Source organism: Chelmon rostratus, chromosome 2, assembly GCF_017976325.1.
Source record: "Chelmon rostratus isolate fCheRos1 chromosome 2, fCheRos1.pri, whole genome shotgun sequence".
Taxonomy (NCBI): domain Eukaryota; kingdom Metazoa; phylum Chordata; class Actinopteri; order Chaetodontiformes; family Chaetodontidae; genus Chelmon; species Chelmon rostratus.
Window position 1 is genome coordinate 21,650,352 of NC_055659.1, and position 132,117 is coordinate 21,782,468.

The 132,117-nt window shown below is 43.8% G+C and overlaps 7 protein-coding genes across 11 annotated transcripts; 3 read left to right on the forward strand and 4 right to left on the reverse strand.

Annotated features, from left to right (window-relative positions):
• Positions 1–6,302: 6,302 nt before the first annotated feature.
• myl2a (myosin, light chain 2a, regulatory, cardiac, slow) lies at positions 6,303–9,175 on the reverse strand. The gene is made up of 7 exons (XM_041944538.1): positions 9,102–9,175; positions 8,381–8,473; positions 7,758–7,833; positions 7,510–7,614; positions 7,333–7,411; positions 7,064–7,112; positions 6,303–6,793 (listed from the first exon to the last, which is right to left on the reverse strand). The coding sequence occupies exons 1-7, from the start codon at positions 9,102–9,104 to the stop codon at positions 6,689–6,691; spliced, it is 510 nt and encodes a 169-aa protein (XP_041800472.1). The 5' UTR covers positions 9,105–9,175; the 3' UTR covers positions 6,303–6,688.
• A 2,174-nt stretch (positions 9,176–11,349) lies between these two features.
• Positions 11,350–49,403, reverse strand: cita (citron rho-interacting serine/threonine kinase a). Of its 4 annotated transcripts, none has more exons than XM_041957981.1 (49): positions 49,302–49,403; positions 48,905–49,027; positions 48,624–48,765; positions 48,057–48,232; positions 47,111–47,212; positions 44,335–44,477; positions 43,888–43,981; positions 43,596–43,802; positions 43,230–43,383; positions 41,726–41,915; positions 37,283–37,388; positions 36,570–36,713; positions 36,254–36,373; positions 34,681–34,851; positions 33,490–33,543; positions 33,332–33,385; positions 32,874–33,014; positions 32,612–32,737; positions 31,940–32,035; positions 31,489–31,605; positions 30,695–30,804; positions 29,633–29,807; positions 27,029–27,226; positions 26,756–26,809; positions 25,937–26,134; positions 25,414–25,607; positions 25,151–25,286; positions 24,917–25,021; positions 24,460–24,600; positions 24,128–24,235; positions 23,738–23,930; positions 23,105–23,266; positions 21,713–21,850; positions 21,055–21,235; positions 20,877–20,968; positions 20,592–20,696; positions 20,213–20,382; positions 19,769–19,813; positions 18,098–18,178; positions 17,839–17,974; positions 17,334–17,473; positions 17,095–17,187; positions 16,861–16,969; positions 16,547–16,675; positions 16,235–16,315; positions 16,045–16,123; positions 15,654–15,836; positions 14,239–14,626; positions 11,350–13,394 (listed from the first exon to the last, which is right to left on the reverse strand). In XM_041957981.1, the coding sequence occupies exons 2-49, from the start codon at positions 49,004–49,006 to the stop codon at positions 13,371–13,373; spliced, it is 6,387 nt and encodes a 2,128-aa protein (XP_041813915.1). In that variant the 5' UTR covers positions 49,007–49,027; positions 49,302–49,403; the 3' UTR covers positions 11,350–13,370. The 4 variants fall into 4 exon arrangements, with proteins under 4 accessions (XP_041813915.1, XP_041813905.1, XP_041813931.1 ...); XM_041957971.1 differs by having other exon boundaries at positions 32,612–32,740; XM_041957997.1 differs by lacking the exon at positions 19,769–19,813.
• A 1,324-nt stretch (positions 49,404–50,727) lies between these two features.
• On the reverse strand, positions 50,728–52,876 carry LOC121613341 (beta-crystallin B3-like). 2 transcript variants are annotated; one of them, XM_041946703.1, is made up of 6 exons: positions 52,522–52,876; positions 52,037–52,118; positions 51,801–51,916; positions 51,531–51,663; positions 51,311–51,453; positions 50,728–51,163 (listed from the first exon to the last, which is right to left on the reverse strand). In XM_041946703.1, exons 2-6 carry the CDS (start codon positions 52,109–52,111, stop codon positions 50,875–50,877), a joined length of 756 nt encoding a protein of 251 aa, XP_041802637.1. In that variant the 5' UTR covers positions 52,112–52,118; positions 52,522–52,876; the 3' UTR covers positions 50,728–50,874. The 2 variants fall into 2 exon arrangements, with proteins under 2 accessions (XP_041802637.1, XP_041802631.1); XM_041946697.1 differs by lacking the exon at positions 52,522–52,876 and having other exon boundaries at positions 52,037–52,171.
• Positions 52,877–53,154: 278 nt separating this feature from the next.
• Positions 53,155–71,482, reverse strand: tnks1bp1 (tankyrase 1 binding protein 1). The gene is made up of 10 exons (XM_041946688.1): positions 71,352–71,482; positions 68,310–69,284; positions 65,144–67,337; positions 57,185–57,288; positions 56,551–56,635; positions 56,236–56,371; positions 55,979–56,115; positions 55,693–55,889; positions 55,484–55,569; positions 53,155–54,367 (listed from the first exon to the last, which is right to left on the reverse strand). Exons 2-9 carry the CDS (start codon positions 69,272–69,274, stop codon positions 55,494–55,496), a joined length of 3,894 nt encoding a protein of 1,297 aa, XP_041802622.1. The 5' UTR covers positions 69,275–69,284; positions 71,352–71,482; the 3' UTR covers positions 53,155–54,367; positions 55,484–55,493.
• Positions 71,483–74,387: 2,905 nt separating this feature from the next.
• On the forward strand, positions 74,388–77,886 carry LOC121622668 (protein unc-119 homolog B-like). Its single transcript, XM_041959543.1, has 5 exons — positions 74,388–74,634; positions 75,496–75,609; positions 75,739–75,838; positions 76,027–76,199; positions 77,606–77,886. The coding sequence occupies exons 1-5, from the start codon at positions 74,388–74,390 to the stop codon at positions 77,716–77,718; spliced, it is 747 nt and encodes a 248-aa protein (XP_041815477.1). The 3' UTR covers positions 77,719–77,886.
• Positions 77,887–86,849: 8,963 nt separating this feature from the next.
• Positions 86,850–107,843, forward strand: LOC121615957 (RNA-binding protein Musashi homolog 1-like). The gene is made up of 14 exons (XM_041950508.1): positions 86,850–86,966; positions 87,494–87,534; positions 88,294–88,375; positions 88,535–88,619; positions 96,646–96,687; positions 97,153–97,245; positions 102,864–102,912; positions 103,672–103,754; positions 103,916–104,033; positions 105,302–105,382; positions 105,864–105,920; positions 106,922–106,978; positions 107,204–107,358; positions 107,469–107,843. The coding sequence occupies exons 1-14, from the start codon at positions 86,902–86,904 to the stop codon at positions 107,508–107,510; spliced, it is 1,050 nt and encodes a 349-aa protein (XP_041806442.1). The 5' UTR covers positions 86,850–86,901; the 3' UTR covers positions 107,511–107,843.
• A 2,546-nt stretch (positions 107,844–110,389) lies between these two features.
• LOC121618141 (transmembrane protein 233-like) lies at positions 110,390–113,491 on the forward strand. The gene is made up of 3 exons (XM_041953465.1): positions 110,390–110,657; positions 111,135–111,269; positions 113,093–113,491. The coding sequence occupies exons 1-3, from the start codon at positions 110,472–110,474 to the stop codon at positions 113,102–113,104; spliced, it is 333 nt and encodes a 110-aa protein (XP_041809399.1). The 5' UTR covers positions 110,390–110,471; the 3' UTR covers positions 113,105–113,491.
• Positions 113,492–132,117: the final 18,626 nt, after the last annotated feature.

Below are 132,117 nucleotides of genomic sequence, written 5' to 3' on the forward strand. Positions count from 1 at the left end.
CTGGTCATCACTAAAGTCTTATATTTTATCTTGTTGCTGCTAGTTAAGATTATTTGATGGTGCCCACATCAAGTTCAGGCCGTGTGGACAGGCTGTGTCCACACACAGCTTTCATGAGTCTACACTGAGTTGCTGAATTGCACGTGTTAGTAAAATGATGTAAAGGTGCAGTTTCTAGTAAAACTATTGTATGATTTGGTTGATGATGTTCCACTTGGTGATGAAGAACCCTTTCTAAGCTCCTCTGATGAACACTGACCTCTAATCCAACCCCCCTGCAGGACCAGACCCTGGGATGGGATGATCATGGCCCAGCTCCAGCGCCTGGGCTGAGTGAGGCCAGAGAGGCCGTGCGCCATCATGATGGTGTTATCCTCTCATTAGTATTGTCACAACAGGCACAGCAACACTCTGCTAAACAACTCTTGAGGAAGTCTGTCAACCCTGCTGATCACCAAGTGGAGCACAGATACAAAATGTGCAAATAAACAAACAAACAAGTGAACAAACAAACAAAAAACATTTCTCCAAATAAACGCAAGTGATGCTGTTACAGGTATATGAACTCTTTATGCAGAGTATTACAGGACTCAATGACATTTTTCTTCCTCTTTCGCTTCTTATTTTCACAGAGGCCCGCTCAAGGCTCTTTGTTTACCCGTTGCCATGGTGAAAATAATGGCGCTCACCATAGCAACGGTGCAGGTTGGTCCCGCAATAATGACCGTTAACAGGTGGTATAGTGATGGGGCCAGTCCTGCAGACACCATCCACTTCAAGAAGGGAGCTTCCCTCTTGTGTGGCCCTCCTCCAGCATCCCTGTGCAGGGAGTCTGGGAGCTTTTCCTCAGCCTCCTGAGGGGTCTGTCTGGTTCCTGCCATTAAACAGCATACAGGCAGACGTGTAGCACATGTCTGTCTCCAGCCCTCCATTGGAGGTTTTGATTTAGGGGTTTGCTAAAGTGTTAGACAAACTGTGAACAAATGAAACATGTAGTCTATTCAAGTTGTTTGAATGTATTCAAGGACAAACAACTGGCCATGAATATTGTGCTGCAGGTGATATTTGGTTGGTAGTGGCCATGATCTCTGGAGACAACCTAAATCCTGTCCTGAGGTTTTCAGGCCTTGGTTCAAGGAGAGCTTGGAGCAGACTCACAGCCTGTGATATGGACATTTTAAATGTATTCTGTTGCCATAGTGCCATCTATAGGTGAAATGACATAATCATAATTTTGTAGGATTACCTGGAGTTGCACCTGTTCTTTAAATGTGCTAATTTTTGCACATTTAACAGCTGCTGTAACTTGAATGATGCCAAACAACAACACTTTGCCATAAAAATATTTAATGTACCAATGTTTTCTATTTTCTGCAGGAGGAGCAACTGCAAAGAAATGTTAAATAGTTTTGGCTAAAAAAAATGCTCTTCTCCTGTCCTGGTTCAGGCGAAACAACTGAGAAATGAAAGTTGACCCAATAGCTGAGATCAGAGGAAAGTACAGACACAGAACTTCAGCTGACTGTGCCCTGGGAGGATAGTACTGAGGAGGACGAGGACAAGAGCGCAAGTTGGAAAATATCAGCCCCTCATCCTTGAGAGCCAGCAGAGGGGATGAACCTCCCGGTCGTAGCCTGGTTACAGGGGGGCTTCCCTGTGTAGCCACTGTAGAGAGCGTTGGCAGTCCTCAGGGTCAGGGGTCCAGCCCACATGAAATTGGTCAGAGACATCACCAGAAGGGTGGCTGTGCACATGAAAACCTTTGACATTTATGGCCTTAAAATGGCTGTAGATTGAAATATAAAGGGCAAGAAATGGGCTTTTGCTTTCCCCCGCACAAATAGATATTACTATATATGTTTCTTAATGGTGGATATGGACTAAATGCCACTTAGGAAGTGTATTAAATCTCAATAGAAACGTCTGTGAGAGAGCTTTAATTGCAACCTCAGCACACTGTAAAATGCTTCTCCTGATCAATGATTGGTGTAATATTCCTATAATAATCCCACAGGGATGCACAGTGTGTGGTGCTCAGCAGTGACATATAGTGACTTTATTGTGGTTTTATGCATTTTATGCAATTTAAACACGACTTCTGTTGAAGCGATCATTTTTATCTTTTTTATCTTGCTGTGTGATGACTTATAGGTTTGCTTTAGAGGAATTACTTGAGATTTAAGACTTATTGGGCCTGTAGAATTTATTTTTTCATAAGGTCATGTTGTGGATACCATGAGCTCTGCGGTTGTTGTTGAACATTTTGGATGCCCATTTGATTTATTTCATCTTTCAGTTTCCTCTATGGCCGCTAGGGGGTGGTCACGTGCAAATTTATACAGACTTTCAGATACAGGGAGAGTCAGCCTGAAGGGCTGTCCACTTTTATTCCAATGCCGAAATGTTTAAGAAGTATTTGGCTGTGAAATATTGATCTTTAAGGCATATCTGAATATATTGCATTACATATAACATTGATATCATGTTCCTGGCACTTCAGGAGAAAAATAAACACAGAAACATTTAGAATAAATGCATATGTTTCAAACTGTTTGACTGGTATAATCCATAAAGAGATTTCCTCCCAGACAGCTCTAATTAGGATTTTACTCTTGCTTCATATTGTTATTTGCCAAACTACTTACGTGTGGAGTCAATATTGCACTAAATCTTGTCTTATCTTTAGATTAAAATGGCAACAGACACTTAAAAGGAGCAATACAGCAACCTGCAGGAGGAAAATGACAAACATAAGTAGCTCATCTGTCAGCAGAAGAATCCTTTGGCCTCTCTGGATAGGGACTAGACGGACATATAACCTGCTATACTCTGAAACTTGGGCCACTAAGGGGTCTTGCATGAAGATCAACCGTTTTAACTCAGTCAGTGTCCTGTTGCATCTTAGGTTACCTTTCACTCTGTTTTTGTTTAGATATGATCTAGATATGTGATATGTATATGCTACCCCACACAAGGAGAAGAAGTCAGAAGTTTTAGCCTCAGTGTTAAAATTGTTAAAGGTTTCTTCACTGAAACACACACAAAGCAGGAAACATATCCACATCTGAGACGACAAACCAGGTACTACAGTTAGTAATGCTAACAGAACTACACCATCTTCATCATAACTGCTGGAGGCAAGGGAGTGCATGAAGGTGGAGGCAGTTCAGTTCACCAGGAGACAGATGGAGCTGCAGACTGCCATCAACCATGACACCACACTGCACACATTCATGCAGAGGAAGCTCCAGGAAAGGATTCCTTTGGGAGATGATGAAGGCCCCAAGAAGAGACGTATAATATTCCATAAGGAATCATGTCTAATCACTGCTCATTAGAGAACAGCATCTTCATCAAGGCTTAAACACACCTCGTCTCCACCTTTATCCCAAACAGACGTCATCAGACTTGTTCACACTCGGTGAACTTTATCTCACAGTAACAGAGAACCAGCAGCAGCATCAGAGCAGAGTTACGAGGCTGGAGCAGCGTTTAAAACATACTGTAATAAATGGCTTATTTTCTGTTGTACTGTTTGCTAATGTCTGTAACTAACTATGAATATAATTACTCATAATTATCCTCTAATGCTAGGCGGCTCCCAAGAAATAAACTCGGATCCAAGCTGTTTCCTAGCAACACGTTTTCAGGTGCAGACCTTGTATCTCCATGATCTCAGCTCTTATGGGACGAAAAACAGGTTTGTTTCCAAATGAAAATGATTTTTCGACATCATCCAGCCCACTTCCAGGGGTTATACTGTATGGGCTAAGGAGTGCAGAGAACTTTCTCAAGCCATGGATTAATCTACAAACCTGAAAAATCACCACATATGAAGACGGCTGAAGCAGCAGCAACATGTGCAGGCAGACATCCTCAGTCTTTCACTTATGAAAGTATGTCAGGTGGAAACCCCGCTCTGACTGTACATTTATGTACTCTCTCTGCTCCAGGTATCCTTGAGGAGAGTATTGGCAGAGTTTTATATCAAAGATCAGTTCTAATCTCACACTGAGACAGTCTGTGTTGCACCTGACACAGCCGTTTGCTGCTGGACGTGCAGTCTGTTTGTGGCTGTAAACAAACGCCTGCTGCAGGTGGAGACGAGGTTAATGGAAAACCAAAGCAACGAGTGAAACGCTTTGGCAGAGCTGAGAGGAAGAGTTGGGTGACAATTCTCTGTGGGTTTGTCACAACGAATGATGGATTTCACACTGCACATGCAGTGGCATGCAGAGGTTTGGAGACACGTTACTGTGAGTAGCTAAGAGAGTAAAAGATGACCTGATTTACAAATGGCATAAAGTTTAAGATGACATATTTCTTTAATATTTTAAGCAAGATTCCTTTTTTTCATTTTCATCATTTACAGTTTTAAAATAACAAAAAGCAAAAGTTTGGGCCCCTGCATGGTCAGTACTTAATAAGGCCTCCTTTGACAGCTACCCTAGCTTTTTGTAGCAAGATAAGACTCTTTCAGTTCTTGTTTGGGGGTCTTTCACCCATTCTTCCTGCAAAAGGCTCCTAGTTCTGTGAGATTCTCGGGTCTTCTTGCACGCACTGTACTTTTGAGGTCTGATGATGCTTAGGTCGGGGGACTTCGAGGCCCATGGAACGGCCCTCAGCATTGTGGATTTTGAGGTGTGTTTAAGATTGTCACCCTGTTGTAGAAGCCATCCTCCTCCTCTTTAGCTGTTTTACAGATGGTGTGACGCTTGACTGCAGAGTTTGCTGGTATTTAATTGAATCCACTCTTCCCTCTACCACTGAAATGTTCCCTGTGCCGCTGACTGCAACACAAGTCCAAAGCATGATGGATCCACCCCTGTGCTTGACAGTTGGAGAGGTGCTCTATTCATGAAACTCTGCTCCCTTTGACCTCCAAACACACCTCGGTCATTACAGCCACAAAGTTCTGTTTTAACTTCATCAGTCCACAGGATGCTGAGTTTTGTGGTGAGGATGCACGAATCTTCTTCCATGAAGCTCAGATTTGCGCTGGTGTTGCTGCACAGTCGAACAGCACGCCACTGCGTCAGAGTCTGCTGACTCGAGCCGGTTTTGTCCTTCCAACAATACATCGAGCAGATCGCTTTGAAAGTTTGAAAGTGTCTTCTCAGAGCCTTCTCCTGCTTTGTGGGCATCAATTATTTTCATTTTCAGCGTGCTAGGCAGCCGCTGAGAGAAGCCCAGGGCTGCTGATTGTTGGGACAAGGTTTGAGGGGTCACAGTATTTATAAAGCCTTGAAATGTGCATCCCCTGGCCTTTCCTGACAAGGACTGTGATCAAGCCAAAGCACTAACAAGCTGCTTAAGATCAGAGACTTTGGCAAAAGTTATCTGAGAGCTCAAATCTCTTGGGGTGATCAAACATTTGCACATCATTTTCTTTCCTTCACTCTAAAATTGTACAAATCAAAAATGATCCACTATTCTTGGTTAAAATGTTGAAGAGCATGTTTAGTTTGTATCTTGATGCCTTTTGGGGATCAGCTCATCTTCTACTCACTGAACTATTCACAGTAACACAAATTGTGGCCAGAGGTGCCATTCACTATTGATATAAAAATACTGATTTGTGCAGCTTCAACGCACAACTACGGTTAAAGGGACAATGTGCTATTTCTCCCCGCAGTCTGTTCCTAGAGACTGTTTAAACACGACGTGTGATGTGAGGTCAGATATCGGAGTTGATCCGAGCACTTATCCCTCGTCATTCCCTCCTCTCCAGAATGCAACACTTAAGTCTGGGGTTGACAAGCCGGCTCCCCGCCTGTCCCGGACCCTCCAGCTGGAACAACCAGGGGTTTTATCACCCCGCCAAGGTCTGACAAGTGGGGTAGGCGAGGGTGGTGGGGATCACTTAGTGGTATGCTATTGTGTGCCTGTCGCCCAAACTCCACAGGATAGCATTACCCTCCTCACATCATCACAGCACTAAAATAACAACAGGGCTTTGTCTCACTAAACTCCTCCCTTTCAGTAGCCAAACAGCTTAATGTGCACACACACATCCCACTTTGTGATACGCATGCAAATACACACAGGCACACACACACACACAAACAATTCTCAGGATAGCTGAGGACCACCAACTGCCCATCCTCTGTGGTCAACACACACACATTCACTCCCTAACATGGCATGAAAAGACTAGCTGGTGTAGCCATGTTTTCAAGCAGCGATTTGATTATCCTATCAACAGATGAGCACCACTCTCAGAAATACAACCTTGTTTCTTTCCCCCCCGCACCATCTAGATAAAATGTTTAAAAAAATCAGAATGAGAAGCTGGCTTCTGTCTTTGAACACTTTTATTAGACGAACATGCACAGACCTAGCAAATGGACATTTTCTACTAAAAAATACAGGCATGTGGTTTTGAGTGTATAAAATGATGAGGAAAAATAATTGAATTAGCCTCAGCTGAATGTGGAAAAGGCTGAAACTGAGACAGCTCGCTATGTTGATGCTGGTGAAGTGTCCGCTTTGGGGGCCTGGACGATAAAATTTCATCCTGAGCCTCTTGTGCTCTTGAGTGAGTGCTGGACAGAGAAGATGCGGCCAACATAAAGATGAATAAATACACCCCTGTCCATATCTCCTTCAAGGGCAGTGGGCCAGCTTCAAGTCATATACCGGCAAAAGGTGGACTTTCTATTTGGTGAACATGCTGACAAAAAAAGGTTTACTCCTGGTCCTTTTCCTCTCCGTGGGTGATGATGTGAACCAGGTTCTTGTAGTCCAGGTTCCCTGCCACATCTGGGGGGAAGGCAGTGAACATCTGCTCCATCTAACCAACAAAGAGCAGATATTACCATCACTTTTATCAGAGCTGTACCCGTTCACCAAGACAACACATCACTCAGTGCGCATGAAATGATGTGATGATAATTCACTGAGGGGTGCATGTGTGTGTGTGTGTGTGTGTGAAAGTCTTTCCGACGTGGATGCTGATGATCGTCACCATGACGTTCATCCCTCTGTGCTTTTTGGACTCACCCACGCACACAAAGCGCTCTGACACAATAATGATAATCAGTGTAAAAGCACCACGGCGTACCTCTTCGGGGGAGAATCGGTCTGCTTGTGTTGTTAGCATCTGTGTCACACTGAGCGGGGGAAAAGAGAGAAAACACCGTGTGAGATGACGAGGCCTGCGCTCACACCAGGAGGAAGGGCGCACGTCGTGATGTGGATGAATGGAATGAGTGCAGTCAGACTCAAACACAGTCATGAACTGAGTGAAAGCTTTCATAACGCCCTTTTGCGTTGAATGATCACATCGCAGGCTGACGTGGCGTGAGGAGTGCAGTGTGTCACGTCACTTACTAGTCCTTCCTCAGCACACCTTTCCCCTCAGGGTCGAAGACTTTAAACGCGTTGAGGATGGTCTCCTCTGGATCAGCACCTACATAGGTTAAAACTGTCAGCACAGTTCTCCAAACATGCTTCAATAATGCAAAGTTTTTGTGATCAAATGTTCATCTGTAGCCTGCGTGTCCTCACCTTTCAGCTTCTCACCGAACATGGTGAGGAAGACGGTGAAGTTGATTGGGCCAGGAGCCTCTTTGAGCATGTCATCGATCTCTTCCTGCTTCACGTTGAGGCGTCCTAAATGTAGATTAAGCAGATTCAGCTGCTGCACATCCACTAAAATATGGACCTTTAGTGCTCGAAGACTGGGGTCTTTGTTTCTGCAACAAAAACTAATCAGCTCACAACGTCTTGCACAACTGAATACAGGTGATACATACCAAGAGCTGCAAAAGTGTCCCTCAGGTCATTCTTGTCGATGAAGCCGTCTCTGTTCTGGTCCATGATGGTGAAGGCCTGAGGTCAGTGCACAGTACATATAAATGAGTCTCTCTGCTTTGAGAGGTGATATCTGCACACAGATTGCAGCCACATGCTTCTAGCCCACGTCTCAGAGAGTAGAAACCCAGTCATTGTTGCACATAGTTTTAGATTCCCTTTCTACCCTTGAATATTTTGGGTGCCATCTTTATAGGTGCGCACTGTTCAGTATTTATAACCTGCGGCCCCCCCGGGGTTTAGCCCGGCATCCAGGGCATGCCCAGCAGTTTATCTGCAGCCTAATCACTGATGACACAGTCTGGATGTCTGGGCACCATTGACTCTCATACCAGCATACCACAAACCTCACTGCTGCCAAGCCAGAGGCAGGAAAATAGACAGGTGGACATACTGCAGGGATGAACAATGGAAATGGAAAGACAGAGGAGGACGTGGACAGAAGAAGAAATACTCACAACACTTGGACCATAATAGCTATATTCATGCACAATTTCCACAATTCTCACGTCGTTTTCAGCCAAATCTAAACGAGCAAAATAAAGATCAGATGAGCAGCTTTCACCTCTTTAAATTCCTGGATCTGAGCCTGCTCAAACATGGAGAACACATTGGAGTTGGCTCCCTCTGCTGTCCTCTTCTTGGCTTTCTTTGGGGCCTTTTGGCACAAAGAAAGGAGAAGAGATGAGGTAGAGACTATACGCCGGTTAAGGCAGAGCTACATGTCAGACGATATCAATAAAAGGGACTGTATGGCTTAATAACTGAACACTGTGGTGAAAAATGGGGAATAACACAAGAGCATATATTTAATTCAATTTTATGCTCACAAGATCAAAATGTGCAAAAATGAGCTGACTGTATAAACCAGAAATAATTTGACATGTATAATTTCAGTATCCTTAAGCAAGTCAAACACTGTGGTTATATTTTCTTGAAAAATAAAATATGGTGCTTGTAATCCAGAATGTATTAAATGTTGCCCGTACATAGCAACACATTCAATGTCTGGTGAAAAGTTGTACTAATGACACTGCTGCAATGGTAAGCCACCATCCATAGATGTTTTTACTTGGGATTCATCTAATTAAGCTGATCAATTATCACAGGAAATGTTTAATTGGTGTTAAGAAACATTAAATGTTAAATTTTATGTATGAGTAAATTATAGCACTCATCTGTACAAAATGAAGTGAGAGTCCCTGAAAAAAAAAATAAAATTGTGTCCTATATCTCTCCTTGCACCATCAAGCAGCACACAGACACACAGACACACAATGACTTACCATGGCTGAACAGCTGGGAGGTCAGTCCAACAATGATGCCAGTGAACAATGGGGATATTGTGGGTAGCCTTTTGTAGCCCCATCCCTCAGTTCCACTGGACGATATTTATAAACTATGTCCTCTTTAGGAAGTGACAGGTAAATGATGCTTCATACAGCACATACAGTATTGCATGCTCGCTAAAAATGTGCGCACACACACACACACCCCTCTGTAGTAGTTACTCGCCCTGTGTTCTCATGACTGACACTGGACGAAGAGATTGGAATAACTGGTTTAGAATATCAGGAGCAGACTGAAGGTTAAAGCACTTAATCACCTTATACCGCCCTCTGTCCACAGACCACTGTCTTGACCGTCTAAACTACAGAAAAGCAGAGTATCAGCTCAGTGAAAGCGATGTTAGAAATGCAAGACAGAATATGAAATCTGTTGGACTGGTTTTAAAGTCTGCGGTCTTTTATTTTGTCCGAATGAGCCGAGTGTTAGTGCCACCACAGGTGGGATAAAGTCTCACATTTGTTCTTAGCGTGGCAGAAATCAGGTAGTTTTCTTACAGCTTGACTAACTTCAGTTGAAGTTGCGTGGGGCTTCAACAGGGTGATCCAGTCCCATCTTAAAACAATGTTTAATGCCATCTGAGCTGGACTGGAAAAGTCAGAGGCAATGCTAAGACTGGGTGTATGCTGAAAATGCCCCCCCACCCCAATGTATTAAATGTAACTTGAACAATATGATGCAACTGGAATGGATGTGGGAGAAATACATTATATGTGTCTCTCTATTATAGAACAAAAGTGCCAAAAGCTCCTTGGATTGATAAATAAATGCTGCAGAAAAATAATAAATGATTGTAGCGTATACTGCACCTCGTATGGAGTTTACAGGTAAAAACATTTTAACAGTCCAGCAGAAACAAGAAACAGGTCTATGTGAAGAACTGGAATTTCAGTTTCAAAGGTCTTTGACCCACACTTTGAGAACCAGAGCGCTCAAAGTCTGTCTTAAATGTGAGCATATTTAAGTGAATTTACCTGCTTTCACCATCAGCTTTTGATTTAGTAGTTCTGATGTGTGCATCAATCATCTCTTGTCCTCACTGGATACAAGACATGATGAGGGAGCGTGAACATCACCAGCTCATTTAGTGCAATTTATTGACCTGTCAGGACTGTGTTACCGCCAACCTTTGTCACATTTCTCTCATGCTTCTTCACATGACTGGCGCCGGCTTACCTTTCCCCAACATTGTCACGGTACAGTATGGCACAGCACGAATAGTACACGCTATTTATGAGGCCTCATTCATACTCTGAAGGTAAATGCACTGGCTGACGATGAAATGTTTGACTGGAAACTTTCTCACCTCCACTGGCTTCTTCTCTACTGGAGCCTGCAGATGAAGGCTCATTCTGTCCACAAAACAAATTAACACGAGCAAAACACAGATTCTCTAATTTCACAAAAGGGGCCAAAGAAGACGCTGCATCAAAGGATGTCTTGGATCTACTTCTGCACTGCACTGGCGTTAGCCTTTAAGAGCCTGTGAAACCACTAAGCTCAGTGTTGTCAACAGCAGTAGGTGTGACATTCTCAAGTGCAACACTGCTGACACTGAACGCATCCTTACAATGTGCTATGTCTCTGCACCATTAACAAGTCATCCAGTATCACTTGTGGCTCCGGGGTCAAGAAAAGTGAGTCTGTGAAAATGAGCTGAATAGGCTGGGGTTAGGAGGTGAAGCCACAAGCGGCTGATCTATATAAAGAGAGGCGCTGAAAGCCTCCCTGCGCTCGCTCCACTCACTGTCACATAAAATGCTGTTGATGAACTAACAGCAGATGTCAGTGGTGTCGTCTCACAGTATAATGTGTACATGGAGGTCAGAATTAGAAGAGTTATTGTTAACCGATGGAGCAGACGCTGTTGTTGAGAACGTTTCTCCCTCAGCTCCTCTCAGTTTCTGATCCGAGCAGCGGCTGCAGCTACCGTGACAGGAATGGCAGGCCACTGCCGCATTGGCTGAGCGCTGGGATCAGACGCCTATAAATAGACTAACCTCCTATAACACAATGGACGTGGACAAATGGTCATTTCACAGGCAGCCTCAAGTGAGTGGCGAGTGAGAGCAAGAGGGGAAAACGGCTTCAGATATGTCCTCTTCTGTCTGCAATCTGTGATATCTCAACACAGGATATCGCTTGTTCAGAGGCGCGCAGGCACAACATAAGGAGGTAAAGTAGAAGTGAAAGACAATGGTTATAATATTTAATATTCTGTGACAAAATCTCTACAGGGAATGCTAATAAAACATTTGTTAGCAGACATCAATATCATATCCAGCGTTACAGCATCATGTGAAAAGAAACAGATTTAAAAGAATAGAAAAATAAAACAGGATGGGAAACCCTTGTTGAATAGAGTCCTACAGAGGTCAGTGGAGAACTTGTGCAATCTGTAGCATGGGGTGCTTTTCGTTGAATGACCAGTGGATCAGTTCTATCTGCTTGGCTTAAATACATTCAGGAAGATTTTCACGTCTAAAGAGACCAGAAAGTTGATTAAACGCCTTCCTATTGAGCGCCCTACTGTGAACAGACACAATGGGCAAGTTCAAGTGTGGCACGTCATCCGTTTATGTTCTAAAAACATCACTAAAAACACAAAAATATCCCTTTTTGATAAATCTAATTATGATATATTGTATAGAAATAAGATTAGCTTGGTCAAGCGTAAGCGCCTTGAGAATGCGAGCCAAATATTTGGATGGATTTTGTCTTTTAAGGTCGGACTGGCTGTTTAACTTGCCAAGAGTGCCTTAATAAAAGAAAAAGAAGAGCTTTATCGTCGTATGAATTTACTGTGCAAATAGATAATAGATGAAAGAGAGGAGAGGTTATTCACGTGCTTCGCTGTTAAATCGTGGAATAAAAATATAACCCAAATGAGGCAGAAGCAGAAGACAACACTCCGTTTCATTTCAGATATACATATCCATGCCATTCACGAATCAGAAAAAAAACAAAGATTATTTTCATCTTCACCTTGAACAGTTTTGGGTTATATACAATATAAGGGACATTGTACAAAAAGAAATGCTCAAGTACTATGTTGAAAGCTTCAAACATGATCTTTTTTTCTTTTTTTTTTACCCTCCTGTCATATAGTTCAGCACTGAGGTTTTGCCTTTGACAGATGGAAGTGCATACACGAGTTGGATCCAGATACAATCACTCACTTGATAAAGGATGTTTGGACATATTAAAAGAATACTCGTCGGACATTCAAGAGGACACGTAATCACTTTTTTCTTTAACAAAAATAGACACGGCTTATCCAGCCTTGAAATTCCTTCTCAATATATATAAAATTATGTCTCGTCTATTTACAGTCAGATAGCGTTCTGAAGGATTAGAAAGTCCTGCTGAGGATTGTGGGTAGTGCAGTTTTAGTGTTGACCTATCTGAGGGCAGACAGTCACGTGGTGTGTGGTTCTACAGGGCAGGGGGGGTCATTTATTTTGTTAAATTTGTTTGTGCTCCAGCCAATCCTGTCACCGTCACTAACCGCAGAAGACTGAGGTTAGCACAGAATGATTGTAATTAGCTGAAAATGATTGTGTTGACACGTCGGCGCAGGAGTGGACCCAGAAATGCTAGTCGATGTCCAGGACCCTCCTGCCCTGATCTGTGGCTACTGTGGACAGAGCTGAGTGTGGAAAGGAGCCAGATGTATTAATACAGCTTTGAGTGAAATTCTGCCATTTTCATTAGAGACTGACTTTGTAAATATTGACATTGACTTGTAAGATAAAGTTGCTACGGCTGTGCTTATCTATCATAGTCACTACTGTCTGGAGTTAACTGAAACTAGCAAAACCCACCGAGTCAGGTCTAAATTTGCGAACTTTGTTTTTGAAGAAGAAATCAAATAGATTACTAAACCCTTATCGGAGTACAGAGCACATACTCACATATATCTCAAAAAACCCTGCTCAAAAAATTGTTAATTATGGCGTTTTGTTGACCTTTATTGACTCGGGTCAGTTCGTTGAGAAAACTAACCTGATTCTAATGACATCTGTTTATTTCTCTCGGTCTCTCTCTGTACTGACAGCTACAGTTGTTTTCCTCTGTGGGTTCGTCAGGCGTAACTGATGTGTGGCAGTGTTTCATCAGAAGTTGGTGACATTTTCTCTGCTCCCTTCTATCCCTCTCCAAAGACGACTTCCTCTGTCCATGCTGGGTATGTGGCTCTGCTCTCTCTCTCAAACAGATGATTGGTCCCATACCTGTAGGACAAAGTTAAAAACATAAAGCAGGTTAATGGACAAGGAGTAAGATTGTTATGATAATTTGAAATATGTAAAGTGAAAACTGGAACCAAAGCACACAATAATAAAACAAAAAGTCTACAGCCACAATAGCGGATCTTTGAGCGACATGCTAACATGCTTGTGTTTAGTAGGTAATATTTACCAGGTTTACCTGCTTAGTTTAGCCTGTTAGCATGCTAACATTTGCTAATAAACACTGATGCAAAGTCCAGTTTAGGTTGATGAGAATGTCAGTAGTTTTGTAGGTATTAGTCACAAACTAATTCAGACAAACTGAAATTTTGACCTGATTGAGGCGCTGGATTAAAACTCTGCAGATCATCAAGGTTAATAAACTGTATCCTCGAGGGGCCTTGAATATCGTGGCAAATTGCACAGCAATCCACCCAATAGCTGTAGATTTCACTCAAAACCAGCAATGTCTACCTGCTGGTGGCACTACAGGAAAGGTCATCAGGATTCCTTCTCTAGGCACTGAAAATATACGTAGCAAATTTCATGACAATCCATTAAATAATTGTCAAAACACGTCACTAAAAAACGAAGATCAATCAATCAATCACAGTCAAGTCATTAGAATTTATCTTCCAGGAATCACAAATGTCTTTACAAAATGTCATGGCTGTTCAACCAATACCTGTTTGGATATTTTCAGTCTGGTCACCAAATGACTGACATTGTAGTCTCTAGAGCCACCAGCATGGCTAAAGAGTTTTGTTACCATCACTGTAATTTTAGAGGTAACAGTAAACTCACATGCAGGAAAAGTAAAAATAATAAAAAAAAAAGGTTGACAAACCTTGTTTACAGGGTTTATGGGCGTGCGACCAGAGCCAGTATGAAGCCTTTGGCGCTCTTCGAATCGCCCGGGGGACCTCTCCCTACGAACGTCCATCATCCGGCCAGGAGAGCGGTCCATTCGAGGGTCTGCCATGGCCCTGCCTGGGGAGCGCTCTAACCGGGGGTCAGCCATCGCCCTGCCCGGAGACCCAACTATCCGACTCTCCAGCATCCTGCCGGGAGACTTCTCTCTCTCCAGTGGACGACTGGGGGACTTATCCCGTCGAAATTCCGTGCGAGCCTCTCTGTAGCGGTGAGGTGTGCCGGGATCTCCGTGAACCAGGGGATTGGCTGCCAGCCTTTTGGAGATGTGCTCATTGTAGGAAGGAGGCCCACGTTTGTTAGGGCTGTTATGGCAGCATACAGATGGGCAGATAGCATTGGTCATTGTAAAAGGTATTTTGTGATTGGGTCGTGGGCTTTGCTTGGCACCGTCAGGTCAGTCAGCAGATGTGGGGAGGATGATGGACTCATCAGCTGATCAAGCTCATGTCATGAGCTGTAGCGCAGTGCATTTCATAATTAGAAGACACTGAGCCCACCTACTCAATTTGGTTTTCTAAATGAGAATAGTGTGAGTGGCTGACGACAACAACTAAAGAGCAGAACTCTGACTGGCTCACAAAGCCAGGTTTCAGTATCAGCACAGTGAATAATGAAGGCTCAGTTGTTAGTGAGCTTCAAATTGTAATAGCTCAATCTCAGGACATAAAAGCAGTAAGTCAGTCTTTATTCAACAAATTCCTTTCTACAGTACATTTGACAGGAGGCCTTTTAAAAAGTCATTTGAATTTAAAAAGACATATCTCAGGATTTATTACAGATAAAAAATGAACTCTTCCTCCTGTAAAGAACAAAATTAGTGTGTTATGCTCCTGTTCTATAACCAGATCAAACAGAAAGGCCACAATTTAACCATCACCACCTGATGCCAACCTGTGCCCAGCAGTGCCAGCTAGTCCCATTCACCCTTCAACAACACCAGTGTACATCACATAAAGGATGTAGTGTTCCTACAGTCTGCATAATGGCGGAGACTAAACTTCACCAAAATATAAATGAATGAAAAAATAGTATTCTGAAGTAAACTGCAAAATAAATAAAATGCACATCTTTGTCTTATTTTTAAGTGGGCAACTGTTTTATTTCCCTTCAATAGACAAATGAAGGCATGTCATAATTTATTTAACATGTAAATAATACAGGTGTCAATCAAACCTAGGTGGAATGCCCAAATTCTTGATTTTTCCAATTAAGTTATGGATTAGGGGTACAGTTTGTGCATTCTGTTAATTTATTTATTCATTTCTGTATTTTAGAGAACAGACATAAGTGTGACCTGATGCAGATTTAACAAATAGTGTACGTCCTCACCTGCGTCCGGAGCCGTTCCGCTGCAGCTCTCCTGCGCCCTCTTGGCTCTGGACCAGGTTGCCCTTGCAGCAAATGACCCGCAGTTTGTTCTGGTAGGAAGAGGCCAGGTAGATGGCCCCAGAGGAGATGGCCGGGCCAAGGAAGCGTGGGTTTGGGATGTCCAGGTGTGCATAGGAGTGGGGCCTTGAAAGAGATGAGAACATTAGACACAGTACGCTTTGAAACAGCAGTGACTGAAATGGATGATTCTCGTCGAGGTGGTTACTGAGCCCTGGCAGTAATGGGAAATTAACAGTTCAATCACTACAATATGCAATGACGCTAAGCAAAGATCCATAAAATGATGATGATGATGGTTACTGTCATTAACAAAGGCAGAAGGCAATCTTACCCCAGAGCAGCGTGTCCCAAAATTTCAATAACGTCCAGAGAGTTGAAGTAGGTCACGAACAGGTAGGGCTCTCTGTAGGCTAAAATACCAAACATTCACATAACTTCATGTTATAAACATCATGTATTGACCATTGAAGAAAGAAAGACAGTTTGAAAGTGGCATGGAGGAAATTCAGATTCACACTGACCAAATGAGAGAGGCAGACGGCTCCATTTGATATCATCAGTTCTACTCCTGCGTCCGTATGCATCCACAAACACACCAAACTCTGCAAGAAAAATCCAGATATTATACAAATCTGCCTGTATACAGATGTTAACAGTGAAGCTGTCACAAATGTGATGTGGAAAACTAAAAGCATGAGAGCAATAAGCTCCTGTTATAATGAGTGTACATTCTCTCCAGATTGGTTCCTTCACTGTTCCCAGTGTTGACATGCAACTGCACACACAACGTACTGTACACGTGTGCCCACACAGACAGAAAATAAACATCTAACCATGGAAACAGAGCAGGTATTCGTCTTTCTGCGGCGCCGTGGTGACCTGGATGATGGAGATGGGGAAGCTGTGGGAGGAGGCGGCGAAGACAGCTGAAGCTAGCGTCACATCGTTTTTATCCAGGAACTCTGTAGAAAGAAATCACATCGGCGTGAGTCAGCTCGTTCAGGTGTGAATGCTGAAACCTCACAGTGACAGAAACACAATTGTGTAGACGTGCTTCGAACACCATCTGGTTGACAGAAAAACATCATTTTAAAAAGTAACATAAACACAGGATGTGTGCGAATAATCGCAATGGTGGGTGACCTACCTTCCAGTACATACTGCTTCATCTCAATTTCATAGAACTTGTTGGTGCCGATAATGATGCTGTAGCCAGTGAAGTGGATACAGCTGCAGGGCTCTGATGTCTCAATCTCCTGCATATACAAACAAAAGTTCAGCACTCTCCAAATCTATCACTCCCTGAAGCAAAACAGAGCATCTGCTTTGCCTTCTCCTCATGACGATATCATTCAGCTGTCAATATTTAAGGCCCACTCACCTTTCTGATGCAGAACTTGTTCAGGCTTTCGTTAAGTCGCAGAATTGTTATCTTATTGGGCATAGCAGCACAGATACAGGTCCCATTATCGATCTGTAAAGAAAGAACAGCACTGCAGTCAGTCAGAATATCTGCAATCAGAAAGCAAGCTGCTATGCTAAGTTAAGCTCATTAATGGACTGAATAACAGTCGAACTAGAGGGATTTTTCTCTGTTTATGTGACAACAGCCTAACCCACCTTTCCAGAGGAGAAGAGGTGGCATCCCTTGACTGTCTCAAAGATGAAGGGATTGAGGTCAGGCTGAGCCGGGAGATGGGACTGCGACAAAGACTGCTTCACCTTCTTGATCTCCACCAGACACAAGGCCCTGTCCTCTCCTGGATGACACAACAAACGCACCACGTACGATCAGAAACACAAGCAATCTTCTGTTGACTTCAGTGCATTCACACACACGATTATTACCAGCTCAAGGTCTCTGAAGGACTGAACCATAATATGATCCAAAAGTGCATTTGCATGAATGGCTTATTGGATTTACTGGAACTGCAGAAAAAGCCAGAGTTACCCTCTACATCCCATTTTCAAAACAATGAATACATCAAATACTTGTCTAGAGTAATTTATTACAGAGAAAAATAGTAATACAGTATAAAAATACTAGCTTGCACTGTTATAAAAGGACTAAATCACTGTAATATAGATATATAGAATATAATATAATGTAATATCATGTACTGACCAGTGATCATCAGCAGCTTATCGAGCTCCTTCAGGATCTGGATCTGGAAGACGGAGGTCAGCCCCGGGATGTGGGTCAAAGAGTTCTTTATGACATTTAGAGCATACAAACCCTCCTCAGAGCCGACCAACACGATCTGCGGGAAAGGATAGGGTGGATTGTAAGAGCTTCACACGTGAAACATGCAGCAGGGTAGCGAAAGCATAAAAAGTCAACTTCATTATGCTCCTGTTTGATGGTGCAGGGTTTGTCCTTGTACCTGGTCAGTGAGAGGCAGAGTGCAGTTGATGTCCAAACGGTCGTCACCCTCCAGCTTCAGCAGAGAATTACCCAGAAGTTTCTATTAAGACAAGAATCAGAGAGACAGAGACATGGGGCAGAGGGAGGGGGCAGGTTAGGCAGATCATCCAAAAATCAGCTGCTTCAGAGCAAGAAACTGTGACCCCAGCAAGGATGAAAGCCAGAGAGCTGTTGCCAACTCAAACAGAGATTTCTGTTATCCGAATGAGTTAATTCATCCTTCACTATGACTAAATTCTATTCATGTAAGCTGAGGGTGTCTGCACCAGTTAACTGACACTTTTTCTCCAAAGACAACACAAAAAAAACACTGCTTTTGATTTGGCGCAAGCGTTGTCTGATATTTTTCAACATCAGTGCTACTACAATACTCATGTATGTATGTATCTACTTTTTATACTTTCATGCTTGGGCTATTAAACAAAGAACACAAATATGTCAGACTTATTCATTTTAAATGTTGTCTTCACACAAACAACCCCAAATAAAACCTTTTCTAAATACAGTACAATGCACAATCACAATTTAAATTAGAATCTCAAATCAAAGAATAACTAAACAGAATCGGAAACTGAGGGAGCATTTGATGCAAACTTTTAGTTCTTCTCAGTTCCCCACACTTAGTGCTGTGGACACAATTCGGTCAGCATGTTTAAGATGTTTAACTGTTTTCTGGGTGGCCATAGAAACAACAATTCACAGCAACAAGCAGCCACGGAAAGTAGTTTAGTCCATAAAGTGCCTTTTTGATTTATAATCAGTGTTCAAAGCTTTATGGATGCTGTTCACCTCAGTCTATAAGGTACAGATGACCATTTTATGCCAGAGAGCTAATTTTGATAAAGTGCTGCAGTGTGAAATTGACCAATTGAGTTGAAAAAGGGTGAGACTAAAAATGCATACACCATGAGGCCAAAAGTATATAGATGACAATATCCACATAATTTGACATGCTTTTGGCCAGTGCTATTTATCTTGGTTTGGGCCCCTCAATTCCAGTTAAGGAAAACATTAATGCGAATAATGAGATTCAGACATTGTGATATGCATATTGAACCTTTAAATGCATATTCAAAATGGTAATAAAATTATGAAGGGAGGGGTAATGCTGATGCTGACATAGAGTTCTGAGAAAACGTAACACTGTGTCCTAGGTTCATTTATCACAGAATGTAAGTCAAACGTGAAAGTGCATCTAAAACAGCAATAAACACACAAACACCAACAGCAGAAGCCTGCAGACTGAAGTTAAGCTCAGCTTGCTGAAGGAGTGTCTGTCACGCTCCAGTGAAGGGGGCTCCAGCAGTGCATGGCTTTTGCAGAAGCATGCGTGATGACATAGCATATGACACCAGGCTAGAGGTGCATAGCAGTGACTATTCACATCCATGCACTATGCAAGTTTATGAGTGTATGATATAATTGATGTGTGTGTGTGACCACTGAATAGAGCTGTTTTTCACAGGGCAGTTCCTTCCATGGAACATATTCAATTACTCAGCCTGGGACTGCGTTGACCTGCACTGAACAGCATCAGTGTTGTATGTTGTATGTCAGATGTGTACAGCTACTGCATGCTCAGCCGGTCGGTCAACGGAAACCCAAGCGTTCGTGCAGCTACTTACTGTACCTGAACCAGAGGGGAAAGGTTCTTCTGTCTTTTAGAAACACCTGCCTATAATATGATCCACACAACCGAGTTGAATGGAGATACAAATGCACAGTATAGTCACATCAACAAAGACGATGACAACACACAAATAGTAGACGTGGATGTTGAGAACATGCAGAGAGAAAGAAGAGGGAGGGAGAGAAAAAGAAGTGAAGGCACTGGCTCGATGTTTAATGGAGGCATTCAATATATTTTACCCAATTTTCACACCAAAAAATACAGCCACCCTTGGATAAAGTTACTATCAGAAATGTGCATAATAAGTGAGCTTTTCTTGTATAAAGGAGACACTGGGCTGACTTTCTCACATATCCGATAGGCAAACTCAAATTTTGAACTCAATGAGGCCTGAAATAAGCAGAACAATACAATAAACACACATAACACACACACAATACTTACAGCATCAGCATCCACCTTGTCTCGAGATCCACGGCTACCAGCCACCACAGACTCCAGTACAGCCACCCAGCGCTGCTTGTCAGGGAAGCTGGGAGCCATGAAGTAGAGGGACTGGCCTGGCCAGCAGGTGGTGTAGGGATGTGACTCCAGCTTCAGCACATACGGGATGTCTGCATACACACACAGAAAATGGATTACTGGCTATCTTGCTAACAGCTTAATTCCATCGCTAAGCAGAACTGTCAACATTTTGTTATAGTTTGAATATTTTGTATAGATGGGATTTTCAGATCCAATTTCAAATTTGGGGAGAGGATGATACACTTAAAATCCTACAATAGACTGAGTGTAGCAGGATTATTTGGTATTGATCCGGTACCTGACTTGGCAGTATTGATGAGTTCAGAGGCTCCAACAGCTCCATGAACGGTCACCTCTCCATCAGGCAGACAGAGCTCAAACTCCTCCTCAACTTTAATACAGTCTAGAAGACACAATATTATTTTTCATATTGGCTACAGTTGTATTGATCGACATGGTAATATAGAGACTTGATTGATTACAAACTGTCTAATTAAGGAATAGATCTGTGATGTTTTCTGTCAAGTTTAACATTTATTGTTCTATTACCAATGAAAATACAGCTATTCAAAAAAGTACTGACCTTCTCGTGGCTCATTATCATAGATGGATACTTTGGTTCCATCCAGCACCACATACTTCCTCTCCCAGCCCTGCTGACCTCGCTTGCCATTTCTGAATCACACACAGAATCATACTACAGTCAAAGCTGTAAAAAAACATATAAAACATGGTAGCAAGTGACTGAGGTCAGAGGTTACCTAGGCTGCTTCATCCATCCCTCCAAGCGAACATGCCCACTGGCCTCTTTGACCTGCAGCGCGGGAGAGTTTGCCTTTTCTCGGCACAAAGCCTCTGAAAAGTGAGTGGCATACTCAGCTGGCAGACCGCAGGTGGCCGGAAGACATGGTGAGCATTTAGGGTGACACAGGGTGTGACATTCTATAACACAACAAAGAAACAAAAAAATGTGAAAAAATGCAAATTTGGGGTTATTAAATAGTTCTTTACATGCAGAGCCATAACATCAAAAAAGGAGTTAACATTGCAATGTTGACAGATTTTCAAAAACTCAGCAGTGTTAGGGGTTAACGCAGCAAAAATATACAAATAGCTATCATCAGTTCAATTACTGTTATCACGACAACTGACAATGACAAGAGGAAGGCTGTTGTGATTTTCACAGTACCATGTGTTGCTTGTGTGCTTTGGGAATATAAAATATCATATTATTCTTTTCTAGGACTCATAACGGTAGGCATTTTAGTGACAGCCACAACAAGGGAAATCTGATTCCAATTTGAGAGACTAATGTGATGGCCATGCAACAAGAACTATTTCCAGTACGTTTGTTAAGGCTGGCCAGTAAATTTGCTCTCTGAAATATCTTCATATTCAGCTACAGTGCGGGAAACAAACCTAGACAAGTGGCAGCCTGTCGTCCAAAATGCACAGTGTCCAGGCAGACGGCGCACTTGGCAGCCCTCATGTTGAGGCCCACAGTGAAACGATGAGGGATGTTGTGGTGCATTCTTTCTTTCACACGACGACCAAACTCTGCAATGCAAAAAGGGAAGAATAGATGCAGGGATAGGAGTTACAGAAAAAGAAAAAGGACACCATAATAATTTTGTTAAATCACTAAAGATGTCAGCAAGTTCATGAGATTTGCTTTTTTCAAGCAACATGGGGGCAATTTGAGTAATGAATAAATTATTTTTAAGAGCTGGTTTTAGTCATATCAATGTTCAAGTATACTAATATAGTCAGTCAGATTATGCATGCCAATGACCATGGGATGCATTAAAATGTTTCTGGGTGAAAAGCTCCTCATCCAACCATATGCTATCTAAATCATGATTCCAGGAACAATGCTAAAAAAAGAAAAAGCACATCACGTCAAACTTGACCTTAAAGAATAATGTCTTTGGTCAAGTTACAGTCAGCTTGATGAGGGGACACTGAAACAGATGTACAGTACGATATAAGCATGTGTGTGTATGCATAACATGCATGTAGATGAGCTCATGCATGTGAGAAGACACACTGTGGTGACTGCTAACTTACTTTCAAAGGTGACCCTCCTCTTTTCTGTGAGGAGCAAGAGGAAAGAGACAGAAAGGAGAGAGCAGTCTAACGATAGCTATGTGACAGTAAAGGAACACGGACAGTCAAGAGCCTGAATCACAAAGCAAGATCCACTCGGTCGGGTTAGTTAAACATGTATCTGACAAAATAGTGTTTATTAGGAAGGAGATGGGCTGTTTACACATTTTGATATGATCCACTGAACCTGCTACACAGTTAGGATATATGCAGCAAAGATTCAGTTTCCATGGTGATCAGCCTCATAAAAAGGGTAATTTAGTTTTATGATAGCGAAAAGCTTGGATTAAAACCAATGTTACCTAGCTAATCCGCTATTCTTACTTTGTGAGACAGGCCCAAGCAGGATTACAATGGTAGCTGGATAAATGCACAGTGGATAAAAACATGTCCATGTCCCTGGTTGGAGGGAGTTCCAGGTTTAACATGTACTGAGCACAGTTATCCAATTTCATTCAACATTGTAACCCTGCTTTAAGAGACGGGCCATAGAGAGAACACACACGTAAACACACCACATGAACAAATTAAGTGAACAGAGAGTCCATTCGTGTTGACACTGATAGCATAAGGGTGAGGAACTCCTGTGGGGGAAACTGCAGCTTCAAAACAGGAGATCCTAGGTTGAAATTCAGTGTGATAGGCTGGAGGCAGCAGTGAGTTTACCTGCGTGTTTGTTTACTAGTCTGTGTGTATGTGACTGACCTTCAGGTGTGGAGGTCTCCTTGCAGCGGGTGGAGGGATTGAGCAAGCTGCTGGCGTTGGGTTGATGTTCTGGAGATTTGACAATGGCTGACATGAGGATTTGATGTCGAGCCTGGGCTGGTGTGGAGGGAGCCACATGTTCCTGGGCTTTGAAATGAGCGGCTGTATCACCATAAACAAATAAAACAACCTAGTATTAGATCAATAATAGTTAATAAACTCAAAGAATCTGGCTCCATTACCAACAGATTCTGAAATAAATTTCATAGGAACTGGCAGGTGTAGGTAAAGGAGCAGGATGCTGCCATGGCAACTCTGTTAAAATTTGTCTGGGAACAGATAAGGGAGGAGGCACCAGACAGGATTTCCTGAGATGACTCAGGTTGTCATTTCTCATCTCAGATGGCAGAACTAGCTGTATGCTGGTATGAGATTTGATGTAAACATATGATTTTCAGAGTTAATTCAACACCTTTGACTCTGTGTCAACAACAGTTAACGCTCTTCTAAAAGGATAGACGATAGTCCAGCTACAGAGGATCATCTCTTTCCTTGCTGCCAAGGAATTCCATAAGATACAAAGCCTCTCTCACATCTGGTGCAGTGACTGTGCTGTCTGACACAAGGACCTACCCTCTTCTCTGAGGGATCGTAGCTCTATTCTCATCTTCTGCAGAGTCTCTTCGAGTTCTGCGCATCTTGAGCGTTCCTTCTCCAAAGCCAGCTTCATGTCACCATACTGCAGGGGAACTGTCGGCTGGGCCTGTGGAGCCAGCGCCCCGTTAGTCGTGGTACCTACATCCTCTCGACGGCGCCCAAATATACCCTGTTCACAAAAGGAAGATTTGAATCTAGTATGCTAGAAAAAAAACGAGATATATATATATATATATATATATATATATATATATATATATATATATATATATATATATATATATATATATTTTTTTTTTTTTAGATAGGAGTTTTTAGATAGGAGCTGTTTAGCAATTCAATTTGTCTTAAAGGTGATCCCCAGACCTTCTTTTTCTTTGTGGGCTGATCCATTTTGGCCTGAAGGAAGTCAATGAGTTTGGTCTGCTGGGAGATGGTCCCCTCCATCTTCACCTTCTCATGGGAGTATACAGCCTGCAGGAAGGAAAACAGATTTTCAGACAAGGAAACACCTCTGAATACGACTTTAAAAGAATTCCCTTTGAGAACAAGTGAAATAGGATTCCTTTCCTCTTGGTCCCCAAGATACCTTGTTACTTGCCAACAGCGTTCGCTATATTGTAACATCTAACTAGGACTCTCTTTCTCCCCAGAGACTGCTGTATTTCATCAAATTGCAAAGCTATTTTACTGAGCACCTGTATATTCTCCAGCTGGTACTCCAGATCTGTCCTCTCGGTCTTGAGCATGTCTGTCTGGTCTAGGGCATCCTGCAGGCCTTGGGTCAGACGGAATATGTGGCTCTTCTGGAGGTCCATCTGCTGCTGCAGCTTCCCTTGCTGTGGGGACACCAGCGCACAGATATTTATATTAGGAAATCAGATTTAAAATCAGGCAGATTTCAGAATGGCAGCAAATATAATTAAATCAATTAAGAGAAGATGTGTCTCAAACAGGCCAAACAGATGTCTCAGACAGGAGACAATTTTTATCAAACTGTTTAAAGAAATGTGCTGTAAATGAAAGTAGTTTATGTATATTTCTTTTAACAGCTGGCTTGGTTACGTGTCTTTGAATGAGTCAGTTAAAACATAAATGTAACTTAAATGTAATAAATACAGATGTGTGTTTATGTGGTCGCATTTCCATTTCTACCTCTTCCATCAGCCTCTGTTTCAGCTCCCTCTCTGTCTCCAGTTTCTGCTGCAAGCTGCGGGCGTTCATCTCCAGCATGGCGTGTTTCTTCTCCAGGTCATTGAGCTGTGAGAGCATGTTAAATTGTCACAACTAAAAGTTGAATTCCACAAACACAGATTAAATTTAAAGAAATATTCGTTGTTTAACTTAAGGGGGTTAAAGTTGGACCATAAGTAAGACACAGTGACTCACAGTATCAGACAGACTTTCGGCCTTCAGTCTCTGCTCCTTCAAGGCCTGCTGTAAAGCCAGTATCTCAGCCTTGTGCTCTTTGACTGCCAGTTCCACTGCCTGGCGAGACTCAGAGCTGCGCTGGTCTGCACGCAGCCTGTGACCAGAATAATAACAAGTCTTACAACAGCAATACATCTTAAAGCATATATGGAACGGCATTGTGCAGTCAGTCATGTGTGTAATAACAGTGTAAGCACACAGTGTTCATGCTTGTATGTTACCTGTTCTGCTTCTCATTGTCCAACAGTCTCTGCAGGTCTCTCGTGCGTCTCTCAGCTTGGCTTTTTTCATCCTCCAGGGCACCTCTCCAAGCCTCCCACTGCCTCTCCTTCTCCAGCAACTCGTCGTTTAGGGACTCCAGCTCCACCACCTGCTCCTCCAGCATGCTGCATGTGGTCTTCAATGTCTCAATGTTCTGGGAGGATAAATGAAAGAGCAGACTGAAGAGAACATCTTTCACAGCTTTTCGGTAAAACCATGTGACTGTTGTCTCGCCTGCATTTTCAGTGACAGCACACAGTCTCAGCATAATGAGGCTTAAACAGTCATCACATCTTTGGTCTGTAACATGAGGATAAATAAGGTAAAAATCACAGGTTGACTTACCAGTCTAAAGTATAGCGGAAACATAACACACTGAAACATTTTAACTGTCTACAATATCTTTAACTTTCAACTATATCTACCAAAACTGTAGGTGAAAAGAGTTTTTAAGCATTGTGTGTGTGTGTGTGTGTGTATTACCTGTTTCTGGTTGTTGAGGTGCATCTCACGGTCAGCCACCTCCCTCCTCAGCCTGTCCACTTCCTGGCTGAGCTGCAGCTGGTCCTCCCTCTCATCTGACGCTTCATCAAGCTGCTTGGACAGGTAGAAGTTCTGGCGGTTCAACTCTGCATTCTCCTGACTTAGCTGCGTTAGCTGCTCCTCCAGGTCAGTGATCACCTGAGGCAAAACAGACAGGTACAGCGAGGTGTTAGCCTTGCTTATGACAGTATGTTTTAGCTTCTGGACACAAGAGCCAGGGGAGAGGGGCATATCAAGTAATAGCACAGCTGGGCAACTGAAGATTTAGATCTTGACAAAGACACTCATTAATGTCTACACTGATCGTGAAGTTCCTTCCAAAATCTCACCTAACAGATTTATATTTGCCATGTAATAATTAGGAAAAGGAAGTTTAACAAAATGAGCCAAATATCAAATAGCATTTAATAGATATTTTATTTGCAAGTTGAAGGAGGTGATTTGTTAAAAGTTGTGAATTATATTATTGTTACATGTACATGTTATCCGTCTCATCCGTTTAGGTACAGCAAATGTGTATATGTAAAAAATGTATATGTCCTTACTACACTGAAGTGTTTGGGCAAAGTTGGGAAATGCCCTTTGAAAGCAAGCTGTACTTCTTTCTTTCACGAAGACTTGTTTCAGTAGACTATATTACTACATCATGAGCTTTAGAGTTGAACATGAATCACTATACATTCAAAGGCCTTTTGAAACCTTTTGAAAATTGTTCTGCTGCTGCTGGAAGCAGAGACAAAAGGCTGTGGCAGCACTTACTGAGCAGCTGTCTCTCAAGGCATCAAACTTGCGCTGAATTTCATCTCTGTGATTCTGTGAGAAACAAGAACAAATGAATAGCAAAAATACAAACACAACAGACTGTTAGATTAAATGAAGAACGATGCGATGCTGACAGCATTATTTGAAATAGCTTTCCTTCGGACTGCATGCATAATACAGATTGCCTACATCTAAATATATTTGTTTTGAACGTATGTGCACCTGTGTTTCTCTGAGTGACACATATGTGCTCGCACATGTTTGTCTTACCCTGAGGGCGGTGATCTCCTCCTCAGCCTCAGCGGTGGTCTCCTCCAGCTCAGTCTTTGCTTGCTGCAGCTGGCTCTCCAGGGCGAGACGCGCAGCCTGCAGGCTGCTAATCTGGGACTCGCGCTCCTGCAGGGAGAGGGTCAACTCTGACACCTGTCTCTTGATCTCCAGCTTCTCTTCCTCGTGTTCTAGGCCCATCTACAAGGAAAGGGGACTCGGGTGAATGCTGTGTGTATGTCACGGTGTAAATCAGACCTGAAACAGATTGTATTTGCATAATTTTATTTTTTTTAATCTGCTCAGAGCAGCAGATGGTAGGCGTTTTAGGACATCGGGGTGATTCAGAAATTGGGAAGGAATCTAAAACCTGGTTCAAACAACACAGACAACTGCTTGAAACCTTTTGTAGGGCCCTATGATTTCCGTGATGCAGAAAACACGGATGAATCATGGAATTTGAATAGAAAAACAGAATCAACTGCAACACGTGGGAATTGCAGAAATTGCCAAAATGTGGATGCAGTTTATAAAAATCAGGGCTTTTCCTGCCATTACAACTGTTTTCTCACAGTGCCTGAGCCAAATAAATAGAAAAAAATGCTGCTATTCTTTGGTGTCTCTCTCTCACACACATGCACACACACACACACACACAGACGCACACAGTCATGTCAAAGAGGTCCTCTGAAAGAGAGAGAGGCAGTGCGCTAGCAAGAGCTCCTCACTTCAACAAACTCTTAGAAGTGCAACCACATCGGCAGATGAAAGACGCGAGTTAGTTGAAGATGTCGTGGCTGTATGCACAGACAGATATTCTGTTGGAGAAAAAGCTGCGGCCGTTTCTGGTCAAACACTGTAAACAAGGAGGAGCTTTGCCGCATTTGAGGGTAGCCTCCATCAGACCCTCTTACCAGCTGTGTTTGAGCTATATGTGGGGGCTGTCTTATAGAAGATACCTTGATAAAAACAATGTGCTACATCAAATCTTTTGATATTCATTAAATTGATATTCAATAAAAACACAGAATTCAGAAAAATAGAAATGGAAAAAGATGGAATTTGGGAAAAATAAAACAGTATCTGGAAAAGGTTAGTCAAAGGGCCTACTTTTGACCCACATTTCTCTGTTGTGCTAACATTTCCTACTATGATTGATATAAATTTGAAAATTGACATATATAGGCTACCTTTGCGTTCAGTATGTGACAACCAATTTCAAGACATTTCAGAACTTTTAAAGCAATCAAAATTTAAGACCAATTACAAGAACGAAGCAATAAAACAAAGCTGAAAAGGTATCAAATTAATCTGAAGTTTTTCAAGCTGAATGGGCAGAAAAGAAAAGGGACAAAGGGAGAATAATGAGAGGGTGTCGGGGGACACAGGTGGAACCAGCAGATACAGAACTGCAGATGCAAACTCTACAACTAAGTGCAAACATTAGACAGCACAGAGAAAGCTAAAAGTGCACAGTGAAAAATAAGACCTCTGGTAATTGGATTTAAACTGTCATAACTGTTAAGAGCTAAAAATAAAATAATCTAAGACCTTTTCAAGCCTTTTAAAAGAGCACATGTACACTCAGTCTGTGCTGGTTAAGAGTTTTAAAACAAAGTAAAGTTGAGACACACAAGGGTGCATTTAGCTTCTCCATAGATTTCTCACTACCACAGTGATGAAACAGAAGATCTCATCTGAAAGTAGATGTTTGTGTGTGGGAGAGGACAGTGTGTTTGTATGTGAGGGTAGAGAAAGGCCACCGATTAGTGCCAATCAGTGTATCACGTCTCAGTGGGGAAGAGTGTGTGGAGGTAGATATGACATCCAGTCAGCAGGCTGTCCACAAGCAACATCTGCAGACAGCACACCAGGGAGGTGAGAGCTCTCAAACAGGAGAAAGAGGGCATTGTGGTTCTCAGTTATGTTAAAATGTATTTTTATACAAACAGGGGTTTGCGTTGGATGCACATATACAGTGGCTGACGGATTCCATGACCATACCTAGTTTAACACATTATCAAATAGTCACAGTTGAGTGTCAAACATCTGGAGGAGTTAAAAAACAACAACAACATATTTCTTCGTCTTTAATTAACTTGAATGTATCAACGCTAGACTTCATTGAATCTTGTAGAAAAGAATGAAAAGGCTTTCACAGGGAGGTCAGACCGCAGACCAGTGCTGATTCACAAATAGCATCTTGCTTGACAACATCTTGGTCCTCCAGCTTAAAGATAAACTATTCACTGTCCATGCAACAATGTCCTGCTTTATTTTCTTATGGTTAAACATATTCTCACCTATTGTCAGCCAGTGCAACTACTTTGTTCCAGAGATAACAAATGGGGGCTGCCAGCTCCACTGGATCCATAGACACAGCTTGCGTACAACCCCAATAGCAATTTTGTAGAGGTGCCATTATAGACCTACAATATTTAATTAGCTGTTTATCTGAAAGGGATCTGAGCTCACTAGCTGATCAGCTGCCTTAATCCCTTTTGTGGTTAGTATTAATGAAAGGCTGCACTGTGTGCTAGTTAAAGTGAATTACTTAATCTTGAGCTAACAGATTTGGAGCCATCTCTCTGCTTCCTGTTGCCTCACCTCCCGCAGCCTACTCTCCAGCTCCAGCAGCCGGGTCCTCTTGGTCTGCTCCTGCTGACTCATCTTCTCCAGGTGCTCCTCCAGTTTGGCATTCTGGGCCTCCAGCTTGCCTGCCTGAGACTCCAAATAGAACTTTTGCTGCCGAAGCTCTGAGATCATCTCCTCCTGGGCTTTCCTGACAAAAATATATACACACAGATGCCTGTTACATTGGCTATATATACGCAGACATCTTTCAAAAATGTATGCAGTATTCAGAGCATTTATCTAACATATAAAAGCATTAGGAAGTTTAGGTGCACACCAAATTATTAATGCAAGCTAACAATACACCTGATACTGTAGTTAATACATCTTAGTAAACAAAACCTTGTAAATTGTTGTGCATTACCTCAACACAAGTAACTTCATATTCCTTAAACAAGCACATTAAGTTAAAATTAGTTGTCTGTATTTAAACCTACAATAACTGATATTTTTGGCCACTTGGGACAGACACTGTGAATACAACACTGTCATCACCTCTTGAGTTGACATTGCAAACTTTGAGCAAACTATGGAGCAGCATTATGATTCATTTGGAGTCGTGTTTCTGTCCACCAGTTGAATATAAGTTCAGTATCCAGAAAAATATCTAGGATAGTTTGCAGCTAACTATCCTAGAAAAATATCTAGGATAGTTAGCTGCAAACCACATGATGAGGGTGAAACAAAACAGTAACATTAAGGGCCTGATAGCTAAAAATCGCTATAAAGGCCCGTAAACGCCACGGGGAGCTGTAGGTTTGATGGGTAGGTTCACTACTACTTGCTTCACATTGTCAAACTGTTTTATCATTTTTATTTGGGTGTGATGTCATATTATTAATATTAAATAATGGTTAGATCTGCTACAACCAAAGGGATGGTGCACAGTTTACACACTGGGGAGACCGATCAGCCATGGTGCACAAAAATGTAAGTGCACGTTAATGAAGCAATTGGAGGCTCAAGGAGACAGAGTCAGTGTGGGTGGGGGTACTCATAAAAGCACAGTGTGGGCAGAAGGTCTAGTTAACTCACATATTCTTCTGGGTGTAGATGCTGCTGTTAGCAGCCAGCTTGTTAGCCTCTGACAGCTCAGCAATACGCTGCTCCAGGTTCTTCATCTTGGAATCCATGGCATTAATGGTCTGTATGAAGAGTGAGACAAAATAACATGGTGGAAATCACATCCCTATAAACAGGCTCAAATGCAAGGATATGTTCCCCTTTGATTGATAGCCAAATCCTACTAAGAATCATGGTGCACAGCAGCACATTTCTTTAAAGGAAACAGAATTTTGTGCTGCAGTGAAATCCTATTAGAGTCCATTAAGGTGTTGCCTGAATCTTCTACTGTCAATGTCAGATGCCTGCTTCTAAAAGCTTCTTAGTGCCTCAATTCTACCACATTAACCAGATTAGGACTTGAGCCGAGGCTTTATAGTACAACATGAAGTATACTGCAATTTAATCCAAATGTACATTCCAATACATTTAAAGCACTATAACAAATTACTGTGTCAAGAAACAAAACAACTTTGATGGAGTCCAGTTGTCAAATTGTGTGGAGAATGAAAAGCCATAATATGTTCTCAAACAACTTTTACCCATTCAGACGTACATGTTGGACTTCCATAATATGACTGAGGCGGGAAAAACTTAAAGTCAGACAATTACATACATGGTTTCTATGTCATGTTGCAAAGTAATTCTGTAAAATAAACTATGTCATTAGACAGTGACTAAATGCAAATCTTCTTCTTTTAAATAGAAAACAACAAGCCAATAGCTGAATGGATATATCTTTTATAAAGCCTGTTGTGTTTCCTTACTGCTTTCTGTTCACTGATAAGTTTGCAGTTCTCCCTGGACTCCTCCTCCTGCTGGGCCCTTCTTGCCTCAAGGCTTTCCTTATCAGCCAGGTCTACCTTCATCTGCGCCTCAAGGACCTTGATAAGACAGAACCAGTGAATGATACACTTGCCAATGTTGATTTGACAAATTCTCATGTAGGCTGAAGTCTGTAATTTGCAACATGACAAAGCAATAATTAAAAAAGAAAAAAAACATTGCATACTGACATGGTTATAAATGTACAACCTGGTCTGTGTGGAAGCAGTAATTACAGCTCTTACGTGATTTAAATGACACCATAGCATTGATTTAAAACAGCAGGACTAACAAGAATATATATATATATATATATATATATATATATATATATATGAACATTCTCAGATATATATAGTTTTCAGTAGTCTGGGTCTTATAAAGCTGGCCCACCTTGATCTTGTCTTCGTAAAGCCTCTCCTTTTGAACCAGTTGGGTTTCCATCCTCTGGGCTGTCGACTGGGCATCCCTCAAGTTTTCCTCCAGTTCCTGGAGGGAGTAACATTACAAATATAACACATTATCTGACATGGTAATCAGAAATCTAAATGCACTACACATTTCTCACATTACTGTCAATAATGCAAAACAACTTTCTTTGTCTGTTACATTCAAACACACAAACTATCGCTGTGATGATTAGTTAATGTAGCCTAAAACCTGGGATTCACTAAAGACATGACAGCACAGTCTACTAAAAAAACGGGGTGAAAACTATTCTGATAATTCTGCTCTAATATCAGACACATTCAAATCAAAAGAAAAGAAGAAACTTGCATTGAAAAGCTGGAAATCCACAAGACGACTGTAGCGGTGCCTGCTCATGCTGACACTGGTGAAATTACGTGTATGTTAAAATCTATGTAGGTAATGACACTGCTTGCCTATTAGCCATGCGTGAGGGCTCAGCTAGCAGTGTGTGCCATACATACATGTGTGCTCTAAAATAACTGATCAGGATAGACTGGGAGAGGGCTGGACGAATGGGCGGGGGGTGGGCAGGGGGGTGAAATTAGGGGTTGTGTGGATCCGAGTATTAGCAAGCCTTATCTGTAGCTCTCTCACCAGGATCTTTTCAGCCATCTGCTGGATCTGCTGGGATTTGGTCTGAATGTCATCTTTCAGCTTATTCTCCCGCCGTTCAACCATCTCCAGCCTCTTTACCTGGTTCTCCAGGGTCTTCCTGCCCTCCTGCTTACACGGCAAAAAGCAATAACGTAAGACTAACCACACAGAAAAGAGTGACTTGTGTTGGGGTACAGTATGATGAAGCCAGTATTATTTAACACATTTGCATGATTTAGCATTGTCAGTTTACTGTCGGTACCTCTGTCTCTCTCAGGCGGCGTTTTAAAGTGTCACTAGAGTCGGTTTTGCCTCGGAGGCGCTCCAGGTCTCGTTCCAGCCGCTCTTTGGCCTGCCGGACATTCTGCAGCAACTCAGTGGCTTCTGTGCTCGCTTTCACCGCCTGAGGGAGGTCAGGAGGTCAAAGACTCTTAGTGGATCCCAAGACAAACCTCTTGATATGCTTGGGCAATTCATACCCAGTGACATTGAAATAAAAAGTTACACTAGGGAATACGTGGGGAACAACAACAGGCTGCAGAGATTGGAAAAACTGCTAAATTCCATATATACAGGAGTTTTACTGATCTGCTTTTCAGAGGAGTACGAGATATAAAAAAAAAAGATTCACTTTGTTTAAAGCACAAATAATCATGTTGAAAATAAAATACCTAAATTCTCATTCCATAATATTAGTAACCAAGACAACAACTGATTTACCTTAGACAGTTTGTCCTGGAGCTCCTGGATTTTGACCTGCTGCTCCGAATTGGTCTGAAAAAACAAAGCACAGTGAACTGGGTTCAAGAAACTCTAGGGTTAGTGGTTAGAGTTAGGCTTTAATCATGCAGATTAATGCGACTAGCCTGATCTGTTACCTTCTCTAGTTTGGAGAGAAGCTCCTCCACCTCAGCTTTGCCCTGCTCTTTTGCCTGAAAATTAATAGGAAAACAGTAGAGACTGATCAATATAGTAGAGCAAATCCACTTTATAGTGGTTGCAGGGGTAGTTGGGCGAGGACAATAGCCCACGTCGCACTTTTCCCATAAACTTCCTGTAGTTCCTCCTGAAGGATCCCCAAGAGCTTCCAGGGAAAGAGGGAAATGTAATCACTTCAGTATCGTACCCTGAGTCAGAACACCTCCAACCGCGGGGCATCCAAACCATGTGACCCAACCATTGCAACTGATGTCATCTGGGCCCTGATCCACACAGCTATCAAATGTTGTTGCTGTTGTTGGTAAATTGTAAATGAGAGCTTGCTCTATTGTGAATGCAATATGTGTACATAATGACTTTAAACAACATTGTTCTCAAATATCTTAATATTTATATTATATTATAATATTTATATTTACTTAATATTAATATTTTACTTGGACTATAATTACTTTTGAGTGTTGAAGATCTGTAAATCAGAGGCTTTGATTAATTGGACATAAAGAGATGTTTTTATTTTCAAGTTAAAAATGCCTATCAGATATTTAAAGGTCACTCTGAGGTACCAGAAAGCACAACAGCAGAGCAGCATCAAATGTAAGGGCTTTCCATTACAATTACAGAAAACATTTGCCATTTAAGTCCATTAGTCTGTCAGATTACCTAAGTGGTCTGCAATTTTAAATTCAATAATGTTGGATTGATGGCATCGAGTTTTATCAGACACTGTAAAACAAACCAAAGAGGAAAGGACAGTATCATACATATATAGGCTCTGCAGAGATTGTGCTTGGCTCTCACAAACTATGACTTCAGCTATTAGCTTAAACCAGGGGAAGACTCAAAGAAGAGAGTGACATAAAACCAACACACAAATCAACCTCTTCTTTTCTGTGAGCTGACAGTTGTGTCCCTTACTTACGGTTTCATATAGAAAACTGTCATTTTATCTGTCTGTTTTTTGAAGTTTTACGCAGGTAGTTACAGCGACGCAAAGCATACAGGAGAGTCTGAGAGAAATGCCACGCTTCAGGCAGTGATATTGCTTCAGACAAAAACTGAATCCTCCACCTGTTACTAGACACACATTTGCATTCTGTGACCGATAAGTATCTCTGGTGCAAACATACCTTCTGGATTCTCTGCTGGTATTCCACAGCTTTCCGTTTGAGTTCCTCACTTGTTTGCCTGGAGTCTCTAAGTTCAGCTTCGTAGAGGTCGCTACGGCGTCGGGCTGCTGACAGGTCCTCCTCCAGCTGCCTGATGGTCACCTGCATCTCCTCCAGCTGGGCATGGTACTCCTGAGTCCATAGACAGCACACAGTGGTCACCGATATGGAACAAAAACTGACTTCTGACATTGACTGTATATTCATGCACATGCAAGAAGTTTCATCAAGTGAATTCATGTTCACTACCACTGTTATTATTTTAGAGTATATCCCTTCTATAGAAATTTATATCCCTTATATTGACACGGAGTTGTGTATTGACCTGAACTGCTGTTTGCATATAACTGGTATTTTGAATTCTGTCCAAAGACTTCAGGCTGTGATCACACTTATTCTGTACAAGCTGGAGATAAATCACTGTTGTCTTCTAAGTGACAAGATGAGTTTTTATTTTTTTGGAAAATGTATTTTTCTTTCTTAGCAAAATAAAAGTGCTTATTTTGAAAATATTCTTTAAGGATGGAATAATCCATGACATTTTCATTGTGTTACACTGTGTTCCAAAATTATTGAACTCAGAAATGTTTCAACATATGCCAACTTTCAGGAAGTCGGTTTATGCAGTGGGTTTTTCGTAGATAAATCTAACCTTTTATTTAGGTTTTAGGTTTTACGTGCACCTTAAGTTTGTTTGGCACAGCCTGAACAGAGGAACTGTGCTCTTAGCACAGGCAACAATTGCTGCCAGTGCTATACAGACAAAGATATACTTCACAGATCTGCTGACACTATTTCATTGTGCAGCATTCTATAGAAACTGCAGTGCACTGCAGCGATGACCGTTTATCGCCAAAAGCCTCAAAATCAAAGGTAACAAATCAAAGAATGCCACTTTAAAGCTGTGGTTAGAAACTTTGCGCTCACACTACAGAGACTACAAGTGAAAACAATAAGAACCATATTATAAGCAACTATAAAAACCTTTGAAGAGTCAACATATTACGCTGAACAATGAACTTGATCATGAGGGGTTCATGTTTGTCAGTGTTTTTTTGGATAGTAGTGGGAAAAAAAATTGAGTTCAACTTTAATCTGTAATTTGAATCATAGATGTTGATTAAAAAATTGTCAGTGCTGTGTGTCATTCCCCCGGGAGGAGGTGGGTGAATCTCCTGAGTAATGATCAAAGTCTCCTGCACTTTTTGTACCTTGCAGGGATGCCATCTGCAGAGATGACCTTTATGAGTGTTGAGGACAAGGGAGTCCTCAGAGGGGAAGCCCTGCCTGCTTCAGTTACTCTTTTAATAGATATGATGGCAAAAGACAACACTATGAAGAGCAGAAGAATCACCTCAAATAAGATGGCGAAGACGGCTTCATGTATGCAGTATGGAGACATTTTTCCCTTTCACCACACATTTTTAGTATAAATACCTTGAAGTGCTTCTAAAAAATCTCCAAAATGCACCACATCATTATCGTGATGAGAGGGAGGAGACAGAGGATCATTTGAATGAGAAGATTTACATACTTGCTCTTTAATTTCCTGCAGCTTGTTGCTCTGTTCGCGGATGTCGTGCAGCAGCTGCATGGCCTTGTCATCCTCTCTGGAGACCTCCACACGTGCCTCCTCCAAGCTTCGCTTTAGGCTCTGCAAACACATGTGCACACAAACTCAAGGCTGCTGCTCGTTCAAATCAATACTGATTTTTTGAGGTGTCGAGGGCCGCGACACACAAGCACACCAATACGTGAAAAAACACACAAACTTACCTAAGAGCATTATTATGTTTAAACACCTCTTTAAATTCTGCACACACACGGACACAGTTGGTATTATGACTCACACTGCACTCAGTAATGTAGGTGGCGAGGTCTTGCTCCAGAATGCTTCTCTGAGTCTCGGATGCCTTCAGCTCTACATCCTTCTGGTGGAGCACTGACTCCAGGTCAGTCATTTTACGCTGGAACCTGGAGATCTCCTGCTCCATCTGGGTCCACCAGAGAAAACAACACAATTAGTTTCATTGTAACTTCACTGAAATTAGACAACAATGGTATTTAAAGGTTGTTTTTTTTTGTTACACTGGTTGCCTTAAATGCGGCTGAATCGTTAAGGCACTTAAAGTGGTGATTTAAAAAAGCGAGGATGGTTCATCAGCCACAGATTCTGATGATAGCTGATTTATTTGACCCTACTATCACCTATCTCAGAATGCTTCAAGGAAAATTGGAGTTGTAGTGTAAGCAACAAGATTAGCTTGGCTCCTTACAGGAGCACCAGAAGCTTGCTTGATCTGTGTTAAGCCAGACAGCCTGAATAAACTCGGGACGTCTGGTAATAAAACCCATGACGGAATCATTTGCTCAAAACAATGTTCTGCAATATGGAAATACAAAAATACAGTTTTACAGTTAGCCAGTTAGCCATCAGCTGTCTTATTCTGTCATCTCTGGCGTGCTTTGTTGAGCTGCTCTTGCATTTGAAAATAAGAATGACTTGTTTTTCATAAAGGCTGGTGATGAACATTAATTAAAGCAAAAATGGCACACCCCTCACCTTGTGACATTTGTCTTGAGTTTCTTGTAGTTCTCTGCTTTTAAGGTGCAATTTCTTTTCCATGGAGTTGGTCTTAGCAGGAGAGTTGAGGCCTGCGGTCACTGACCTGATGACAACATATATAGATGTTCTTCAGTTCTTTTTTAGCCAAATATTTCACACAAATATTACATGTCTGATCTGCCTTGTGCTTAAAAAATGACAAAGATCAAAATAAACATGGTGCACATGTTATGTGTATTACCAGTGTGTTTCTTTGCACAACTTTTTGCTACACTTCCACTGTCCAGACAAGTATATTGCCAAATTCAAACAAATTCAGATTCTGCAAGCATACATGAATGCCGTTTTGTGTAAGAACATAACAAGTATTAAAAATATCACATATTCTCAAATCATATCAACCAACCAAAAAGAGGATAACTGAAAGCCTCATCATGACATAGCGCAACATCATGTAATGGCAAGCCTTGACAGCATCGTAGCTGTTAGGCTGGTTGAAATGAAGACACAACACCCACGCATCATACATGAGCAACAGACACTGAAAGCATAAAAACATGCATTTGCTCCAGTTTCCTTTTAAAGAAAAGTACTCAGAAGAATATCTCATCATAACAATAAGCACACTGACAACAACTAGGATAACATTCAACGGAGCATTTTTGAAGTGAGAAAGAGCCGATTATGTTTTATTCATTGTGGTACATTAAGGTTGAAACAGATTACATGAACAAAACAGCCATGTAGACCTGGGAGTATATGCTGTATGCCTGACAAAATAATATGACAGGAGAATTTGGGCTATGCTTTTGCTTGGGGTTGGTCTGCACAGAGCTCTGTAGTGAGTCCAATTCACTCATTTTTCTTGTTTACGGAAGCCGATGTCCTATTTTGTTTCCATTCTTTGGGAGTAATTGAGAGCACAAAGTCAATTTTCAGCTTTCTCTTGACCAGAGAAATGACTGAAACAGAAGTCTTCTAAATAAATGAATGGGCCTGTATGAATGAGTTCACAAATACCGCAGAGGGATCTTTAATAAAGTTGAGTCAGACTGAGTCACAGTGTTAAAAATAATCACGAAAGCAAGCACTGCTCCCTTTGCCTCTCTGCATCGAGAAACATCCCCCTGACATACACACGCCCATATACAGTACATATACTGTGTATATATAAATACAGAGAGGGAGTATACGGAAACACACACACACACACACATTTGGCTCATATCACTAACAAAACAGCAACACCCCAACCAGTCTTTTTCACAGGCTCTAAATGAAGAGGTGTTCCAGCTAGCTGAATCTGCTGCCAATTAAAAATTTATGTTAGACATAAAAATTCATTAAGTTCTTCAATGCCTAGTTCAACAGTTTTGGGGGGCTACTGTACAGATAATATGACAATTAAAATGTCCTCAGCTGGGGTTTTAATGGATTCAGTCACATGGTTTTTCCATTTATCTGTGTCTTTGTCAAAGACGATGGCAAATTTGGACTCAAAGTGAATATGGAGGATGGATGCATTTCTTCCCTACCATCTTCTATTGCCCCCCCCCACACACACTTCTTGTTGTATATGCTTTAAACCGAAAGCTGGAGTGAATATAAATAATGCTGCGAAAGGGGCATGGGAAATATTTTTACTGTTCTAAAAATCATGCCAGCAAAATAGAAAATAATTATTTTTGCAAGAGAGAAAATGCCAGGCGACTCTTTTCCTAACTGAGGAATATGGTAGTTGTTTTGTCTTTGTACTGTGGAGGGAAAATAAATGAGTAGCCAGTGCAGACTGCATTATTGAAGAGAATCAAAGAGAGATGGGGGGCTCAGAGAAAGTATGCAAGTTAAAGGCTTTGCAGCACTGATCAGGTAAACAAGAAGAATAGAACACATACATTCACACAAGCATGTACACACTGAAAAAAATGCAAACAAACACACAACAAATCAGAACACACAGGCAAGCTCGCAAAGAGACCCTTCAGTCATTTTTGTAGAGAGGGGAAAATCACCAAATGCTGTAATTTGTCATTTCAGACCTATGCTTAAACCAAACTAATAAAAGCACCAAAAAACAACTTGGTAACACTTTTTGGAAAGGCTATTCATAAGACTGGCACGACACTATAATGAACATGAAGGAATGTTTATGACACTCATTAAGTATCATTCGGTCAATGAACCCCTACCCCATTAAAAATGACATAATTGACCAGATGACACTTAATGATGCTCAGTGACAAAAGACACAAACATCAAAAAGACTCCTTCATGTTCATGACAGGTGTCATGTCAGTCTTATGCACAGCTCTTCAAATAAAGTGTTACCAACAATGCAGAAAAAACAATAACCAAATAAATACCTCAAGATATACCATGCAATGAATGTGGCACACAGTAGCCCGAATACACTTTAACAAATGGTTTCCAAAGAGGAGGGTAAAACCTGATGTTTCAGTTACCTGTGACTGAAACACATTCTTGCATGTGTCCTTATTAATTATGCTTTTTGCTGGCTAGTATTGTGTTGGCTGACATTTCACTCCAACAATGTGTGAAAATTGTATGTAGTAAACCAAATGGGTCCATTTTAATTTAAATCATCTAAACACAAATGAACAACTCTGATTTTTTTTTTATTTGAAAAAATAAAATAAAAAAGCACATTGGGCCAAAATACCACTCTTGTCCTGTGGGTGGCGCTAGAGACAAGGCTGTGGGTCATTAAAAACTTAGAGAATCATCCTCCAAAGATCATGAAAGTCCTCAGCAGAAAACCTAAAAAATGGGCTATTACTTGCCGAGATAACATGTCAAGGTGAAATTCTGACCAGATGATGGCACCAGATGAAAAGTTAGCTGGTCACCTGAATTATTTGGGATCATCCTCCGGGAACTATGAATATGAATATAATGGCAATCTGACAGTATCCATTCATGACAATCTGGTCAGTACTTATCAAGATATCCTGTTCTTGGGCAAAGTGTGAGATGACTGACCATCTGACACAAAAACCAAAGATGTACTCACAGTTGATAAAAAATATTTTAAAGATGTTACAAAAAATACCTCATAGTCGTCCTAAGTTAGATTTTTGAGGACATTTTTAGGAAACAAAAGGGCAGAAGTTTATATTTGCAAAGCATGATTTAAAATACACATATAGTTTCTTTTAAATTTGAGACAAGCTGTAAGGGGATTTTGTTGTTGAGTTTTACTAATGAGGAATTAGACAGACAAGTTCACACAGAATGAAAAAAAGAATGTCAGGAACCCCCCAAAACACATGATTAGCATTTCATTATGCCGGGCTCTGGGTTCATCCAGTTCCCCTTCCTTTTTGGGGTTGTAATGGAGAATGTGTACACGCATATGCATGCACCCACACACAGATTTGACACATTCTATGAGCTCTGAGCTCCTCTTAATCAAACGCAGCAAAGAAAATGACTGGCTTCAGTTAAAAACCATGAGCAGATGACTGGTGGTGTAACAGCAAGGGACAGAGACATTAGAGGAGGAAAAAAAAGAGGAAGAGAGGAGACGGGTAAAGATGGGGGTGGGGACTAGGAGGAAAAAAAAACCCATCACGTTAGTAACCATAGAAATAGATTCTCTCCCCCAATCTGAGCTCTCATCCTTTACCCTGTCTAATCTGCTAACGCTTTTTCTTCCCTTTCTGTTGCTGCTGCTGTCATGATCCGCAGTCTCCAGGACCATTAACCTGCTAGAGCACTGCCATGGGGCTACAGAAATGAAACCCATCCTCGTGCATTATCATCAGAGGTTAAGAAGCCAAACACCATTAGGGATAATTACAGTCCCAAAACCCATGCTATAAAAGTCAGAAGCCCATTATGCTGCACAGTAACAGCGCAAGCACAATAACAGCAGTAAGGGTGGGAGTGTGTCTATGTCTGGGGTTCCACCTCTAGGCAAACCTCATTGACACACTCAGCCGCATACCAATCAGCGCCAATGGCAAGATAATGCCAGCTCACATCCTCTGGTCCATTCACTCCATCTATCTATGCATCAGATCAACTATGCCTGATCCCAAAGCACAAAATCAGGAATCAGAAGAAGAGAGCACCAGAGAAGAGGGAGATCCCTCCCCTCCCTCGTTCCTCGTCTGACACAGCATATGGCCATACCCATTTTGGCCCCAACAGGCACAACACTAATGACAGGGACACAACACCAACTGCCCAGGGCACCACACTAGGTCACCTGAAACAAGGCTACCTGGAATTTGTTGCCATGGTAATGAGGAGTTGAATGGCAGAACGGCAGCCAACGATAGCATGGGGTCTTAAACTGACAAAGGTGTGCTAGAGAGGTGTATACATGAGGTCTCTGCATTACAGAAAAAAGGTCGACTTAAAAAAAACACAAAAAAAAAACAACGAAACAATGTCTAGTAAACACGTAGCACTTACTCAGTTTTGGCCAATGTTGACAACGCTCTGCTGAAGAACCAACCTAGAAAGGGCAGATCCTGGCCCTGGAAGCCCACTGGCAGAGCTCCTCGCTGGGCTGCTGAGGCTGGCCGGGGGGCTGCCTGCTCCGGCTCCTCAAAATTAGAGGTGTCATCTTCAGCGTGCAACGCAGGAACAAAAGGCGGGAGAACTGCAGGAGAAAGGTTGAGAGGAGGAAGTAAGAGAGGGCAAGAAAAAAGGAGGCAGCAACGGACAAAGTAGTAAAAAAAAAAATGGACAAAATAAAAAAAAAACACAACAAGGAGAAAGGGGAGAGAAAGGAAGGGAGGAGGAACGGAGCTGAGCGGTGGGAGCCTAGAGTGCGGTAAGTCGCGCGTTGATGCACATGCTGCCTCTCTGTCCCTCCCTCCCTCCCTCCCTCTCATATACACATGCTCACTCGCTCTACCTCACTGCAGCAGAGCAAGCTAATCAGCTGGAGCCAAAGCTGAAGCATAAAGCTCTATCTGTCTCCCATCATCAACAAAGCAATTGTGTATTTCTAATACAAACATTTATGTACGTGATTCTTTTTTTTAGATTGTATTTGATATTTACTACTCAAAGACAATCAATTAATACAATTAACATTGAGATAAAAAAATCAATAAATCTGTTCTTCAACACACACAGGCATAAGAAGCTCCTGCATTTCAAACACTATGTCCTAGTCTGCTGATAATCATGAGGATTTTGAACAAACAACTAGATTAATTAGTATTCAGCGTTGATAGGAATATTAGGACTGGAAAACAGCTCAGAGACATTGACCGGCATGGCGATGTTTGATAATTGCTTCAGAATAACAAAAACAAGGGTTTATTAATCTGAGGACACAAGGTACTCGGCACAGCAATATAAACACGCTGCCCCCCTGCAGCTATACGTTTTGAATTACAGAGCCACTGTGGAGCTGCAGTTCTTTAAGTGACCATGCTTCACCGAAAATGTCCATTAATGTGAGCGTTATGGGTGTGTTTTCCAACAGCCGGTCTGGTGAAAATGTCAAACCCTTTGTCATTCAGTCTCAGATCTGATAGCAACAATGACGTCCAACAAACGCACATGTATTTCCGCCACAGAGAGCGTGTCACTAGTGTAAAAGATTTGTGCTGCGTCTGTTGAGAAGTGGATGAGATGCAGATCTTTACTCTGTCTGCCTTGCTACTTGTCTCTGCCTCCCTCCCATTCTCCTCCTCAGGAAAGAGCTGGCCTACTGCCAACGGCACACAGAATCTCATTATTTTACTACTGACAACACCACTGGCAACGCAATTGCAGTGTGTTGTCTATGTGCACACAGTATACCTATGTACATTCTAAACAACATTAACATGTGGCAACTAGTCGTATATCATCTGTCCAGTAGTGTTATTACAGCTACACTGTGTCATTTCAAGCCAAATTGAGCATTTTGACTGGAAAGACAGAAGAACAGAGACTCAAGGGAGAGGGAACTTCTCACCCTGTCTTAAGTTGTTCCAGTCTACACTGGAGAAGAAAGAGTGACAGCGGAGTCCCTGGAAGCCCAGTCGTTCTTTGGCTCCACACAGCAATCTCCGCAGCAGGTCTACAAACTGCTTACTGGCCCGCGGCTCCTCCGGAAACTTAAGGAAACGCTGGGGGCAAACAACACAGGCAAGGATTCATTCCATAATGCATAGACTGATCAGATAATACTTCAGGTAAATCAGACTGTATATTTCCACTTAGTATACAGCTAATGGTAAAGAGTTTATTTCTTCATTCATCTGGAATTTAAGTTACAGACATTACATCAGCTACAGCCAGTGACCAAGGTCAGTGACAGTCATGATGATGGCCTGTGTACCTGAAAGTTGAGGATGTTGTGGATTGTCTTGGTAGAAGTGCCTTCAGAGAAAGGTGACCTGGCATAGATCATCTCATAAGCTATAACCCCAAGAGACCACCAGTCACACTCAACCCCGTAGGTGCTGTGAGAGCCCCCATTCATGGCCGCCAGGACCTCGGGGGAGAGGAAATCCTGGGTCCCAACAGGCACTGTGGGAGCTGCCACCTGGAAACACATCAATAAAACATGATGATGTCACCATCAAGCATACTGGAGTTAACATATAGAGCAAACTCTGTAATCTACTTACTGTTTTGCTAGCAGTCAGCCTGGCTGCTGATCCAAAGTCTGCCAGCTTAATGTGACCAGTCCGATCGATGAGAACATTCTCTGGTTTGACATCTCTGCAAGTGGATAGTTTAGAAGGGATTTGATACCGCTTTTAAAGAGCTGTTTGTTGCCTTTGTACTGTAATATGTCTGCTGCTCTGATGATAATAGAATACATTTGTAAACTCCAGCAATGTTTTTGTGTTACATAACATCACACTCAGCGCTCTAGGTTACATTACAATGCTACATTTCTGATGCCCAGTTAGTGTTTTCCTGAATTATGAGTATTTGACCTTCAAGTGAAAACACAAGGCAAACAAAGAATGATATTTAGTAAAGATGTAAGAGTACAAGTACCAGCTTAGGATCTCTGACCCTACTTCTTTGTGTTAGTGAGGTTGGCTTCAGTAGCTGAAGTAGCTTACCTGTGGACATAGCCCAGCTGGTGGACAGCATGAATGGCCTCTACTAGCTCAGCCAAGTAGAACTGAGCCATGGACTCATCAAACTGATCCTCGTATCGGTTCAGCAGGGACATCAGGTCACCGCCTGGCAAGTACTCCATCGCCTAAAGACACATTTGTATGCAGTCAGAAACTGACAGTATAAAACTATGGCCAACACTTGGAATTTAAATGAATGTGTGTTTGATTAGAATTAAAATGAACAGGCATCACACGCTGCTGAAACATTTATGGATGCCTATAATTAGGCCTATATTTAGAAAGAAAAACTAAGTGTAGGAGCACATGTGTTTGAGCTTACATCAAAGCTCTATTCAGATTAATCTTATGGGGTGGTTCTCCTCATTATAGATTCAGTTATGCAACACAGGATACTATTGCAGATTTATCTGTGATACTGCAGTCAGAGGATTGGTCTTCATCAGCTAAAAATACACCTACAATACATGTGATAGTCTTCTGAGATCTGAGATCATGGGCTAAAACAAGAAATGTTTACAATCAAAGCAAAGGCAAATGCACATTAAAAAAAAAAAACAACAACCCTCAATATGCATCTTTAATGCTTGGAAATACAAATCAACCTTGGCCATGTTTGACTCAAGTTCCCTTTTTTGCATCCTGAAAGGCATTGGTCAGGCTGATTTGAGCTATATGGTGGCAGCCATACAGCCATAACATGCGAGAGCCTCTGGTGCATGAATGGTCGGCGAGTCTGAATGAACAGGAGCATTCTCCAGTGTTACCTAGCAACAGGGAGACTGGGTGCCTCTCTGACACACGGATAAAGATGGATGCTTTTTATTTTCCTCCATGCTCAGTTAGGGAGCAGAGTGAGACAGAGGGGGAGTGAAAAGAGAGGATGGGGAAGAATGGAGACATACATGCAGAGGGCATGATGGGAGGTATAAGGAGTAGGTGAGTGAAAGAAAAACAAAGGGCAGTAGACAGTACAATTCTTCCTACACCCTAAGTCAGTCTAACAGGTTATTAGAGAAAAGACAGATCTTTGTGAGGTTAGGACAAAACTGACACGGTGTGCTTCATGGCTGAATATTAGACTATTAGAGGGACACTAACATTTGGGGAAATATTCCTCCTTAACCAGAGTCAAATATGAAGATAATCCATTCATTGTACATATCCACATTAAGTACAGAGATCCAGAGGGTGTTTGACCCATTGATGAAGCACAGGAAGCTCGGGGAAACAGTTAGCTCGGCTCTCGACTGTCACCTTTTTCTGTGTTTTCTCAGTCGTAGTTTCCAGAAAGTGACACTACGATTTTAGTTGCAGTTTGCAACGACATCACAACCAGCCTCAAAGGCTGCACACTGCACCCCAGAGGTCCTGTTCAGAAGAGATGCCAGCACTGAGTAATGTCGTTAATCTGAACAAAACCCCTGGTGACTCTCGCCTGTACTGGTGGAAGCTAACATGATAACACAACAAAACTTTGAAGTTGCTGGAAGGTGATTTTTTCCCCCCACTTTTGAGAGAGGCTAACTACCCCCCGCCCCCATACTTCAAAGCATTTCCTCTGCATACAAGTTGTTAATTTCATTTCAGATCCCTTCCTGTACCTCATCTCATGTACTATTCTGATTGATCCAACTGTTCCATTAGTTATGTTGCAGGAAAACAGCTGTGAAAGAAACTCGGGGAAATAAAACACCCTCCAATACAGCTGTCTTGTACACTGCTTTATATAAAACACAAGCTATGTTGAGCTCTGCACATAAAATGTATAGGAATCGAAAACAAGATATTGTGGTGGTAGAGGCAGGGAACTATTACACATTAGAGATTATTTAGAGTAACATTAACTGGGCTCAGTGACTGCAGTTGTGGAGCTGCTGGAAGGTGGATTTTTCTCACTTTTGAAGATCAGCCCATGCGCTACTGGTTTTTGAGTTCAACTAACTGCAACACATCCTGACTATTCTTCTCTTTTCATCTAACTGTGGTTTTGAAGGCAAGCAAGGATATTTACCAAAATGCTGGAAGAATAACATATTAAACATACGTAGCCGGCAACATGAAGGGGTATAATTTTAACTTAAGTAACTATCAACCAGATACCACAAGACTATACCAAATAACATATTTTAACCGTCATCACTGGAAGGCTCAGCGGATCCTTTTATGCCACTGCTCTTTCACAGGTTTATACTAAAAATATGTTAAATGTGATTATAGATTTTGAGTGAATACGCCATCAACTCATACAAAAATTTACCTTGAAAACAACTCCCTTTAAAACGTATTATTCCCTGAGTGAAGACACCACACCTATAAAATAACATCGTGGCAATTAATGTCATTTTCTGCTCTAAACAATGTTAAACCATGGTTGTTGCTATTGTGGGTGAATTGAATGCAACAGATATTTCAGACAACACAAAAATCTGCGGTTAAAACAGCCTCTCTTGTAAACAATTGTTGAGCTGGGACTGCAATGACATCTAATTTTTTTCAGTTAGTATTCATTTAAAAGACTACCTCCACACCATTCCGTAAAGCCCTGTACTATGACCGTAGTTTTTAAAATGTACTGTACATTACTCCCCTAAAGCACAACATAGTGTGCGCCATTTGCTTGGCATGTTTATTAGCCCATTACCCTCCTTTGGCCTATGGCAGTTTGCAAAAGACCTTTAAAACATTCTTCTGACAAAAAGAAATATATGTGAAATAGTAATTTCAGTCCATCCTCAAGATCAGAAAAAACCCTCACCAGGTAGACATGTTCTTTATCCTGGAAGGCGGAGAGAAGCTGTGGGATCCAGGGACTGCTGTTCAGAGCCAGGATCCTCCGCTCCTCTTCATGAAAAACCACCTGGAGAAGAAACAGGCATGCAATCTGTATATATACATTAAATAAGAGCAACAGCAGTCCTGCACAAATTGTTATGATGAGTAATTCAATAGCCACATAAACTCATCTGTCTAAAATGATGAAAAGCTACCATCTTTTGAGCTTTAGTGGGGTTTAAATATAATTTAAGATTTTGACGATAAGAATTCCTGCCCTCCTTTCCTAGCTTTATTACATGTTGCTAGTTATATAAACCGGGTGTCATTTAAAGTTCAGTAAAGTAGTCACAGGTGGCATGAACAAAACATTTCTTGATCATACAAGTCGTTCATTGGATTACTCACTTCGGACTCATGTTGCAGCTCATGTACTCTTCTGAGTCAGATCTGTTCTATTAGTCACATGCCAGGGTGCACAGCTGTGAAATGATGTACCCAGATTTTTTTGTTGTTGTATCAACCCTACAGTACCCTCCAGTGGGCCTTTTGCAGACTGCGACTTTGGAGCACCAATAATGCAGATTAATACACAGTACTATTATTGGAAGGAGGATAGTGCAAAAAAATTAAAAACACAACGTTTTGGGTCCGACAGCTGCAGGTGTGCACACAATTTTCTTCTTAATTTGTTTTCTTCTTCATGTCTTTTTGTTGGTGAACAATTTTTCATAAGATTTTTCACCTGTGTTTTTCCTACTATGACATATAAAAAGGCCATCGATATAAAAGGCCTGCTATGTGATAAAGCCAAAAGATTAATGGAAAACAAATATGAAAAATATCTTTTTCAAATCTTTTTTTTTTTTTTTTTTACATTTTACCACTTTGTTACAGTATTTCATCTTACTAAACCATATGAGTCTTACATTTTCTTGAGTGCGTAATACAGTCTTGTTCATGACTTTCAATGCACAAACATCCCCGGTGGCCTTCTCCCGGACCACTTGGACTTCGGCAAAGCGACCACGGCCCACCACTGCACGTACTTCAAAGTCTTGAAGGCAAGGCTGCAGGGCCCGCAGCTCTGAGACCACTTCAGAAACTGTTTGGCAAGACAAACGCAAACACACAAAGGTTTTACATCCATTGCTTCTGTGGAATGAAGTGAAACAACTTTTAGGATGTAAAATTGTAAATGTGCCCCAAAAACAAGACTATATTCTATTAGAGATACACAGTGCCATGCACATACTACTGGTATAAGTATTAAATTAATTTTTCTAAAACTTTTTATGGTCAACATTAGGTAATTATGGTATCTGAATTTTTGTTTTTGTTTTGTTTCAGAAAGATGTAACTTTATACTGTAAAAGCTGCAAACTGGAAACAGAATAAAAGTATCATAAAAAATCATAAATAAGTATGAACTAATGTGGTGGGAATAATACTGGATTGATTAAAAGAAATCCTACACGTGTTAAATGTATACTTACACTTATTGACAAAGTTTGCTACATTGTGTATCTTCATAAGCTCTGGGGAGGTGCACTCTTGGTACAGTAGCAGCAGAGCCTCCAGAAACTCTTCCCGACCTACAGTGCATCCTCCCTGCTGCCCACACAGGCTGACTCGGCCCTGAGGACAACACATAAACACAAAAGGAAAAGGAAAAGGAAGTCAGCTACTGTCAGTTACTGCGGCTGGATTTAAAGTGTAGGCGATGCACACGTACAGTTAGTGGCATTTGGGACATTTAATAAAGACACTGCTTTACCTGAAACACCTGATTGAGTCTGGAGCTGCGGCTGGTGATGGGGTCCGCAGAAGTAGGCAGGGTTTTCAGGCTTCCCTGACTCACGTATTTGAACTTCAACATGTCTTCTTAACAACAGATAACCTTAGCGAGTGACACAAAGTAGGTCGAAGTGAAATTAAGTATGTGCTTAAATTTAACGTGTAAGATGAATTAAATCTACGAAGGTAGCATGGAGGTTACAGAAAGACCAAAGGGGGAAAATGTGTCAACAAATGTCAACAATGCGTCCCGTTAGCATGCTTAGTTTATGTTAGCTAGCGTTTGCTAACTTTACTAACAAACAAAAACGTTAACGCGACATGTATCTCTGAGGTATATTTGCAGAGACAAAACAGTACGGTTTGAGATTACTCACCAGACTGCCATGAAGGTAACTACAATTTTGTTTTTAATACCGACAGAAACATTAATGTGCTAGGGAACACACTGTTTTCCTATCGGCCAACGTTGTTTCCGGTCAACTTTCAAATTTTGCGCGTTCGCCGCTCATCCCTCGAGCCTGCTGAATGAAGGTGGTGTTTGATTGGGCCAATGGAATTTCTGGGCGGGCCCAACTGTTGTTTTAAACCAATGACTGATGTTTCAGCCTGCCCCTTGTTCACCACAACGGAAGAGTCTCAGGAAACCCTCTCACAGAAGGACGGCTTTTCTGTTCATTCAAAACATAGATGAGACAAGTCAAAAAGAGGAAGGGTATTATAATTTATATTTATGGGTAGTCTGACTTTTTTTTATGCGAGCAGGGGTCAAATAATTACGTCGAAAAGATGGCTGTCACGTGTGCCAAGGATCATGAAAGTGTGTTTTACATGCAGAGGATGTCTGTAGCAAGGCTTTATTTTCCTCCACATTAAAATTTCCTTTATGAAAAATACATGCAGATCTTTATTAGTCTCAAGTGATTGAGTGCATCAGTTTTCCCCCTATCCTGTGCAGCCTCTTCAAATTCTCATGAACAGCTGTTGATTCACCTCTGTAAGTTTATTCAACTTATTATCTCAAGTCCATTTAACCATTGGCTGGTTTTACATGTTTAAAAGTCATAATTGTTTAGGTAGCAGGGTCAGCTACATTAAACAAATTAAACTGAACCATTTCAAAATGATTTACAGAGCAGATTTTTATTTTTTTATTTTTCATATTGAAATTTGGCAAATGGATTTGTGCAAATTGAAGTGTCCCATTTCTGATGATGCTATGTGTGTGTATCAGTACTATGATGTAAGTCCATTATAAATTTAATGAAACCAAAAATTTGCAGACAAGAAATAACAGATCTGTCCTAATGAACATCTTAGATGCTTGATGGCTAATGAGAATTGATGTGTTAAACATCAGTGTAATTTTAGACAGCTTTGCATATGCATATGAGGCTGTGAAGATTCTGATTTGAATTTGTGCCAGTCAACTGGACTAAGAGACACTGACGTGTTGCGTGTTACTAGCATTGGTGAAAATATAATGAAACTGGGCAAGGTCTTGCTTTTTGTGAATTTTATTTAGCCCCCTTTCCCACCCTAACCATTGTATACTGTCCCTAAACTGACCTTTATGTGTAGAATTGGTGGAGTGCCCCTTTAAGCATAATTACCACCATCTTTTAACGCTGTTTCCCAGTCTAAATTATCACTATTGCTCCTTATTAGCTTCATAGACAATTATGGAACCATTACAATACTCCCCATAAAAGCATCCCTAATATTCCTTTATGCATAATAAATAACATGAAATTATTTGCACATAACCAAAATCAGGACCAAAACCTTTATTTCCAACAGATTTACATGTTTCATTATTGTCAGTTCCAGTTTTCCAAAATTGCATGGTCAGATATTCTAGACTAACAGGGAGCGTAGTGAAGCAGCCAGGGACTGGCCAGCTGCCTTAAGCCTGCCCCAGTTGGTGTAGGAGGTGCTGGAGGTGTGGTATTAAGGTTGGGGTTGAGTTTGGGATTTGGGGTTGGGAGTAGGGTTTGGATCGGGGGTGGGGTTGGGGGCGGGAACGGGAGCTGGAGTGGGAGTGGGATTGGGAGCAGGAGGTGTAGGGGCAGGGGCAGGGGCAATGTAGCACCCTCTCTTGTGCCACTGCATGTCCCGCACACGTCGGACGGACTGGATCTGAGGTGCAGTGGCTCCCCATTCGTTCCAGTGCTTGAATTCTCCGTGCTCAAACACATACTGGTGCCCTCTGTAGCCTGGATACATGTATCCCACCCACCTTCAGAGGGAAGAGAAAAAGTAGTGTGCAACATTTCTGGGAGAGAGGACAGGGTTACATAAGTGCTCATAAAAATATACATTCATTAAATTCTGTTGAAAAATGATTACTATTAAAATATTTATCACTGGGAAGGTTGCAGCTTACGTTCCATTGATAGCCTTGGCACTGGCCACACGGTCCTGGAAACCATGAGCCCACAGACTGGGGACATCATCATCAACAATCTCCATCTTTCTACCTTCAAAGCCTACATTCTCAAACAGGTGCAGCTTATGATCTGCACTGTCCTGGAGAGAAAAAACACCACGCTTGAGCATATTTGACAGGAAGTTACATCTGTTAATGTTACACTGACAATACTGACCACTTTCAGAGGCCTGAATGAGCTCAGGCTGTAGCTACTCTGGCAGTTGGTCCAGGTGCTCCACCGAGGATACTCCCCTTTCTCCAGCACAAACTGCTCTCCTGCAAAGCCTGGACGCTCAAACCCCACCCATCTGACAATGCAGAGAAAATGCATTACATATACAGTAAAAGCACACATTAACTCTGAACAAGGTTGAACAGCTAGGAAACTGGACACATATGCAGTAAAAATTGATGAGACTTGATGAGGGGACACTGGATTACTCACGGTCCCGACTCCACAATGACTGAGCCAACTCTCTGTGTCTTCTCAAACGCATCTTTACATTCACCAGACAACTCCACTTTCTTTCCACGGAAGTTCTCGAACTCAAAAACGGCCAACTGCAAGACAGGTAGAGAATCGGATGATGTGTGATCTCCACCATAAACAAAAGTCCAAATTTGGCTTTTTCTGACTTAGTTCATTTTCAGCACACACAGAGTCCTTGTTCAATTTGGTACCTTATATGTGGCTCCGGCCCCTCCTTGGCCCTTCTCTGCTCTCACCTGGTCTGGGGTTCCCTGCTGTTCTGTCATTTTCCCTCTACAAAGCACAGCAGTTAGATTGTTTAGTGCCATAGGTGGCTACATTAGATAGCTTTTTCCTCATAGATTGTTAAATTTATAGAAAAGACATTATCATTCTTTTAAAACATGGCCACAGGAAGGACTTGCTGAGACAGAAATTTGTTCTTTTTTATCAGAACTGGTCACCTATAATTCTGTTTTCCACAAATCAAATATATCTGCAAGACATTTGCACACTCACTTGTTTATTTCACACAAATCCTACTTGTGTCAGTTATAAATATGTAAGAATAACACATTAATAATGCACAAAATGTCACTTAAGAAACAAGCATTTGGATGCAGATAGAAGAGGGGACAGGGAGAGGGTGAAATAGAAAGACCTGCCGGAGAGAGGGATGATCTTCATTTGTTTTTACCTGGATGGCTTGTGCTTCACTGCACCACGTACAAGCCACGCTCTCCGTCTTTCCTCTTTCTTTTCTCTCTTTTCTGTCTGTCTCACTGTGAGGGTGTGTGTGGGTGTGGAGGCCTGGCGAGCGGTCGGTGGAGGCCAGTGGGGGTATTTATGGTTTATTTCTGGCCACAGCAGCAAAAAGCCTGTTGATGCAGCAAGTCTGTCGCGCCCATTGTGTCCATCACACTGCTTCTCAATAGGCTTGCCCTCTGTCCCTGGCACACTGGCAAACGCTGCCCAGCTCTGCCCATGCTGCCATCCTGACCATGATCCTATAGTGGGCACACGCACTGACTGCCTGCCAAGAGAATGAACAGAGATCAGTCTCACTCAGCAGTATTGGCCCCACCCAGCTATCTTGTTCTCCGGCTTCCTGTCTTCTACGTGTTTCTTTACTTTTCTCCTCATCCAGCGCCCAAAAAGCTGCATCCAACACGGTTGCTTATAAAACACGGATGAGTCTATGTTATAAATATTGTGTGTGTCTGAAAACTGACTTTACATGCTTACATGCACATGCTTCGTCATGCTCCATTGCTGCCTACCTTTCCCATTAAGTTTCCCATTAAAAAAACACATTCTCGATTTTCATTTAATATAAAAACTTTTAATAAAACTCCCTCAATTTCCTCTTATCATACATTATGTTGATCATAAACGATTACAGCATTGACGACATGTCATTCTTCAACATTAAAAAGGCACAGGATAGAATCGAGAGCAGATTAATGCATTTTTAGGGGTTAAAGATTTTACAGAACACTCTTTCTGATTCTGTTATAGCATGCCCAAAACATCCTCAGTTCACTGTTGATGTTCTGACCACAAATTTGGACGTTCTAATGAAACCAGGTTGGGCATCTTGACGTTTTATGGAACCTTACTTCAAAGTTCCAGTGTGTAGGATTTAGTGGCATCTAGTGGTGAAGTTGCAGACTGCAACCAACTGAGCACCCCTTGCCTCACCCTCCTACAAGGCAGTTGCTCCAAATGTGAGAGGCGCTCTCTAAAGCCAGTGTTTGGTTTGTCTCTTCTGGGCTCCTGTGGAAACATGGCAGCCTCTGTGGAGGAGCGCCTGCTCTCTGTGTAGATATTCTTCAATACAACAATTCTTATTTTCAGGTGATTATACACTAATGAAAACATAATTCTTATATTCAATTTCTGCCAACAGATCCCCCTAAATCCTACATACTGGGCCTTTAAAGAGAAGACAGACATTCATGGTGTAATAAAAAGAAAAATTACCTTGACCATGTTACTACAGTAGATATTTGATGATTCTATTGCTTAGAGGTGCTATATGGACGGTAATTTATTAGAATTTTTTTTAAAGTGCTTAAAGGTTTACTTGAGACAGTCTGTGATTTGAAAAAGGATGTAAGGCATTTTGTACAATTTAAACTAAATACACACAAGGTGCAATCCATTGTTTATAGTCAGTATTTTCTGTACATATGTGTGTTTGTGTGTGTGTGAAGGTAGACCCTGCTGAAGGCCTAGTGTCATCAGTCCCTGTCAGTATATGATGAACACATTCAAACACTAAGACAGTCCATGGCTTTGCCTCTGTACAGCAAAAGATAAAACATGTACTTGGCATGAAGGCATCACAGTCTTGGCACTTAGCCGTGGCAACACATTTCTGTTAAACAATACAAGAGTTCTTGATGGCCTCAGGATCTCGGTAAACATTCAAAATAAGGCACTCAAAGTTCAAAATGGAGCAACCATGGCAAGGTGTTTGTCAGCAGCAACAGCAGCTGAGATCGACTGATTCTTGCTGGACAGCAGTGGCACAGTGTCTCCTAAAGGGAAGGAAAGAGAGAAAAGTTTCCAAATCACACACTACAGAAGGCACTGACTTCATGCAATATATCAACATTTATCACATCATTTGTTGGATGGGTTTCTCTGCAAGTACTCTACACGAGCATGAGTGCATTAATTTTTAGCATGGGTGGCCCAAGTGGCACTCAAATCCACAACCGTGGACATAAAGGCAAGCTGAGCTGAATATTGCTGCGAGCAGCAGTTGCACAGACAGGTAAAAGAGAATGGAGCAAGGCAAACTGCATTCAGGCGCAATGACCCTGTGCGCAATTCTGATCATGATATGAGACAGCTTTGCGGAGACATGGCCCACTTCCTGTTTTTGTCTTTGCTGTCAGTTTAGTCAAAGTCTGCCTTAAATTACATGAGTCTTCCTGACAGCATCGCCAGAAAGTTTAAACCCTCCGCTTTCTATTATCGCAAACCTGTTAAGCTGTCTTATGACTCACAAGCAAATTAGTCCTTTTAAATAATGCCTTCACTTCGAAGGTAATTCAGGGTATAAGCCAAATGTCAAAAATGTTCAAACTTTCACGCTCAGTTCTCCTCTATGGCTGATCCTGTTAAGTCCTGTCATGCTCTACATGTCATGAACAATTCACGGGATGCGAAGGCTCTTATGCGCTTGAAATTATGGAAAATTCTGTTGCTAAATAGGAAAGCCATCCGAAAGATGCTTTTTTTTCATATGAACTGATCAACTTTGTATGAGAGGAAGCTCAAATTTGTGCCTGTAGCAAACTGAGACTGCTGGTAAAATGAGAAAAAAAGAAGGAAAAAGAGGTACATTATTACTAAAATGCAAGAAATGTGGGTGGAACCTTTGCCTGATGTGTTTTACTGATTCTAAATTCTAAAACAAAAAATACACAAATATGGACAAGAGAAGGAAAATCTATGATACCTCTAATAGCAGGTGATGGACCTCTATTAATAACTACTATAAGTCTATCACAAGGCAACAAAATAACTCTTCTTTTCTATAGCAAGACAAACTTTGTATAGCAAGAAGTTCTGATTCTAAGTTTTTCTAAGTCTTTATTATTGAATGAATAATGATGATGAATTATCACCTCATCCATGTCACTCACCTGTTGCTGGTTAAGCCTCGCCATCATACTGACTCAGCCGCTTCTTAGACTTCAGTTCTTTCAGCCAAGCGGGAGACGAGACAGCACTGAATGACACACAGAGTCACAGTTCAGAGGAGTCTCACATGTAAAAAGCATCCGCAGTTTTCATTAATTAATTCTCATCATCTCTAGGATTTGTATATTCTGTTTTGCAAGTAGTTTCTCACCCTCCGTCCGTGCCGCCTAAAGGTGGCAGCACACGTGCAGCCCCTGCGAGCTGAGAGGCGGGGCGAGGAGAGCGGGGCAGTTGCGAGGGAGATGGAGCCGCCTCCTCCTTTTGACTTTCCCTCTCTCCTGTTCCCTTGTCTTCCTCTGCTTCCTCTCCTCCTGGTCCTCCTCCACCTGTTCTCCTTTTTAGCTGAGCCTTGGGGAGGAAGTTAAGCACACTTAACTCGATTCGAATGGCGCCCATTTTTATCAGCTTGTACAAGCTGGAGCTCTGAGAGCACTTACTAGTAAGGCTGCAGGGCTCAACCCAGGGAACACGGGGACTCTCTGAGAGGCGGGAGGTGGAGAACAGACTAGCTTCGGTTTCGGCTGTTCCTCCTCAGAGTCAGAGTCCCTTTGCTTAGAAGGTGCCTCCTTTCCTTCTAAAAACAGAGTCAAGCAGATCAGTCAATACATGCAGCATATCAACGTTTCCAGACTGCTTTTCTCCTGTATTTGTATTTGATGGCGACACCAGAAATCATTACGGATGCAGTTCTAACCTGTGGAGTCACAGGTCCTCCAGTCCCTCTGGTCCAAAACTCCATGGAACGAGCGTGACGGACGTGTTCGATTTCGCCTCTTGCCCAGATCTGCCTTCGATCTCTGTGCGCTGGTGTCGAGGAGAGGAGCGGAGCTCTGCGCAGAGACACAACACTTCATACAACTGAATGCACAGGTGACAGAAACAATTTCTTCCCCAGGTAGACATTCAAAGCAACAAGCAAACATCACACATTAATGCTTGTAGTGAATGTTACAGATGTTGACTGTCATCATTCACAGAGGCAGGAGGATGACCAGAAAGAATGACTGACCTCAGGGAATGGAAACAGCTCTGCCACTGTGTGAGAATCTGTGGTATCCAAGTTCTCAGGAACTTGGTCAGGGACCGGCGTTGGACTGCAGAGAAACAGAGCTACTTAATATCATGTGGACAGTTTGAAATGAGAAGCAAAAATGTCCAATTTCACAAAGCTCCTTCTGGGCTTCTGTGTTGTGCTCTATTGACCACAAGGGGGCACAAGGAGCTCAACTCTTGAAAACACTTACTTCTACATTTTAGAGTGCAGCTGGTTGTGCTGCCACAGGATTTATGTTCAAAAAGCACAAACATTCACTACACGCTCCCTGACACATACTGAGAAACCAGAGATAAACTAGACCCACCAAACTGCACCTTTGGGCGACCTACTTTAAGGCTTGAATGTCAGATACGTAGCTATAGGGCTTCTATTTGAGGGTGTGCTCAGTTTGAATCAAATCGCCTCAATGTGAAGCCACACCTTCAGCACAAGGCATAAAGAACGGCGCTTAAACCTGTTTCGTCCTGTCTGTCTCCATCAGGGTACATGAAGGAAGTGAAGCCACGTCAAGAAACAAGGCAGATGTGAGCCTGTAGTTCACAGCGTGTTGGACTGTCAGTGCGTCGTAGGGAGACCTCTTTCCTACCTGTCGGCCGTTTCAGGTGTCTGCTCACAGGCCTCATTCTGCAGGTCTATCAAAGCATCGGTGTCTTTGTCTTCACCGTCTACGCAATAACTGTAAACCTGTGCCTGAGAGACAGAAAGATGGACATTAAATTAAATTGGGAAATAACAAGAAAACATGAACAACAGAAGCAGTGAAAACATGACAGAAGCATTTGAGATTGTGGGATGTATTCTGCTAAACTCAACTCCAGTTTCATGTTAAGCACATTGATATCTACCAGTACATCCACCGTCTTTCTGCTGGATCAACTGCTTCATCACAGAAAATCAATGTGAAGTAAACGTTCTTTTGATCTGTAAATCTGCACACTGGAACGTCACATTGTGGAGCTCAGGCAGGGAGAAAATGGACCGTGTGTTGAGCCAAGATCACTAACTAAAGAGCGAAAGAGGACTAAGGACCAGCCAAGCATGCATCTTTTAATGAGCCGGTCACAGAGGCTGGGCTGTCCTCAATAAACGCCATGAGCATGCGTGTGCACGCACACGCGCCGGCTCACACGCCTATATGCCTGCACGCAGACAAACGCGCTCGTGCTGTCACGCCCACATGCTGGAATGCATGGGCGCACGCACGCACACAGGTTCCAAACAAAAGCGGCTAGTGTGCACTTCCTCACAAACATTCCTTTAAGCTCACTTCACATTTCATCAAGGGGCATATCCCAGTGTTGTGCCGCCTCATATTGTTACCTGGATACAACACAACACTCGAGTAAACACCCCTGGCCTCCGCAGGATTTCACACACATCTCATCTCCTTCATGAGTTCGGTTATTACTCAGGACTCACGGAGCAGCTTCATTTGCACAGCGGCTGTTATCTGGCAACATCGCGGCGCGAGTGAATAGGCTTCTAGTGATTTTCCTACAGCCACACACAGCGTTTAGAGAGAAACAAAGTCTGTTCTGACAGAGACACAGTCGACAGGTGGTAACATTATATTCCAAATCCATCCTGCCTTTATTATACAAGGAGCCACTGCGGCTCACAAGTTTTTCATGTTGTTCACCTACATATTTTGTCGTTATGTGACTCTGATATGTCCCTGTCATACTGATCCAAAACGCTTCCAGTGAATTCAAAGAGAAACAAAATCTATTTTCTAAATATTTCCTCCTTGGCAGCGGCACAATAAGAGAACAGGCAAGTGCATCTGAGGGTCATCTTCAGATTTGGGATGAAACAGGCCATCCACTTTTCTCAAGTCTATGTTTCAGGAATGCTAAAGTACCCTGGAATGAAAATATGCTTGGAAGCAGTAAAAATAATTTTTTGACAACTTGGAGGCAGCGGAAGAAACTACAAACACAACAATGACATGTTCTGTTGTCATTAAGCTGATGTGGTGAACGTGGTAGCAAAACAGTTGCCAACATGCACATCTAGTAGATAAAGGTCATTAGCATTCATTTGTAGTCGTGTGTCAGGCCACCTTACAAATTTAACTCCATTATTCATTCCTCCACCAAGCTAAATGCTCCACTACGTTCACCAGCAAGTCGCTAAAATTTTCTGTCTGGCATGTGGTGCTGAGCAGGTAGCACACACATGGTTTATCAGAGATTTTTTTGGTTAAAAAACATGTCCGCTGTGGCTGGAAACAAAGTTGATGAAGGTGAGACCGAACCAAAACAGTAAAACTGAGGGTCGGAAAACCAAAAGAGTGATGAAAGATGCCAAAATGCTTTGTAAAACTGAGGGGAACGGTGATGATTCCCTGTGGGTTTGCCACTATGAGTAGCACCTTTTACATTACAGTGCTCATTCAAACCGCTGTTGATAAAAGTATCGGTTAGTGCAGCTTTAATCTGCATGTGCAGAGATTCAGTGGTACATACAAACTCTGCTAATAACTAAATGTTCAGTTCAACCACAACCTCTGTGAGTGCAGACGCATGAAACAGATGTTAAAAACCTCCCCACAACAAACACTACACCTCTAACCCATAGTAAACCTGTGTATGAGTGAGTGTGCCAGTGCAGCGTGCAAGTCAAAACAGAGTCGGCTTTATTATAGCTTACCTCCATCACATTTTTGTCACAGTCAATGGAATGTGTAAGAGAGCTTGTTTATGGTGTAGTGGAGGGGAAAACATCCTGAAGATGCCACAAGGACAAATAACAGCATTTCGAATCCAGAATAATAGATGAAGACTGTCAACAACACATCACCTCTAACAAAGCAAAGTGATGGATCATCAAATTAAAAGTGGAAATAGCCTGCAGGTTGTATTCGCCTTCTAGGCCTATGTGCCTCCTGTGCATGTACACCCACACCCACAGACACACACACACACACACACACTTTCACACTCACATGCAGCCAGCAGCCACAGTGAAGGGCTCAAAACTAACACGACAGACCTCAGCATGCATATGCCTCAAAAACTGCCTCCTTATTACAGCTGGCACCCAAAACAGATTACGATAAAATGCGCAGCGAGGGATTAAAATAAATAAAACCTGATATATGTATGTGCTATCATGCCGTTTTTTGGCGGCATATTTCCTGTAAAACAAAAGGCAGCAGCAGATAGAGAGGGCACAGACATAAACAGCCATACTTGGATAAGCCCTGCCTGTGTCCCACTTTGTTATAGTCCTCTGCTTTATCTCTGACACACACCACAGACACAGAGGGAAAGTGGTACATATGCGCACTGATAAAACACTACATTTGGACATTTATCAGCACCCTTCCTGAAACAGACAGCCAATGCCTGCTGCACTTCCCTTCTTACATTTGCATGGCTAACATAAGAGGGAGGAAATATTAGAAGAGGCAACTTTAAAGAGCAGCTAAACCCCAGCCTTAATTTGATGAACCCTGGCCCTAAAAGCAGCTATGTTCATTTATCATTGTACCTAATGTCAACTGTAATGAGCTAGCCAAGCCTTTAAAGGCCACTCATGTAAAATCTAATAGTCATTAAGCAATTCTTTTTTTATTAGACTTGGCCTGGATGTGATAGGAGAAGAACATTTAAGAGCATTCACTGGCATCTACTGCGTTACTATATCAGCTCTTACAGAGCAGGTTTCACTGGCTCTCCTCTGCAGAGTCTGCCGACTCCTGATGGAGAAGCGACGCAGGGACCTCCTGCTACGTCTGGCGAAGCTACGAAGCGGTGACACGGCTCTCTGAAACCTTCCTCCTCCTTCTCCACCTTCATCTTCTTCCTCTTTATCCTCCTCTTCCTCCTCCTCCTGCTTCTCTTCTGCGGAGCCCCACACCAACTCCAGAGCCCCTTGCAAGGAGCGCCGCACGCTGCCCACCCAGCCCGCCACCTGCAGCTGGGCTGCCGACAGTTTCCCTCCCAAGTACTGCATGGTTGAGAAGCTCACACAGCTGCTCGTCCAGGCGCCAGGGTCACCATGGGAACTGGGTCACCGGAGAAACTGAGGTTCAGCTTTGTTAGAGATGAAGGGATTCCGTGGGTTGGGTCTGTGGTCTCGCTTTCAGGAAGTGAAGAGAGCGCAAATTATCTTCTGTAAAAAGGTTTTCGACGTCATACAAAGCGAGATATAGTCCATCTGAGTGGGATCCATCCTCTCTCCATACTTTTACGGTTCAGGTCACACAAACTTCCGGGAAAAGTCTATTATTTGCTGTCAAGAAGTAAACAGTCTGACCAGCCATGTGTTTGCACTGTGACAACAGTATTCCACTGCAGCTCACTATGATGGATGTGTCATCCTAAACAGAAAGACCTTCCCATCATCACATTATCAGGCTCTTAAAAGACACTATGTCAAAAATTTCCCTTTTTTGTTTAAAATTTGAAAGTAAGAAAATAGCAAAGAAGCTTTTTGTCCTGCTCAAAACAATTTGAAGGATTACCTCCTGTCATGAGCCCCCTCTGTCTCCCTGCTGACTTGATCTGCCACAGTCAAGCCTGTTTGCTTGTGTACCTACGTCCCAGTTCACATCACAACTCCATTTTCCATTCAGGAGGGGGGGCAAAAAAGAAGCAGCGTGGGAAATATGTGCCACTCCAACACATCCAAAGCCAGGTACAGAGAGGCAGATCGCCCCTTTATCTCCTCTAGACCTGAACGGTTTCAGAGAGCGTCAAAACAAAGCGCTGGTCTGTGCTCGGACCTGGAAAATCCCGGGGGAAGGAAGGTGCGGCGGGCTGGGCCAAGGTGCTTTCTGTACCTCCCTCCTTCCCGTAGGTAAATGCAGGTAGCTGAATGAACCGGGTCTTTGTGCGAGGAGAAGGCAGAGCAGCAAAACAGGAAGACTTTTGGAAAGTTGAGAGAAAGTTTGAGCAACAGGGAGCGCTAGATGACTGAAAGAATGGACAGTGGACAACTTTCTTGTCTGTGCTTTAGCCCATCCTCTTTTGTGTGTGTGTGTTTGTGTGCGTAGGGGGGCGACGGGCGCGCTCAAAACGGGGTGGAGAGTTTGAGTAGAGAGACAAGACAGAGAAAGACGGGCACCATGTATGGTCATTCTGACACGCTGCCCTGTAGACTCCAAATGAGGAAACAAGGACCACATAGCACCTAACTCTTCCCACTATAAGATCTATCCATCCGTCTGTCCGTCTGTCTGTCTGTCTCTGTCTTTGAGTCAGTAGCCTGAATGCTGGTGCACGGTTGGCTGCCAGCCTCTGTTTGCTCAGTAAACATTTTCCTCATTCTGCTCTGTCAAAATAAAAAGCTTTTCTCTGCCATACAACAGTGTCTTTGTTGTGCAGGTTTTCTTGCAGCATAAAAAGGTTACATGTTATTCATTAAGACATCCCGTTTAAGGCTATACTAGTCATATTCTAGCAGTGTGATGAAATAAACTTGTTGGCGCCTGCGGTGCAGAATAAGGAAGTATGGTTTTTAAGAGCAGCAGCGCCTCTCAGTGGTGAAAGAAGGGCTGTGCTCACACAATCGTGACAAACCGAGCTTCAGTACTAATGGCCTTCCTGCAGTTCAGTCGTGGTGTACAGTGGGCCTTACAGTAGCTCACAGGTCTTTATGGGTTGGTTTGTTTGCGGAAGTGTGCACGCCACACAGCAAACAGAACCACAATATAACAAAGGCGCACACACACCCTCGCGCTGTACAGGGCTCCAGGGTTCGGTGTTTTCATTAACTCTGCAAAAAATGTTGCATGTTCTAACAGGTGGTGGACCGATCTGTCTTGACTGGCAGGTCCCTGTCAGCTGTTCACTCACGCTGATGTTCTCTAATAGCTCACTCTTTGCTTCTTTCACCTTGAATTGTTCATGTTTGCCTTCCTTGTCTCTTTCCACGGTAAAGTGCGATCATGTTTCTCTGTCATTATCAGATTTTTATTGCTCATTCCTGCTCATTCATTTAGACACTTAACGGGCTTGACCTTGCACTTCAAATTGTGTGCACGCTTTTTTTTTAAGGCGGCAATCTTCACTGTCTGTTACTCTGTTACCTATAACGAGGCCGCCAAAGTGACTAAAATTTCCCAGCAACATTAGCTGACTGTGACACTCCCAGCTTATTATGACTGCTTCCTCTCAGGCAGTACAGAGACGTGTATTTGTGTTCCACCCAGAAGTTTGCTCAGACATGGTTTGTTGACTGCAGCTGTACTTGATCTTCAATGGGCCTTTGAATGTGTGAATCAGCTGAAGCAAAAAAAAAACCTTTCTGTGAGAAGCAGCCTTATGTTATCTATGTATCTTATATGCACAGCAGCACTACTGAAAAGTTAATAATTGTTAGATTTGTAAGATTAAGTGGTCAAAGTTTTCATCTATATCCTTAAACACCGAACAAACCAAAGCAGTTCATCAGATTGATGGAAAGATTCTAGACAAATCAAAGCTTTACACTTGAATTAACCACAGACCTTGAATCAAGCATTTTATAATCATTTTTCATCTGTGGGCGCTTTGTCTCAAAACTGGACTGCTATCATAAAATGGCTAGACACTCCTATGGTGTATTCAGTGCTGCTTTAATTTGCTGGTGGTCATCGCAGCTAGCTATCTGAGTGGTTCTGCTGCACTTGCTGAGCTGGCTTCGCAAAACAACAAGCACGCAAAGACTCACCCACAGCTGCTGGAGATAACCCATCCAAGGTGCCCATGTGAAATAATCCATCCCTGTCATGCGACCACGCCACGTCTTTTTCTTTTAAACTGCCTTTGAATTCAAAAATCAATGTTTCCTCGCGCAAACATGAGAATAAAGTGAATGTAGAAGAAGGAACATTGTGGGACGCGTGCACAGGAAGGCGTAACCTCACTTCCTGTTACCGTCATGACCACACAGCTGCATACATACACCAACAGCTTGACGTACTGTTGCCTGGGAGATTCAGAAAATGCTTACTCGGTTTAAAGAAGCAGCTGATAGAGCAGAAAGAGTTGGAGAAGTGGAAAATGGTCTAATTCATGTGAATAGCGCGTGAATAGCGAGTTTCTGGCAGGAAGTCTGAATGAGAAGATACTTGAAAAATGCTTGAAAAGTATGATAATGTAATATTCCTGTGTGTGTGTGTCAAACTGCACTAATTAGCTCATCTCAATAAGCCGTGTCCCCAACTGCAGCCAAAGGTTGCCATGGTGATGGTGACTGCCGCCTGACTCTGGGCTCAGAGAGCTCATTTCATAGAGATTTCTAGCTGAGGCGCACCTCTCATTCCCCTGCTTCTAGCTCAACCACCGTAGCTCTTATCACCTGCGTTAAGATGCCGTAAGAGAGAGGAGGGCCCGTGTGACGTTTGTGTGTGCAGTGTCAAAAACTTGTGAATTGGAGGAGCTGAGAAACCCCCCCTCCCTGTTTCTGCCTCCCTCCTGAAATGTCTTTTTTCACTTTACATTGGAGCTTACGGGGCAGCTCCTTGGCACTCCTGCCACTGGGAGGCTCACAGTGCGTGAGTGTGTGTGTGAGTCAGTGTGATTCCATAGTTACGTGTGTAGAACCAGCACAGATTTTCCTGTGTTTTGATGTAAAAAAAGAGTAAGCGCAAGTTTAAGAGAGGTTGTGTTTTTTTGATGATTTTAAAGCTCTGCTCACTCTAGCGATGATGTCACCCACTCCAGCTCCGAACATTCCGCCCCATACACACTAAATGTAAAAATCTGACAGGGGCAGAAACTGTGATCGTATCAAACGTGTGAATGACATGAAAAAGCTGAACGAGTGTGAAGAAGTCCACAGCGTTGTGGACGGTTGAAACTTCGAACGGAGTTTCTAGCTGAAAGAATGAACGAGCAGACGAGAGCTGAAAGAGTGTGAGAATGCGTCAATTTTGAACATTCCGTCCATTCATTTGGATTTTCCTGGAAAACCTGGAATATTTTTTAAAGGTGTGAATGAGAAAAGTGACAGCGGGAATGTCCTAATTGAGCAGAATATTTTGATGTGTCATTTTGCGTTGACAAATGTGGAAGGATAATAGAAATAAAGGGTTTTGTGCGCAGAAGAACATGCGCCGTCTGCTTCCAGCATTCACACCGACAGGATGTGAAAAGAAATCCACAGTTGCATGTCTGCCTCTTCAAGTCAACACTTACCTCCCTCAAACACTCCATACTCCGCTGTTTGCTAACTCTAAGGAACAAGCCCTCGCTGCCAGGTGACACCACCGACACATGGCATGTAGATACAGATTTCAGGCCATGCTTGTTTCATTGCTCAATGACACACCTACACACACACACACACACAAGCTGTTAAGCTGTGACTGAACCGGGCTGAATCAAGTATGGCAAGATGTTTTTCCTCGTGCTCAGGAATGGCGCTGTGCTGGCGCGGGCGAGGTGTGTGTGGCTGCCAGGCTGGTGTGATTCAGTGGAGTAAAAGCTACACGTACGCTCCTGCCTCCGTCACCTCACCCGACTAATTCAGCTGTTAACCCGTTTATACGCAACTGTGCTGGTGATGACAACAACAAACTATCACACACGGACACAAATCCAGGTGCATTTACCTCCTTCTTGTCTTCTTCTTCTTCTGCTTCCTCGACTTCGTCCTCCTTCGTCTCCCCCTCTTCCTCCCTCTCCGGACGTTCCTGGGCTAACGTTGGTTCTGGGCTGTCTGGTTTTTCCACCTGCTCGGGCACTTTGCTTTCCTGCGGGCTGACATCAAGGGGCACCAGCTCCTCCACCTCCTCCTTGTCCACGGGGTCGGGCGCCCAAACGTGGATGAGCGGACTGGTTTCCACTTTAGGCTGCGAGCCCCATCGCTTTGTTTTGACGGAGAAATCGTCAAAGTCCACCTGCAGGGGCCGTCTGACGGAGAAGTCGTCGTAGACCATGTCCATCTCGCTCTCTGTGGGCTTGCAGGCCTTTGCGATGGGAGAATACGGTGATTGTGACTTCTGAGGCGCATCCTCAGAGTCGAAGCTGATTAAATTCGGCTCGTCCACCGCGCTCTCTCCTCGCCCATCCCGTCCTTTCTCTTCCTCCGCTCTCAGCTGTTCTTCCAGTTCTTGCGCTCGCTTTTTCTCCAATTCCTCTCGCTTTTTTCTCTCCAGCTCCTCCACGCTTTCCTTCTCTATCTGTCTCTTCCTTTCCTCTTCCCTTCTCTCCTCCTCTCTCTGTCTCTCCGCTTCTATTTGCCTCATTCTCTCCATCTCCTCTTCTTTTTCTTGCTGCTCTTTCAGCCTCCTCTGCCTCTCTCTTTCCTCTGCCTCCTCTCTTAATCTTTCTTTCTCCCTCTCCTCTTGTTTAAGTCTCTCCTCTTTCTCTCTTTCCCTCTCCTCTTCTTCTTCTTCTCCTCCTCCCACCCTGGCTGTCTCCTTCACCCACTCTTTTTCCCACTCCTCCTCTCTTTCTTTCTCTTTATTCATTTCCTCCTCTCTCAGTTTTCCCTCCAATCTGTGTTCCTCGTGTTCATGAATCGACCTCTCCTCCTCCTCTCTCAGCCTTTGTCTTTCTCTTTCCTCCCTCAGTCTCTCCTCTTTCCTCTCCTCCTCCTTCAACCTCTCTTTTTCCCTCTCCTCCTGGTCTTGTTTAAGTCTCTCCTCTTTCTCTCTTTCCCTCTCCTCCTCCTCTTCTTCTTCTCCTCCTCCCAGCCTGGCTGTCTTCTTTACCCACTCCTTTTCCCACTCCTCCTCTCTTTCTTTCTCTTTATTCATTTCCTCCTCTCTCAGTTTTCCCTCCAATCTGTGTTCCTCATGTTCATGAATGGACCTCTCCTCCTCCTCCTCTCTCAGCCTCTGTCTTTCTCTTTCCTCCCTCAGTCTTTCCTCTTTCCTCTCCTCCTCCTTCAACCTCTCTTTTTCTCTCTCCTCCTGGTCTTGTTTATGTCTCTCCTCTCTCTGCATCACCCTCTCTCTTTCCTCTTCTCTCTGCCGCATCAGCTCCATCTGTCGTTCCCTCTCCATCATCTCTTCTTTCAGCCTTTCCCTCTCCCTTTCCTCCTTCATCTCTCTCTCCATTTCTTCTACCTTCAACCTCTCTCTTTCCCTTTCCTCCTCCTCTTCCCTCTGCCTCGCTTTTTCCTTCTCCCTTTCTTCTTCTTCCTCTTTTCGTTTCCGCTCCTCCTCTAGCTTAAGCCTCCACTGTTCATTCTCCTCTGCTCTCCGTTTTCTTTCAAACTCCAGATGTTTCAGTCGTTCTGCTTCTTGCTCTTGCACCTCTTCATCCTTCTTCTGAGCAATTCCTATTCTTCTGTAGACAGGCACTGACACAGGGACGTCCTCCTCGGCTTCATCCGCGGAGGCATTTTCCTCTTCTTCTTCTTCTTCTTCTTCGCTGGATTCAGGCTCTGAGCCCAGGATCACTGGAGGCCCTCCATCATCTCTCTCCACGACGCCAAAACGAACAGAGCGCCGTTTGACACTGTCCCTCTTCATGGCGTGCTGAGCGCTCTCGCTCACTGCGTCTCCCTCATCAGTGGCAGGTTGGCTTGGAGATGGGCTACGACTGCGAAGCTGGGCGTCACCATCTGCTGATTTGTTCTCCTGATGCTCTCCCGATACCTCTCTCGGGCTTTCTGCTGACTTGTCTTCAGTAAGAGCATGTCTGGACGTTTCCATTGGCGTCTCTGTGGGTTGTTCAGCGGGTGAGACCTTTGGCGGAGGATCCACCGCCTGACTGGACGATGTCGCGGTTGCAGGAGGCTCAACAGGTTGCATTTTGGGTGTTTTCTCTGCTGTTGCCGCAGTCTCTGGCTCAGAGCTGAGGAAGAGATAACAGTAGTTAATGGTGAAAATTTTTCATGATCCTGCTGGATGAGAGCCTACCAGCACCTCTACAGCTCACGTTAAACCGTTTTGTTTGTTTAAACTATGCAAAAAATGAAATGTAAAGAGCTGAGGCTTGCATGAACTATTTCCTGGCCTGAGGCTGTGAGTCCTGGAGTCTTGTCATTTCAGTGAGGATGCCAGGAACCAGCCGAGGCTGCAGACTGTTAATTCTGAGTTTTAAAGGCTCTGGACAGGACAAGGCTAGCTGTTTCCCAATGTTTCCAGTCTTTATGCAAAGCTAAGCTAATCGCCTGCTGTCTCTGGCCTCATATAAGCCGCACAGACATGAGAGTGGTATCAATGTTCTTATTTAATGCTCAACAAGAAAGAGAATCGGCACATCAGTGTGACCTGGTGTGATGAAATGTGCTCAGCTGTATTGATATGACACCAAAAATGCAGAACTATTGGTTCATCCAAACGCCAAAATAACACATTCCCTCACTTTCCTCCACTTGTATCCAGCCATTCAGCTTGTTTTGCTGTTATCTGCCAGGTTTTGAGGAATTCGTCTGTAAAGGTTTCCATCTCACTTCAACAGTGATGACATTGTTTTTGTATTTTCAGTGCTGCGAGCCGCATAAACAAGTTGCAGTCTGCTTTGCACTCTTATCTAAACTTTGTTATTTGAGGGCATAAATTTTACCACGCCCTTATGAAGGTTCAAGCAAAGTGCAGTAAGTAAGGAGACACTTAGAAGAAGAAGACACTCAATCATTCCTGCCTCAACAGGAACTTGCATCTCCCATTATTGCTGCTTATTATATTTAGCAGAGAGTTCAAATTGAAAGTCTTAAATGTGGACATGAAAAGACTTCTGATCACAGGAGATGAATTAGTACAACCCTGGTTAATAATACTGACCACCACATGTGCCAATAACCGTAACATGAACGTCACTCACCTCTTAGAGTGAGATCGGGGTACAACCTGAGGCCTCCTCTCAGTCTTCGGACGCTCAGAGCTCGTTTCCGCGGTCCAGTTCTTGATTCTCGCCTTCACGCCTCCTGCGCCGTTGAGAATTTCCGGCTCCTCTCTCCTCGTTTTGACCTCCGGCCTCGACGACGAGTCAAACAGAAGGCTGATTCTGCGTTTTATGCTGCATCCTCCGTCATAATCCTCCTTCAGTCCGCCCTCATCGCCCGCTCTGCTCGATGGCTCCGATGTCGCCTGGGTCTGCTCTGGGTCTGAAGACTCCGGCTTGTTCGCATCGTCTTTGGTGCTGGTTGTAGAGACGGTGATAGTGGGCTGGGGGAGCGGCGGTGGGCCACCTGACTGAAACATGGAGGTGAGCTCCGTGGGCAGCCGCTTTCTCACGCTGCCCCGCTGATACGCTGGACTGGCTGTAGAGGAAATGTTGCCACCTGATTCTTCAAGCTTTTGGACAACAGAAGTTTCATCTTCCTCCTTTTTTCCGTCTCTCTGTTCTGAGTTAGTATCCGTGGATGCTTTGTGGTTTGTTTGGACGACGTCATCTTTCTGGATCGGCTCGGACTCGGGTGTCTCTTTGGGTGGAGCGGTTTCTGGGGCTGGATCTGATTTTCCTACACCAGAATCAAGAGTATCTTCTCCATGTGGAACTGCTTTGCTTTCTTTGGTTGTTTTTGGTTGCTCTTTGGCGAGCTCACTCACAGAGCTGGGTTTGGAGTCAGAGGTGGCGGGTTGCTGAGCAGAGGTGAGCAAAGCGGGTCTGACCCCGGGCGCGCCCGCGGCGGCAGATGTGGCCGATGTCCTCGGGGCACGGATGGAGCGAATGCTCGTGTTCTTCTGCAGAGAGAAGGGCTTGGGAGCGAGCCGAGGTTTGGGGCCCAGAGCTGGCTTGGGTTTAGAGATGCCACCAGTCTGGGAAGTCTCGACGGAGCTCTCCATAACTGAGCCGCTGAAAGAGAAGAGGAGGTGTTTACATACGGCAAACTGCACAATCACAGGGAAAAAAACACTCTCACTCGAGACACAGCCAGTCGGTTATGTTGTTACAAAGAAGACTGGATAAGTCTGGTCGGATCAGATTGTTGAAAGCACAGCTGCAAAGAGAAACTAATCACTCACACTGAACAAACACCAGAAAATAAGAAGAGTCTTCCTGCTGGGAATCATGTTCTCACTTAGTTTTCTTCCTCACTTTAGTTTTCGAATAACAAAAAAATGTGTTTCGGGTTTTAGTTTCTCCCTCACAGCCAAGATCTGACAATTTCTCAGCCTGGGGGATAATTGTAATGTTGCAAGCAATCTGTGAGCGCTCATCTATCATCTGAGGATGTCCAAAACTTGACTTAAAGTCAATCTAAATGAACAGAGAGAAGCCATACACAGGATGGGTGGATAAGATGCGTGTATGTAGCTAGAATCCCTGCATTGTCCGGTCATAACCGATCACAATTATGAAGGACAAGCTATTTTTTTTCAGTTTCAAAGTGCAGCCAGCAAGCAAACAACTCATGTGATTAGGCAACACTACTCTCTTCAACACAAGATCATAATCTATTATACCTGAAAAATGTAGCAGTGATAATGCAAATGGATATCGTGAAAAACAGTGCTGCTAAATGTGACCATTCGCAGACCTGATGTGTGGTATTACACTGTTACAATATGTGATTTTGACAGTGGGAGTGAAGCCAGCTGCCACACAGTCTTGACATTTTTAAACCTCATTTAATATCCAACAGGACTACAATAGAGACATGCTGTCAGAGGCTGGAGCAGGCCTGATGAGTCATCCACACACATCAACAACAAGGTCTGCAGGGAAGACACAATCACACCGGACCTCCAATTGGGCCGAAAACCACTGAAAGGCAAATGAGCTCCCATGTAAGAGCTGTCACATGAGCACGGCTAACATTCACACACCAAAGGCCAAATTTACACAGCGTGTGAGCACGATAACAGTACTGTTTCCAAATTTGTTACACCAAATACCACAGGCTTTGTGCTATCCGGTCTGACCTGTAAGACTTTGACACAAACCAGTAACTCCACGCCTCACAGGATGACACTGTGCATTTCAATGTGTCAGCAAAACCCTCGCCGTGTCGCTCTCATGTTATCAGTCCACATCTGCTTTACATAAACTGTTCTGATTGCAGACGACAGTCGTGCGTGTGTGCACTTAAGTCTTTCTGCATGTGATGCCTTTTGCAATTACCCTCTTGCTGCATTGCTCAGACAACACTACACCTCTGGGCGTGCATGATATTGTGTAAAGGGATCAGAGGGACTCCTAAAGCTGCTTTCGCCGCCCAGTGTGGTGAAATGATGTGTCCTCTTCGTATCCGCCTCCCCTCACTCTTTTTCTCACAGTGGAATTCCTGAGAAGCAAACAGTGTCTGGCAGATAGAGCTGCAGCTGATAGATTATTCCTGTTGCTTGTTTATGACACATTCACGGACTGTGGGACTGAGTGAAAAATCAATCTGCAGCAGCGTTGTTTCTTTCTTTATCTGTGTTTGCCTTCAGCGCCTCAGCTGTGGGTGGACACCACAACTAAAATGATTTATTCGTTTAGGAGTGATGCTGTGAGAAGCTAACCACGTAGTTTGGGACCGGTCCAGCTGCCAGAGAGCCAAACATCGCGATGTAACGACCGGTAGCGGACATTAAACGTTACAGCAGTACATATGTTTCACCGCGGGCTGTTAATAAGTTACTTATAACCGCGTCAACAATGAACTCCCAGTCGTTGAACCAGCAGTGGATCCTCTGCAACTGTGCAAAGGAAACCGAGATAAATGAAGTTAACTTTACGATGAGTTCAAGCTGTGGATAGTGAGAGGACAGTCCACATGCACGCTCACAATCAACAATCCACATTTAACGTTACGCAGAACATTTACGTGACAAAGGCGAGAATAAGAAGGTGCACCTGCTCTAAACAGCAGCTCTACGAACTTTCCCACCGGTGAGATATTACGCTTCGTTAGCAGCATAAAGTATTTTTTTTTACCTTTAGTCTTCACGCAGGCATACAGGTGGAGGAAGGAAGCGGGAAGAAGTTACAAAAGAAAACTGTTCCTCCGTTTTCCGCGATCGTCTCGGCCGCTGAGCTGCTGAGAGAGTGTTTTTTTTCAGTCCAAGTCATTCACACTAACTAGACGTCAGACTGCTCCTACACCCAGCAGACACTCCCTCTGCCGGCCTCAGGTCCAGCCACGCTGCCCGGCGTCAAGCCACATATGGCGAGACGCGTTTAGACAGGAAGTGGCGTGTGTTTACTTCAAAACAAAAGCGCAAGGAATTCTTTGAGAGGTACCCCAATTAAACAAGACATTGCGTGCCACAGAGTCAGTGCTGGATTACAAATAGAGTCCTTAGACTGACACAGTGATTTCAGCTTGTATTCAGGAAATAGAAGCCCTGATAATGAGGCTACATACTTAATTCCTGCAGAAGGGTGGGCATCAGGCTGGCAGGCTGAAGGACATGGGGTAGAAATGCTAAAAGGCCAGTGGGGTAACAGCACAGAGAAAGACACAATGTATTTGTGGTGAAACAGTTCCTGCATCACAGTTTCTCCATTTTAAGGGCCCTCATAGTAGACTGAATCACATTTTCTTCACTGGAAGGGTACCCTGGAGTTTGAACACTGGGCAACTTTAGAGGGCACTATCATGTTTTATCTTGTTTTATACCTAAGGGGCAATAAAGTAAGTACTTTTGCTATTTCCTTTCTTTTTTCCTTTTTTTGTCAAACAAGGGGGCATGGGTGTGGAGATAAGTTGCCATACTTTACTACGGTTGTTTTTACACATTTCACAGTTAATTGGGTCAATTATTACAGGGGAAATAGTTAATTTACCTTGCATGTATGCAGCTTTTTTTAAGCCTCTGTAGCCTATTTTTCAGTATACCACCTTTGTTAAGACACCACAGTGGCTTTCAGAGTAACTGTAATGAGTAGAGATTGGAACAAGCACAAAAATGATCAAAGCTCTGGACTAAACCGCTGGATCCTGGCAGTATGTGAGGTGGGTAAGCAATGTGAAAAGCTATATCTGTAATGCTTAGGTGTAACCAAGAAATAATAACAATTGTAAAAGAACTCAGTGAATGGGCTGAAGTTACTCACCTCTAATCTGACATGACAGCAGAATTATATTTGGAAAGTTCTGCAGTAGGCGCTTTTGTTTTGAAATTCTCAAACGGAAATAGTTTGTAAATCCACTGTAGCTTGATGGCAGAACGCGGTTCAATTGACTGGATAAACAGGTTCTGACTGAGGCGAAGCCCGTTTACACACAGTGAAAAGGAATTGGATCCAGGCAGCTCTCACTGCTTGATGGAGAGCACCGAGGCTACCAGGGTCATCCTAACAGCAGGAAGCGGCCATCAGGCTCTCACACTAAACAGTCGTTTGCATAACACCTGGGCCTTTACAGCGTCATTTGCGTTGCCTGCGGAAACACAAACAAGTGAAATGATCTTTGACACTCAGCAAACCAGAGGAACAACCCTTCCTATATCAATTATCCTCTCTCTCTCTCCGTGTGTGTGTGTGTGTGTGTGATTGTGTGAGTGTGTGTGTGTGTGTGTGTGTGGATTGTCCTACATATAACAATTAGGCATGCATTTCTACTATAGTGTAATCTGAGCTGATTTCCTTAAGTACTGTACCTACATTCTTGTATTGTATGACACTTTATACCTCCATCTCACCACATTTCAGAAGCAAATATTATACTTTTTACTTCACGACAGTCGTCTGACAGCTTTACTAGTTTACTAGTTACTTTATAAATTAAGATTTTTGGATACAGAATAAATACGAAAGCCCATAGGGGACTAAGAGCTTTACAAATGTAATGTTTTGTTACAAATGAATATATCCATTAGTACATACAAGCGCAGCTGAAATGATCAGCAAATATATCAACTGGCCAAAGAAAATTACAAAAATTATTTATTAATTATTATTTACTTATTATTTTGATAATGATTTAAGTCATTTTTCATTTTAATAATTTCTTCATTCCAACTCCACAAATCTGATGATGTTCAGCCTTTCCTTTCAATTATTTGATCAGTTTTGATTTATTTCTAATAACCCTGAATTTTGTACTATTGTCACATTGGGCTCTGGATGATTGCATTTCTCTCAATCAATCTCCAACTGATTCATGAAGAAAATAATCAGCACATTAATCCGTAATGAAAATAATCATTAGTTGCAGTCCCATAGAAAATAATGTGGTTTTAGTACTTTCACTTGAGTAAAGGATCTGAATACTGAATAATACTAATGCACCTCTACAGCACAGGGCTCCACTTCAACCTGCTGCAATATTATAATGCTGATTATATGCTATTGCATGATACAACAATATTACACTACATTCATTTAGCTGATGCTTTTATTCAAAGCAGCTTACATTGAATGCAAGAACCATGCAAGTACGTCAGCTTCATCTAATATGCTGAACTGTGCTACAGTTCGAGAAAATTTTGTTTTTTTTATATAATACAGCCCAAATGTATACTGAACATGTATATTTATGTATAAAATTATATTTTAGTGCAGTATTTTTAGTTTGTGGTATGGCTACTTAAGTAGCTGATTTTCTACCACCGCTGATTACATATTTGTCTCTGTAGCCTACAACGACAATGGCCTCCGTTTTTTTTGTTATTATTATTATTATTATTAGTAGTAGTAGTAGTAGTAGCAGTAGTACTAGTAGTAGTAGTAGTAGTTTGAATGAATTTGGACATTTATCAGTATTTTCAGGCAGTCTTGGAGAACTGAGGGTTGGCCATCGCCCCCTAGTGGACGTTTCGAGGAACCACTTCCCACCCTCCTCTGGCTCACAGGACGAGTTGTCATGGCAACTGTACAGCATGTGCTTACAAAAACAAGAGCTTGACCGTTCGCCGACACTTCTCTCGACATTCGACATCTCCGACGCCATCTTCTTCTTCTCGCATTCATCAGAGAAGGAGACGGGAGGCCGTCGCTGAGCCAGCGGGAAGCCGAACACAGCCAACGATGAGCGGAGCCAAAGCCCGCAGCGACGCGCCTGTTGCTGAAAACGTCCCCGGCGGCGGCGGCGGCGGCGGCGGCCACAGCACTGCGGCTCCTCCGCGGGACCGCAAGCCTGGCGGAGGGGTTCTGAAGAGGCTCAAGTCCCGGAGGAGCCAGGTGGACAGCAGGCCCGTCACGGAGGAGGACCTGCGGACACAGAGCGGACACATCACGCCGGAGGATGTGCTCGGACTGCGGGTGGCTACGCGAGGTTTGAGTCCCTCTTTAATGCCTCTCGTTGACGCGGACCCGTGATCCGAGCACAGCGGGACAAGATGAGATAAATCTACACAGCACAGAAAAGTAGAGCAGGCTTACGTGGCTGTCATGTGAAAAAGGAGACTAATGTGGTATTAAATCTGTGATAATATCTGAGAAAATACATATCCGACAGCACCAACAAATGTCAGCCGACAATCCGCCACTCGTGGAAAAAGGTTGTTTTTATTTCTAAGCAGCAGCAGGAGGCGTTTGAGACATAAAGCGTCTCTGTGCTGTCACTTTAACTGTGTTAAGATCCGACTGTGACATCAAACTTAAAAAAAAAAAAAGTCAGATACAAATGACATCACAGAGCACTACTGTGACATCACAGAGCACTACTGTGACATCACAGTTAGGAGTGACCAGAAGACCCTCTGTGTGGTCTTAATTCAATCAAAAGGACATGGACAGCATGGTAGTGTGGTATAGCCTGTATCTACAGCTGCTGAGAACAGCTGTACAGAAAATGAAAATGAGACTGTGAGAGGAGGCCGCTGTCTATGACATTAAAGTCATGATCTGTCTTGTAAAAAAGATGCATCATTTTCTTGTTCTCTCCGTGTTTTCCAGTATGGCTGTAACAGCGCAGCAGCTCCACAGTGATCATAAAAGCTTTTATTTTGTGGTGGGGTTGCATGTGTACACACACGCGTGCAAAGCTGCACGTGTCTGTGTACAGGCAACGTGTGTGTGTTAAGTCAAGAACAGTGTTTTGCATGTTGTCTTTGTGCCTGTCACAGCAGCTGGTTTGTGCTTGAAGGTGTGCATATTAACTACAGTGGCTTGAAGATATCTGTCATCGTTGCAGGGTACCTCTGTAAACCCGAGGACAATATCTATAACATCGACTTTGTACGCTTTAAGATCAGAGACCTGGAGACCAGCACTGTCCTGTTTGAGATCGCCAAGCCCCCACATACAGGTATGATGCTTAAAACGAATGCCTCTAAGCACGTTGTCAGGTTTAGAATCATCCACCTGTGGTTATTTTGACTGAGAACAGTCTGAGAACAGTGATTTCAAATGTCTCTGCCCCGTGTTCTGGTCTCAGAGGACGATGAGGAGAACAGAGAGGCGGACACCAGCGCAGGCCGATTTGTACGCTACCAGTTCACCCCAGCCTTCCTGCGACTGAGGACCGTGGGAGCTACGTGAGTGACTCACACATCAGCAGCACACGCCTAAGACACACCCACCCGCTCCATACACAAACAGTGAAAACAATTGCAGCATTGTCTCCGTCAGCTAGACACACGGAATCTGCAGGGGTGCTGTAATAACGTCATAACTACACTGTTGTTACATCTCCGCCTCCCCTCTCTCTCTATCGTCCAATCAGGGTGGAATTCACAGTTGGAAACCGGCCTCTGAACAACTTCCGCATGATTGAGAGGCACTACTTCCGTGATCACCTGCTGAAGAGCTTTGACTTTGACTTTGGCTTCTGTATCCCAAACAGCCGAAACACCTGTGAGCACATCTACGAGTTCCCTCAGCTGTCTGAGGGCCTGGGTGAGTCGTCTTGTAAAAACATTCCCCAAACACGCCAATGTTAAAAGAACATCATTATGATCACGTCCAAGTTTACTGTATGTTATGTGATGCATTTGAGCACGGAGGAGATTTCAAATGTGGAACATCTAGGAGACTAAGACTGATGTCTGATCTGCACCATGCAAAACCAGACTAGCAGTTCGTGCTAACGATGCTAATGACGTGCCGCTGCATCCTTGTCACGTGTCACAGTGGCGCGCTGAACCAAAGTAACCATTAGGTCACAATTGAGCACAAGTTTTGATGAGCCCATCAGCTTTATGTGATGGAGGGATAGGCACCCCACATTAACAACAAAAACAATCTGTAATGTCTTATGCTGACCAGGCAACAGCCACAGTTTTATTTGACTTAACACGGAGAATTTATGCACTTCATCCAAAATATTTTGGATGATAATATCTGGGACAGTATGTCATCAAGGTGGCGTTGGTCTGTATGTAGACAAGCTTTTTACAGTAGGTGATCGGAATTTGGAGCTCCTTGTTGCATAAATGTATTATTAATTACAAAAAAAAGCAGTTTCCTTAAAACGACTTTAACATCTGAGGTTAGGTTCAGGTGTTTTAAGTCTTAATCTTAATCTTAATACAATATCTAGATGCTGTATTGGTCGCTGCAATCGTTCCCCCACTCCTTACTGACCATAGAGAGGTCCAGTAGAAAAAAAGAGAGGTCACCTGACACAATCCAGCACCTTCACATACCAGGGACTGCCTCTCATTTTAATGCCCCAACGAGAACTCTAAGATCTCCCACTTCCTTACTTTGAGAAGTTCCTGAAGCGTCCCATAGGAAATGTGATGCGGCTGCTCTCTGTTGCCATGGCCCTAAACTGTGTTATTGTTGCTACTTTTAACTTGTTGATTACTTTTCATCTGAACTTGTTTTGTTAAGCACTTCCAACTGCAGCTTTGCATGAAGGGTGTTATCCAAATAAATTTAATACTGTTATTATTGTTATCATCATCATCATAAGTTTATTGCCAGCGTACCAGCCGCCAAGAAGTATCCCTGCGCTGCAGCGCAGCCAGGAAACACAGCTTGGGGAAAACACAGAGAGGGAATTTCATCCTGGCATATCTAGTTTTGGAGGACACCCGCTTGATTTAGCTAACAGACAGTTTAACAGTTTTTTTTTCTCTTTTTCTCATTAATTGCAAAGCCAGCATCACTGGTTTTGTTGTGCTATTATTATTTGTATTGGAGGGACATTAGTGCCACTTGTTTCAAGAGCTTAATCAATACAACGGACCCAGTCATTTCAGGTATTTTCAGCTTATATGCAGTCGGTTCTAATTGCTTGGATATTTAGAAAAGCCTTTGTTGGGATGGATGACATGCATGTCTTGTCTGTTTTTCAGTCCGTCAGATGGTGGAGTGTCCTTATGAGACCCGGTCGGACAGCTTCTATTTCGTCGAGAACAGACTGGTCATGCACAACAAGGCAGACTATGCTTATAATGGGGGACAGTGATATCTGCCTGCTAGCATGCAAACACACACATGCGCACACACACACACACACACATGTGCATGCACAGACATACTCACACTTCTAGATATACATATACGCATACATGCATGCACATGGCTGAGCATACATACAGTTCATTCATTCATACATGCACAAGCAGCTACTGACAGTTGCCTCTGCTGTTTGTAAGGAAGAATTCCATTCATTCATTTTCCGGGGGTGTATTTGATATCAGAGGAGGTCAATTTCAATATAATAGTGTCTGCTCTCATGTCCAAACAGGAAGCTTCTGATAGCAGAAGGTTCAAAAAGGGTTAATGTATCTGTTTTTAATTATGGACAGGCCCGTTTTAAACCAAAAGAGGACTCATCACTCAAGTGGCCATGTGACACATGTCTCAAACAGACCAAACGGTTATTAGATAGAAGGTTAGTCGCCTCTTAGCAATTTAAAAAGTGTCCCACTACCCCCTCAACACACACACACACACACATACGCTCAATCCCCAAGTGACACACATAGTGTTTACGCAGTGTTTGTCAGAAGCAGCTGTTCTCAGAGCTACCGCCTCCACAATCCACTCCAGACAATATCAGGGGAGAAAGAGAGAAACCATCCACAAAAACACTCCTGTCAAACACACATGGTCACTCCTGCAATCCCCGTCCCATCTCCCTCCCCTGTCTCACTCTCTCTCTCACACACACCCACACACACACATCTGCAATAGTACTGTATATGATTCTGATCAAAGGTCCCTGAGATTACCACTGTTTTTGTTTTTGGTCTGTTTGACAGTTTTCTCTGGCTGATCTCTGGTAGACCAGGTGAACGTTTACCTACGCTGTGACTCTAATCTTTGACTGCAAGACGAAAACCTCAATTAATGAACGGTCGATTGAAAACGCTCTAATTTCACAGAGCTGCTGCAGACATGATCTGATATCCTGATGCATGTGATGATATACAGAAAAAAGTTGGGAAGTGTTGTAAGAAATGATCTGGTATTCAGTGTGGAAAAAAACGGAAAAGAAGTGTGTTTGCTCCACTGAAAAGTTTAGGCCTCCCTATGTGGAAGCCATGCCAGATATTCTTCTACCCCATTTCATTTGAATTACCTGTCTTTTTTAACCATTCCTCCATCACGCATGTCTTAAAACATCAAAATCAAGTTGGAATACGTCTGGAAATCGAGTGGTCTTTCTTCTAGCTAGATAGTGTACTTCCTCTTTGTACTTTGTAAACTTTGGTGTTCAGGGTTAAAGGTGGTGTTTGTAATATATATATATATATAGTTTGTAAAAAGTGATAAAATAAAATAAATGTACATTTTCAGATAAAAGGTGTGTGACGCTTTTTTCATTTCTGAGGATGACAAAAGTTGAAGGAAGTTGAACTGCTTTTGGCAGATGGACGAAAAGAAACGTTCCAGAAGTGGCCACTAGGGGGCGTTGTGTTATAACTGAGTTATAAATGAGTGCCACTGCTTTCAGTTTAATTTCATGTTTGTGGAAGGATCACAGCAGTGGTTTATTATCATTGTGCTGTGACATGGTGACATTCATATCTGATATTTGCTTAAAACTGCAGATGAGGTCACGGTCTGATCCCTTTATATTCGTTTGTGGCTTCACTGCAGAGAAGACATAACACTGACACCATTTTAATTCCACATCATTTCTTTATCTACAGGCCAGATGTGATGAGCCAGTATAGCACGCGACACATTTTGAAAGTTGTTTGGGATTGTTGCACTTTGACCACATTTTTGGGAGTCTTGTGGGATTTAAACCAAAATCTGAGCCTTTCTCTGTTTATTCTTTCTCAGGCTGGTTCTTCCTATCTCTGCGTTCATCGCTTGATCTCTCTCATTTTCCAGCTCTCATGCCCAAAACCTCCCAGTCTTTTTTCTCCCTCGCCTCTCCTTTTCTGTTTCTCTCTCCACACCTATGCAGCTCTCCCTGCCTCGCTCTGTTTTTCCCTTTTCTTTCCTCCTCTCTCACCTGGTAACCGGACCTCTGGAGAGGAGTGTTGAGTTTCCACTTTCCCAGAGAAGAGGACAATCTGAGCCACACAAAGAGCCACAATGGACCCCCTCTGCTCTCCCCTCCCTTCACTCTGTCACTGCACAGCTGCACACACATACACAGAAACATATAGAGAATTATATAAGAGTATACAACCTCGGCTTGTTAATCGCTCTCTCCTGTTTGCCCCCTCATTCACTTTCTTTTGCTTTTCTTTGTGTGACACTTCCCTTCGTCTTTTCTGCAACTAAATCTTTTCCAGTTGTCTCCAGCTTCACTTTAGGTGTTCTCACTGACACATCCAGTCGCATGCAGTCAAGCAGTATCAGTTATCACTTCCTCTTTACAATGAGACCCTTAAGAAAGCTGGAATTTCTTTGTTACACTGCTGATTTGATTACCTTCAAACTGATTACTGTCATCTATCAAAAACATTGGATGATTAGATTGTTGCTGTGAGAATGCTGCTAATGGCCTGCCGAGGTCTCCAGTGTTAAAATACTATTCGTCTTAGCATCTTTGGTGGGCCCATGCAAACAGGAAGTGGTCAGTAGTTTAGTTTGTTTCTCTGCAGCAATAATAAATTTGTTGGAAACTCAGAAGTAGAATTGAGAGTCAGCTAAAATGCATGTTAAGTTGTGTATTTACGTTTCCAGGCCAGCAGATATGGAGCAGCATTAGCATTCGCTCTCAGTCGTGTTTGTGATCACCACTCAAATGTAAGTCCAATATTCACACACTGTTTTTGGTCTCCACCAACACCTGAGATAAATGTCAGACTCTTTAGCTACCAAATGTTCCTGCTAGTTGCTAACTTTGTCTGTCTGCCACTTGGTGCTGGGCGGGCAGCGTTCAGGGTGGAGGGTTTATCAGAGCTTTTTCATTTAGAACAGATACCTTAGAGTGGAGAGGCTGAACAGTGACGCTGCCAGCTGTAAAATCAAAACAATGAGCTGAAACAAGCCAAAATGTTTAGTGAAGATGAGCAGAGCTGCAGAGTTGGATGGAAATGATCTGTGCGTGTTTGTGTTGGTTGCTGTTAATTTTCGTCATCTGATCTGTCGTTTATGTAAAAATGTTGATTAATGCAGCTTTAATAGTGACATTAGCACCTTTATGAACAGGAACACAAGTTTGAACTTACTACCTGTGGACAAGTTTAAATGTTTATTTTACTCTCCTAAATTCTATCATGTAGCTATACTAATCTCCCAGTGGATCATTAAAAGCTCATCATGAAAAAAAGGCATCCGTAAGTTTGCTCAACCCACATTTTTCCCAATGAGCGACAAACCCCTTAAAAATGCATAAAAAACGAATGGTGGGAATATCTAATGTGTCTGTAGCTGATTAGAGCACAAAGCAGGGCACGATTTAACTGTGAGCTCATAAATCAATGACCACAGCCTTCCATCAGGCTGTAGGGCCTGCACACTCCAGCACGCGAGTAAAGCAGCTGTACTGTGCTGAACCGTGTGTTGGTACCACACAAATCTCTCAATATGTCCCGTTTGTGTGTTTACAATTAGCATATGCACGCAGACAGACGCATTCACGGCCATAAATACACACACTTTCCAACTTTCCGGGGATGATTTGTGTGTTCTCAGGCCTTCGTGGAATACATTTCAGCAGTCATGTCGTGCATCGACATGCGAGCACCGGAAACAACTGGACAGGTGGGATAAATCAGCCTCATTCACCCCCTCCCCTGCGCGCTCACACACACACACACACACACACACACACACCTATCTTTGTAACTGGCTTTCCCATATATCCTGTTCAGTGAATAACACCACATTGAGATTAGGAGTGAGAAGCACTGGTTTATTGAGGTTCCCCTGACAGACACACGCACACACACACACACACAGATGTACGCTCAGGCAGGGGGACAGGGGGGACAGTGGTCTCCTATAAATAGCAGCCAGGAATGGCGTTGATAGGTCCTGTGAAAAGAAATGGAGGGGGGAGTGGAAAAAGGATTAAAAGAGATACAGGGACGCAGTGCAACTCCGCTTGTTCGTGTGCATGTGAGAGAGTTTGTGTGGCTAAGATACTTTGGAGGGAGGTGGTATGGATTTCTTGCTACCAGCAACACTCTCTCTCGGACCACCCTCACGACTTCATCCACTCTCCTACGTAAACACACATCCTCATTCTCTCCTTTTTTTCTGCCTCACTCCCCCTTTCTTTCCTTTTCCCCCGTCTCTCTCGCTCCCTCTCTCTCTGTTTCCGCCCTGCTCCAAGGCCCTGGTGTGAAATCCATCATGTGTTAACACTACATTACCCACACCACATCTTCCGAAAAAGAGATGATGAGTCATGGCGCAGCCCTCTCCTGTAGGTCGGCACGACGACGGTCTCAAAGACGGTCGTGACTCCATCTGTATGTGTCATGATGTCATTTCCAGCAATTGCTCAGTGACATCATCTCACCCGTGCAAAAAAAGGTCAGGGCAGATGTGCGGCAGCAGACATGGAGGATGGTGCACGTGAACATGAATGATCAATGTCGAGGTAAAAACAAAAGCTTGTTCGTCATCATCGTTACCTTTCGAAACACTCTGAGTGTCAAACAAGAGAAATGTATGTGTCACTTTTCAATGACGGTCTCGTTTTGGATTGAACGGATGCTGTAATTTAATGTCATGCCACGCAGAGCTTTGGAGATGTGACAGGAGATAACAGATAATTAGCTATCTGGGAGTTAATAATGCACTCAGTACAGCAGTGATGGATAGACAGTCCTTTAACAAACTGTGATTCCCATACCAATTTCCATGGTGGCAAGTGCAGTATTGACAATCTGTCTTTAAGTGTTAGGTCTCTGCTGATTTGCAACCAGAAGCCTTTGTACAGCTTCTGTGTGTGTGTGTGTGTTTCCCTGTGTTTATCCGCCCAGCCGTCTGTGTGGTATTACAGCGCAGATCTCCACCGCCGCTGCCGCTCACACCGACACAGCCGACAGACAGAAATAGTCCTGTGCCATCAGGGTAAATACGTTGTGGTCTGTTTGTGCTCGCAGGAAGCCCACAGCCGCCTTTGGAAGCCTCTGGGATCCTTCCACCACCATCAGTCCAGCTTGTTTTGTGTGCGTACGATTAATAAAAGGTTAACTCAACCCTCAGTCAACTGTTGAAGAGGCCTGTAAATCTCCCCCACAATCTCTTCCTTCCTCTCCCTTTCTCTCCTCCCTTTGTGTCGCTCTCTCTCTCTCCCTGTGCCACACCTTCCCCTGGGGGATGAGGGATTGTGATCGGAGAACGGAGGTGGGGCTCCTGGCGCAACCACAGGTGTGCTTGTTTCCTCCCTTCACCTCTCTCATGTAATGATTTCTTTGGCTTGCCACCTGCCAGGTGGAAAAAACACCCACAGCAAATGGAGTGCCTTAAAATGGCCTCCTGGCTTCCGCTTAAAAGACTTTTTTTTTTTTTTTTGCTTGTGCTGTTTGTCTTTATCCATCGACAAACATCCCATTTGTATCCTTTTTCATAATCCTTTGCCATTTAATTCAATGAGGTCTTCCTGGAACTACTTGTTGCTCCTTTATATTTTGCATCACATGCAAATGATGGTTTCTGGCTCTGGCTGACAGAGCTTTTCAGACGGTCAAAAATCGCCTCTCCAAATCTTTTCTCTCGACTCCTCTTCTGAGCTCGCTTTCAAATTGCCTCGAGGGTGGTGGAGATCAGGTCCCAGGCCCTGGCAGGTCAAAGGTTGCTCCCAGACAATGGGCTCCCACTCTGGGTCAGCTGTGGTCAAAGAAACAAAAGCAGTGAAGACTTGGATTGGACAAGCTATCGCAGTGTTTTAAGGTGGCAGAGTGACAACAAGACAGAGGGAGGGAGAGGGGTTAGAGCAAAGGCAGACATAAAAGGTACAATGTGAGCGTACTGAAAACCTCTCTCTCTCTCACACACACACAGACCCGTCCATCAAAACACACGTGCACACGCAAATTTATTTAGATTTGCTTTTACGCAAACTATAAAAATCTGAAAACCTGTTGCTTAAGCCTCTGAAACACGTTAGCCAAAGTTTCTCAAAAGCTAGAAATCTCTGCCTCTTTATCCTCATCACTTTAAATGAATAAGTATTAGTTAGTTAGTATCGCAATCAAAAGCAAAGACAAGTGTTTTTGCTTCGTTCTACCCGTATCTTTTCACACCGCTCTAACTTGTCCCGTCCCTTCCCCCACGCCGCTGTCTTTCTCCTCTCTTTTTTATTCGGTGCCATTGATCATGCATGCAGAAATTCAGCACGCCCAACCATGGCTCTAGCCAGGATAGGTTAGCTAGTGCAAGGCCCTGTCCTACATACTGTTCTCTCGCTATGGTCCACCAGGCCACAGTCACACCCTCCCCCTGATCTGCCTCCCCTCACTGACTCCCCCCCACCGCCACACACACACACACACACAGACACACAAACACCCTGCGGCCCGTCTCCGAACCAGCACATGCACAGATAGTCATGTGGTGCTGGGAATGTTAACTCATCATTACCAAAAACTTTCAGTCAGGTGCAGAGGGAATGAGATTTTTTGGGCTCATTTCTGTCTCCGATTCTCCTCACTTCTAACTTGTTTCATATATAAGGATATTCTGCACTATTGTAATCAGATTACAGTATCCAAACTACAGACAGTTATAAATCTCATCTTGTTACACTTAATCTGGCTCCAAAAAAGCCCCAAAACCTGCATGATCTCATTAGTCTAAGAAATAGTTTTCGACTGTGTTATGTGTATAGTCTGAAATGTTGGTTTATGTATCAAGGTCACAATCTGGTGAGCATAGCAAGTGCATTTCATGTAACTGTCTGAGCACTTGTTTCATTTTTGTTGGAGCAGCTGAGGTATGTGACGAACCTGCTCAGCTGACCAGGCTTGCCCTGGCTGAGAGGTAATGCTGCTAATCTTCCACTTAGCTGGTTAGGACGGCCTGTCACGTGGGGGGAAAGAGAGAGAGAGAGAGAGAGGAAGGGTGGATAAGATCAGGTTTAGATGAGGGCTGAACTGTGACTGGGTAAGAACTGGATGAAGTATGTAGGCTAGTGATCACAGCTGTCTTGGATGTGATGGATTATGGATGAGAGATGGGCAGCAGGAACAGGTGGGCTGTGGGTTGGACCAGGCAAAGATGATTGATGGATGGGAGGGCTGCATTAGGCTTGGAAAGGATGTTGATATGGGGTTAATGTTGATGATGATGAAAATGAATCCGGGAAGTGACTAAGAACAAGTTCATGCAAAAGATGAATTGATACATGTGGTGGATCACAGCTGGATCTGGTCTAGGGTGCAGTGACGGCTGGATTTAGCAAAGACACAACATCGCACATAACATCATATACAATCACACTGCATCAAGTGAGATTCATATCACATGAGATTACATCATATAAGATCACATCACATAGCACCATCGAATATCTCATAAAACGACATCAAGTCACATCATATATAACAATCACATCCCATCACATTGCATCATATAAGATCACATTGCATTGCATCATATAAGATCACATCTCATTACATCATGTGACAGTCACAACCCATCACATTACATCATATAAGATCACATCACATTACATCATAAAATATCTTGTGAAATGACATCACGACCCATGTCACATCATATACAGTATAGCAATCACAACCCATCACATTACATCATAGAATATCTTGTGAAATGACATCATGACCCATGTCACATCATATACAGTATAGCAATCACATCCCATCACATTACATCATATAAGATCACATCACATTACATCATAGAATATCTTATGAAATGACATCATGACCCATGTCACATCATATACAGTATAGCAATCACAACCCATCACATTACATCATAGAATATCTTGTGAAATGACATCATGACCCATGTCACATCATATACAGTATAGCAATCACATCCCATCACATTACATCATATAAGATCACATCACATTACATCATAGAATATCTTATGAAATGACATCATGACCCATGTCACATCATATACAGTATAGCAATCACAACCCATCACATTACATCATAGAATATCTTGTGAAATGACATCATGACCCATGTCACATCATATACAGTATAGCAATCACATCCCATCACATTACATCATATAAGATCACATCACATTACATCATAGAATATCTCATAATATGACATCACGACTCATGTCACCTCACATATAGCAGTCACATCCCACTACATCACATCATATAAGATCACATCGCATTGCATGACATCATCGAAGATCACAAAATATGACATCATGACTCACATCACATTATATATAAGAATCACATCCCATCATATAAGAACATGTCACATCACGTTACATCAAGAGCACATTACATCCTATATCAAGCATAACATTGCATCATATTGGATCACATCTCATTTATCATAACATAACCTTTTTCAGAGGACACTGGCTGTTGACCTCTGTGTGGTCTAATGTTACAGGAATTACTTGCTATCCATCCAGCTGTTTTATGTAATCTGGTGTCTGGGTCAGGGTCACCTCACCTACCTGACATTACAGGAGGGCAGATGCTGCTTCTGTATGCTTTTAAATACATCTTCTTATTTGGCCCCCATGTTTTTTTTTTCTATTTTTATTTTTTATTTCTAAATCTTTTTTTTCTGTTGATTATAATTTTACAAAATGGAATAGAGAGGGGAAAAAAAGCTACTGCAGGTCACCAAACATTCAAAATGCTTTAATGGGCCATGCTGATGTGATCAACCAATGGCAAGCACGGCGGGGAAACACTACGGAGAGAGCGCCACTGGCAGCGTGAATAAAGGCAGGCAACGTGCAGCGCGGAGGGAGGGAGGGAGGGAGGGAGGTCCGAGGCCGGGGTAGGCTACGGGAAAACGAGGTAGAGGCGGAGCCTCTCTCTGAGCCTGCGTGCATGCATGTGTGTGTGTGTTTCCTCGCTCACCCCTCCTCCTTTCAACCACCCCACCCCCACCTCTCCAGCCTCCCCACCGCCCCTCTCTCTCTCTCTCTCTCTCGCTCCCTCCCTCCCACCCTCGGCTGCCCGCCCCTGAGTCTGGAGAGCAGCAGCAGCAGTGGAGCTTCACTGCCTCTCCTCGCCTCACAGTGCGGGAATATACCAGCGGAGAGCAGAATGGATACGGAAGGGAGCCAGAGCAGCCTGTCCTCCAGCACGGACAACTCCCCCCACGACCCCTGGTAACAGCCTCAGCCCGCCCGCCCGCCTCTAGCTCGCCTCTCGGCCCGGTTTGAGTTCACCTTGGACTTTAGTTGAGTTCAGTGCGGGAGCGGAGCCGCGCCGAGACAAAAGACAAGCACGCTGTGTGTGTGTGTGTGTGTGTGTGTGTGTGTGTGTGTCTGTACGTGTAGGATGGATCCACTCAGCGGAGGAGACACAGACGCGCCACTGCTTTCCGCTTGTGTTTCTCCCCCCCTCTCCCCTCTTGTTTGTTTATTTGTCTCGGTTTCCCTCCAGAAGGCCACATTGCAACTTCTCCCGCATCATCTGGAAAACCCTCTCCTTTTTCCCTCCTCCTCTAGGGGATTATAACGGCCCGACTGGCCCATTGGTGACTTCGCAACATGGCCGATGCTTTCTTCTTACTTTATTGATGCTGTGTTACACACAATTCCTCCCAGTTTGCAGCCCCCGAGTGTGCCCGTGCTGTGCTGTGAAAGACGCGTGTTATTCTGTGTGACTTACGGCTTGTGTTTCTCTCATTCAGCAAAATGTTCATCGGGGGTCTGAGTTGGCAGACGACACAAGGTGAGCTGTCCCGCACGCTACTTTAATAAGTCTGAATGAAAGCCCCTGGCTTCCTCCTGTTTTCCTCTGTCTACATTTCGGCGTAATAATACATCCCATATTACCCGCGATGCTTACTGAAGTTAAGGGGAAACACTGCAAATAGTTAAATCAAAGCCTCCTATTCAATAAGGATCAGCTCTTAGGATTTAGACTTGCCGAGACGCAGGGAGATTAACACGGGAAACGCATGCACATTCAGCGACTTTGTCTGCCTTTTCCCCCCCGTGCACCAGCTACACTGTTCATAACACAGAAGGGCATTTATAGTAAAAGTGATCGTTTATCGAGCAGAAGTTCGGCTCGTATCGATGCCCGCGCTCGCGTGCTGTTCTCCTTATTGTTGCACTCGGATGAATCCATTCATTTATTTTCGGAGCCATGAGCGCAGGCTGGTGCGTGAATACAGTTTATTCTTGTTGCGATGGCCCGTGTTATTACCCCGCTGCTGCCGCCGCCGCCGCTGCGCGTCAAAACAGCGATCGTCACCAAGTGTAGCTTTGTTTGTGGTCCGCGGGGCCTAATGGGCCATTATGCTGAATGGCCAGATAGCCCGTGTGCGATCTCTGGAGGGACACAAACACAACGTGGTCCGCCCGACCCCCATTGTCTCTCTCCAGCCGCTGCCAGCGCATCACCTCGCCGGGGCCTGTAGGGATACACTCGCGCCTAATGTCTGGATGTTTTTTTTAACCGTGTCCCCCCTTGCTGTCTCTGCAGAGGGCTTGAAGGAGTACTTCTGTAAATTCGGCGAGGTGAAGGAGTGCATGGTGATGCGGGATCCCGTTACCAAGCGGTCGAGGTAAGAAGGAGGCGTGTGCGCTCCGCCGTCCTATCACTGGATGCCTCACACTCTGCCATGCTTTTCCATGAAGCTTGTTTTTAAGGTGCCGTGAGTTTGCATTCTGATTTTTTAAAATTGCTTTTCGTGTCTTTTTTTTTTTTTTTTTTGCCTTTGCAGGGGGTTTGGGTTCGTAACATACGCAGAACAAGCCGGCGTGGAAAAGGTTTTGGCGCAAAACAGACACGAGTTGGATTCCAAAACGGTGAGTTGTGGCTCAGAAGAGCTGGATGCTGCCAGTGACTTGTCTTGGGTAACTTTTCGGACTCCGTGCAGCATGTTTTTCCCCCCTCAGTGCATTTTGCCTCCCACCGTATGGCTTGTAAAGTTGAGGAGTGCGTTTTGGAGCAGCCTCCCCCTCCTCTCCTCTCTTCCTCCTCCTCTCTCTGCTCATTTCCCCCTCCAAATCCCGGTTCAGGGCGCCAACATGAAAGCGTTCTTTCTTGGTCTTCATTACCATGGTTACCTGGGGACCTGAATGGGGTAGGAGCCCCTGCAAAAACCCTCAAAGGGTTTATGTAGAGAGCTCGCAAGTTTTTTCCCCTCTTCATAGAAAATAACAGCAACCGTTTTCTAGTGGCAGATAAATAAAAAAAGTTGGAGGGAAGGAACCAGTTGTGGCAAATTATGTCAGGGGGAAGCCTGTGAGGTCCAAAATGAGTTGATTTTAAACACTGATGCTGAGGTTTGTTTGAACTCCTGTGATCTGGAGGGGGGTTTCTCTGTGATTTCCCCTCCTACACGGTGAAATTCAAATGCGGTGAACGGGACAAATCAGTCACCAGGTGGAGGTCGGAGCACACAGCGTGCCTGTGTTCAGATACAAGAACACTGCCATGACAGTGTGTGTGAACCCCCGCGGCCTGTAGTTTGGTGAGTTTCAAAGCTGCTGACTCAGATTTAAATATCTATGAAGGTGTGAATGCTGCTGTCTTGGTCATGTAGATTGGTTGTAGAGATGGGCGACTGGGTGTGTCAGTTTGCGGCCTTTGCTAACCACGCACACACACACACACACACACAATAGGATCATTTGAGAGTGAAAATCGGTGGCACAGAGAGGCAGCAGAGCTCATGGGTGGAGAAAGGTAGAGTCGGTTAGTTGTTGGAGCAAGCCTGTTGCCGGGGGTGACGCCGGCCACAGGAGACAGCGCCGTGGCTGCACAGCCTGATGGGATTTATGTCTCCATAACAACTTCTCGCCTATTTTGCATTAACTCAAGACACCCGGCTAGGTTGGGTTGCAGAGCTCTGACACTCACACACACACATAGACAATGTTATGTCATGACAGACCTTTATCCTCAGCTTGTGTGCGTGTGTTTAGGTGTAGTTTTTAAATATGTGAACTGAAGCAGGATCTTTCTGCACAGCTGCTTTAATTTTCATTACAAAATGAGTGTTGCTGCTGGTGATCTGTCCATTTTTTCAGGTAGCTTGGGAGTAAGTTCTAAGCAACTGTAAAGCATTACTCAGTGAGTCATATTACCTATTAAAACTAGGTACAGCCTGAGTGTGTGTGTGATGTGACCTAGGCAGAGGCTTTTGGAAGCTCAGCTTGGCAGGCCACTGGTGGGGTTAGGCGTTGCCCTATTATAAACCAAAATACAGCACAAGGCTAAACAATAATAATGTGCCCCACTCAAGTGCAGCTTTGGTTGCTCAGGTTGTTGTGGCAGCAGTCTGTGGGGGAAGCACGCCGTGGTACCATTTATCCAACCAGGCGTTTTAAACACGGGTATGGTTGCCATTTTGTTGTTCCATTTTGGAAGTAAGAGCCCAGGCTTCTTTTTTTTCCCCTTCTCCTGCCGTTTGTTTGCAAATCTCTCAGATTTGCAAGGGCTGTATCGTTAAAGACAACAATGACTTAGACTGTGTTTTTTTGTTGCTTTTAGCCTAATTCTACGACAATATGTGAAATATCACCGATGCATAATGAGCGAGCGTTGTGCAGCAGCGAAACGGCTCCTTCCTAGCTCCAACCGCTGCGTTAGGTGATGTGGTTCCACTTTTTTGCTTGTAAATTTTTGCTTGTAAATGATTTTTTTGTTAAAACACAGCAGCGTTGGGTCAAAGTCCGTGGCGTAGGACTGAATATTTGCAAGAACTAGCATAGCTTCATGGCAACAAACTCTCCAACATTTCCAACACCTGTCCCATTTGAATTATTATCTGTGTTTATTTATTCCTGCATTTTCTCACACCTGGCCTCGCCTCCCCTCCCTCCACTGTAAGAGGAGGAAGACTATTGTTTGATCAACGAGATGCGAGAAAGACATTCCTCGCTGGCATGAGGAAGAATACTCGATGCTCTGATTTCTTTTTCCTCCCTTTTTGTGCTGAGCCTTTGGTTTGTGAGAGGAGACGCTGCAAGGCCTGAAGCAGAGAGACGTGGAAGGTGAATGAAGGGGGTGTAACAGAGCAACAGGGTGCTGGGTGAGGACGCACAGGGTGAGAAGTAAACCACATCAGCCGGTGCAAGGTCCATGCCACTGGGTACACGTGGTATTAAACATTTACAGTCCTGTTACACCCAGTGTTGTTTCATCCACCCTTAGAAAGCAAAAGCCACAGAGCAAATGCTGATTGGACATTATAATTGCTGTCAGTACCTGTGTGGCTAAACATGTAAATGCAACAAATAAGAGGCTGTCTGTTGCTTTTAGAGTGAGGTCTGCTGTTTTGGTTGGAGGTTAGATTTCCTGTCGGGGCCGAGTATGGCCTCAGGGCAGTGGCGTGCTGTTGTGCTTCCCTGGACAGAGAAGAAGGGCACAACTGGTATTTGTTTTCTCTGAGAGATACTTTGCTGGAACCAGTTACGAGAAGAAGAAAAGAGGAGGCCAGATATTCTCTGAAATGTTACCACTTCTCATTCGCCGGGATTAGTGCGGGGTGAGTTTGGGTTTTGCTGTGTTATTATTTGAGCTGTGGTTCTACGAGTTTTCAGACGAGGCAAAGGCCCTTTTATGTGATTTTTGACGTCAATTTGTCGGCACAATTTTGCTTTACTGGTTCAGATGAATGGTGGATTATCGTGCATTATTATTGTTACGATAAATGAACTTTAGCCATGTTCGTAGCGCAGTAGACAGTGCTTACAAATGATATATTCAGCAGTGATGTGTTCGTAGCGTCTTATAACTTAGTAACTGTTATGCTTGAAAGGGCTTTGTCCTAAAATAACCCCTTTAAATGTTAACACTGAACTAACATAGCTTAAAAGAAAAGCACCCCATTATAGAAGGCAAAAATAAGGAAAATAGAGAAGATTCTGTGTTTTCTTTTCATTTTAACACCAATCAAACAGGAATGCCCCTTTGGAAGTGTGTTCCAGTAGGTGGTAATTGCACGTCCGCATGTGATGGTGCAGTAGTAGTCATCAGCATGGTGCTAATACAGCTGCTTTCGTCTCTTTCAACTCATGTTAGCGGCAGCCTCTGTGGACCACGGTCCGCCGTGGCTACTAACACCTGGTTAGTGGAGATGCTAGCACTAGCACCTTGCTCCTGACTGGAGATTAGCTGTTAATGCTGACGTGGACAGAACTGGAAAGGGGGATGGAGACGGTGCAGGAGAGGAGAGAGAGAGAGAGAGAGGCCCAGCTCCCGTGCTGTAATTAGTATAGATCTGAAAAGCAACTAATCGGATTGAAGGAAACAAACTGGATTGGGTTTCCGAGGTCCATGCGCGGCCTCAGATCGGGGGATAAAGCCTGGACCTGCTCTCAAGGTGGATGCAGGGTTCTCTCTCCGCGCTAAATGTGCGCCGCCCCTCCTCCCCACCACCACCCTGCCGCCGCCGCACACACCCGCCCTGGCGAGGCACCCTAGCACGGTTACAGGGGTAGGGGTGGGGTTGGGTTGGGGGGGTCCTCATTAGTGAGCTTCGTTAACTAATTACTGTGCCATTGTTCAGCTGTGCAGATTGACCCTGCTGGCCTGAGCCCAAACCGAGGCTCCCTCTCACTCTGTGTGCATGCGCTGACATGCCAAGTCCTTTTGTCTCCTCCTCTGTTTATAGCTTTTTGTTTAGCTTATATTGATTATATTGCCATAATGGGGCAGCCTGCAGTGCCTTTTTATCAGTGTGGGTGTTTGCCATTTTGTTGCAGGAATGTCTCGGCAGGTTGGCCAATGAGAGCCTGAACGACCACATGCATGACGGCAGTACACTTGTTGTCGGTAGTTTGGAAGAGGTGGATCGCTTTCTGTTTTTCCTGTTGCCCGTTTACATGTGTGTGTCACTTTGTGCACATGTGTTGGTGTTTATGTTTGTGCTACATTGTGTGGGTACCCGTGAGTGTGTGGGTGTGTGTGCCTGTGGGGGTAGCACGGGAGCCCCAGTTCCTCTACGGGCCCATCTGTTTTGTACTCTTTGTCCTGTTAATTAATGAAATCAGAGGGGCTGCCTGCTGGGACGGCCCCGCTGCACCGCCACACTGGACAGGCCCACTTTCTCATGGGCTGACTCTGTTTTCCAAATGAATGCCTTCTCTCTCTCCCTGTGCTTTCTCATTTTCACACTCCTTCCCCCAGCCCACCCCCTCTCCCTCTCTATCCAACCATTGATTTGACGTTTTTTTATTTTTGTTTTCCAGTTTGTAACACTGGTGGACGCGCTGGGCCACGTGAGGTGACTATTGGCCGTAGATTAGTCTAGTCTCAAAAGCTAAACCACCTAAATCATATTGTAGGCTCTGCCGTCACTATGCTACCTAGATGGAACGGAGGTTGGATGTCATGAAGCAGGATGTTAGTCAGACCATTTCGTGAACACTCAGTCATAACTCTTCGTTGTCAGTCTGGGAAGAGCAATCTTTTCGTCCTAGAAAGGGTTTTAACATTATTCTTGAGTAGTCACATTTTCACCACTGCTCTGGGCTGCTGATTGGGACTGTTGGCAGAGCCACTTCTCAATGTCAAGCCTCTGAAGAGCTATTTCTGAGTGTTGCAAACAGTGACCTGGCTAAGTCATTTTACTTTTTGCTTTGTGGCCTATCTGTCTTCCTTGAGGCTAATCCACCAGTCTGATAGATGCTTTAGTTTTCATTTATTACAGCCTTCCTCTCAGTACAGCCAGATGTAGAAATTACATGTTAGATATATTCTGTTATTCTGCTGAAGTGGAATGATTTTTTAACAGCATGGCATGACTGTAGCCGTAGTAGCACTACTACAGATATTGCATTAGGCCTAACCTAGTCTAGATGGTAACCTTCTGTATTTTAGGCTGTTTTTAGCTCTTGATCATTAAAAAACTATTAAATATTGGTGTTTTGACAACATGTGAAATATGGGTGGGAAATATGCCAAGAAACGTATTTGGTTTGCTCCATGGTATCTGTCTCTTTAGTGCTACTGATTACATTGTATTAACAAGATACATAACAAGATTTGTCAGGCGCTTAATTTCCTGGATGGGACCAAAAAAAAAAGCCAATGAACAGTGAGTTTCACGCAAACGCATCACAATATATATCGATTTTGTGATGCAATACACGCCTACTGATCGCCTGCTCCTAACATAACAATGGCAGTGATTCTAAGCGTGATCGAAGGTGAAATGGATCTTTCAAAGACACGATCTTTCAAAAAATCGCCACATGCTGTTAAATTAGTGAAAAGGCCGCTGGTCGTTTCTGTTCGTACGCCCTCACCTTGCAGGAACTGATTCCTTTGGGAGTATTCCTCCACCTTCCTCGCACACTGTATACACTGTACGTGACTGCAGCCCTGTGTCAGACATGAGAGCTGGTCTCTGGCTGCTGTCATTGTCAGCTCGTGGCCTGTGTCTCTGCCATATAATCGCCTCAGGACAGCACCTGCCCTCGAGTTAAAACAGTTAAAGGCAGGTGGGCTGACCTGAACACAAGAGGCTGTCTCCTCTCTGCACGTTCAGTTCGGAGGAAACGCCGGACGTGCTGCCTGAATTTTCCTGCCACTTTACGCCAGGATGTGTTATTAGAAAAAAATATATACAGTATTTACAGGAAAATGTGGCACGATGCAATTTGATCTTGACATTGTAGCCTGTTGTAGTTGTCTTCTAGTGATTCTGTCACTGTATTGTGCTTCAGAGGTCTTTTTCTTTCAGTAACACAGATACACTAGTCCTGCAAAGAATAAACAGTGAGACATACAGTATATAGAAATGGCTACATCTGCACCAGCCATTCACAGCATTTGTGTCATTTGCTCTCATCTTTTATGTGGATGAAAAGCAGGTGGTACAAAAGTCACCGTGTCAGTAATCCTACAGAACGAAGCCACACATCTATGATGTAGCGCCTGGCCCACTAAGCACAGATCCTGCAAGAAATGCTGTGTTGTCATTGTTTGCGAGCGCGGCTCTGTTGCTGCACTGCTGTTGCCGATATTCGCCGGTGGCTTCGCGTGTCCTTGTCACCTTTGTCTTTGTGCTCAGACCAGCTGGAGGTGACATGACTCTCCTCGTCTTTGTGTCCCACTTCAAGGTGCAAAGTCCTTCTGCAATCCCTTCCAAGGACGCTGCAGCTGCATCTTAGTTACACAGCGCTGTGCTCTTGAAGCCGTGTTAAAGCTGAGGTTCTTAGAGGTCCTCGTGGGATATTTTTGTCTGTAGATTTGTCATCAGAAGCAGGGCATTATCACAGGAAGGAGATGAAAGGATTGCTTGAATATTGAATGAACACCCTCCCTTGTATTGTGTGTATTATTCACATCATAAGTACTTATTTCTGGCCATTTGATAGGCTCCTTTTAGTTGCCAATATCAATTCAATACCTCTGATGGCGGCTGTGTGAGACACAAGGGGTTTTGCTTCACACATCCAATTATTAGAACAAAGATGGAACTCTAAGACCATAATACACTACGAGGTCCTGTGACCTAAAATCATCTCTCTCGCTGGCTTGAGTGAGAATAACACGAGATTCCTCACAAATTTAAAATGCCAGGCCAGGCTTTGCATATTTAGCATTATTAAAGGCCAGCTCATTCAAAACTCATTTGCTTCTAATTTTATCTGTAACCTTGACCACTGCTGAGACATTCCACTTGGGAGGAATATGGATGCAGTCAAATCTGGCTAATCCAAAATGGAGGTTGTCTGGATTTGTGAGATTTAAAATACATATACCCATCTGAAATGTATTCAGAATATTCCAGACTGGCCTGCTCTGTCTAGGTCTGTGGCTGAGATGCATTTAGTCGTGTCAGTTTGTGAATGTACATATTCTCGTCTCACTGTGTATTTTGCTCCTCACGCCTGTTTGTTTTGCTGGTGTGTTTGGATTTTTTGGGACTGGCATAAACAAGGGTCTACTACACATACTCTCAGATTAGCATATGTTCTATTTTTGGACCCGCAGGCCTTCAGATGGGTTCAGACTTAGAGACTCTGTGTTGTAACTAATTCTGGTTAGTTAATAGTGTGATAATTCATCGGCACCCAGAGCGAAATTCAGTTTACACAAGCACAGGATCAGCTACTGAGCAACATATGTGGAGCAAGTAGAGATTTGCTGCCTTTGCTCAAAGACACTGAGGATGGGGGGCATTTTAATGGTGGGTGCACCTCCCAGTGTCAGAAGAGACAGGGAAATATTTGTTCACCCTTTATTTTTACCGTAATATTTGTTTGGGACATTTTTGACATTGTTTTTCAATACTTCTTGACTTTTCCTAATTTTAGAATCATTTCATATAAACGAGATTTTGAACTAGTTATATGTTCCAGAAAATGACCCCTTTCTTCGTTTTGGGGACTCAGAGACATTACGTATAATGCTTTTTCTTCAAACGAAATAGATTTATTCATGCATAGCCATATATCAGATGTAAATATGAAATATTTCCTTATTTGGAATAAGAACAATGCATTTCTGTTTGGTCACCTTCAGGACAGCTCAGTTTGTGGCAAAGGGAACGGTCACCACATTAATAGGCCATTTTCCCTTAATAGGACCAAAAAAATAAAAATAAAAAACATTTTGCAATTATTATGATTATTGTACTTACAGAGGTGGGGTCTGTGAGTCTGTGTACGATGAGAAGGTAAATAGCTCCCTTGTAATAGAATCCTCTAATTATCTAAATATCTTATCTCAATCGTCACAGTTCATCAATCATCAAAGCTGCAATCAGATGCCCAGTAGGATGTCTTGAAATGTGTGCGTCACTTCAAGAGCAGAAATGTTTTTCCTCTGCTTCTACCGTTTTAAAACTCATCTCAACTCATCTCTCTCCCACAGATCGACCCAAAGGTGGCGTTTCCCCGTCGGGCTCAGCCGAAGGTGAGTGCACCCTGAAAGGGTTAACGGCAAGGCGGAGTAGAGATGATGTCATCTGTCACCCCTCATCACTCAGCGCTGGTTGGCTGGGATTAGAGTCAGGCAGTGACCAAAGAGGAGCGGCAATCCACTTGTCCGCCCTGACACCGTGACCCCATACCCTGACCCCACCCAACCCCCGACCGTCAGCAGCCAGCATCTCATTCACACACACACACATTTTTGTCCCAGCGCACACATCAGTGAATGCCTGCACACAGTGATCACCTGTACGCACACACAGACACCTCTGAGCCATACATGTAACAGACCTTAAACTGACGGGAAATAGGTTGAACGCTCAGAAGAGCTTTTAGAAACAGCTGAGATTAGATAAACACCACCAAACACAAGCCTGTTTATCACAGGCATCTACCCCCGCTTAATGTGATTAGTGGTAAACGATGCCTTCTTCTTCTGTGTTGCTAGCTGGTGACCAGGACAAAGAAGATCTTTGTCGGAGGACTGTCAGTCAATACCACCATCGAAGATGTGAAGCATTACTTTGACCAGTTCGGAAAGGTAAACTGCACACAAATCTGGCATCTATTTGTAGCCATTACACTCTGTGATGAGCTCCTTCCTCTCAGATTCTCCACTGCAGTGCTTCCCAACCTCCCCCACATCATGTTACAGGATGTTATTTAACCAATAATGATATAAACGTGGATATAATAGTGCATGCTACAATGCACATGTACATGTTATCTAAGAGTTGAACTGTTCAATCGGTTGATTTGGTGGAGTGCACCCCCTGGAGTAGCAGAGGGGGGAGGTTTCAGCCATTTTTATATTACTTCTAGCTTTCTGTTTCAACATTGTATCCATTACTATTTTTGCTTCCAATCATTTGTCCATTAACGAACTAACTCAACAGTTAATTCATTACTTTTGGCTAACTGTTCAACTGTTTATTCATTGCTATTAGCTACTTCAGTCATTTATCCGTTGGCCATCTATTTCAATAGTGTGTCCATTATGTTTAGCTAACTGTTTCAGCTGTTTATCTATCGCTATTAGCTACTTCAGTCATTTGTCAGTTAGCTGACTATTTCAATAGTTTATCCATTATGCTTAGCTAACTGTTTCAAATGTTTGTTTAATGCTATTAGCTATTTCAACCATTCGTCAGTTAGCTAACAAATGGAACTGTTATCTTTTAGCTAACTATGTCAGCGACTTTCCTCAAAGCTATTCAACCTTAACCATTACTGTTAACTGTGGATTACTATTAGCAATTTCACTTAGTTATCCAATAATTTATATATATATATATATATATATATATATTATTTATTACTTACTCTTTAACCATTCATCTTTTATTTAGCTAACATTAGCTGTTTCACTGTGTGTCTTAGCATGCTTGCTAACTAGTCGTCATACACACTTAGGCACAACCTGTGGTGATCAGGTGCTAAAGCTGACTCGATAAGTGGGCTTTTTTTTTAAATATCAAATCAAGATTTCTATTTTATCAAATTACTCAAGCTACTCTGCAATCTTTCCACGCACCCCCTGGCAACTGCAGAAGTACCCCCTGGGGTGCAAGTCCCCTGGTTGGGAATCATTGCTCTAATGGACTGTGCGCCTTTGATAGATTATATTAATCTGTTGGCCATATTCTTTTGACATCTTTCAGCTTTAGCTCGTGTTTTTCTGCTTGTTTTACTCCTTTTCCCCTTTTTAGGCTAAACAAAAAGTGCAAAATTTCAGCCAACCTTTAAAGGGAAAGTGAGGACCGAAAAAGAGCAAGAGCTAGAAGAAAGGAAAGAAAGATGCTGTGTGGTTATTGATGGTCTGCTCTGCCAGCCATAGTATTAATTGGTTTGTTAGTTTTTCCCTTTTGTTAGATGTTTTGCTCTTTTCCGATCACATCTTAGTGTTTTTGGCTTTTGCGTTTGTCCTGCCTAGCTCCTTTGAATGAAATTTGGTGAAAGGCAAACACATGCTGTGGAGACAGATGAGTGGCCGGGGAGAGGGAGGAAGAAAAAAAAAAGCAGCGAGAGGAGGGGAAGAGAAGAGGGAGATGGCGGGGGACTGAAAGGGAAGAAGCAACCCCCCATGGAGAGAGAGGAGGGGAACTCAGAAGGGTAGAAGGGCAGAGAAAAGGAGGAATGTTGAGATAGTGAGGAGGAAAAGTGACTGTGAAAGGGAAAAACACCAATCTGATGGGCCATAAATGTATCAAAGTGTCCATGATGCATGAATTGTTGGGTTACTTTTTAGCTAACTACTCCTTTTGAGGGGGGGTTAGGAATGTGTTTGAGTAGAGTTCAGACTCTTCAGTATTAACTAATCAAATGCAACAGCTGCTCCTGTAACAGCCCCCGCCACCACCACCACCACCACCACCTTACCCAAAATCAGTACTTCAGACACCAACTCCCCTCCCATCCCACATACACACACCCTGCTCTAGTCCCTCTCAGCTTGTTGCCGTGGTGACCTGCTTTCGCCCATTGTCCCGCTGTAATCCAGTGTTTTTTTGTTTCCCTTAAAAAAATGTGTAAGAAGTGCGTATTTGCATGAATGGAAAGAGGGTGTGTGTGCGCACGCATGAACGTGTGTGCCATCGCTGCGGAGGGAGGCGAGCTTGCATACATTTTCACAGACTGTACGACTCACAGCCAGTGATCCAGTTGTCACAAACATTAAGCGCGCGGTTCTGCTGTTGGTGATCAGGAAAGAGTGTGAAAATGAACATCGCTTCAGGATGTAGGCCTAATGGCTTGGAAGAAATTAACAGCACGAACCTCCTTCTGCCTCGTGTCTGGCTGCGTTTTCTCTCAGTTGGCCTCTGACTCATGTTTGGGGTATTACCATATTTCAGGTGCTGGTTCAAATTTAAACAATGTCTTCTAATTCGGGGTCGCGGGTCCCGGTCGACCCGGATTACGCGTGTGACCATCACTCGGTTGAACTCATTGTAAGGTGCATGTTGCGACGTGTGTCATGCTTTCTAGCTGTGTTTTGTAAAATGGCAGCTCTGTGCCGAATCAGTTCTCCCTGGTGATCACAGACACTCATATCTAAGACAACACTCCCTCCGCAGGATGAGGGAATATTTGAACTGTTTGGACTCGTGAGACCAAAGCTGTATCGAGGATAGGGCCAATCCCACAGTGCATTCCTGCTGAGCGGGAGGTATTTCTTGTTTATTATCTGAGCCTGGTTACAAGGTGCAGGTTAGGATGGTGTAGGAGTCAGTGTCCTGTTTATTTTCATAGTGTGGCACCGCCTCGCAAAGGAAAACACAGAATGCACTATGCGTTTTCTGCAACTCTTTGATACGTGCCGCCGTTTATTTCTTTGGAGTGCACTTCTGAAAGCGCACCTACACAAACTTCATCAGACGGGAATGAAATGGCTGCACAGTTGGCATGTCAGGTGTTCTGGACCAAACCGAGGAGTCAAAGGAAAGTGTTCATGTGTCGTTTCCTAACTGAACAAATCGGAGCTCCTGTTGCTAAATGTCCCCAGGCCAATGAGACCACAGCAGCCATGTTTGTGTGAGAAATAAGTCTGAATCCTGAGGTGAAGGTCTTGTAATCCCCCTCAGCCTGGTGGAGAGTCGAGAACGCCCCCCTTCTTTTTGGCCAAGGCTGAAGGCAAAGCCTGTGCGGAGCAGAGAAATGTGTTGCAGTTAGGTAATTTGATAATTAGCATTTCAGGCATTTTGGTCATACAGTCAATTATGTTTAATCCACGGGAAATCCCTGTTTTCATGCCTTTTATCCAGCCTCCCTGCACTACTTTCCTGAAAATACCTTACATGACAAACTACGGTTAAAACCCCTGTTTTTTTAAAGCCGTCTGAAATCGAATGAGCGAACAGGCCACAGCAGTAAGCAAAGGAAGGAGTGGATAAGATGAAAAATGCAGCATGGACAGGGCAGACGGGAAAAGTTGGGACTCCACTCACCCATGTGAGCTGGCGATTAGGAGGCTTGACTGAACACTTTGTCTGCTGGCCTGTTTAGAGAGAGATGGCCGGAGAGAGGGAGAGAGAGGAGAGAATGAAAGAGGGAGATGTGAGGAGACAGAAGGGAAAAAATGTGAATGCCACCTTTCATAATCTTGCAAATAGTGTAATGGACTTGTCAGCAAACGCTTGTTCTTCAGACAATAGCAGCACGCTTCACTAAGAACTGGATATTTTCAAAGCTGCGCTCGGGGAAGCTGCAGATGACCCTTGTTTTCGGTACGTCTGAGCATGCCAGAACTTCGTGAGAATATGACCTTAACTTTTCTTCACTCTCTGCACGCATGCTGGCTAGTTAGCGACTGAGCCGCCGCTAAGCCAATCTCAGACCCCCACAGCTATCCAATCAGATTGTCTTACAGCACCCTGGGCAGTGGACATCGGAGATCGTCTTCTTATTGGTTTTGGCAAGGGCAAGGGGCTGGTGTGCGACCACAGCATAAGCTCGCACACGTGACAGAATACTTCTCAAGTCAGCACACCGTTGTATTCCAGCGAACCATATTAGCCTGAACATATCATCTCTTCCCCCGGCCTCAAATGTGGGCTCAGAGCCGCGCCTGGTAATGCTGACCATCGGTCATCCCTTCCAGAATAGATGTTGCTAATGCTAACAGGAGGGCTAGCTGTGAGTGTAACTCTACTCTTATGATAACATGTTGGCCTGCAGCTGTCTACTTACTGTCCTGTTCCCTGGCTCTCTGCTGTGTCATTGAGTTTGGACGACCGGAAAGGTGGAACGCATGAGGGGGAGGAGGAGGAGGAGGAGGGGGGGGGGGGTAAAAACTGAATGAAGGACAGAAAGGGGTGGGGGTGGGGGGTGCCTCTGTGTGTGTCCAAGTTATATGTTGACAAGGATGAGAGTTGAAAGGGTCAGGGAGGTTGCAGAGGCAACCTCGATCCTCTCCATATTCATCATTTGGCGAAGAAAATGTAAAAGTCTCTCACTGGTGTGGACGCAGGCGTGATCTAAATCAGACCAGCATACGTGGATGTGTTTTTCATGTGAGGTAAAGGTTAGAAATCGGATGGTCTAGTCATCCAGAGGCCTCTGCCACTCATGTTACACTGGTTTGAGTTTCAGTGCTTGCTGCCTAATGAAAATAGCCATGTAGTCATACTCCGTGTGATGTAGGAAGGCTGTGTTGCAGATTTTGGCGAATGTTGTCGCAGTAGTTATTTATTTTTTCCTCCGGTCAACGACAGAAAACGCAAGCGTTATTCCACAGCCAGGCCTCGGCTTCCCTCTCTCCCTCCTCATGCCGTCAGAGCTCGAGCAGAAGTTGCTAACTTTCCTGCCAGTGAAGGACAAGTGAGGGAGGGAGGGAGGATAGAGGGTGAAAAGGGGGAGGAGGAGGAGGAGGAATATGAATAGGGCCGTGGAGTGAGAGCAAAAAGGAAAGTGGAGGGAGAAGGAGAATAAAAGCAGAGAGTGTTGACAAAGACCCCAGTTCACTTTGTTCTACTCTCTCTGATCCAAAATGTTCGCTGACAGAGTTTCTATCCTCCATCAAAACTTCATGTTGTTCTGTCACCCCCATTATTCATATCTGCTTCCCTTTCTCTGCTTTTCTGTCACATGCCTACTCTCCCTCTCTTTTTCTCCTGTCTCTCCATTCTATTCATTGAAATTAGTTGGTGGCGGGGGGGGCAAGTTCTTCTAATTGAAATTCTTTACAGGGTCTCCATGGGAATAGTAAACTTTGTGGAGAGGGGAAGAAAGAGGGTGAACGGGTGAAAGGAAAAAAGAGGGAGAGTGAGAGCAGTTTGTGAGAACTCCAGTGAAAGACAGACGGAGCAAAGAATGGGAAAGAATTTCCTTCAGCGCCTCGTGAACGGGGAGCGTTCACTTCTTTTTCACCTTGATAGATTGAATTTCATTTTATTTTTATACAGCGTCCCTCCTCCCCTCTCTCCCTCATTTCCCCATCGCTCTCTCCTCCCCCCCATTCTTTCTTTTTCTTTTCTCCTTTGTCACCTGTCACCCCTCCCTTTCTCCCCTCCACCCTCTCCATCTGTTTTCCCCTCTTACTCCAATGCTAAAGAGGGACAATGGCACCCCATGCTGTGTAATGATGTGTGTGTGTGTGTGTGTGTGTGTGTGTGTGTGTGTTAATATGTCGATCCTCATCTTTTCTTTGCTTTGTTCTCACAGGTTGATGATGCCATGCTTATGTTTGACAAAACAACCAACAGACACAGAGGTACGTTCGCACAGTTACGATACTCGCACACATTATGTTAATATGTGTCGACACGCTAAGTGTCCTCAGAAACGAAAGGGGAAACAGCGTGAAAGAGTCACAGGGTGAACGTTCACACACACACACACACACACACACACACACACACTTTTCAACGATCACACTCTTTTCTCCTTCCACTGCTCCCTCGCTTCCCCCTGTTTCATCTGTCTCTGTCCTCTCTCAGCCAGCCAGGAGTCCTGAGGCTCTGGATACAGGGCCAGGATGCTCACAGGCCAGGATGTAACTTAATTAGACAAGTGAGGAAAGAGGGAGAAGGGAGAGGGCAGGGTGGCGGCGGAGAGATTGGGTGTGATAACTGGTAGAAGAATGTAAATCTGGGAGCAGTTTTTGGTGAACCACGCCCCAAAGCTGCTCCTCCGTGATACCAACAGCTGATTGACAGGCGAGCCACGAGAGGCTTGTTCTCATGTCCTCGCCGACACTCTGATTGTTTTCACTGTAGGTTACTTGATTTTAAAAGGTCCAGAGTTATTGAATTTGGTCAAATGTTTGTGAAAATATGCTCTCTGTTGAGAACTTTCAAAAGGGAAATTCAGTGTTTTTACAGCATTATTTTAACAGTATAACTGCTGAGATCTGGGGTCCTGGGGTCTCCCTCTACACATGTCTTTGCTGCAAACCACAGGATCCCACCAACACTCACAATCTATGAGGATATCAAGTGTTGCAATAAGAGTCTGTTTGTGTGTCTTGCAGGCTTCGGCTTTGTTACCTTTGAGAATGAAGACGTGGTGGAAAAAGTGTGTGAGATCCACTTCCATGAGATCAACAACAAAATGGTACGCACGTCAGCAGTAACACATTCAGCCAATGAATCGGTGACGTTTATGTCGCATGGTGTTGTAGTAGCTGCGTTCAGTTTTCTGCCAGGGTGTGTTGTGAGTCCGTGTATCGTATTGTGCAGTTTTTAATGTGAACACTGGTTTCCTGTTCTTTATAGGTGGAGTGTAAGAAAGCCCAGCCCAAGGAGGTGATGACGCCGACAGGCTCAGCCAGAGGCCGCTCCAGAGTGATGCCCTACGGGATGGACGCCTTCATGCTTGGAATCGGCATGCTGGGTGAGATCCAAAATCAGATATACCCAAAGCAAATACACTGCACCAAAAGTACAAATACAGCGTATGTACATATATACATAGCAAATCCACCAATCACAGAGAAGTCTCCTTAAAGGTTTACTTCATAAGCAGTGGGTGTTGTGGTTTAGAGCAGAAGCTTAACACAACATAAACACTTTTAATGACAGTTTTATCAAATAAAACTTCTATAATGTATGTAACCATAGAAATTAAAGGGCATTTTCACACACTGTGTATAGTTTAAGAGCTTGAGTTATTGCTGGAAAAAACATCTACCTTCTACCTGCCACCAGCTCCACCGTTTAGTTTCTAGTTTCTTATAAATCTTCGTCTAGACCAATTAAGTGCTCTTATTAAGTGCTGCAATATAAAACTAAACCGGCACCGCGTTAAGAATGTCATCCATGGCTCCTTACATGTAATATTTCCTGACTTCTCCCATAAAACGTCGAAGAAAGAAAAATCGTGTTGATTTAAACTGAAATTGGCGTCTTAATTTGGTTGAAATTATTCTCTGAGCTGATTCTCACACGTACATCTCTAGCGAATGAAGCTGAAGATGTGTCAGAAATTTAGAGGTCACATAATGAAGGGCAACAGAGTTCTACACACTGGAGTAAAAATCTCAAAGCGTTTCCATTGACAAAACAAACTGAGAGGTACATGTGTCATTCGTGGTTGTTTGGCTCCCTCTACTGGATATTTCACTTTGTACTGTACTGTAGTCTCAGTAACTGTAGCTCACTCATTAGATTTGGTTTGTTTGTAATTCTTTTGTGACCCTGACCTTTAAAAAAAATACAGAAAAACAAGTATTATGATAATGTAGACACTCAAATAATCATGTTTCCAGCTGATGAGTTGGTCCACCCTAACTCAAAATATTCAGCAGGCGGATTAGAAGAAACGCTGAAAGAGAGAAAGAGGACCGACGGTATACATGTCAAGTAGTTCATACTTAATGATGGCTAGGCTACGTCAGATTTATATACAGTATAATGACAACTGTGTGGCATCACATACTTTGGATCCTCTGCATGCTTGCTGCATTGGAGCAGGGGGACATAGCTTATAGGACACTGGTTAGCTAACAACCCTTGCAGCAGGTGAATGTTTAGCTGCACAGTTGAGGTAGTTTTAAAGATAAAACCCAGCTAGATCAGCTGCAGTGACTCACTGATGTTGTCTTCACGTGTCTTTATTCAACCGAGTTAACTCGAGTGATGAATATTTTCTGTTTCTTACAGGCTACCCGGGCTTCCAGACTACTACCTACACCAGCCGCAGTTACTCTGGAATCGCTCCCGGCTACACTTATCAATTCCCAGGTACGTCCATGCAGATACAGGTGTTGCATGGAGTTGATTCAGCTGTGAAGTGCTGGGATCATGAAATGTGTCACGTGGATTGATCTTTCTCTCACACACACACACACATTAAATACCATCTTAATTTGAGCAGAGTCGCTGCTTGTAGATTTGTGATGTGATTTTTACATTGTCTTTCCAAACCCTGCTCCTTATCCGAAACATCTCCTCATGTCTTGTCTATTATTTGCCTGTTTTCCCCTCATATTCTCCTGTTTATTTTATCTGCTTATGTAAGCCCCTTTCATTTGGCTGTATAGCCCCTCCTTTTCCTTTGCTCCGACCTTCCTGCCAGTCCTCACAGTCGATTTGAAATTTTCTGCGTTCATGTTAGCGCTCTGCTGCAGCTAAAATGTCTGTGTGTGTGTGGCTTTGTAGTCTGGCCGGTGGATGGTGACTGTATTTACAAAGCGCTCTCTCTCTTGACCTTCTCTGTTTCTAGAATTCCATTTAGAGAGGACCCCCCTCCTGACATCATCCCACCCCCCTGAGCTGGCAGGTCAGTGGCTCCTCACCGGGAGAAAAGTAAAAGCTATTCAGCAGCAGAGTCAAAGTGAAACTGCTGGCAAGAAAGTGCATAAGCCTATTTCCCCAAATGTCAAACCATTCCTTTAAGTTTCATGTAAACAGACTATTCCTTTGATGAATAGTCAGGTAGTTTACCAGAACAGTGAGACATTTTACTGGTGATAAAATGGGCAAAAAATACAAGCTTTGTGGCTTCCTGCAATTATTCCAGTCATTAGAGAAGTGTGTGATCCTGTGACTCTACAAATAATCCTTTGAACTTACAGAAAGCTCTCTGTCTGTGAATCCTGTGGCCGTGTTAACAAAGTGCCTTATCTTGCCGCTAGGAGTCCTCCTGAATGGCGCTAAATGTTTGCAGTAAAGTTTCCTCTTCAGAGCTACTCATACAGCTGCTAAGAAGGGCCGGGGTGTAAATGAAATGAAAAAGGAAATGAAACATAAGATATGAAGGAAAAAGATTACATTAAATTAGCAGCATCTGTTTTTTACTGAGTCGGGAGTCCTCTGGACTTCCTCTAACTTCTCTGTAGTTAGGATCTGCTTTTAGCGCTAAAATCCTTTGTGAATTACTTTTGGACCAAATATGTAGGAGTCCTGAAGTTAGGACTGACAGGAGTTTCTCCTAACCCTGCCATTTAGGAGCTACTCTTAGCATGTTGACTGAATACGGCCTCTGCATCTGCAGGCAGCTCCTGCAGCTCTTTCTTTACACTGCCATCTAGTGGCTGTGAGTTGCACCTGCACTTGAAATCGTCACCCTTCTTGTTTTTGCCACGAGCATCGTTTCGTTCCTTATTTGAAGAGTCAGATTGCATTGGATGTCGGTTATATCACTGCCCTCCACCAGTTGGAGTCAAATCAGAAGACGAGTGTTTGAGCAGATGTCAAGTCAGCCGACACTGAGCTGTAGATTGTTTCTCATGATCTGAAGTAAGATCCACAATGACTGTCATCTGTGTTTGTAACCCCCAGCCATTCCCCTGACTGCATATGGACCAATGGCAGCAGCCGCAGCAGCAGTAGTTAGAGGTATGTGTGTGTCTTTGTGTGTGTGTGTGTGTCTGTGTGTGTGAGACATGCTAAGACAAAGAATATGTGAACTTGTGCATGTACTTGTATGCTTGCCTTAGGTAGAATATGTGCACATGTCCTGCTTGGACAAATAGAAGAATATTTTTAGACGTTTGTGTGCGTGTGTGTGTGTGTGTGAAGCCCTCTAGTGTTGAAGCCTGACTCATCTCCTCTGTCTCTCAGGCTCCACCCCTTCACGCACAGCTGGTTTCCTGGGAACTAGCAGCCCTGGACCAATGGCTGACCTATATGCTGCAGCCAATCAGGACTCAGGAGTCAGCAGCTACATCAGTGCCGCTAGCCCCGCCCCCAGCACAGGGTTCGGCCACGGTCTAGGGGTACGTCTCACACCCCCACCCACACACACACACTTGAATACATGCATGGATGCACGTATTATTCACAAAGCTAATAGAGTGGGTATCCACTCTTGCCTGTGTGTCCTCAGGGTCCTCTGATTGCTACTGCGTTCACTAATGGCTACCACTGAGAAGACTCAGGTCACTGAAGACGGGAGGGCTTCTCCTCTGCTGATGAGCCAATCAAAATGCTGGCTGCCCACTGATGGCACAACCTGATTGGCCAGCCACAGGCTCTACCGGGCTCTCCTGGCTCCCTGTGGCTCCACCCACCGACTGAATATCTTTTTAAATCCTGAACTCTGTTTTGCTGTACTAATCTCACTTCAACATAACGTCCCCGTCTCTCCTCTTTTGTCCTCATGTAGTCTAAAAACTAGATCTTCCCCCTCTGTTATCCATTATTTTCTTTTGAAGCTGAGAAAACTGCAAAAAAAAAAAAAAAAAATCTCTGAGGAAACATTTGTCACCTTTGACAAAGACACAGAGGACTATTTTGAGTTTTTTTATTATTATTTTATTTCAATGTGATTTGTCGTTTCATCATGAAATCCTTCAAAGCTGTTACTGATGTGAACGGAGAGAGAAAAAGCCGTGCGAGATGGGTCTTTGTCTGAAAACCATTTTTAACAAAGGAAGAACAAATCCAACAAGGTCCTTTTTTAACTCGAGCACGGAAACATGGGAGAAAAACTAAAATGTATATTTTGGTAGTCTTTAAAAACAAAACCTTTGTAATATTGTTATTAATATTGACATAATAATGATAATCTGTAAGGTATTTTATTCTGTAATTGGTTTTAAAGCAATGTTTTTATGTCTTCCTGTAAGATATTGTACATAAACGTTGGGGCGAGGGGAGGGTGGAGGGGTTACTGAACCGGCTGGCATGTCATTGGTTGGTTTGGAAAGGGTTAACAGCAATTTGACTGGATGTCATCTACTACTATGTGTGGTCATCTCACTACTTTTGTCAGTATGCATATGGTATATGTGTACGTTGTCGGCCAGTCCGCTCCAGCGACGCTTCAGCGCAGCGCTGTCGTGCATAGCTGTCGAGAAACAAAACTTCCAGGAGTTCGTCTGGCGTATTTGTTCAGCTAAGTCATCACTTTGTTTGCTTTGCTTCTTGAAAAAGCAACTTTGACTCTATAGTTTTAACACCACGATGAACCAGATTTCTTGCATCTTCATGAAAACTACTCAGATTTAAGACGATGGACTTTGGAAGAATCACAACCGCAAACAAGGAGAAATCAGGGGTTCACGGGGTTGGGTGTTGTCTTGACTTCTTCTTTTTTTGGAAATATTATATATATTTTTTGCGCAATTCACTTCTTAATTGTTTTGTTTATTGTTTTCTTTTTTAAAAATTCTTTTACGCGGTGCTCTGCGCCGTGAAAACAAAATGAAGGACATTCTCAGAGAAGCAATTGTAGAAAACATCACAATCATGTTCTGTCCTCGTATCACTATTGAAGGTGCATGTGATTGCGTCTGAGTGTGTGTGAGTGAGTGTTTGTGCGCATACATCAAGGTGTAATATGGAACTACTTTTGGCAACGAAGAAGCATTTCGATTGCCATTTTTTTGGTACTGAAAAAGAAAAAAAAGATCGCCCTGTTCCATTTTGGCTCATCCGCTCCTCTCCCTCGCCTCCCTCCCGTTTCATACTTAGTTTGAATATGTTTGTGCTCCTCTGGAACCGACATATTGTTTATATACAGTTGCTGCTCCGTGTAGTGGTGAACAGAGGGGGTTTGGGCAGGGAACCAGAAATGGAACAGGGTCTCGCTCCCAGTAGGCTCTGATACGGGACCTCAGTACAGACGACACTGGCTGGCAGGAAAAGTCAGAAAGCTGGAACAAATTCAGCATGTGCAAAAACAAGAAGCCTGTTTGTTCAGCCTTCTTGCTGCAGCCTGTTTGATGTTCAGCACAGCAGAAAACTTCCTGATCCAGCCAGGAGTTCCTCTGTCAGAGCGCCTGGGACACAACATAAAACTACTGCTGGACACCAACACTGTAACTTTTTAACTTACAATAAAGCAATAAGTTATTTTTTACCTTACAAATGAAAATAGTACTATTATTGGTAATAGCAGACGACGTGTGGATAATTCTGCGGCATTAAGACTTATTTTCAGAAAAAAAAAAGAAACTATATTTTTCTGTTTTGAGATCTCGTTCCCCTTGTATATTGATTTTAATGATGTCTTTTGTTGTGTTGATGTAAGGAAAAGGGCCAATGCTTTGGATGGAGCTTGTAGCTCTACATGAGCTCAGTTAAAGTTAAAGATTTGGGCTGTCCCCCGCCAAGCTTTACAGCGATGCTTTTCTTTTTTCCTTGTTTTATTTTTCTGATAATTTCAATTTTAAAATCCTAATAAATTATTCTAAAGCATTTGATTGTGATTGCTTCTTTTATGATACAGGTGGCAACGGTGTGCAATGTTAGGCGCAAAAATTCCTGTTCTCTCACAAACAGTCTTTTGACTTTTGACACATAATAATATAGGAGAAAGAATGGTAACAGGAAACTGAATGTTGTAAAGAATGGAAAGCTACAATGACAAGACTTCTGAGGAGGAAGTGTTTGCCATGTGCAGCCTGACAGTTTCAACAGCGTTGTCATCAGTTTGAAGCTGAGGGGTACACTGCCCCCTCGTATGCTCTGTGTTAACAACATTCATACATGTTACGTTGCACTGAACTGTTGGCGGGGATCATTTCCATGCATCAGCATGTTGTGTGTTTGTGTGAGGTGCCAGCAGGGGTAAACAGTCTGATCCCTCACGCCTCATCTCAGGGCAGGGTCCTGGGTGGAGGCCAGCAGTGTTAGTGATCCTCTCCCATGTCTCTCCCGCTCCCTCTCAGCCCACAAACCTATTTTTTTTTCAGCTTTGAAAGAGGACTAGAACCACCACGCAACGTATCAGACTTGTCGGCCAGACTTTTGGTTTCTGGTTAAAAGTGGGACTTCACCTCCTCCGGTTGGATTTCTGTTGTTTCAGCGTTTGCTGATTTGTTTACACTCTTTCTAATTTGGATGACTTCCACCCCCTGACTGTGTCTCATTGCTGCGAGGTACAATGGCCCGTGCAGTGCTTAATCCGCAAGTGAAAAGTTCCCTGAGTGGGAGTGCATTTTTTGACCGCAGTTCTATAGAGGAACAGGAACCTCCGCCTCCACTACGTAGCTACCTCTGTTTGACTATCTTCACCTGCTTTTGTCCTGCATACCCCGTCAACATCGTGGCCCTGGTCTTCTCTATCATGGTGAGCATGAACCGAGCACTGAATATGCATCGTCTGGTGGAATGCAGATGTGCTGCTGTGTATCGTTAAGGAAAAAATGTGGCAGAGAGAAGTGTGTTTCAGGCACAGAGTGTTCTGACATGTCGTGTTGAGAATCAGTGTTTTGGACACTTAGATGTAACCCAGTCGCACACACCTGCTCTGCCCATCAAACAAACCCACTTGAGTGGATGAAATGAAACAAAATGTACATGCTGGAAATTGATGATCCGAACATTCAGTATCCTGTTACCAGATGATCTGTCTGCAGGCCTGCAAAGTGATGTTTTACCAACATTCAATACAAGCTAACTGTTAAACTGTGTGAACATATCCCTGTAGGTGACACTTGCACGTTTCAAAAATATGCTTGGTTTAAACCAATTATCTGGAAATCTCGGCCTTTATTAGCTTTGTCACTGGCTTGTGTCACAGTCTTGTGTGATTTCTTATTCTCAGTCTAGGAACAGCTATTACAACGGTGACTATGATGGCTCGAGGCGGCTGGGCAGGAACGCTCTCTATGTTGCTGTTGCCTCCATCATCATCGGCCTTCTCATCATCGCTATCACCATCATCGTTCATTTTACCACTGTAAGGCACGCATGTAGGATTGGACAATATGACAGTATATACCATCACCTTTACTGTGTGGTTATTTTATCTGTAAGTGGCCACTGAATACATCAATGGAGCACTATTGTGATAGAAAAAGACATTTACTGGGGGCAGGGAACAGTTCAAGATGGTACTTGTGAACAGCACTGTTTTAATTTTAAACTGCCATGACACTTTTCATCATTATACAGTTTATTTCAGGTCACTTTTCATTCAGTTGGGTCAGCAGTCACTGCATCCTCACCCTGCAGCCAAACACTTAACCCCTGCTACGCTAAAGCTAACTAGCTCGACAACTGCTGCCACATACAGTTAGGTCCTGTTAGCTAGAGCGGCAACAAACGACATGTTGCGCTGTAAATAAACACAGTACACAGACAGCAACTGAACCTCTCTAGTTTTTAACAATTAGCGTAACAAGGCGGCTAATGCCACTTGCCTGGCTAGCTAACACGCTAGGTAGCATCAAGGTGAAGAAGAGTTTGTGTTAGCTCCTGGCTTGAGAAACCACAAACACTCTGAATTTTGACCTTCAGTGTAGTTTGTCTTTATCTGAGGAACACATTTAGGATCAAAATGCAGCTAAACTTAGCCTGAATTGACGAGCAATCTTTATCAGCTGTTGTTAAAGTGGCTCTTCACTAATATGATGAGTAATAAACCAAGCTCACAACCCTGCCTAGCTAGCTAACATGCTAGGTAGCATCAAGGCAAAGAACATTTGTGTTAGCATTGCTAAGTTGTTACTGTTGGCTTGAGCAATCACAAACACTCTGTATTTTGAACCTCAGTGTTCCGTGTTTTTCCTCTGACGAACAGATTTAGGGTCAAAATGCAGCCAGCAATCGTTATCAGCTGCCGTTGCTCTTGCTGAGCTTGCATGCTCAGTAATAAACCAAGCTCACAACTCTGCCTAGCTAGCTAACAGGCTAGGTTAGCAGCATGTGCAGACTTGTTAAGCAAAGTAAGTATCTGTATCTGTGTATCTATCTGCGTTTGTTTACAGCAGCAGCTATGCAGATAGTCGATCCAGAATTACTCTGGCACTGTTGTTGCTCTAGTTGACAGCTGCTAACTGGCTAAATCTAGTATCAGTTGTTCAGCTGGCTAATTTAAGAGGCAGGTGGGCATGTGATTGGCTGAGAGAGGGCGGCGACAGCACCGCTGCCTTGAAAAGTAGCATTATGAAAGCAAAATTGTCATTATGAAAAGTGACACTATGAAATAAAAAAAGTGTCTTGAAATTAAGTTGTCACTGGGGAAGAATGACTTTATGATATAAAAACAGACTTTGATTAAATAAAAATGTGCTTTTATAAAACTCTGGTTATTATGAAAATTAATAATGAAATAAGCCATAATAATGAGTTGGGTTTTTATAATTTCTTGAATCATATCACAAGTGATTGCTATATATTATATTATTATGTGTTACACAATGTTGTCTTATCAATGTTTATTTTATAATTACTAATTAATTTGTTAATTCAGAATTGAACACTTTGAGACTCCATTCAAAGCCAGGCAGTGTATTCTGTGTCAGTTCTAACTCTGTGACACATGATGTAAAATGCAGCACAGAGGTGGAACAGAAAGTGTAATCGTATATAAAATTGTCATGATAGCGTGCAAAACCATGCAATACAAAATATCGAATTTTTCTGTGTAAATAGTAAATTGCACATTTAATATGATTCTGTCAGATTTGTCTCCTGTGGGTATAATGGGGGTTGCGACATGTAACTGAAAAGATGTTTCATGTGAGTCGTTTGTTTAATGCACTCCTGTTTGTGTTCCAGATGGAATTTTAGAGCTGTGGAAGTGGAGAGAGGGAGAGGAGGGAAATAAGACACTTGAACAGAAAACTGGACGATGATGATGATGATGATGTGTGGATGGGCTCAGGTGGTTGGCTCATACTGTACCAGCTGCCAACTCGACTCATGTTTACATCAGCCTGTACGTCATTTCCTCCCTTCCATCTACTGTTTTTCATGTGGACATTCAAGGACTATAAAATCTGGTGAATGTGTCTGTTTCAGTGATTGAGAGTTAAAAAGGCAGCTTACTACATGTGCGGAATCCTTGGTTTACAGCAAGCCTTCGCGTGGCTGTGAACCCAACGTGATAACTGTATTTTCACTATTATTTTTTGCTCAAAACATTGCTGGCACTGCAGTGATGACGACGTTCCGTCTAGAACTTGATAAAACCTTCATCCAGACTGAGCACAAATTCTGCTGACAAATGATATTCCAAAAAAAGGGAGACAATAATAACTCTCATATTTCCGCTAATTCTCTGACGTTCTGAACATTCATATTCATTATTATCATGTTCTGTCTGTCACTGGTAAGCATAATAAAACAACTTTGATACTTACAATAAAACACTGGAGTTCTCTTCTGTAACAGCAGAGAATTTAATGTTTTTTATGATCTTATATGATAACTCCTTATTAATTAGCTCTAAACACTGCTGTGCAAGCTATGTAAACCAACCTCAGTTCATTTTGTTCTATGATTCTTGTTTCACTCAGCTGATTTTACACATGAATGTCAGTTTACTGCTTTCAGTTTCTCTACACCTGTTAATGTTGCCCATTAGACCACCACTCCACAACCTTTTTTCACTCTTTAAATTATGTTATAAATGAGTATTTAATGCATAATTAGTCAGATTTTTCACCCGAGGTCACTAAGAAACCTCCCTAAACCTTTCACTACAACCTGCCTTGCTTGGGAATGTTCATGTTGTTTGATATGTCACAGTATATCCCCAACTAAATTTAGAAGATACTCCCTCTGTGCTGCAGGGCGCCCAGCATGTCATGTGGTCAAGCAGAAGTGACCCTGTTGCGAGGTAACATGAAACATATGAAAGGTGTCATAAATGTGGGAGGGAATAAAGTGATGATTCACACGGGTTCAAGCAGGAGGGTCCTGATCCCGTGCGTCCATTTTAATGGCACAGTTTTTCATTGCTGCTACTGAACAGCACTTGTTTTCATGCATTTATTTTCACAGCTCTCCACGGACGATAACAATGACCGATTATACGTACACGCTAAACACAAAACAAACCAAACCGTGCCGCTTGCGTTTCCGATAAAGCAATCTTCTGTATGCAGGTGCAATCCGAAGCAGTGCCTCTGATGTAACAGGCCTCCTGCCAAGTTTCAGCGGTTATTCTGCTGCACTTGGACAAATTAGTTTTGGCAGTAATCTTGTAGTATCATCTACCATTACTTGAAAGAGAAATGCAACGTGTTTGTGGTGCCGCCTCTTTGATGTCACACCAAAGCAAAACTCGAGAGAACACGATGAAAAATGAAATGAGTGCAGGGATTAGGCGACTTGAAAGCACTTGGTGCGATTATCTAGGGATCAAGGCAGACTTTGTGACAGGAACCTGATTACCTTGCCAAATAATGAAGCTGCTTTGTTTTGAAAAGTCACACAAATAATATTCATTAATGTAGTTGTCATTCAATTTTTTCGTGCCACATTAAAAAGAGATGCCGATTTCCAGCTGCCTTTTTTTCCCCTTCTGTACCAGAATAATGAATTCTACTCTTTCGCAGCTTGCGCTCACAGCGCCGGCTCACCTGAAGCTGTGCTGTTGTGTTGCTAGCTGCATTATAGCCAACACATTTGGAGAGCACTCCATGACTCACATGAAGTGCTCATAAATAGGCCACTCAAACCAGCTGCTTCCATTAGCACCAGATAGAGCCTCCATACCTACATATCCCGTGACACATTCCTCTCAGGGTGCAGCAGTTTGATCCGGTTTGAATAGATGAAAGAGGATGACTGTGGGAATGATGCAGAGCAGGCGGGGAAACATCAACATGCAGTCAGGTACCTGAAACCCAGGAGACTAAAAGTCCCCAAAGATTCTCCTCCCTCTGCTAACGGAATATTTGCTTTAATGTTATTTCATTTCACTGAGTCTATTTGTCCAAACCAAAAATTTTGTTTTGTTTGATGTATTGTCACTGTATAGAATTGCTGTTGTATTTACACAGCTAGCAGATACGGAGCAACATTAGCATTCATTCGTCCTGTATGTGTCCAACAGTTACTCTTCTTTTTGCTCTGTTTTTGGTCTCCACCATCTTCGGAGATAAACATGTGGCTCTTCAGCTGCTTAATGGTCCGACGTGTTGACCAGAGCTGCCAGCTTTGCCTGCTTTTTGGTGCAAGCGATCCGCATTGGACATTCGGAACTTTTTTGCCGCCTGCATCTGGAAACGGTGCTGACGAGAGCTGCGGGAGCAAACCCAAACAGCAAGCTGAAACGTGCTAAAATGCTCGGTGGAGTAGAGAGCTGGGTGATAACAACCTGCGGGCTCTTTACTACAAGTCACATGATCCATCGTCAATATAAATACATTGATCAAAGCTGCTTTAAACTGTGTTGCGCTAGCTGCGACTCGTCACCACAGTTACACTGTGTTGTGATTTCTGATTACATATGGCAGGTAAGAGGAAACCTCAGTGTTGATGCTGCTTGTTGTTGTTGATGCAGTGGGTCAGTGGAAAACGTTGGCAGTCATCTGACAAACTGTCATCACGGATTTGCGGCTGTCTGCTGCTGAGACGCCTTCCTCTCTGTTCATAAATGTGTTAACACACTATTTTGACACCCACGTCTACACTGATATTGCTTATGTCGACCCATATCTTTATCCACTTGAAGTGGTGCCCACTACTGATTGTTATAGACGCTAATAGCAGTGTAGCTGGATGGTTGTCAAGAGAGATCTGATCATTGTGTTACGTTATGTAAAAGAACCTCATTAGCGTTGCTATGCTCAGGAATTGGCACTCTTAAAAAACACGTTTGGGTCCAGCAGGTTTTTTTTTTTTTTTGCCCTCATCAAATATTATTGGTCACATGAATTTAGAGACAAACAATCATTTTGAGGTTTCCACACAGACAATGGGCCACTGTCCAGAGGCAGTGAAGCACAGGCAGCCTGAGAAGTCAGATGAATTCCTCTTAAATCTTGATATTTTTGTCACTTGCACTGTGGAATCGAACAAAAAGGGGGCGGTCTGTGTGCTTCCACGGGCAGCTATGTTTGAACACTTGCGTGAAAATACTGACTGATCCTTCCCTCTTTAGCCTCAGGCTGAAATCAGGAGGAATAAAAGAGCTTAGAGTGATTATACAATTTACTGCTGTTTACAATTATAGAAAGGGCCGTGTCCAATTACTGAGAATACACCGAGCAGCAGTGACAAATTGTTGAAGGCCAGTAAGCTTTTCTATCATTGATTAATAGAGAAATAATTAATAATGGAAAAGCTTTAATTGAATGAGAAATAAGTCATATATTTGTGTTGTGTTATTTAGAAATGTATTCAGTGTACTCTGCATTTACAGAAAGGAATTAATGCATCGTTGGCATATTTTTTCTACTACTTATTTCCTGCATCTTTTCACCTTCAATAATACATCATAACTGTTCACCCTAATGTAACCACAGTCCATATTTAGAAATCAGTGTATCTCAAAGAGTAACCTATAAGAAATGCCCTTTTGCAATTTGTCTTTGTATGACAGAAACACACATGTAGTAGAAAAATCATTGCCTCATACTGGGTCATGACTGTGGCTCACACACTTTAGAACAGCATGGATGATCCATCTTGTAGAGCATACTGTCCTCGCACAGATAATGGCTGTTAACATTTACTGTGCAGGCATGGACATATATATAGAGTATACAGGATACCATGTGCTGTTTATTTCATGTGAGAAAACTTTTAATTAGTTTGTCCCGGACACCTAGATGTCCAGGATGGATTGAACACGCCAGCATCAATAGCCATGCGAGCAGTGTGGGATCTACTAGCACGGCACTGAATTCAAAACTGCACCGGAACCAGATTTTTTTTGTGAATTACACATGCTGCAGGTCTTTAGCTCCATTCTGAAACGTTACGCTTATCAACTTCACGTGTGCGGGGGTGTGTTTCAGCTGGAGGAATCGTTGCGAGCAGCCGCTGATATCTGCATCTCAGTGGTGCGTGGTGTGCTGGGGGAGATTACCAGCACCGCAGCGCAAAGACAACCGGGCTTATCTGTGAGAAGCATAGAGAATGAGACATGAATGGAAAATAACGGAGCTGTTTGCAGTTTGGGTCTTGATTAATCAACAATTGTTCTTAAAAGGCGTGCGTTGAGATGCGCTCATTGAAGGTTTATTTTACATTTAGTCAGGCAGTGGATAATTGAGCAGACAGACACTGCTGTTGGATCATTTTAGGTTTGATATGACACGTAACAGCCGGGATGTTTTGTGCCAAAATGTAAGAGTAGTGTAAGAGAAATAATAACAGTCCATATGGTGCTGCAGCTGAAATCAAATGAATCACCACTGTCTAACCAAAACAGTCATTTTTTAATGTTATATAATTAAAATATAATAATACAAGACTGTCATTCTTTGTGTATACGGACAAAACATCCCCAGAACTGCATACATATGAAACAGTGGAGACTGGGAGCGATATTTTGGTGGGTTTCACTGAAGATATGGAACTAAAGCTTACAAGATAACACACTCATATTCAGTACATTTTGATATTATTATGCTCAAATAAAAATCATGTTACTTAAATATTCCACTACATGATAAATAAGTGGAAAAATGAGCCACGGCGATGACAAACCCAGCCTGACCATGTTTGAGAAGTAGCTACATGCATACACCGCAGCAACTATAGGAACTAATCACGATTGATTAGTTCTAAAAAACAGTGGATTCAAGACAGAGGTTAAAAACTGTTTTCATTATTTAAATCACACCTTGATGCAACCCTTGATATTAAAAAGCTCACGGAGGACAAACCACGCTGCAGCCGTTTCAGCGACGACGCCTTTCAGTTTTTGAACTGTCTGCCATGTTGTTCAGACTGAGCTCTCAGGAGCAGCAAGAAGGCCACAGATAAAAACCGGTGAATCGTGCCGGAACTGGGAATATATTCCTTCGTATGCATGTGCAACACCGAGTTTCTCCGGCTTCTCGTTTGAATTCCACCTGCAGTCGCTGAACCATAAACGGCACAGCTCACAGCGCAACTGAAGACTCGAATGATGCAATCTAAGGAGGATTTAACATTGTCTTTAAATCTTAATTTGTATTCAAAGCGAAGCGCTTGATGGAACTTTTGTCTTCAGAAAAAAAAACATGCCAGTCTGTCCACCATAAAGGAGTCGGTGCGCTTCAGGAAAACAATGAAGAGTTGATCTTTCAAAACAGCCCTCCGCCTGCAGTCTTAGCAAACTAGAGTTTCAGCATCTGTCTAAACCTGGCAGAAAAAATAAGCATGAAGAAAGGTTTCCCTCCCACATATTTTCAGTGATTTTAATATCATTCCACAGGTGCGTGGAATTTAGATTTATGGCAACCAGACGACAGATGAAAGTGCTAGAAGTCTTATTTTCTGCTGTTCCAGCTGCGAGCGGCTTTTTTTTCTATCTCTTCCTGCTCTCCTTTCGTCTTTGCTTCTGGGAAGACCTGCTTATCAGAATATGTGTCTGCCGTCACGTTATGGGAGCTAACAGAGAGTTACAGTATGTCCTGCCCACGCTCTGCCAAGGTGCCAGTCTGTTTGCAGCAGCTTCTCTCTCTCAAAGTAATAACCGACTTTGATCCCAAATGCTGGCATTTTGAGTGAGTGTGTGTGTGTGTGTGTGGAGATCAGCTGATGGACTTAACTGTCACATTTGTGTGACGGCGGGTGCAGAGAGAGACCCAGGAGCGGAAACGGAGAAGGTTAACAAAAGTTTATTTTGCAACAACAGGCAATAACTGAAACAATCGCTGGCAGCGTGAGGTCCAAACAAAACACGAACTCAGAGAGGTCCAGAGAGTGCTGGGCTGTGTGGGCAAGGGAGGCACTGGAACAAAAAGAGAAGAGACAAACAATTAATCAAAAAAAAGTTCAGCAAGCTATCAAAACGTACGATACCACAGGAGACTGAGACCAACTGATACCACGGTACGTGGAAGTATACTCTGGCGTCGAGGAGCGTCTCCGCAGAGGTTAAATAGGCGTCCTAATTTCAGGAAGTGAACTCAGGTGTGCCCAATCACTCCTCGACGCATCGGGGGGAAGGGAGCCTCAGGAAAACAAAACGTAAAGTTACAGCCCACAAAACAGAACACAGGAAATGGACCTTCAAAATAACAGCACAGACAATACCAACCGCCACAGTACCCCCCCCTCAACGAACGCCTCCAGGCGTTCTACCCGGCTTGTCCGGGTGAGCGGCATAAAAGTCCCGAAGGAGAGAGTCATCCAGAATGAGTCCCCTGGAGACCCAGGAACGCTCCTCTGGACCGTAACCCTCCCAATCCACCAAGAACTGGAAACCACGGCCGCGTGGACGGACATCCAAGATCCGTGACACCGTGTAGGCGGGATGACCATCAATGAGGCGGGGGGGAGGTGGGGCGGCGGCCGGCGGGCTGAGCTCGCTGGAATGCACCGGCTTCAACAGGGAAACATGGAAGGTGGGGTGGACCTTCATAGAGTCTGGTAGCTTGAGCCTGACGGCAGACGGATTAATGATCTTCAACACCTCGAAAGGACCGACAAAACGGGGAGAGAGCTTACGTGACTCGACATCCAACGGAAGATCCCGTGACGACAACCACACCTGCTGACCCGGTCGGTACTCGGGGGCGGAGACGCGGCGAGCGTCGGCCAGCCGTCGGTTCCTCTCCGTGGAGCGGGTGAGAGCAGCTCTGGCAGACTGCCATACCTCCTTAATCCTCCGGAGGTGCTCCTTCACAGAAGGGACGGATACCGCAGTCTCCTGCTCGGGAAACAAGGGAGGTTGATAACCCAAACAGCACTGAAACGGTGACATACCTGTGGCCGAACAGGAGAGGGAGTTGTGGGCATATTCTATCCAAGGCAGGTGTGTACTCCAAGAGACGGGATGATGAGCAGCCACGCAGCGAAGAGCGGACTCCAGATGTTGGTTAGCTCGCTCTGTCTGGCCGTTACTCTGGGGATGGTAACCAGAGGACAGACTTGCCGTGGCCCCCACCGCCTTACAGAACTCCTGCCACACCTGGGAAGCGAACTGTGGACCCCGGTCCGAGACCACGTCGAGGGGAATTCCGTGAAGCTTGAACACATGAGTCACGAGTAGACTAGCAGTCTCGAGGGCAGAAGGCAGTTTAGGCAGAGGAACATAATGCACAGACTTGGAAAAGCGATCAATAATAGTTAAGATGACAGTGTTACCTTCAGATGGAGGAAGACCAGTAACAAAGTCCACGGCGATGTGAGACCATGGGCGGCTTGGGACGGGCAAGGGGTGCAGTAACCCCGCAGGGGGATGATGAGAAGCTTTTCCCCTGGCACAGACAGAGCAAGCGGCAATAAATGCACGGGTGTCGCGGTACATCCTCGGCCACCAGAAGCTCTGACGGAGGAACTGGAGGGTGCGGTGGAAACCAGGGTGACAGGTAAGTCTAGAGGAGTGAGCCCACTGGAGAACTTGCGACCGGACCGAATCCGGGACAAACTTGCGATCGGGGGGACCGGAACCAGGGGCCGGTTGTTGCTTCTGCGCCTGGAGCACGAGGGATTCGATCTCCCATGTAGCCATACCCACGATGCAAGCCGGCGGGAGGATGACATCCTGATGTTCCGAGTCCAGGGGAGGGGCATAGAGACGGGACAGGGCGTCGGGCTTAGTGTTACGGGAGCCGGGGCGATAGGAGAGGGTGAAATTGAACCGGCTCAAAAACAGAGCCCATCTGGCTTGGCGGGGATTAAGCCTCTTCGCGGTGCGTAAGTAGGCGAGGTTTTTATGATCAGTCCAGATCAAAAAGGGAACCGTAGCGCCCTCCAGCCAGTGCCTCCATTCTTGAAGCGCCCAAACCACAGCCAGCAACTCTCTATTCCCGACGTCGTAATTCCGCTCGGCCTGGGATAAGCGGCGGGAAAAGAAAGCACAGGGATGCAGTTTGTGAGTCTGTGGGTCTCTCTGGGAGAGGATGGCACCAGCACCGGAGTCGGAAGCGTCCACCTCGACCACGAACTGACGAGTGGGATCGGGGTGTTTGAGCACCGGGGCAGAGGTAAACAGTGCTTTAAGCTGGGCGAAAGCCTGTTGGGAATCGGGAGACCACTGGAAGGGGATTTTCACAGAAGTAAGTCTAGTGAGGGGAAGAGCTACCTTACTGTAGTCACGGATAAATCTGCGGTAGAAGTTAGCGAAGCCGAGAAACCTCTGCAACTCCTTCCGGGTGGTGGGAACGGGCCAATCCGTGACAGCTTGGATCTTGGCAGGATCGGGTCTTAACTGACCCTTGGCGATGATATAGCCGAGGAAACCCACTGAGTCAGAGTGAAACTCGCACTTCTCCGCTTTAACAAACAATTTATTCTCAAGAAGTCTCTGAAGCACTAGTCTTACATGCTGTCTATGTTCCTCTAGATCTCGAGAGAAAATCAATATGTCATCTAAATAAACGAAAACAAACCGGTTTAACATGTCTCTGAGGACATCGTTAATGAGAGCCTGGAAGACAGCGGGGGCGTTGGTGAGACCAAAAGGCATGACTAAATATTCGAAATGACCTAACGGTGTGTTGAAAGCTGTCTTCCACTCATCACCCTCCTTTATCCGGACGAGGTGATAAGCGTTACGCAGATCAAGCTTGGAGAAGATGGTGGCGGAGCAGAGTGGTTCGAAGGAGGGGTCGATGAGAGGGAGAGCGTACCTGTTCTTAACGGTGATGTCGTTAAGTCCACGGAAGTCGATGCAGGGGCGAAGGGAGGCGTCCTTCTTCTTAACAAAAAAAAAACCAGCCCCTAACGGAGAGGATGAGGGGCGGATGAGTCCAGAGGCTAGAGAATCCTGGATGTATGTCTCCATGGCTTCCCTCTCGGGGCGTGACAGGTTATACAGCCGACTAGAAGGGAGAGGAGCACCAGGGAGGAGGTCTATGGAGCAATCGTAGGGGCGATGAGGAGGCAGGGACAGGGCTAACTCTTTACTGAACACAGGGGCTAGGTCATGGTACTCGGGAGGCACGGAGGTAAGGACAGGGGGCGTGGGAGGTGGTGGAGAAACACGGGAAGAAAAGGGGTTGGCCGAACGAAGACAGTGGGCATGACAGAATGGGCTCCAGGTGGAGATACTAGCTGTAGTCCAGTCTATCTGGGGGTTATGTTTAAGCAACCAGGGGAGGCCCAACACCAGGGGAATCTGAGGGGAAGGAATGACGAAGAATTGGATGTCTTCTCTATGATTCCCAGAGATTATGAGCGTGACCGGGACCGTACGTTGAGTGACCTGAGCTATACGTCGGCCGTCTAAGGCGGTTACATTTCTGGGCACCGGGAGGGATTCAAGGGGGAGCTTAAGCTGGGTGGCTAGTTCGGTGTGGATGAAGCTCTCGTCTGCCCCTGAGTCAATCAGAACCCTCATGGGAAGCGACTCACGACCCCAAAGCAGACAGGAGGGCACGGTAATACGGGAGGGAGAGCTGGGATTAGGGGATGTCTGACTCACCAGTGCGCTCTCCGTCACGGGTGAGCCTGCCCTTTTGGCGTCTGAGGGCAGTTAGCGAGAAAATGACCTCCCTGGCCACAGTAGATACAGAGCCGCTGGCTGAAACGTCGCTGCCGCTCGCTGGGGTGGAGACGGGTCCGACCCAACTGCATGGGCTCCGAAGGGTGAGAGGAGGACGTGGAGGGAGCAGCGGAGTGGCCGGAGGATCCGCCACTGGCTGAAGGGGGAGCGAGGGAAGCTGGCTCGTGAACATGAGAGAGGCGAGTCTGGGCTTTCTCTCTCTGTCTTTCTCTCAAGCGGTTATCTATGCGTATGGCGAGGGAGATTAATGACTCTAAGGAATCGGGTTCATCTCTGGAAGCTAATTCGTCCTTTAACTCACTAGAAAGACTCCGTAAGAAAACACCTCGTAGCTCTAACTCCCCCCACCCGCTCTCTGAAGCTGCGATACGGAAGTCAATAGAGTAATCTGCCACTGATCTCGCTCCCTGCGCCAAGGAGAATAGGCGTTTAGCAGTTTCCTGCCCCTGTCGTGAATGATCAAAAATACGACTAAGTTCCCTCGAGAAACTGTCGAAAGACGAGAGAATGGGGGAGTGCTGTTCCCATAACGCTGTAGCCCACTGCGCTGCCCTGCCCCGTAACAAATTAACTGTATAAGCTATCTTAGCTCTATCAGAAGGATAACTAAGGGGTTGTTGATCAAATACTAGTGAACAGCGCAAGATAAACCCCCCAGCATTACCAACTTCACCTGAAAAGGGTTCGGGGGCCGGCACATACGGCTCACGCTGAGAGACAGACAGAGAGGTAGATTGGGCTGCAGCGGTTGCCGGTGGGGGTGGCGCTGGTGTGGGACTTGGGGAGGAAGGAGAGCCACGGGTGTCCATGCGGCTGAGGTAAGCGGTGAGGTCACGGACTTGGACGCTGAGACCTTGTACTGCCTCCATTACTCCCCGCAGCATGTCCTCGTGCTGGCCGAGACGTAGTCCTTGATGGGCGAGCGCCGCTCGAAAGGGGTCCGAATCCGCTGGGTCCATGTTTGGCCAGAGTATTCTGTGACGGCGGGTGCAGAGAGAGACCCAGGAGCGGAAACGGAGAAGGTTAACAAAAGTTTATTTTGCAACAACAGGCAATAACTGAAACAATCGCTGGCAGCGTGAGGTCCAAACAAAACACGAACTCAGAGAGGTCCAGAGAGTGCTGGGCTGTGTGGGCAAGGGAGGCACTGGAACAAAAAGAGAAGAGACAAACAATTAATCAAAAAAAAGTTCAGCAAGCTATCAAAACGTACGATACCACAGGAGACTGAGACCAACTGATACCACGGTACGTGGAAGTATACTCTGGCGTCGAGGAGCGTCTCCGCAGAGGTTAAATAGGCGTCCTAATTTCAGGAAGTGAACTCAGGTGTGCCCAATCACTCCTCGACGCATCGGGGGGAAGGGAGCCTCAGGAAAACAAAACGTAAAGTTACAGCCCACAAAACAGAACACAGGAAATGGACCTTCAAAATAACAGCACAGACAATACCAACCGCCACAATTTGTCTAAATTCTATTTATTTTAGCATGTAGCATAAATTGCCCTGTTGTGTTTTGTGGTGACACATTCTGTTGTTTTGTCATTAATCACAGTTTATGTTAAGAGTTGGCAGTTTCAGATGGACATTGCTGACAGTACTTCTGTCTTTGCAGCACGCCAACAGCCCCACTGGAAAGCTGGAGGTTCCTGATTTTTTCCTTTTAGTTTATAAAGTTGTTCTCCAAAGTCAATTCAAAGTTAAAGCTGGACCTGTCTACACTTGCCAGTAATAACAGTTTTGACCTGCAGAGGGGCCTCAAGCAAACTGTTCCATGTTTTCCCTCGTACTGATCCTGCCCTCCAGTAAGTTAAACAGCAAACAGATACGGGTATAAATAAGCTGATTGTATATTCGTGATTTTGAATGCCATCATTAGGAAAGCAGAAGTTCAAACACCTGTGTGTGTATCGAACACGGAGCAGCTATTTCTGTAGAGTCTGTAGAGACACAAGCCGGCTGCTTGATTACATCACAACAACAACTCACATAAAGATGAGCTGAAGTCTTTAAAAGCATCATGGCAGTGAAACACTGTTCAGCTCCTCCACTTTGTCATGAATTCTCGCTCGTGTTTGACAGTGTCAGCCGTGACAATGAGCACCTGTCAATGCTGAAGAGACTGCTAAAATGTTAATAGCTTGTTGGAATAAACAGTGATGTTGAAGAGAAATTAAACATCAGTCTCTCGATTGGAGGAATGTATTCATTTGTGTCAACAGCTTTCTGGTTACTCCTCAATATTTTGTTTTGTCTTTGTCAGCCATCCATAATGCGACCTTGCTCAGTGAATTACCGAAGTCATCCCCCGTAACAGTAAAACTAGAGCCTCGCTTATTTCACCTGCACCTGACACAATCCTATTAATCCCCTAAAAATAACTGCTCACAAGTAGATTAAACCTCACTTCTTTTCAGAAAGTCATCAGCTGACTTTTTATTGACATAAAAAAAAACATTTTCTTTGGCTCTCTTCTCCTTGCACACCAGCCAGATGTCGGTTCAAGGCCTCACACGGAGCACACGCTGTTGTCTCATTTCTTTTCCCATTGAATCACTTCGAAGTCAGGGCAACATGAGCCAAAATAAGACCCCATGAGAGAGATCACTGCGAGTGACAATGAAGGATCTTCAGCCTACTGCAGAAACCTCAGATGAAAACAATCCAGAGTTTCCACTTGCAACAGAACATGATCTCCTAGTGGAGCAATTTTGTGTGGGTATACTGTACATTTCTCAACTGCAGAAATAATTGCTTCACTGTCTGTTTTGTCAGCTGTCTTGAAGATATCTGTGCTGAACTCACACTGTAAGCACTTCACATGACAGTGTGACTTACTGGGAACCCGAACCCAGTGATCACTTTGCTGCCGACTTATTTGAAACAGGCTTTATCTTAGAATATTAGGATGTAATGACTTGACGACATTTAAACATGCAGTCTAGTTTGCATTACTGACAATTCATCTACATCTAAAATCTCATATAGAAATGCTCCCCCCGCAGGTTTCATTACTGTCCATTCATGGAGCACGATCAAATCTCAGAGGGTGCATCATTCGCAGAGCCAAAGGAGGAGAGGCGGGGCTGGAGAGAGGAGCAGCGTTAGGACGGAGGAACTAAACAGAAACAACAGTAAGACTTGGACAGACAAAGAAAGTTCCAGTTTTGGAAACTGTCCAAATCAGTTTTGAACTGGGTGCACCATTTCAAAGAAAGACGACCGATTGAGCCTTAATATGTGCTCCTCTCATAACAGCTGAGTGTGCCGTAGGCTGCACTGTGATGTGAGGCAGAAGTCATTGTTTTTTGTCTGACAGGCGGCCTTGCTTGTTCTCCGTAACAACCTCCACCCTCCGCTCCCCCACCCCCCACGCTTCTGTCTGCAGCAGCAGCCCTGTGTAATTACATCCAACCCGTTCCCCTCTCCCCTACGCTTGATATCACTGCTGACATCCACTAGCACAGCCCCTCCTCTCCCTCCCTCCCTCTCTCTCTATTGGAGAGCTCGCTCACAAGCAAGTGTGCAGTCCTGCCTCGTCTTCAGCTGTGTGTGTGTGGCGCAGCGAAGCAGATGGAGGAGCAAAGGAAGAGGGGGAGACAGAGGCAGAGATGAGAGAGGGGGAAAAGAGCATGGTAGACAGCTGACGGGGGAACTGTTATCCATGAAACGGAGAACAGAGGATGACTGATACCGTGGGATATTTATTCAGAAGACACACTGTTGGCTGCGGGGTAAGTGAGCAACTAGTATAAATCTAAGACTTTGCTCTCTCATGTGACAGCACACAGAATTCAGAAACTCTTAGCATCTCGGTGAGCTGAAGTTAACACCCAAGATGTTTTTTTTCCCCCCCACAGGACTGGAGGCGACCTGAGCCTCTTAAAATGTCACATAATTACACACTGAATTAAGCTATGACACACAAAGGAGATCTCTGGCTGTGATTGTGATCCTCAGACTCTCAGCAGAAGTTCTGGATTATTTGTGATGAAAAACAACCGTCCGTACTCTGCTGAGAGTGAAGGAAGGGAGGCTCCTCTCCACCTGAGCGTTGAGGGCTGCACCAAAGCCCGATCAAACGCTCTGTGACTTGATCAAACCCACCTGTCACTCTCTCAGCTCTCGCTCAGCCGGGTTCGCCATTACAGTTGTTGGGGGCATGAAATTCACTGAGGCGGGGGGAATCTGATTTACATGATTTGACTGATTGATAGCAGGTGTCTGTGATAGTGCTGTCACTTGCATGCAGATGTTTTTTTTTTTGTAAGTAAAGCATTCTAGTGGGGTTTCCCAGCAGCTCCAGGAAGAGCTGTTAGTGTGTGACAGCAGCGTGTAACCCAGAGACAGACAGATTCAAGACTGACTGAAGGAAGTGAGTGATTCAGTTGGGGCTACATCCTCATGACTCACAAGCTTTTCCACGGAGAGTGACCGGACTCATGCTATTTACCACTTGCTTCAAAATCAAAACCTCTCACTCTTTGCTGTGCTGCAGGTTTATCTTATCTCAAGTGTTTGATACGATTCAAAACCTCAATGCAAACTGCTGCCTGGACTAACAGGATCAATAATTCCACATTATGTTCTTAACTGTACTGAATTTCATTCAATGTTCCTTTATAACAGGCATCTCAAACCGGTTCCATAAAGGGCTGCGTGGCTGCAAGTTTTCATTCCAACCAAGGAGGAACACACCAGGCTGGAATCAATTAATCAGCTGATCTCAGTCTTCAGCTGATAACTAAGTGATCCCTTGATGTTGATTGGTTGGCCTGATGTGCTCCTCCTGGGTTGGAATGAAAACCTGCAGCCACGCAGCCCTTTATGGAACCGGTTTGAGATGCCTGCTTTATAAGAACACACATTTGCTAGAACAGGCATGTCAAACTCATTCCATAAAGGGCCGTGTGGCTGCTGGTTTTTGTTCTAACCAAGAAAGGGCACACCAGGCCAACCAATCAACATCAAGGGATCACTTAGTTATCAGCTGAAGACTGAGATCAGCTGATTAATTGATTCCAGCCTGGTGTGCTCCTCCTTGGTTGGAACGAAAACCTGCAGCCACACGGCCCTCTATGGAATGAGTTTGACATGCCTGTGCTAGAATTTCATGAGAAGCGATCGCTGCATGTCACCTGTTTATGGCATTAATGGTCACAGTGAACTAAATGAGCGACAGGAGGTTTGTGTTTAGTGTCTATACTGCATAAAGATGAAGGTAAATTCAAGAGTAAGTGGTCAATTGTTTTCAATAAATCTATCACAGGACAAGAATGCAAATCATAATAAAATCTCAGATCATCCGGATACTCTACATTGAGATTAATTTTAATTCTCAAAATAAGTGAACATTGTTTTCATTTGATCTTCTGAACCTAACAGCTCAGAGTAATTCAATTGGTATATTTTTGATGTTGTTTGGATGTTGTTATGAATTCAAAACGATGAGGCTTGATAACCACTCTCCAGGTAAACTGTAGCACAAGTTCATTATTAACGATTCACACTACAAGTGCTATTCCAATGCAAATTCATGGATATGCTAATTTGCCAAATGGAAAAATAATGGAAGCGAACTTTCAATCTAGTTCCTGACATTGTGCATCCACATTAGCATGTGGGCCGTCTGTACTGCAGATGTTAATTTGAAGGACTATGAAGGAAGATCAGCGCATCGAGCGTGCAGGCACACGTGCGGAAGAGTGGGATAGCATGTGAAACGAAAGCATTAAGGAATCTGATCTGACACAGAATTTGGGCTAATTCAGGTGAATCAAATTGCACGGTGCAAAGCGCAGTCACACTTTCGGTGTGTATTTTAAGGCTGCCCGTGCACCAGAGTGGAAACTAGGATGGGATTAGGAGGAATCCATTATAGCACCTTATCAGCAGGTGTGTTGGGATTTGTTTGTTTTGAGCTAGTACCAATCAGAGACATCGATATTATCACTTTAAAAGCAGTGCATACTGACAGACGTAGCAATGGAAAGGGGAGTCCAGATCAACAGCTCGAAAGAAGAAAGCATACTGTGTGTGGCTTGCAGAGTTATGAGTGAAAATACAGCAGCCTACGAATGTTGTGTGGTTATTTTACAGCAGCCTCATTGTGGATGTGTAAAATCTGATGAAGCTAACCACAGTGGATCTAGTGCGCGCAGTTCTGCTTTGAAAATGACTCCAATTACAAGCTACAGATGGAGTAAATATCATCTCCCTCATCATCTACTGGATGGGAAGGCCGTCATATCACCTGTGCTGGAATGAGACTTAATTTGTGGTAGTTTGATTCAACACAACTTTATTGGAATTTGCAATGTGCGAGCACAATGCAAACTTAAATAATGACCTAGATTGTGACAGAAAGTGGCCACAGAATAAGCTCATAATTTTGAGCTGCTTTAGTACTCTGATGGTACAAATGACCTAACAAATTTACAATTAATCACATTACCAAAACCAAATGACATGCAGCAAACCCAGGACACACCAGCTCAGACGCAGCCGTGAAAAGATAAATGACCCAGCTGTCTTGCTGTGCACCAGATGAATGCTGCTCCATTATGTTATGAAGATTGATATCTTAACTAACTAACACAAAGCTTGTTCCTCTGTCCATCAAAAAATCTCTGCTTGTGTTCACTTGTTCCTAACTGTTGGATTTGCTCCTCTCTTACAGACACTGGCAGGGATTTACTGGAATCGTAAGCAGTGTTTTGATGAAATGGTGCGAAGCTAATCTGTATGGCGGACCGGTGGCGTGTCATGCTAAAGAAGCTAAAAAGAAAATCAGAGCCTCGAGGAGTAAACATTCATCTGTGCCGTGAGAGGCACAGGCAGACTTCCCTGCTCTTCTCTAATCTAAATATTCAGCAAAACGCAATGTGCATTGTGCCAAGGGACACTCCACTTTCACTTTCACAATACATATTGATTTTAGTGCCTCACAATACCCAAGGCTATATGATGGGAATACAGTAAGTAAACATGAGTGGACATGAGTAATCATAATCCTATGGATTCAAGCATCTACAAATAAATCTTAAATCAAGACTTTGGTGATGCTCAGTCTCACTCATTCCCTAATAGTAACCTGAAGACATCACGGAACCAACTTAAACGCTGCATCAACGACAACGACACTGCAGGCCAGTCTTCACTATGGAATCTGAAGAGAGCATGACAGGACTGTCCACAGCTGCTTTGGTGGCCATCGCCTGCAACACGTTTGTTGCCATCCTCCTCCTTCTTCTCTGTCTAATCCTCTACCGAGCCTGCAGGGTCCCCTCCAGCCCAGAGAGGCTGCCGGTGCTGGCTCCGAGCGAAGGAGAAACCCAGCAGATGAACGAGCACAAGTACCTGTTGACCTCCTGACTGCAGAAGGATGAGTCAAATGTAGCAATGAGCGATGGCCTCGGCGTGCTCCTCCACAGGAGGAGGGGCTGCTGGAGCTCTGGGACAGACTGACTGAAGCAATAATCAGGCTCGTCCTTCATAGTTTTTAACATCAGCTGCCGATCAGATGGCAGAAATGGCTGTGCCTCACAAGGACAGCAAGGATGAATTGTGGTTGAGTGAGGAGACTATTTTTAAGCAGACATCACATGTCAGATCTTGTCCTTGGTTTGACAAAGCGCATGGGGGGATGCCGATACACTCAGACACACATACACAGCCTGAAGAAAAAGGACGGCACGGATGGATTCAGGTTCCACAGAGAGCAGGAGAATGGAGTGTTGAGTACATAAAGAGCGGCTGGCCTGTTGTTGGAGGTTTCTAAATATATCCTCTTATTTCATACTCTCCTGAAAAAAAGAGAAAACCAGTCTATTGCTGAGAACAGGGACTTGAGCCTGTGTGGAGTGTGTGTGTCACTGTCACTCATAAATACCAGCAATCTGTGAGGCATAGCGCCTTGCTGTGGGTGTTACATAAGGACTAGAGAGGCTTAGTTGAGATTTGTGTCCTCTTCAATATGGACCATAAAGATGCTGACATCTGCTTGTGGCCACGATGGCTCACTCACTCTGGACCGAGCCAGAGGATGCTCACATACAGAGAGATTGCGTCATGGAATTTTACGCATTTCCTCCCACATCAAATGATCAAACAAATGATCAATACTTGAGCATTTCACCTGTTATCACTTGTGCCGCAGCTTCAGACTCAACAAGGCATGTTGTAGAGTTAAAAGATTTCATGATGTGCATTTTAAAGTTCACCCAGGCTTTTCGCTGATATCAGAGTAACACTGAATAAGGACAATTCGGAAATCTCCAACTTCGGGGTAGTACCAAAATGTACTGTGACAGACAGCAAAGTACAGTCCAACAAACTACCACACCCATGCAAAACTCTGAGGAATACGTACATACACTGCACCACTTCACACTGGGATTGGCTCATTTTTCTACAAACAAAAGTAAAGTCGTCACAACAATATAAAGAGTGGTTTACCCCCCCTGAGGAGGCTGCTGGGAATCATTTGAGTAAAAAGAGAAAGCAGGTGGTGGATACAGAAAAAAGCAACTTACAACACCTCATCCTGGAGCCCACTGCATATCACATATTGATGACACATAAAAGTAATGGTACACAAGGGTGGAATTTTCCAATATTACGGTTGTTGCACTGAAAATGTGTCCTTTGTTTTGCTCTTTATGTGATTACAACAATCTGAAAAAACACAACATAAACAAATGAGACAGATCTTTGACCAACCCTGCAGTGTGCTCCCTATTACTACAGTAATGAGCTAACTGTTGCAGCTCTATTCTCATTACTACCCCATGGCCACAATCATTTGTTACGCATTGTCTGTAAAAATGAGGTGATTGAGCGGCCCTCTCTAACTAAACTTGTGGAGATGAAGTAATGAATCACACTAAAGGGAGAGAGGGCTGCACGTGTTGCAGGAAGATGTGAGGGGCAGAGGAGCTCTCTGCAGCCCAGAGAGAAAGGAGGAGACACTGAGGCAGCATTTGATTCCAGTTGAGCATCAGCACACTGGGTGGTACTTTACTGAAGGACAAGATCATTAAGACAGAGAGGAATAGAGCAAAAGGCAAGATAAAGACAGACACCGGCATGACTCAAAGCAAAGTTCTTGCCGTAGATGGGATATTAAAAGGCTCCTAGCTCATCCCTGGACGGGTGCCCAGAACGGCGTGTGCCAGCCAAGATAAG

Bases quoted from the DNA above. Each gene is read 5' to 3' on its own strand.
- myl2a (XM_041944538.1), bottom strand. The intron at 7,615-7,757 runs GTATGTATCACC...ATCTACATTTAG, and splicing joins GGACACTTTTGCAGCTCTTG to GACGCCTCAACGTGAAGCAG. The intron at 7,412-7,509 runs GTGAGGACACGC...TAACCTATGTAG, and splicing joins GTTCGGTGAGAAGCTGAAAG to GTGCTGATCCAGAGGAGACC.
- cita (XM_041957971.1), bottom strand. From the start codon at position 49,006: ATGTTGAAGTTCAAATACGTGAGTCAGGGAAGCCTGAAAACCCTGCCT. The intron at 26,810-27,028 runs GTAAGACAAACA...TGTTTCTCACAG, and splicing joins AGGAGATCACCGCCCTCAGG to AATCACAGAGATGAAATTCA. The intron at 17,975-18,097 runs GTACAAGGACAA...CCTTTCCCGCAG, and splicing joins CTCTGCCTCTCACTGACCAG to ATCGTGTTGGTCGGCTCTGA.
- LOC121613341 (XM_041946697.1), bottom strand. From the start codon at position 52,153: ATGGCACTAAACAATCTAACTGCTGTGCTTTGTAGAGGGAAAATGACA. The intron at 51,664-51,800 runs GTGAGTAATCCA...CTGCATTGTCAG, and splicing joins GTCATTGTGGAGTCGGGACC to ATGGGTGGGGTTTGAGCGTC. The intron at 51,164-51,310 runs GTAAGCTGCAAC...TTCCCTCTGAAG, and splicing joins GCCAAGGCTATCAATGGAAC to GTGGGTGGGATACATGTATC.
- tnks1bp1 (XM_041946688.1), bottom strand. From the start codon at position 69,274: ATGGAGAGCTCCGTCGAGACTTCCCAGACTGGTGGCATCTCTAAACCC. The intron at 56,372-56,550 runs GTCAGTCATTCT...GTCTCTGCGCAG, and splicing joins AGCTGTTTCCATTCCCTGAG to AGCTCCGCTCCTCTCCTCGA. The intron at 55,570-55,692 runs GTGAGAAACTAC...TGTGTCATTCAG, and splicing joins TTAGGCGGCACGGACGGAGG to TGCTGTCTCGTCTCCCGCTT.
- LOC121622668 (XM_041959543.1), top strand. From the start codon at position 74,388: ATGAGCGGAGCCAAAGCCCGCAGCGACGCGCCTGTTGCTGAAAACGTC. The intron at 74,635-75,495 runs GTTTGAGTCCCT...TCATCGTTGCAG, and splicing joins ACTGCGGGTGGCTACGCGAG to GGTACCTCTGTAAACCCGAG. The intron at 75,839-76,026 runs GTGAGTGACTCA...TCGTCCAATCAG, and splicing joins CTGAGGACCGTGGGAGCTAC to GGTGGAATTCACAGTTGGAA.
- LOC121615957 (XM_041950508.1), top strand. From the start codon at position 86,902: ATGGATACGGAAGGGAGCCAGAGCAGCCTGTCCTCCAGCACGGACAAC. The intron at 96,688-97,152 runs GTGAGTGCACCC...CTGTGTTGCTAG, and splicing joins CCCGTCGGGCTCAGCCGAAG to CTGGTGACCAGGACAAAGAA. The intron at 103,755-103,915 runs GTACGCACGTCA...TGTTCTTTATAG, and splicing joins ATGAGATCAACAACAAAATG to GTGGAGTGTAAGAAAGCCCA.
- LOC121618141 (XM_041953465.1), top strand. From the start codon at position 110,472: ATGGCCCGTGCAGTGCTTAATCCGCAAGTGAAAAGTTCCCTGAGTGGG. The intron at 110,658-111,134 runs GTGAGCATGAAC...TCTTATTCTCAG, and splicing joins CCCTGGTCTTCTCTATCATG to TCTAGGAACAGCTATTACAA.